Consider the following 130,856-nt stretch of genomic DNA (forward strand, 5'->3'; position numbering starts at 1 on the left):
TGGCTAATTTTGGTATTTTTTGTAGAGACAGAGTTTTGCCATGTTACCTAGCCTGGTCTTGAACTCTTGGGCCCAAGTGATCCTCCCACCTCAGCCCCCCAAAGTGTTGGGATTATAAGTGTGAGCCACTGCACCTGACCAGTAAATGATTTTCTCCAAATTTCATTTTAAAAGTGTAAGTTAGAGATCACAAATGAGAGGAGAAAATTCATGTCACCAGCATCTTTAGTATTGTATGCATGTAATAGTCTTTAGTTTTTTTATTCACTTTTTCTTACTTTCATTTTTTGTTACATGTTTTCATTTTTTAAAACCAACATTGTTGTTAAAGAAAGAACACACATTTTCAAGTAAAGAGAGCATGTGGAAATAAAAAGGAATTTCACTACTATTGAACTTGGTTAAAAACATCTCAATATTACTGAGTCATAGCTATTTTATGACATGAGAGTGGGGTGAAGTAATGAATACATGTCAAGAAAAGGGAATCCCTTCCTTTCCCTTCCTATCTATATCCTCCTCTTCCAAAAAAAAAAAAAAAAAAAAAAAAAAAAAAAAGAAAAGGAATTGCTTTAGCCCAGGAGTTTGAAACCAGCCCTGGTAATACAGCTAGTCTGTCCCTACAAAAAATTTAAAAATAGCCAGGCATGGTGGTGCACACCTGTAGTCCCAGCTACCTGAGAGACTGAGGCAAGAGGATTGCTTGAGCCAAGGAGTTAGAGGTTAAAGTGAGCTATAATTGCATCACCGCACTCCAGCCTGGGTGACAGAGTGAGACTCTGTCCCAAATAAGTAAATATAGTTCAAAAAATATTTAAAAAAACAGTAGTTACATGGGCCCTTTTCTCACAGTAAATTTTGATGAAGACTTTTGCTGTATTGAAAATTGCTCTTAGGTCTGGGCATGATGGCTCACGCCTGTGATTCTAGCACTATGGGAGGCCGAGGTGGGTGGATCGCTTGAGCCCAGGAGTTCGAGGCCAGTCTGGGGAACAAATTGACACCCTGTCTCTACGAAAAAATTACAAAAATTAGCCATGCGTGGTGGCACTCGCCTGTAGTCCCAGCTACTCAGGAGGCTGAAGTGGGAGGATCACTTGAGCCTAGGAGGTTGAGGTTGCAGTGAGCTGTGATTGTGCCACTGCACTCCAGCCTGGGCTACAGAGTGAGACCCTGTCTTAAAAAAAAAAAAAAAAGAAAAAGAAAAGAAAATGAAATTGCTCTTATTGTAACCTGCAACCTGAAGACTGAGAGTTTTATTTTCAAAACATTTTTGACTGTGAAGATGAGGAGTCTGATACTTTGAATAAACAAAACTCAGGTCCTGGCAAATATGTATGCAACTAAGTGTTAAATCCCCTGTAGTTCAGACACGTCCGCTGCCTAAGATCACATGCTGAGTTAGAGTCGGGACTGAGTTAGAGTCGGGACTAGACTCCAAGACTCTCCACCGTAGACTTGTTTCCCTTTACTCCCTTCAGTATTTTATGAAATGATTTTTTTTTTTTGAGACAGTCTCCTTCTTTTGCCCATGCTAGAGTGCAGTGGTTATTCACAGGCTCCATTACTGCACACTGCAGCCCTGAACTCCTGGGCTCAAGCGTCCTCCCACCTCAGCCTATGGAGTGGCTGGGACTAAAACCACACATCACTGCACCTGGCTGAAATGACTTTAAGCTTGGAATTCAATGCCTGTTTAAAACTTAAGTACTGACCTGACCGGGCACTGTGGCTCACACCTGCAACCCTAGCACTTTGGGAAGCAGACGCCTGAGGATTTCTTGAGCCCAGGAGTTGGAGATCAGCCTGGGCGACAGAGTGAGACTCCGTCTCAAACAAACAACAAACAAACAAAAAAACCACACACAAGTGTTTTTAGGTATAGCTTCTCACTATTTTCTTGTTTCTTTTCAAAGATTAATGAATTATATACATTTTATATAAAGTTCTGAAATGTATAAAGGATGCAAAGGTTTATTTTTCTTGAAATTTTGAGAACTCCTTTTTATTGTATACCACTTAAAATGGTAAACAGGAGACATATTTGCTGAATAACAATGTAGAACTGAACCTTGTGACTTAAAAACAAATCCTCAGCTGAAAATAGCATCTAGGCGAGATGTCCCTGCACTGGAGAGTGACATCAGAAACTACAGCCACAAACAATTTTCTCAAGATAATGGAACTGATAGGGGGCAGGGGGAGGTTCTAGAAATCTCACAAAGGAGAATCTCAAAAAGAGATCTGGGCTCATAAATGTCTATTTACAAACCCTGGGTTTGAAAAATACACTCAGTGAAAACATGTTGAATTTTGTAAAGGAAATCAGCCAATCATAAAGGATTTTGGCACAAAGCTGGCTTTTACCTTTTTTCTTTCTTTTCTTTTTTTTTTTGGTTTTGTTTTGTTTTTGAGACGAGTTTTGTTCTTGTTGCCCAGGCTGGAGTGCAGTGGTGCAATCTTGGCTCACTGTAACCTCCATCTCCCAGGTTCACGTGATTGTCCTGCCTCAGCCACCAGAGTAGCTGGAATTACAGGTGCCACCATGCCTGGCTAATTTTTGTATTTTTGGTAGAGACGGGGTTTCACCATGTTGGCCAGACTGGTCTCAAATTCCTGAACTCAGGTGATCCGCCCGCCTCAGCCTCCCAAAGTGCTGGAATTACAGGTGTGAGCCACTGCACCTGGCCTGGCTTTTAGCTTTTAAAGCTGGATATTTGAATTTCTAAAATTCTTAATAATTTGCCTTATTTGAATAATTAATTATGCTACTTCTTGCTATTTTGTTCAATGCCACTGTTAGTATTAAAACAGAGTTCAAGCCACTTGAACTGACAACTAATATCCAGCTAGTAGATCTATCCTAATATTGAGTGACACAGGGCCTTCACAATCAAACCTTTGGCTTTTGGCCAGGCGCGGCAGCTCATGCCTGTAATCCCAGCACTTTGGGAGGCCAAGGTGGCCGAATTGCTTGAGCTCAGGAGTTCGAGACCAGCCTGGGCAACATGGCAAAACCCTGTCTCTACCAAAAATACAAACAAATAGCCAGAAGTGGTGGCATGTGCCTGTAGTTCCAGCCACTCACGGGGCTGAGGTGGGAGGATCGCTTAAACTCAGGAGACAGAGGTTGCAGTGAACCTAGATCACTCCATTGCAGTCCAGTCTGGTTGACAGAGTGAGATCTCATCTCAAAACAAAAACAAAAACAAAACAAAAAACAAAAATCTTTGGCTTTCACTCTTGATTCTTTTTTAAAATAGACAAGCACAAATTTCCAAGCTTCTTCTGTGCATCTGGGCAGGAAATGATTATATCTGACGTTGATCTAAAAACAACTGGGTCATATCCTTATATTTATACAAACATTAGAAAGGAGTAGGCATTATGGAAACTTCTGTCTGTTAGAATGAAAGTCCAGATTTTATTCCAAATTGTGTTCTCTATCTGCCACCAAGAATCCTAGAAAACAATGTGAAAAAGCCTGAAAACTTTCCAGATAAAGTTGGAGGAAGCCACCAAGACGCTTCCCACTTTAGAGGCTATTCAGAAAACTCTGCTATCGGGTGAGATAAATCCTTCTGGGACAAAACTCTAAATGGATATGATTCCATTAGAAATTATTACAGTATTTTTATTACAATATCTATTTGGAAAGACACTTTTACAGAACAGCTCCAATTGAAGACTGAAGAAACAACAAGCAACTAAAACCAAAATACAACTACAATAAATCCGTTTACTTTCATAAAATTGTCTCAGGGTTTACGAAGGGATTTTACACATATTTGGTCATTTGAGCGATCAAAGGAGAAATTACATCATGCTGGTTTGTTTTCAAATGGCCTGGACTTCATCTTCCTTGGTGGAATTCATAAACTACTGATGTGACTCATCATCGAAGGCTGACATGTCTCATGCACCCAGAATGCACCGACCACTGTCGCACACTTTACTCTTGATGTTCAAGTTTAGAGGTAGATCACCTCTCTTTAAGAGCTGCCTGAGACAAATCCATGAAAACAGACTTGAGAACTGGTATAGACCAGTGCAAAGAACGTCGGTGTCAGGAAATAGCCTGAATTTTAGAATGAAAACCTCTTATATTTATCTTGTTGGGTTTTGGTTTTTCTCCCCCAGCTTTATTGAGGTAAAATTGACAAAAAAAAAATTATATATATTCATGGCCAGGTGTGGTGGCTCATGCCTGTAATCCCAACACTTCGGGAGACTGAGGTGGGAAGATCACTTGAGATCAGGAGTTCGAGACCAGCTTGGCCAACATGGTGAAACCCTGTCTCTACTAAAAATACAAAAATTAGGCTGGGCGTGGTGGCTCACACCTGTAATCTCAGCACTTTGGGTGGCCGAGGCGGGCAGATCACCCGAGGTCAGGAGTTTGAGACCAGCCTGCCCAACATGATGAAACCCTATCTGTACTAAAAATACAAAACATTAGCTGGCTGTGGTAGTGGGCGCCTGTAATCCCAGCTACTTGGGAGGCTGAGGCAGGAGAATCACTTGAACCCGGGAGGCGGAGGTTGCAGTGAGCCGAGATTGCGCCACTGCACTCCAGCCTGGGTGACAAGAACGAAACTCTATGTGGAAAAAAAAAAAAATTAGCCTGGTGGGGTGGCGCATGCCTTTAATCCCAGCTACTCGGGAGGCTGAGGCACAAGAATCGCTCGAACCCAGGAGGGAGAGGTTGTGGTGAATTTGCACTCCAGCCTGGGTGACAGGGAGAGACTTTGTCTCAATTTAAAAAAATAAAAAATAAAATAAAATATATATATAGTTTACAACATAATGATTTGATATATGTATACATTGTTTACCACAATGATTACCACATGATTACCACAATCATATTAATTAATACATCCATCACCTCACCAAGTTACCATTTTCTGTGCATGTGAATGTGTGTGTGTGTGACAACACTTAAGCTTACTCTCTCAGCAAATTTCAAGTAATCAACACAGTATCCTTAACTATAGTCACTATGATGTACAGAATGTATTTTTTTTTGAGACAGAGTCTTGCTGTCGCCCAGGCTGGAGTGCAGTGGCGCAATCTCGGCTCACTGCAAGCTCCGCCTACCGGGTTCACGCCATTCTCCTGCCTCAGCCTCCCGCGTAACTGGGAATACAGGCGCCCGCCACCACGCCCGGCTAACTTTTTTTTGTATTTTTTAGTAGAGACAGGGTTTCACCGTGTTAGCCAGGATGGTCTCGATCTCCTGACCTCGTGATCTGCCCTCCTCGGCCTCCCAAAGTGCTGGGATTACAGGCGTGAGCCACCGCGCCCGGGCAAGAACATGTTCATCTTGTAACTGAAAGTGTGTACTCTTTGGCTGTCTTCTCCCTATTTCTCTCACCATCCCCCTTGGCCCCTGGCAACCATCATTCTACTCTCTGCTTCTGTGAGTTGATTTTTTAAGATTCCACACAGAAGTGAGATCACACAGCTTGTGTCTTTCTGTGTGTCTTATTTCACTGAGCATAAGGTCCTCCAGGTTGAACCTTGTTTATTTGAATCTCAACTCTGCCCTGCTTTTGCTAGCAATTTAGCCAAGGGCAGTTTTCATATCTTGTAAAATCGAAACAATTCTTACTTTACAGGGTGGCGGTGAAAGTTAAATAAGACACTGTATGAAATGTGTGCCCCTGAAATTACAGTCTAATCCATTTACATTATCCTAGTTATCCAGGAGCCTGTAGGTATAAAAAGCAAAAACAGGAGACATATTTGGTGAATAACAATGTTGAACTGAAACTTGTGACTTAAAAACAAATCCTCAGCTGAAAATAGCACCTAGGAGAGATTACCCTGCACTGGAAAGTGACATCAGAAACCATAGCCACAAACAATTTTCTCAAGATATGGAACTGATAGAAATCTCACAAAAGACAGCCTCAAAAAAGGGGTGTCTTTTATGCTAGCCGTCACTCTTTACCCTTAACTGGTCAGAATTTTGTGCTCTAGTCCCAAAGTTATTTTCAGATAGTCTGCACCTCCACGTTTATTCAAACAGTATTCCCAAGAGCCAAGATATGAAATCATTGATTCCAATAAGAGATGAATGGATAAAGAAAATGTGGTACATATACACCTCGGAATACTATTAAGCCATAAAAAAGAATGAAATCCTGTCATTTGCAGCAACATGGATGGAACTGGAGGACATTATGTTAAGGGAAATAAACCTGGAACAGAAAGTTAAACACAACATGTTCTTACTCTTGTGGCAAAGCTAAAAATAGTTAATCTCATAGAAGTAAAAAGTAAAACAGGCTGGGCACGGTGGCTCACGCCTGTAATCCCAGCACTTTGGGAGGCCGAGGCAGGTGGGTTGCCTGAGGTCAGGAGTTCAAGACCAGCCTGGCCAACATGGTGAAACCCGGTCTCTACTAAAAATACAAAAAACTAGGGGCGCTTGGTGGTGGGCACCTGTAATTCCAGCTACTAGGGAGGCTGAGGCAGAAGAATCGCTTGAACCTGGGAGGCAGAGGTTGCAGTGAGCCCACATCTGGCCATTGCACTCCAGCCTGGGCAACAAGAGTGAAACTCTGTCTCAAAAAAAAAAAAAAAAAAAAAAAGGTTACAAAATTACAACTAGATAGAAGGAATGAATTCTGGTATTCTATACCACTGTAGCATTACCAGAGCTAACGATAATATATAGTTTCAAATAGCCAAAAGGAGGATATTGAATGTTCCCAACAGAATAAATAATAAATGTTTGAGATAATGGACATTGCTAGTTGACTCCGGTCAGATCACAATATATTTATCAAAATATCACTATGGACCCCATAAATATGTATAATTATTATTTATCCATCAAATTAATAGTTAACATATTATATATATAGGTTAAGACATTGCAGTAGAAAAAAAAGACTGTAATAAGATAAATTATAGGAAGAACATATTTAATTTTATTGACTTGTCCTAAGGTAAAGTTAATGCTTTTGGGGGGGCAGGAGTTTTTCCTTCCTCTTTTACATAGATGGATATCCAAGGAACTAAAAATAGATGACTTCCCCTTTTTTACTAGATCTTGCCCAATTAAGAAACCATTCCATTACACAAGCATTCCTTGGCTCCCCAGATGTTGTTTTTCTGTTTGTAGTTTTCAATGATGTTGGTTAGAAATATATTGATTTGTTTAAAATGATTTCTGGGCTTCTGAGAAAGCAGACATATTTCCTTTTTATAACTATTTTCATTTGCCCTGTGCATGCCTCCGTGTGTGTGTGTGTGTGTGTGTGTGTGTGTGTGTGTCTATCAGTAATATCAGTAAAACAATCTTGGACATTGTGACCAAATTACCATGGAAAGCCATAGCTCTATCCCTAAATCTAATTAGACACCTTTTATCACTGAGTGTTACATAGTCCTGAGATTGGATGTTTATGAAAAGTATATTCAAGCCTGGGCACGGTGGCTCATGCCTATAATCTCAGCACTTGGGATGTGGAGGCGGGTGGATCACTTGAGGTCAGGATTTCAAGACTAGCCTGGCCAATACGGTAAAACCTCATCTCTACTAAAAATACAAAAATTAGCTGGGCATGGTGGCATACACCTGTAATCCCAGCTACTTGGGTGACGCAGGAGACTCACTTGAAGCTGGGAGGCGGAGGTTGCAATGAGCCGACATCGCGCGATTGCACTCCAGCCTGGGCAACAGAGCCAGACTCTGTCTCAAAAATTTAAAAAAAAAAAAAAAAAGCATATTCAGGTGAGATGAAAAATCCATTTACATGTCTTAAGAACAAAAGAAATGCAAAATCAAGAGATCATTCAGGTAAGAATTGCAGAGCCCCACAGGTAGAAGAGCATGAAGTGAGAGGTCACAATAGGCTATAGACCCACAAATTATGAAGTCCCTGTTACAGACTATAAATAAGGCTCAGGATGCTCTGTCACCATGCCTGATGAGAGTCCAACGAGCATACCAATCCCAAAAATTACATGGAAAGATAAACCCCAGATTTAGATAGTCTGAAAAGATAGTTTCCTTTGTATTATATTTTTCTACCAGAAGAATGTGTATTAGGTATACAAATGTTTAAGAGAATAAAATCTTTAGGATTAATATACTGTGAGGAGAGTGTACCATATCTGGTATTCTATGTATGTTTAAGTAGAATGTGTAAGAAATTTGGACCTATATGTTATTATATGTAGTTAGTGTTTATGAAAGTTGGGCCTAATTTTAAATTACAGTTATTAAGGCAGCTCCTCCTTACTCCACTTTGGCTCAGCAGACTCCAAAGCCCTTATTCCCCACCTCCACACACTCTTCAAATATGAAAGTGATCTACACAGTGAGTCAGATCAGAACAGTTCAAGATCTAGTCAAAGGGACACCATTTAAGCCTGCACTGCATGACCATACAAGAGTGGTTGTTTGAACCAGGGGGCTCACACCTGTAATCCCAACACTTTGGGAGGCAAAGACAGGAGGATCGCTTGAGCTCAGAAGTTCAAGACCAGTCTGGGAAACAGAGCAAGACCCCACCTCCACAAAAAATATTTTAAAAAGTAGCTGAGTATGATGCCACATGCCTGTAGTTCATCCTAGCTACATGGGAGGCTGAGGCAGGAGGATGGTTTGAGCCTGAGAGGTTGAGGCTACAGTCAGTCGTGATGATGCCACTGCACTCCAGCCTGGGCCACTGAGCTAGACCCTTTGTTCAAAACAAAACAAAACAAAACAAAACAAAACAAAACAAAACAAAACAAAATGGTGGTCACTCAAAAGGTATCTTACTTCCACTGATGCCCATACTTAACATGGGCCAGCTCTGGGCACCCCTCCCACCCCCAAATGCCCAATTAATCAGCAGTGCTATTCACAGAGTAATATTAAGCATCCTGTTTGTTAATTTACTTACTTTACAATAGCACTTAGAACATTTAACATTTATCAAAACTTTCTACCTCTGTGGATTTTGTTAGGACTGAGAGCAAATCATGCTTTCCACTCACTTTCTTAAATAAAAATGATAAAAGCCGGGCTTGGTGGCTCACGCCTGTAATCCCAGCACTTTGGGAGACTGAGGCGGGCAGATCATGAGGTCAGGAGATCGAGACCATCCTGGCTAACACGGTGAAACCCCGTCTCTACTAAAAATACAAAAAAATTAGCCGGGACTTGTGGCGAGTGCCTGTAGTCCCAGCTACTCAGGCAGCTGAGGCAGAAGAATGGCATGAACCCGGGAGGCGGAGGTTGCAGTGAGCCGAGATCGTGCCACTGCACTCCAGCCTGAGTGACAGAGTGAGACTCTGTCTCAAAAAAAAAAAAAAAAGATAAAAATAAGACAAAACCTAAATCTTCCTTTAACAAATAAGCTCAAACAATACAATAAGAAAAGGATGAGAAAATAAAAGTTTTACACTATCCCAACAGTTATCAGAGGTTTTGTTTTGTTTTGCTTTTGTTTTGTTTTTGAGACAGGGTCTTGCTCTGTCACTCAGGCTGGAGTGGAGTGGCGTGCTCTGGGCTCACTGCAATCTCCACCTCCTGGTCTCAAGCAATCCTCCCATCCCTGCCTCCTGAGTAGCTGAGATTTCAAGTGCATTCCACCACGCTGGGCTAATTTTGGTATTTTTTTGTAGACACCAGGTCTCACCATGTTGCCTAGGCTGGTCTGGAATGCCTGGGCTCAAGCAATCTGCCCACCTTTGCCTCCCAAAGTGCTGGGATTACAGGTGTGAGCCACCATGCCTGCCAAGGTTTTTTTTTTTTTAAACTGCTCTTGCATTTTCTTGTTTCCAATTGCTCTGTAAATGCTCTGACCTCAGTATGTTATGAACACAACAATGCCACCTCAATTCTCTTAGATTGCATGACACTAGTTTAAAAGTTAATGGTGAGGTACTGGGCCCGGTGGCCCATGCCTATAATTCCAGTACTTTGGGAGGCTGAGGTGGGAGGATCACTTGGGGCCAGGAGTTTGAGACCAGCCTGGACAACATAGTGAGATCCCGTTTCTACAAATAAATTTTTAAAGATTAGTTGGGCCTTGTGGTGCACGCTTGTAGTCCAGCCTGGACAAAATAGTGAGATTCCATTTCTACAAATAAATTTTTAAAGATTAGTTGGGCCTTGTGGTGCACACTTGTAGTCCCAGCTACTTGGGAGGCTGAGGCAGGAGGACCCCTTGAGCCCAGAAGTTCAAGGTTGCAATGAGCTGTTATCCACCACTGCACGCCAGCCTGGCTGAGAGTGAGATCCTGTCTCAACAAAAGTAAAATTTAAATAAAAAAATAAAATGAGAATTAACAGTGAGGGAGGCTAGAGGGGCTTCTTGAACTTTAAGGTGAATATGAATCCCATGAAAATCTTGTTAAAATGCAGATTCTGACTCAGCCAGCCTGGATCAGGGCCTGAGATTCTGCATTTTAATTCAGCTCCTAGAAGATGCAGATGTCCTTACACCCCTTCTCATACTGAGTGGCAAGGATGGTAGCAGTGAGTTAGACCAAGCCAGAACTAGAGTTTAATTTTGCTCTGGAGGCAAAAATGCACAGGGCAAGATCTCACAAGAAAAGTAAAGGCATTCTGTATGTGGGATTTTCCTTTCCTAAAAACCATTCTGGGGTGGGGGTGTGTGCAAGTTTTTCCCAAGTCACACAACACTGATGAATCTGCTATATTTGAACTACCCCCTTTTCTTAGATCTCTGTCATTCAGCGTATTAATGGTGATTCCACTGCAGATTGCCTGGATCCCTTGAAATTTGGGTAAAATAAAGAGGCTCTGGCTGGGTGTGGTGGCTCACGCTTGTAATCCCAGCACTTTGGGAGGCCGAGGAAGGTAGATTACCTGAGCTCAGGGGTTCGAGACCAGCCTGGCCAACACAGTGAAACCCCTTCTCTACTAATAATACAAAAATTAGCCAGGCATGCTCCTGTAATCCCAGCTACTCAGGAGGCTGAGGCAGGAGAATTGCTTGAACCTGGGAGGCGGAGGTTGCAGTGAGCTGAGATGACACCATTGCACTCCAGCCTGGGTGACAGAGTGCGACCTCATCTAAAAAAAAGGGGGGGTTATCTTCCCAAGGTGGAATCCAGTGAAGTTTGGCCTAGTAGTTGTTTATTTAAATAAACTCTTCTGGTAATAAACCTTCAGGGCAGGGAATTTTGAGGCTAAGATGAAAGAAAGCCCTGGCTGAAGAAACAATGACCAAAGCCACTCAATTGTCACTTCAGTGCTGGTGAGTGTGGATGCAGGTGCCCAGTAAGGCCAGACAGCAACATCCCTCAGGGTGAGTTATGACCCAGGCATCAAAGGAGGCCACCTCAACGCCCAGCTGCCAGGAGGAACATGATAGTCAAAGGAAAAAACAAGGGTGGGGCCCGTGTGAAGAGGCAAAATATATTCTCACTTTCATCAGGAGCTAGGATCGGCTGGGTGGATTACCCAGCCCTTGGCTAGAGTTCTGGAGGATTCAGATTAGAGATGCTGGATCAAAACAACGGAAGAAAAGGCTGTACAGAGCCATTCTGTAAACACAGGCCAAATTTTACTATTTGCTGCTCTACCTAATGTTGTGATTACTACTGAGTGCTTCCTCTCTTTGTTTGTTCTTCTGAGCCAACCTTTGTCCTCTCTGCCTAGACACTCATTTTCCTGGTAGGACACTCTGAGTTCCGGAAAGACGACAAGATGAATAACTAAGGCTCAGGGAGAGATAAATACTGCCCCGTCTGCAAAACCACAATGCCTGGCAACCACCTAGAGCCCCACACTTGGAAACAGAAAGAAATCCTGGGGTTTCTAGAAACCAAACCCACTGGGACCATACAACTTCAGACAAAGCTGTGGCCTCACTTGAGCATAGCTTACAACTCTCTAACGTTGATCACAGCAGAAGCCCCATGGCCATATGTACTGTAGCAGTTGGGGAGGGCGTGAGGTGGAAAAAAAAAAGTTTAAAAAAAAAGTTTCCATTCTTTTGAAGCCTGAGTTGAAATAAGGAGAGGGGAAGAAGCTGAGAAAAGCAGGAACTAATCGGGCAGCTGACTCACAGGGGCAGAATCTCAGGTTCATTTGCTCTCAGCAGAAAATTATCTCTCTCCAGTCAGTTCCACTGTTTTCACTCATCGAGCTGATAGCCTAAAAATAGAGATTAATGTGGAACATTATCTTTTAAAAATGCACCTCCCTCTGGGAATGGTAATAAGCCATCAGCCATTCACACATTGTTGTGAATTAGTTTAATTTAGTGAGTGGGAATTAGAATGGAGGAAATTTAGAAAGTAAGTAATCAGCCTTTATTTAACACATGAGGAAATCATGGTCCAGAGATGGGAGCTTCTGGGCTTGAGCTCGCACAGAAGGTAAACAGCAAACAGAGTTAAACAGCAACTACTACTCTCCCGGGTCTCCTGTGAGATCTGCCGACTCACATTCTCCTGGCACTCATTATGACATTTATTTATTTATTTATTTATTTATTTATTTATTTATTTGAGACCGAGTCTCACTCTGTCACCCAAGCTGGAGTGCAGTGGCGCGATCTCAGCTCACTGCACCCTCTGCCTCCCAAGTTCAAGCGATTCTCATGCCTCAGCCTCCTGAGTAGCTGGGATTACAGGCGTGAGCCACCGCGCCTGGCCATGACTGACGTTTAAAATAGTCATCTGCTGAGCATCCCTAGCATGCCAAGTGCAGGAGTAAGAGCTGGAGACACAATAGATGTGGCTGTCACCTCATGGAGCTTATAGTCCAGCTGGGAGACTGGTAAGTGAATACAGGATCAAGGACCACTCCCCAGTAAATGAAGCAACTCTGACCTCTGCTAGGTTATGAAGAAAGAAAACAAGACATAGAGATCAAGAAGGAGAATGATTTCAGATTAGGTGGCAGAAGAGGCCTCAGGGCATTTCAGCTGGGATCTGGAGGATGCAAAGGTGCTAACCTCGACAGGAGGGTGTGAATACATGTAAAAGTTTGAGGAAAGAAAGCTGCATGTCGTCCAGTAACTGACAAAAGTTCGCGGTGCTTTACATTGGACTTTCAAGATCTGGCTTCAAACCCTGGCTCCATAACCTACCAGCTCTGTGGCCTATGTATCTCCTGAGCTCGGGGATTTTGAGGTCATAAGAGATAGTGGTTAGAGATATTGTCTTCATCTAATGGCCTTTGAGATTAGAATTCATCCATTTACATTTCACTTGACTTCTGTTTTGGATACTTATTGCTAAGTTTCCTATGCTATACAGTGACATTTTTCAGTTCTGAGGAATATAAAAATGTCTTTTACTCTCACACTGACTTTCCAAACTCTAATACTTCGACATTGCTAACTCTGTGACTTCATTTTAAGATCTTGACACGGTTCCAATTATATATTATATCTTTATTTCATTGTAGTGTTGCTTGATAGTACTGAAAAAGATACTAATACACTTGACTCTGATTTTAATATCACCCTTTGCTCTGTATTTTAATTTCTGCTGCCACTAACAAATGGTAGCCTCTGTGAATTTCTGAAACTGCCCCTTAGAGACGGAATGAAATGGATACCATTTGGAGATCACTGGAAAAGCTCAAAGCAAAATTTATTTTATTGTTCTGTTGTTTTATTGTGAGTCCCATTAGATGGTTCCTGCCCCATCCAATCTTTCTTATTTATTTATTTAAACCTTCGGTTGATGTGTAACATACAGAAAACAGTGTCATAAATTTTCACAAATTGAAGACACATATGCAAACAGCAGTGACCCAGTTAAGAGATGGAATGTTATCAACACTCCAGAAGCCCTTCTTTGACCCCTTAAGTTACAAAACCTTGTAAGGGGGACCACTATTATGACTTCTAATGTCTTACAGTAGTTTTGCCTGCCTTTGAACCTTTTATAAATGAACCCACAAAGTATGTACTCTTCTGTGTCTGACTTCTTTCACTCCACATGTTTGTCATATTCATTCACATTCTTGCCCATAGTTACAGATCACTTATTGTAGTTGCTATACAGTATTTCACTGTGGGAAAATACTACAATTTATGCATTTTATAGTGGTTGGGCGTTTAGACAGGGTTCCAGCTTGGGGCCACTACAATTAGGGCTGCTATGAATATTCTTGGACATGCCTTTTGGTGAACATGTACGTACATTTCTATTTATAACTGAGAAGGAAATAACTTGGACCACATAAATTTGAATTTTATTTGCATATTCTTTGAGCAATTAACACAAACATATGCTTTAAAATATTCAAAAGTTACAGAAGAGTGTACAATAGAAAATAGTTGTCCCTTCTACTCCTGCCCACCAACCACTCCATTCTCCTTCTGAGAAGCTTACTGTTATCCATTTCTCATGAAAACAACAACAAAAACAACAACAAAAATATATATATATATGTAGCACTGGGCACAGTGGCTCACACCTGTGGCACTTTGAGAGGCTGGGGCGGGCAGATCACTTGAGCTGAGGAGCTCGAGACCAGCCTGGCCAACATTACGAGACCCAGTCTCTACTAAAAATGCAAAAATCAGCCAGGTGTGGTGGCACATGACTGTAGTCCCAGCTACTTGGGAGGCAGAGGCACGAGAATCACTTGAATCCAGTCAGCGGAGGTTGCAGTGAGCCGTGATCGCACCACTGAACTCCAGCCTAGGCAACAGAGCGAGACTCTGTCTCAATAAATAAATAAATAAATAAATAAATAAATAAAAAATAGCTTTTTTTCTTTTTGTTTTTGGAACTATCACATTTTATCGGTTGCAATCACATCTTTATAAACACATCCTAATTGATTGAACTGCGGTCCTAATAATACTAATAAACCATGTGTGACATAGTTTACAACATACTTTTATCTACTCTCGCTATTTAATCTTCCCCCCCAAACTGAGGAGGTAAGCACAGAGTTAAGACAACCATTTAACAGATGGGATAACTAAGCCCCAGGGAAGTCGATCCTTTGCCTAAGAACATGTTGGGTTTCCAATGGCAGAATTAGGAGTAAATCCAGATTTCTGGCTAAAACTAAGTAACTAGTTTTAGTTACTTCCTGCATTAAGGAATCAGAGTTAATATCTGACAGCAACAATGTCAAAACTGACAGTGCCTGGTACGTAGAGCTGCTGTGTCTCTTGGGAGCCAAAGCCGCCCAGGGAATCTGTGCTGGACCCAAGCCTCCTTTAGCCCAAAGCTCCAGAGCTCCAATAGGGCAGAGTTCCTGGGACCCTGAAAGGAGAGGGGGAAACTCTCATGGCTCCCGACGAAAGTTGGAGATCCCATGCTCCTCTCCTGCCAGAAAGTCACTGAATCAGATAAATGTGGGTATGTGGTTTTTGCCTTTTCCCCAAAAGACAGCTTTAAAAGAATTACCTACTGATGATGACCGAGCTAACTCATCTCCACTCCCCAGCCTGTTTGTGCACTTGAGGTCTCATATTCAGAAAGTGATTCATTTCCTCTTTTTTAGTTTCCTTTCTCTCTTTTTTTTTTTCTTCTCTGAAACAAAAATGCTTTTGTTTATAATCAAAGAATTCTGGTTGCAATTTGGCCTGTCATGTTTCCACCCAAGCACTGTGGCTTGCAAGGTTTCCCAGGAACGGCTTCTGTGTTTGAAATGAAGAATATGCCATTTTAAAATTTATTCCAGGGACTTTTAGGGTGGAACTGCCCCACTTACTTGCCCTATTCCCCTCATTTTAGGAATGGTCTTTTGACTTTTTTCATAGTGTTATTTTACTTGTTATATGTAAAATGTTTATTTGGAAACAGAATGTTTGTTCCCTGGTGCTACAAAGAAATAGCACTTGAACATAAATTTAATTTTCTTACTAAGGCCATTTTTACTTTCTGCAGAAAGAGTGCCCGTCACAGATGGAACAATGGCGACAGCACATCCAAACAAAGGAGGGAAGCAATTTTTATTCCTTAAGTAGTTTGTCCCTGCTACTGTGTCCTGTCTCCATTGGCTGGAGTCAGACAGCACAGTCTAAACTAAAACCCGATTGACTAACAGTTTGAAACTTTTTTAAATAGGTAAAAGTAATGGAAAGACAAAGGAAAAGAGGAAGTTGCTTATGCCAAATAGGGAAGGGGCATAGGCTGCGAGCTGGAAGGTGCCTGTGAGCATGTCCAGCACAAATATCTTGGTTAAGGTACAAGGACATAGAATGTACTACGTGCCTGTGAGCATAACAGCTACATAGGAGTGGACCTAACAAAGAGTTATTAGCATAAAGTGAGGAGGCTTGAAGGAAGTTAGTCTTTAAAAGAAATTATTATTTTTATCATTTATGATTTATTTTTTAACAAGAAGGGAAACTTTGAAGAGGAAACTTTTTACTTTCTACATTACTGATCCAAACTTTCATATTCCTAGGAAGTCAAATGTGTCCTTGGGATTTAGTCTTCACAGTAGGCTTTCAAAATCCAGTCCAATCCTAAAATGATGAAAATACTCACCTATGATTTATTTAAGCATGTTTTAACATGTTTGATATTTATATTTAAATGTGAAATTTTGGAATTTGTTTTGATGCAGATAATGAGGTAGGAAACTGACATTAATTATTTTTTCTGAATGTATAATCAATTGTCTCAAAACCACTTATGGAGGCCAGGCGCAGTGGCTCCCGCCTGTAATCCCAGCACTTTGGGAGGCTGAGACGGGAGGATCATCTGAGGTCAGGAGTTTGAGACCGGCCTGGCCAACATGGTGAAACCCCATATCTACTATAAATATATAAATTAGCCGCGCGTGGTGGTGGGTGCCTGTAATTCCAGCTACTCAGAAGGCTGAGGTAGGAGAATTGCTTGAACCCAGGAGATGGAGGTTGCAGTGAGCAGACATTGCACCACTGCACTCCAGCCCGGGCCACAGAGCAAGACCGTGTCTCAAAAAAACAAAAACAAAAACAAAACCCACTTATGGAATAATCAGTTCATTTTGTCTTCACTGAATTGAAATGCCACCTCCATCATATACATCATTCCCACATTTTGAGGTCTGTATCTTTAGCTCTCTGCTCTGCGGAACTATTTAATACTGTGTTTATATTTGCTTTGTAATATTTTAACGGGTAGGGGTGGTTGTCTGTGGGCTTTTTACATTCCTAAAAAAGTCTTCATGGCATTCTAATTGGACTTGCATTGTGTTCATAGAATAATTGGGCAGAGGAATGTCTTCTCATTCAGAAATCCTTCTTCCATTATGTCCTTCAGGACACAACCAGGATTCTTGATTTAGGTTTTGCATACGCCTTAGTAAGCATATTGATAATTTTCATTTTTTTCAGAGATGGGTTCTTGCTCTGTTGCCCAGGCTGTAGTGTAGTGGTACCATCATAGCTCACTGCAACTTCAAACTCCTGGACTCAAGCCATCCTCTTGCCTCAGCCTCCTAAGTAGGTGGGACTACAGCTGTGAGCCACCACACCGAGCCTATACATATATATATTTTTGTTACTAATTGAATGGTGCTTTTTTAAAACATTGATTTTTCTAACCGATTATGACTGAACTATAGCCTGTTATTGCTGGACTAAAACAGACTATAAGAAGGCTGTTTTATTTTTCTTTTCTTTTTTAGAGATGGGATTTCACTATGTTGCCCAGGCTGGTCTCGAACTCCTGGGCTCAACTGGTCCTCCTCCATTACTCTCCCAAGTAGCTAGGATTACAGGCACAAGCCACTGAGCTCAGAGTCCAAGTCTGTTTAAAAAACTAATGTGGTATCGGCCAGGAGCGGTGGCTCACGCCTGTAATCCCAGCACTTTGGGAAGCCGAGGTGGGCGGATCACGAGGTCAGGAAATCGAGACCATCCTGGCTAACATGATGAAACCCCGTATCTACTAAAGATACAAAAGAACTTAGCCAGACGTGGTGGCGGGCGCCTGCAGTCCCAGCTACTTGGGAGGCTGAGGCAGGAGAATGGCGTGAACCCGGGAGGCGGAGTTTGCAGTGAGCCGAGATCGTGCCACTGCACTCCAGCATGGGCGACAGAGCGAGACTCCGTCTCAAAAACAAACAAACAAAAAAAGCTAATGTGATATCTAGCCTGATTGAAATCTCATGATTTCTAAAGTCTTTCTCATTTTTCAACTCTCCTGACAGGTGTACCAGGGTGGTGGGGCTGCTAGCTATGTTCCTTAGGCCACCTCTCTTTCTCATTCTCCCTTTCTTCTCTCTCTTACTCACTTCTCATCTGTCCCCTTCTCCATTTCGATGGTTTGGGGCATGTCCTCTTGGGCACTGGCCCCTCCCCCACCCTATCTGGGCATAAGAACAAACTGTCACTCACTTTTTCCCTTTTGCTGTGGCAATTGGATTTGATGCTAGGGCAACTGGAGAACTCTGACAACATTTAAACAGAGAAGAGACTCTGTCTTTTAAAAATAAAAATCTGGTTTGGGCCTGGTGGCTCACACCTGTGATCCCAGCACTTTGGGAGACTGAGATGGTAGGATTGCTTGAAGCCAGGAGTTTGAGACCAGCTAAGGCAACATAGCAAGATCCCACCTCTACAAGAAATAAAAGGTTAGCTGGGTGTTGTGGCACATGCTTGTAGTCCCAGCTACTCTGGAGGCGTAGGTGGGGAGGATCACGTGCGCCTAGGAGTTCGAGGCTGCAGTGAGCTATGATGGTACCACTGCTTCCATCCTCGGAACAGAGTGAGACCCTGTCGCAAATAAATAAATAAATAAATAAACAAAAATAATCAAAAACAAATTAAAGACAAAAATTGATCACTTTGAAGCCATGGAGAGAAGAGTTTTAAGAAGGGACCTGGGAACATTTGAATTAAAGAAAAGTACTCTGGCTGCAGCGAGAATAGATGGAAAAAGGGGCAGGTTTGGAAGCGGGAAGGCCAAAAAGGAGGCACCTGCAGTGGTTCAGGCCAGAGGAAGTGATGTCCTAGACTGTGGAAAGAAATGAACACAGCCCAGGGATATTCAAGATGACTTCGCCCTGATTGGCTGTGGGGTGAAAAAGAGGGAGGGGCGGAGAGGGAGACCTGGGCCTCCGGCTGGAACAACTGGAGGGATGTTGAAGATGGTCCTGGGTGTGGAAACCACGAACCTACCTGGAGGATGAAGGAGGAAGGTGCTCAGTGCGTTTCAGAAAGAAGGCCGGGGAGGTTGGATCAGATGTCCTGATCTCCCAGTGCCTTCGCAAGGTCTGCAGTTGCTCTGTTTTTATTTTTTAATTTCATTTCATTATTATTTTTTGAGACAGGTTCTTGCTCTATCACCCAGGCTCTGAAACCCCATCTCTACCAAATATACAAAAAGTAGCCGGGCATGGTGGCTCACGCCTATAGTCCCAACTACTCGGGAGGCCGAAGTGGGAGAATGGTTTGAGCCTGGGAAGCAGAGGTTGTAGTGAGCCGAGATGGAGCCATTCACTCCAGCTTGGGCAACAGAGCCATACCCCATCACAGAAAGACAGACAGATATAGATAGACAGATAGATAGATAGATAGATAGATAGATAGATAGATAGATAGATAGGATGCAGCCTCCCTTAGCTTCCAATCTATCTGCTGCAGTGAAATTATACCTCTTACTAAAGGCAGCAATCACTGATTATCTACACAGCTGGGTAATAATTCTGCATGTTAGTAGTAACACTCAAAGCTTCTGCAGACTCAAAGCATCTTCCAATTATCTGTTCCCTTCTCAACACATGTATCTTGTCTTGTTCCTGCTGGCTCTTGTAAATCATGACTATCTTTTCCCTATTCCACGGGGCAAATGCTATGGGGCAATTGTATTCGTGTGTGTATGTATTATTACTGTTTTCATTCTTTTTGCCTAAGGCTATTTATCCAGGAGGCCTAGGATTCTTTTGCCTCCTGAGGATAATAAACAGGACTTTTTATTTTTCCTTTCCCTACATAATTTATTTAAATTGTAAAACAGGCCGGTGTGGAGGCTCACGCCTGCAATCCCAGAACTTTGGGAGGCCGAGGTGGTTGGATCACTTGAGGCTAAGAGTTCGAGACCAGCCTGGCCAACATGGTGAAACCCTGTCTCTACTAAAAATACAAAAATTAGTCAGGTGTAGCGGTGCACGCCTGTAGTCCCAGCTACTCGGGAGGCTGAGACATGAGAATGGCTTGAACCAGGAGGTGGAGGTTGCAGTGAGCCGAGATCACGCCACTGTACTCTAGCCTGGGTGACAGAGCAAGACTTCGTCGCCAAAAAGAAAAAAACAAAAAAACAAAAAAACTGTAAACCATAACACTAAACCAGAAAAGCACATAAAGTATAAATGTGCAGATTGGTAATTCATTTTACATTATTTGTTACTATTAATAAATCATTATAAATTTTTTCACTTAACTGTTTTGTAAAAATATTTCCATGTCACATAATTTCACCCAAAAATTATAATCTATTTTCTATTATCTGCTGCTAATTCAGAGGTACTGTCTTTAACTAGACTGTGAGCCACTTGAGGTCAGGTATCATTTCTTAAGTGCCTTTTCATTCTCTCCATTAGTGTCTCTATGTAACCCGAGAAGCTTTTTAAAGTGAAAATACCAAGTCTGAGGAAAGGTCTGTATTTTAAATAACCTCATCAATTAGTTCTGAGGTTGTACAGGAGCTACTCTTAGACAACCATTGCTTTCTACTCTCCCCTAAGAATAAATTACATAACTAGTAGTTCTTCAGTAACTACCTAAAAATCATTTTATTATCACCAGACATTAACGGTTCTGATAAATACAGCACTTACTAAGTCTCTTCAATTAAATCTTCTAAACTAATTGGATTTATTTCTTTGCTAAAAGTCAATAATTAAGCTAATTTAAATACTCAGGCAGTACTGACAAACTCCCTTCATTTCCAGGGGTAGCTTCTGAAACATACCTCTTCCTGCTTCTCTTCTGAAATCTTTGCAGAAAAAGAACAAAAGCACAAACATGCTCAATAGCCATCATCTACAATAATCCAGAAGGCCGGGGAAAAGTTAATAACATGAGAGAATAAAATGAAGAAGAGAGACTTTGGGTGCTGAATGTACTGAATTATCCAAAGAGAAAAGTAGAAGAGGCAATGAAAAGCAAGACAGAGCCAGCCTGAGGGGGTCAACTTTTAGTACTTTTTTCTCTCCCTCAGAAGCATAAATACAACTAAGTTGTATCTAGATTTCAAAAGGAATTAAACTGAAATTAATCTGCAAGTAACAAAGAGAAAGGAGGAAGGGCGGGATGTGGTGGCTCACGCGTATAATCCCAGCACTTTAGGAGGCTAAGTGGGGAGGACTGCTTGAGCCTAGGAGTTCAAGACCAGCCTGGGCAACACGGCAAGAACCCTGTCCCTACAAAAAAAATTTTTTTTGGCCGGGGACAGTGGCTCATGCCTGTAATCTCGGCTCTTTGGGAGGCCGAGGCGGGCGGACTGCCTGAGGTCAGGAGTTTGAGACCAGCCTGTCCAACATGGCAAAACCCTGTCTCTACTAAAAATACAAAAATTAGCTGGGCGTGGTGGCAGGCACCTATAATCCCAGCTACTCGGGAGGCTGAGGCATGAGAATCCCTTGAACCCAGGAGGCGGAGGTTGCAGTGAGCCAAGATCATGCCACTGCACTCCAGCCTGGACCACAGAGGGAGAGTTCATATTTAAAAAAAAAAAAAATTTTTTTTTTTAATTAGCCAGACGTTGCGTGCACCTGTGATCCTAGCTACTTGGGAGGCTGAGGTATGAGGATAACTTGAGCCCATGAGGTTGAGGCTGCCATGAGCTATGATCTTGCCAATGCACTCCAACCTGGGTGACAGAGCAAGGCCCTGTCTCAAAATAAATAAATAAATAAATAAATAAATAAATAAATAAATAAATAAGGAGAGAGAAAGGAAGTAAGGGGGCAGGGTGGGGATGTCCAGGAGAGAAGAGAAAGAGACAAACCCCAGAGTACTACAAACGAGTGAATGGCCAAGTAAGCTGTGAGCTGTCTACTTGATTACACTATTAGGAAGCAAGAAAAATGGTGCACATGAAGACCAGCAAATAACATTTGATATAACGTAAGTGAGAAACAGAATACAGAATCTTACATGAACTGCATGCAATTATGATTTTTAGAAACACTCATTGAAGATAAGACCAGAAGTATATACCGAAATCCTTTCTTTTCTGTCTGGTTTTGAGACAGAGTCTCACTCTGTCGCCCAGGCTAGAGTGTGGTGGCACAATCATGGCTCACTGCAGCCTCAACCTCCCAGGTTTAGGTAGTTCTTCCACCTTAGCCTCCCCAGTAGCTGGACCACAGGCATGAACCATCACACTCAGCTAATTTTTGTGTTTTTGATAGAGACGGGGGTTTCGCCATGTCCCCCAGGCTGGTCTCAAACTCCTGGGCTCAAGAAATCCTCCCACCTCGGCCTCCCAAAGTGCTGGGATTACAGGCATGAGCTACTGTGCCTGGCTGAAAATTTTTTTTTTAATGTTAAGAAACATTGTATTAAATGTTTCTTAAACAATACATTTAAAACCGCAGTCAGGGTCTTGCTATTTTGCCCAGACTGGTTGGTCTCAAACTGCTGGCCTCAAGTGATCACGCCTCATCGGCCTCCCAAAGCTCTGGGATTTCAGGCACTAGCCATTACACCCCGTCTCTAAATCCTCATAATGGTTGTGTTAAGGTGCTGAGATGAAAAGAGATTAAAAAGTTTTTTTCTCTGTTTCCCACATTTTATAATGTACTTACATGTTGCACTAATAGAAATTGAATTTACTTTCAAGCTCCTTCAGGGAATTTATTGAAAACTTGCTTGGCCTTGTGAGTGGGAAGCCCAGGTATGGGCGGAGGGTGGAGTCACACCATAACTTCCAGCTAAGAATATGTAGGACACATACTTTCTTGGCTGACAGAGGTTCTAAGCCTATTCCCTCAGAAGTCCTCTTACTCCTTATCTTGTCTATACTGCGCTTGAGTATTTCAGGCTGCTTTAAATTCATTGTCAAGTATACTAAGGGCCTTATGATTTGCAAAATGTGCAATTTGGTTTTGTTTGTTTAATTGTTTTTTGAGCTGGAGTCTCGTTCTGTTGCCAGGCTGGAGTGCAATGGCACAATCTCGGTTCACTGCAACCTCTGCCTCCCAGGTTCGAGCGATTCTCCTGCCTCAGCCTCCCGAGTAGCTGGGATGACAGGCCTGCACCACCATGCTCAGCTAATTTTTGTATTTTTAGTAAAGATGGGGTTTTACCATATTGGCCAGGCTGGTCTCGAACTCCTGGCCTCAGGTGATCTGCCCACTTCGGCCTCCTAAAGTGCTAGGATTACACGCATGAGCCACCACACCCGTCCCAAATTATAAAGAGGATGACAAATGTATGTGCCAACAGCATGGGAAATGAAAATACCTAGGATGATGTAAATGTAAAAATAACTGAAGAAAAAAAAAAAGAAAAAATGTATATATAGAACTTTTTTTAAAAGGCAGTTGATACAAGGAGATGCTATGGCTTAAATCGTGTCCCCCAGAAAAGATATGTTGAAGTCCTAGACCCCCCCCCACCCAACAAATTATAAATGTGAGTTCTTTGGAGATAGGGTCTTTACATATGTAATCAAGTTAAAATGAGGTTTTACTAATTTGTGGTGAACCCTAGTCCTATGACTAATGTTTTTATAAGAGGAAATTTGGACACAGGCACACAGGGGAGAAGGTCATGTGAAGACAGGCAGAGAGTGCAGTGATGCACCTACAAGTTAAGGAATGCAGGCCGGACACGGTGGCTCACGCCTGTAATCTCAGCACTTTGGGAGGTCGAGGTAGGGGGGATCTCCTGAGGTCAGGAGTTCGAGACCAGCCTGGCCAAAATGGTGAAACCCCACCTCTACTAAAAATATAAGAATTAGCCAGGTGTAGTGGCAGGTACCTGTAATCCCAGCTACTCAGGAGGCTGAGGCAGGAGAATCGCTTGAACCCAGGAGGCAGAGGTTGCAGTGAGCCGAGATAGTGCCACTGCACTCCAGCCTGGGTGACAGAGCGAGACTCCATCTAAAAAAAAAGAAAAGAAAAGAAATGCCGGGACTGCAGGCACCCACCAGAAGCTAGGAGAGGGAGGGAAGGATTCTCCCCTGGAGGCTTCAGAAAGAGCATGCCCTGAAGGCACCTTGATTTTGGACTTCTGGAGTGCAGTGGCATGATCTTGGCTCACTGCAACCTGATCTCGGCTCACTGCAACATCTGCCTCCTGGGTTCAAGTGATTCTCCTACCTCAGCCTCCCAAGTAGCCGGGACTACAGGCGTGCACCACCGCCTGGCTAATTTTTGTATTTTCAGTAGAGACAGGGTTTCACCATGTTGGTCAGGCTGGTTTCGAACTCCTGATTTTAAGTGATCTGCCCACCTCGGCCCCCCAAAGTGCTGGGATCATAGGCACGAGCCACCGTGCCTGGCCTGAGAGAATACATTTCTATTGTTTTAAACCACCCAGTCTGTGGTACTTTGTTACAGCAGCCCTAGGAAGCTAGCATAGGATAAAATGTCAATTATAATGATGCTGAAACAAAAAATCAAGACATGTTCTACCACAATGTGGTTCTACCCTAGTCAGGAAATATGGGAGTTTTAATAAGATAGGTTGAAACAGTGACTGTCTTTGCTGACACTGCCATTTTATACTAGAATTACCACAATATTTTTACAAGTCACACTGTCTTGGGTCTTAGCTTGGTTAATCTACTCACACTGCAGTCAGAGTGACTTTCTAGAGTTTTATTACATCAACTACCTGCTAAAAACCTTCTGTAATTCCCTATTGCCCCCACGATAATATCCAAACTCCTCCAGTGGCTTTTCTCCCCATCACTTCTCACCACTCCTGACCTCACACTGCTGTCAGTCTCTGCCGAGAATGTCCTTCTTCCCTTTGGTTGGTGTGATTGCTTGGCCGACTTCTATTCGAGCCTCAGGTCCCTATGTTGATGCCCTTTCCTACTGATTGCTCTCCCAGGCAGCCCTGTAATCTGCTCTAATTTCCCTGGCTCAGGACTGACACACATCTTATTGCACCTGCTGGGTTACTCTCTATATCACCCTCTGGCCTTGCTACTCAAAGTTGTCCACAGAGCAGAAGCATCAACATCGTGACAGTTCACGAAAGATGCAGAATCTCAGGTCCAAGCAGAGCTCCAGAATCAGATGCACATTTTAAGAAGATACTCAAGTGATTCTTATGCACATGAAATTTCTGAGTTACTGGTCTCTCCACCAAAGATTGCATAGGGGCAGGGAGCATTGCCTTCCCTTGGCCTAGCTCAATGTCTGTCTTTTTTTTTTGTTTTTTTTTGAGACGGAGTCTCGCTCTGTCGCCCAGGCTGGAGTGCAGTGGCGCGATCTCAGGTCACTGCAAGCTCCGCCTCCCGGGTTCACGCCATTCTCCTGCCTCAGCCTCCTGAGTAGCTGGGACTACAGGCACCCGCCACCATGCCCGGATAATTTTTTGTATTTTTAGTAGAGACGGGGTTTCACCGTGTTAGCCAGGATGGTCTCGATCTCCTGACCTCATGATCTGCCCGCCTTGGCCTCTGAAAGTGCTGGGATTACAGACGTGAGCCACCGCGCCCGGCCTGTTTTTTTTTTTTTTTTTTTTTTGAGATGAGTTTTGCTCTTGTTGCCTAGGCTGGAGTGCAATGGTGTAATCTCGGCTCACTGCAACCTCCACCTCCCGTGTTCAAACAGTTCTCCTGCCTCAGCCTCCTGAGTAGCTGGGATAACAGGCATGTGCCACCACGCCCAGCTAATTTTGTATTTTTAGTAGAGATGGGTTTTCACCATGTTGGTCAGGCTGGTCTCGAACTCCTGACCTCAGGTGATCCACCCACCTCGGCCTCCCAAAGTGCTGGGATTACAAGCGTGAGCCACACTGTGCCTGGCCTCAGTGTCTGTCTTAAAGAGAGATTTTTTTTTTTTTTTTGAGACAGAGTCTCACTCTGTTGCCCAGGCTGGAGTGCAGTGGCGCCATCTCGGCTCACTGCAACCTCCGCCTGGGTTCAAGCGATTCTCCTGTCTCAGTCCAGCCTCCTGAGTAGCTGGGATTACAGGATTACAGGCATGCACCACCACGCCCGGCTAATTTTTGTATTTTTAGTAGAGATGGGGTTTTGCCACATTGGCCAGGCTGGCAGACTCCTGACCTCAAGTGATCTGCCTGCCTCGGCTTCCCAAAGCGCTGGGATTACAGGCGTGAGAGATATAATCCATCAAATACTCTGGCTAATTTCCTGTTAACAAACATGCTATACAGGAAAACAACAACAACAAACACTTTTATTAGAACAAACACAATCGATCTACAGCCTGTATATTTTATCCCAGGCTGACTCTACATATGCCTCATTTATATCTCATGTCCTCTTGTTTAACTGTCAAATCCTATTTTCTGCAAGAAATATATGAATGACTATTCTATTACTAATCATGCTTATTTTGTTTTGTCATTGTGGTTCATATATATATATAGATACGTATACATTTTTCTTTTTTTAAACACTGACATCGAAATGATCAGATGTGCACTGTCATTTTTGAACTTGTTTCACGAGAAAGGATTATCTAATAGTTTTTTAAAATGTCATTTTCACCAGTCCTACTTAAAAAAAAATAGTAGGGAATTCTAACGCTTCATGATACATTTTTATTAATTATTTCGTTTGGTCAAATATCTCCATGTTTATATTTGTTGCAAGCCCAACATTAAATGATACCTCCCTTTTCCAGAGGATATACAGTTAAAAGAAGCTATTCACTCTGCTTCTAGCTTTTTTTTTTTTTTTTGAGACAGGGTTCTCCCTTTGTCGCTCAAGCTAGAGTGGAGTGGCTCGATCATAGCTCACTGCAACCTCCTCCTCCTTGGCTCAAGCAATCCTCCCACCTCAGCCTCCTGAGTAGCTGACACTACAGCTTATACTTGTATTATCTGCAGAGACAGGGTTTCACCATGTTACCCAGGTTGGTCATCAACTCCTGGACTCAAGCGATCCCCCAGCCTCCACCTCCCACAGTGCTGAGATTACAGGCGTGAGCCACTATGCCTGGCCAATTCTCTTTAGAGAATGTTAGATCTGCCAAAGAGTTTATGGACCATCTCAAATCCTAAATCTTTAAAAGTCCTCTATAAACCAGCTGAATCTGACCCATGTCCAAAACCCACCTCGCCCGACTTCTTTCCGCTCTTTTCCTCCTTGCAAGCTGAATTTGCAATTCCCTAAAAAACAGAGTTGCCTAAGGTTTGTAGCCAGTGTGAGTCACATGACCAATTCTTTTCTAATGAAAATGTTAGAGGATGGGATTAACATACCTTTTATAGGTAAACAATGTTGTGATTCACTTTTTTTTTTTTTTTTTGGTGGTTGTTGAGTATATTCTCTGCATTTCAGGGTGCGTATTTGAACGACAGAAATTTAATAATTTATGCAACCAAAAAGTTAACGGTGTTCCTTATGTATTAGGTAAGTCAAAATGAGCCTGGAGTGGTTTTGAATTACCACTTGGGGATAATAGATTTCAAGGCAGCATCTCCAGTGTGCTTCCTGCGTCTTGTGATGATTCCTAAATTCTGTCCACTTTTACTCGTTTGTATATACCCCATTCAAAAACAGCCAACATCAGCCTCGAAACTATGTTGTTTAAACTCAAGAGCAGTTTTGTTCCATGCTTATATTGTTGTCCATACCTTCAGCAGGACCAAGCCATAAATAAATACTTGCTGGTTTGTGTTGACTGAATGATTTAAGATAAATAAACAACCTCAAATGCCTACTGAGGCCAGATAATGTAAATGGGAAAAGCAAACAGCGGGGAGTGTGGTGAACAGGAGCACCCTAGGTTCCTCTAAAGGGTGTGGCTTCGACCACACTTCAAACCTAGTTTGCACTTTTGGAAAATGGATCCCACGTTGTCAGAGATTCTGGTTTTCCAAGAGATGCTGGAATCTGGGTTTTTCATGCAATCCCTCAATGTTTAAAATGTTGGTAATCAATTCAAATTTTTACAATACATTTTGAAGGCCAATACTGTAAACCAAACTAAGCACTTCTAGGGAGCCCATGCAACGAATTTGCAATCTTTTCATTAAACAGCACAGCTAATATGAAAACACGCTTTTTTTTTCTTTTTCTTTTTTGAGACAGAGTCTTATTCCGTCACCCAGGCTGGAATGCAGTGGCGCGATCTCGGCTCACTGCAACCTCCGCCTCCCAGGTTCAAGCGATTCTCGTGCCTCAGCCGCCCAAGCAACTGGGACGACAGGCGTGCACCACCAAGGCCGGCTAATCTTTTGTATTTCAGTAGAGACGGGGTTTCACCATATTGGCAAGGCTGGTCTCGAACTCCTGGCCTCAAACGAACCACCCGCCTCGGCCTCCCAAAGAGCTGGGATTACAGGCGTGAGCCACCGCGTTCGGCGAAAACACACATTTTCTAAGAAACTGATTGCTGGGAAGGCTACAGTGGGTAAGAGCTCTTGCTCTCTGTGGGCCTGCCTGGTTCGGAATCAGGGCAGTGCTCTCTGCCTAAGTGAACTTGGGCAATTTTCTACAAACCTCAGTTTCTGCACCCGTAAAGTAGCAACGGTTGTTCTGAGGACGGAATGAGAAAATGCATGTCAAAGTCCTTAGCATGAAGCGGCTCTCAGTAACCGTTAACCACTCCTAATTACTCCTCTTCATAATAGTAGAATTACTCATGGCCTCGCCAAACATTATGCAAATAATTTCACGTTCCCAGGTAGCTCAGCCCTCCCACAAAAGATTTGAACGTTTTCCATATGATAACGATCCACTCGTTTTTGCTAAACATCCACAATGGGCGATATCGACCTATCTGGAAGGACACACACAAATCCCTTCCCAACTCAAACACGATGTTCTTTCTGGCTGGCACCAGGGCTTCTGTTTGCAGTGACTTCCTGGGACCCGGAGCTTTCTCACAGGGCCTCTGGCATCTCCTCTGCGGTGATTAAGGTTCTTCTCATTTCCCTTCCCTGTTACTGCCCATACTCTTCAAGTTCGAAAAGTTTCCTTTTCCAATCTCTTTTCTGGGCTTGTTTACCCAAGTCTCTAATTGCCAAGGCCTCTGGTCTCTCCCCACCCACAACGTTCCTCCTGGTTAAACCCTTCCCCTCCCGCCACTCCCAGCTCCCGCCACTCCCAGCTCCCGCCACCACTGCCGCTGACGACGTCCAGCGTTTGCAGATGGTCAAAGCCGACCCCCTTCTCCTCCCACCTCGTTTTGTAAGGAAGTAATTTCGGGGCCGAGCGCTCTGCGCCCCCCGCCGCGGGTCGGCGCCGCCGCGGGTCGGGAGCGTGTCCGGGCAGGTCGCGCTCAGCGGGGTACTTCCCCGCCCGCGTCCCGCGTCCGCTCCCATAACGCCGTCTGCGGGGCGGGGACAGGGGCGGGGACAGGGGCGGGCCGGGCGTCTAGTTTCCCTACGTCACCAGGGAAGTTCTCACTGGACAAAAGCGTGGTCTCTGGCGCGGGGATCTCAGAGTTTCCCGGGCACTCACCGTGTGTAGTTGGCATCTCCGCGCGTCCGGACACCCGATCCCAGCATCCCTGCCTGCAGGACTGTTCGTGTTCAGCTCGCGTCCTGCAGCTGTCCGAGGTGCTCCAGTTGGAGGCTGAGGTTCCCGGGCTCTGTAGCTGAGTGGGCGGCGGCACCGGCGGAGATGCCTGGGAAGAAGGCGCGCAAGAACGCTCAACCGAGCCCCGCGCGGGCTCCAGCAGGTACCGACCCGCTGGGGCCAGCGAAGACCCAGGCCGGGCGGGGTCGGGGCCGGGGTCGAGGTCTCGGCTGGGGCGGGCTCAGCTCGCCGGGGCTCAAGCACAGACTGCACGGGGGTCAAGGTCGGGCCAGGTCTGTGCCCTGGCGCGAGCCTTAGGGGCGCCTCCAGAAAGTTCTTCGGGGTTTTTCCCCAGGACCGGCGGGTACGGCGGGTACGGCGAGGGACCAAGCCGGATTTGCGATTGGGATGCAGCTGCGTTTCACCAGGGGCAAAAAGCTCCTTTCCTCCTCTCTTTCCTCCTCGCCACTTGCCCTTCCCCGGGGCCACGAGGAACAAGTGCAAGTGTAGGCGGCTGTCTCTAGGAGAAAGTCATTGTCGCGGCAGAAGGGGCAGGAGAGAGCCCCGGGGACCGCCTGGACTCCCAGCGCTTCCAGAGACGGCCCCACAAGGGCCCCTGTGTTCAGGAGCCTAGAAAATCTTGTAACATTTAAATAATCGATATTGTGGGAGGTGGGGATAGGAGAATAGGAGTTAGTCCGCTCCTTTTTTTCATTCATTCATTCGCACTCCCCACCCCGATACATACAGCTCCATCGTAAGTTTTCAGGCCAGCGCCCCGGCCCCATGCTTTTTCTAAATCTAAACAGAGAACCCAGTCACTGCCCAGAGCCCGAAGTCTGTGTGGGCCATACTGCTGTTGCATCAGACGATTATACGCCCCCCCCACCTTTTAAGTTACTTTCATTTTATAGAGCTCCTGGGGCGTGCGAAGGAAGTGGTGCATTGCAAATGTGACCATGCCTAAGTTGGTAACAGGCTGCTGTCTCTGGCGCTTGTGTGGGATGGAAAAAGCTTTGTCTACCTTTTGTGATGTCTTAGGATTCTGACCTTGTTTCTTTCTGAAGGATCTTACTTATGCATAGCACTTTCTGGTCCGACTTAATTCCCAAGAACAGGAAGCAGCACAAAGTCCCTCTTAAACTTGATTTGATTGATACTAATACATTTATAGGTGTGTAATGCAATTTTTAAAAAATTAAGGAAATGACCGGGAAGTATTTTCTGCCTTGTTTTCTACATTTTTGGTGAAAGGGATAACTTTTCCACTTAGAATTCAGGGCTTCCAGTGTCGGACGCTGAATGGTATTTGGTTTTTCTTTTAGAACTGTATATTAATATATCTCAATCTCTGTAGACAACATGTCTATGTAAATACTTCCCAACATATTTGATCTTGTAGCCCATAAAGAATAACACCTTAAGGGATTTATTAGGTCTCTTGGTGTAGGAGTTAGGAAAGATTTCACTCACTTCTTGTAGAGAGAAATTGGTTGAAATATAGGTTTAAGATTTTGCTTTACTATATATTGACAGCTTTGATTTATTTTGAGCCTAAATACGGTATTTTCAGGGTCGATTTATAAAATAGACCAGATTTTAATTTGTAATCATGATTTTTTAATGTTTGTAATCATGAAGTGTACCCGAAAGACCTCAAGCTGCTCTTTGAAATATTCAAGAAAATTGAAATTATAGTCAGTATAGATACGATATTATAGTCAGTATAGTGTTAACTGCACTTACTGAAAAAAAGTGTACTTGGAAATTATAAGCATCATTTTTCTTAATATTCAGTTAGAATAACTCAATTCCAAAAAGTAGTAAACATGTGAATTAAACATTGCTTATTTTCTGCTCCTCTCATTTCCATAAAGGCAATGGATTGGTACATAATGGGGTTATAGGAAGAAGTGGGTTTACATTAAAATAGAAATGTTTAAATTATTTTAGAGAATGTGGACTTAATTTTAGAATAAGATTTTATGAGTCTTTTATGAAAAAATATCAGCGTTTTTTAACGAGAAAAAGAATACCTCTAGATTTGCCTATATAATGAGAGTATAACCTAAGCTGTAAATTATTGCCATTTGAAAATCAAATCCTACTTGAAAGCCACACAGAACTTGACTTCTGTTTCCCAGCCAACCTTAAATGAAGAGAAAAAGATGACATCATCTAAGGCTGGTGACTTATGCTACTCTTTGTAGCATTGCTTTTAAAATAAACAAAGTGGTTTTACAATGTTCTCACATCCCAAAGAATGATAATGCTACTCTTTGTGGTATTTGACATATTTGAAAGTAAGGTAACACTTGCCTCATCCAGGATGCGTTTTTTAAAAACTCAAAGTAAATGTCTTTATTCTTACCTTAACGATTGCTTTCGGTGAGTCACAATGTGTGTAAGTGTGTGTGTGTGTCACATTTGGAAAACAGGTGCACATAAAGCCAAAGTTAAGAGAAATGCTTCCTGGGATACTCAATTTGTCACTAGTGTGGGCGTATTAGGTTTTGCTGGTTACAGTCTGTAATATCATCAATGTTCATGTCCATGTTTTGCTTTCCTTCTCAGAGCTGGAAGTCGAGTGTGCTACTCAACTCAGGAGATTTGGAGACAAACTGAACTTCCGGCAGAAACTTCTGAATCTGATATCCAAACTCTTCTGCTCAGGAACCTGACTGCATCAAAAACTTGCATGAGGGGACTCCTTCAAAAGAGTTTTCTCAGGAGGTGCACGTTTCATCAATTTGAAGAAAGACTGCATTGTAATTGAGAGGAATGTGAAGGTGCATTCATGGGTGCCCTTGGAAACGGAAGATGGAATACATCAAAGTGAATTTCTGTTCAAGTTTTCCCAGATTATCATTCTTTGGGATGAGAGAACATTATAAAACCACTTTGTTTATTTTAAAGCAAGAATGGAAGACCCTTGAAAATAAAGAAGTAATTATTGACACATTTCTTTTTTACTTAGAGAATCGTTCTAGTGTTTTTGCCGAAGATTACCGCTGGCCTACTGTGAAGGGAGATGACCTGTGATTAGACTGGGCGGCTGGGGAGAAACAGTTCAGTGCATTGTTGTTGTTGCTGTTTTTGGTGTTTTGCTTTTCAGTGCCAACTCAGCACATTGTATATGATTCGGTTTATACATATTACCTTGTTATAATGAAAAAACTCATTCTGAGAACACTGAAATGTTATACTCAGTGTTGATTTCTTCGGTCACTACACAACGTAAAATCATTTGTTTCTTTTGACTCAAATTGTATTGCTTCTGTTCAGATGATCTTTCATTCAATGTGTTCCTGTTGGGCGTTACTAGAAACTATGGAAAACTGGAAAATAACTTTGAAAAAATTGGATAAAGTATAGGAGGGTTACTTGGGGCCAGTAAATCAGTAGACTGAACATTCAATATAATAAAAGAACATGGGGATTTTGTATAACCAGGGATAATAAAAAGAAAAAAGAAGTTAATTTTTAATTGATGTTTTTGAAACTTAGTAGAACAAATATTCAGAAGTAACTTGATAAGATATGAATGTTTCTAAAGAAGTTTCTAAAGGTTCGGAAAATGCTCCTTGTCACATTAGTGTGCATCCTACAAAAAGTGATCTCTTAATGTAAATTAAGAATATTTTCATAATTGGAATATACTTTTCTTAAAAAAAAGGAACAGTTAGTTCTCATCTAGAATGAAAGTTCCATATATGCATTGGTGAATATATATGTATACACATACTTACATACTTATATGGGTATCTGTATAGATAATTTGTATTAGAGTATTATATAGCTTCTTAGTAGGGTCTCAAGTAAGTTTCATTTTTTTTATCTGGGCTATATACAGTCCTCAAATAAATAATGTCTTGATTTTATTTCAGCAGGAATAATTTTATTTATTTTGCCTATTTATAATTAAAGTATTTTTCTTTAGTTTGAAAATGTGTATTAAAGTTACATTTTTGAGTTACAAGAGTCTTATAACTACTTGAATTTTTAGTTAAAATGTCTTAATGTAGGTTGTAGTCACTTTAGATGGAAAATTACCTCACATCTGTTTTCTTCAGTATTACTTAAGATTGTTTATTTAGTGGTAGAGAGTTTTTTTTTTCAGCCTAGAGGCAGCTATTTTACCATCTGGTATTTATGGTCTAATTTGTATTTAAACATATGCACACATATAAAAGTTGATACTGTGGCAGTAAACTATTAAAAGTTTTCACTGTTCTTTTCTGTGTGTTAATTTTGTCTTCATCTTGTAAGCTACTAATTACTAAGTGTTCATTATCAAGCCAAAGTATTTTAACTGATTTCCATCAGCAGACATCCTCTGACCTTCTGACCACACTGTCTCCTCCCAGTAGTTGGAGTAGAAAATATAGGGGAGTTTGCATGATTTCTGCTCTCAAGGGACTTACACTTTAATTGGGAGGGGAAATAGTGAAAAATAGGAAATGAATGCCCAACATAGGTCCTTTTTTTTTTTTTTTCTGAGACAGAGTCTTGCTCTGTCGCCCAGGCTGGAGTGCATTGGCACAATTTTGGCTCACTGCAACCTCTGCCTCCTGGGTCTAAGTGATTCTCGTGCTAAAGCCTCCCCCACACGCCACCACACTGGGTAATTTTTGTGTTTTTAGTAGAGACGGGGATTTCACCATGTTGGCCAGGCTGGTCTTGAACTCCTGGCCTCAAGTCATCTGCCCGCCTCGGCCTCCCAAAGTGCTGGGATTACAGCCTATACAGATTCATGATCTAATTAGAGGTGTTTTGTGAGCTGGCATCCTTGACTGCTCCTGGGTCTGTCTGGCAAGAGGAGCTGCAGTGCAGTTTCCTTTTTGGTGACCTCACGCTTCTTCCTCTGCTTCCAGCCGTAGAGTAGCAAAGATTGCTTCATCTGAGGTTAGTCATGTGCAAAAGTAGGTGTAACTCAATGGCCTTCCTGTTTGAGTGTGAGAACTAAAAGATACCCCTAGTTTTTAGCTTCAATCTGGTAGCCACATCTTCACCCCACCTCTGCCAAGGGAAAGAGTCAGCTGACACCTTAGAATGTAAATTGCCTTCCTAACATGGGAAACGTGAGGGAAGAAGGAGGAGTTACTAGAGGAAAAGAAGAACCAGAGAGCTGGAGGATGCAGGGTTATGGGCAAGATACATAACAATCTGGAGGGAGAGGCTTTTCTCTGGGAAAGTGGGGTGGAGGTGGGAGCTTGGCTTCAGAAAGGGTGGGGACAAACTACATGATTTGATTTGAGAATCACTGGAAGAGTAACTCCTGTCTCTGAGCCTGCTCGCATAGCCAGAATTGTTTTGCTAAAAGTGCACCTTATTAGTTCTCGCCACCACTAGAAAACAAGGAAAAAAAGTGTACCTCAGGCTCTTCTTTTATATAAAGAGTAGCACATGAAGGCTTAGGCACAGATTCACAATCTTCAGATATTAGAGCTATATATTCTTTGAGAACCATATTTTAATGTTAAAAAATGTCCAAGATGTTCAGGCAATTCTAATTATATCTGTTGACTGACAAAAACTGCTAGCTTTTAAATTTGCATTTATATTATAAAAGAAAATGTATCTATCTGTGAATAAGTTGTTCTTCACTTTAAAGAACTGTGTGCTGTGATTTGGGTTTTGGAATCCATTGCAATAACTCTACAAACTCCTCCCTGCCCCACTTCCTCTCAATCACGGAGCAGAAACCACCTAAAGGGTCAAAAATCCTGTAAATCTCATTGTCAATCGTCAAAGGGGACGATCCATCAGGAAGAGAACAAACACCTTAAAAATAGAATAGTGACTGGAAGTGCTGCGGTACAAGGAGTATCCCACTTTAGAATCTTGAAGGTGGACTTTCAAGGCAAAATCATGAATGAGCTGTGTGACCTTGGGCAAGACAACCTCTCTGAGCCACAGTTAATCTCTGAAATTGAGACTTAGATCATCTTTAAGGTCCCCTGAAGTTTGAATCATAAAATGGGATGGCAAAGGAGTCTGAAGGTCTCCCACCATAGTTCCAAGTCTGTCGGCCCCCACTCCTGAGCTCATTTCAGACACTAAGAGGAAAGTTAAGGGTTTGCAAAAAGAAGCAGGGGAGTGGGATTTTAAAAGACCCCCCCCCCCAAATTTCTGTTTTCTGGATTCTTCCCCCAAACATTGATTCTAAATCTTAGAGGAGGTTGAGTGGGAACCTCTTGGACTTGTATTTTCTTAGAAAGGGGAGTTTGCTATGCATGCAAGCTTTCCCAGTGATTGTATCACTGCCAGAATTCCTTCTTATGTGGAGCTGAAAGTAGATAGGGTCACTTGATAGACATACCCTGCGGTGTCATCACGTGAATCTTCTCAAGTAATAGTTCATGGTTAAAGAGCAAAACATTTGTCAATACTGCCCAGGCACTAACTTTAGTTTCTCTTTTAAAAACTTTCAGAAATCTGTTTAGCCAATTCAGGGTGAAACATTCATGCTCACGATTTATTCCCTTATGGTTTTCTTCCAAATATACCATTCTTCAAATCACCAGAGAAACAGGAGAGTTGGTAAGAGTTATAGATGGGGATTTTGGATTCTTTAATTTATCAAGTAATTAACCACATGCTCTGGGCACCTCCCAACCACCCCCCGCCCTGATACAGTCCATGTAATCTATGCTGTCTGCCATTAGACATTGCTCAGTGCGAGAAGCCTCAGCTTGGATTTACACTGTGCAATAAGATAGAATAGAACAACATAGAATGTGCAAATAACTCCTTGATATTTCTTGTGTTTTAGGAAAATGCCTCTATTGTTCTTCTCATGCTCTCTCACTATGATCTCTAGCAGAGCCTATGACATTTGCCCATTTCCAAATTCACATCTTTACTCAGCCATTTTCAAAACGACTATGTCCCTCTCCCACAATTGTCATTGTCATTGCCTCTGGCTTCAGAATTGTCATTTCGCCACTTTGTGCAACTCTGGATAAATATTTGATCTCTGTTTTCTTATAAACTGGTCTAAAATATATCTATTTCAAAGCATCATTGAAAATCAAATGAGATGAGATGAATATAGTGCCTGGCTCACAGTCAGTGTCCAGTAAGTGTGAGTTAACTTTCCCGACAAGATGGAGGGAGGGTTAGAGGTTAGCTTTCCTACAAAGCTATGGAAGATCTTACCCAATTAAGGTTGTTAGACTGAAATGAAACCTTTCAAAGGAAAGACGTTTGAAACGTTTCAAATGAAACCTTTCAAAGGAAAGCAGTGGTGGAGCTGGAGGGGAAGTGGCAGTTTTTCCCTTGATGAGGTCATCTGCTTTTAATTTATAAACTCTTAGTAATGGTAAACCGTTTTTTTTTCTTCACCTGGTATACAACAGCTTTCACAAGCACTATTGAATTGTCCAAAGCCCCTTGCATGTATTCATATAAAAATTCAGGTCCTGATTTACATACATTTCAAGAAGTAGAAAGAAAGTTCCGGTCTAGTTATTTTTGACTGGGGTAAGGCTAGATTTGGGTACAGTAATTTTTCAAAAGGGAATCTTGAAATGCTCTCTCTGAGATAAGACAAAAAAAAAGTGTTAATTTGGAAAACACAGGTCAAACCCCAGCTGCCTTTGTTTTTGGCTTTATGGAGTCAGTTGCACACATTCACAGGGGTGCAACACTGCTACGTTAACACTATACTCACATGACTCATATATACTTATATATACATGTATGTACGTATATACACATATGAGTATATACTAATAGAACAAAACTTCCACTAGATAAATACTACTCACTGACAAACCCATCATGTGCCAAATACTTTAGAAACATAACTTTATTAATCCATGTGGTGCTCAGACACTCCTATTCGGAAGGTATGATTATCTTTTTCATTCTAGGAAGCAGCCTCAGAGAATCAGCAGTGTCCTCAAAGTCCCAAAGTAGTCGATTGGCAAATGAGGAAAAGTCACAGGATTTGAACTTGGGCTTTTCTTTCTTTTTTCTTTTTTTTTTCTTTTTTGAGACAATCTAGCTCTATTGCCCAGGCTGGAGTGCAGTGGTGCAATCTCAGCTCATTGCAGCCTCCATCTCCTTGGTTCAAGCGATTCTCGTGCCTCAGCCTCCTGAGTAGCTGGGATTATAGGCTCACACCACCACGCCTGGCTAATTTTTGCATTTTTAGTAGAGACAGGGCTTTGCCATGTTGGCCAGGCTGGTCTTGAACTCCTGACCTCAAGTGATCCGCTCTCCTCGGCCTTCCAAAGTGCTGGGATTACAGGTGTGAGCCACCTCGCCCGGCCTGAACTTGTGTCTTTCTGACCTCAAAATTCTTTTATCTTCCTACCACAACGCGACTGCCTCCCAGCGTGGGGCTGGAGGCAGGATCCCCGTCCCAGAGCAATGCTAGTTTGTTTTCCATCCTGAGTCTCATTAATTACAACCAAGGTTTACACCTCTGGGTGTTCCGAGGAAGGCTGATGATTAAGCCAGCTGATAGGCAAAAAAAAGACTGATCATTGCAGCCCCTATTTGCACTCATCTGGTATAGGGGCTTTCCAATCTGCAGCAATAAATGAGACTAACCCTATAAACTGTCTCAGGTTAATCCAAGAAGGTAGGTAGAGCAAGCCAGTCAGGCACAGTCAGGTGGCATCTCACTCCCGGAGGGATCTTGTGGTGGAGGAGAACAGAATTAATTCTGAAAGAAACAGCATTCATGGGCTCGCTTTTTACCAACTTAAGCCAAAACAGCACCTACTGAGACGGACCTGCAGGAGCTATTTGTAAATGGAAAGAAAAGTATTAAAAGAAGCCGTCAAAACAGCAACGGGTGTGTTTTTTCGGCTCCCCTGCAGTATCCACCCTATTTCAGCAAGTCTAGGCAGAAGTCAGGAAGGAAGATTAAATGGCTGCCACTACTTTAAAAAAAATCAAACAACAGAGAACATCTAGACTAACCAGTGTATGTTTGTGATGATTCATTCTGGACAAGTGTTGGGAACCCATCAGAAATCAACGGGTGGTTATATCGTGAAATCCTCTGGTTTTAGAAAGCCTGCATTTGTAGTAAGAGATTCCCAAATGCTGTCTTCAAGAAATACGCATTTATTGATTCATCAGGAAAACACTCCCCTTTTCCTATCTGAACAAAAATGACAATACAGCGCTGGCCACTGAAGTGAGAAAACAGCTCCTTCAGCCCTTTCAAAATCTTTACTGATGTTATATTAAAATAAACAGGTTTCTGAGAACTAGAAAGTCAAGACTAGAACTTTAACTTTCAAAATGTCATTATAGAGGAATAGAAGGAAGTCAGGCTAATAACTTTTCAATGACTCCTGAGCTACCCTGCTATTCAGAGACCTTTCCCGGAGTCTTGGAAAGCACCTAGTCTGGATGATAAATCTAGACTTTTTTTCTGAACTTTAAATTAACGTAAACAAGGACAAAGGGCAGTAACAAGGCGTCAGTGTGTTACTTACCAACCATACTATTTTTAGAATAAGTTGGCTAACTTAAAAAGTATGTATACTTACTTAAAACACACTTTCCTGTAAGTTTCAACCCACGTTATCTTACACTTACCCTGAAATTTTTTCTTTAAAAATATTGTGGGAGGCCACAGATATTGGCCCTTTTCTTTATGAAAGCATTTTATTGTTTCATCCTTAATGAATATGGAAATTTCTTTGGTACCGGCTTGCCTCTGACTGTCCCGCTTTTAAAACTGAAAGTCCCTTGGCCAGATGCCTGTGGCTGATACCTGAAATCCCAACATTTTGGAAGGCCAAGGCAGGAGGATCACTAGAGCCCAGGAGTTCACGACCAGCCTGGGCAACGTGGTGAAACTCTGTCTCTACTAAAAATCCAAAAATTAGCCAGGCGTGGTGGCACGTGCCTGTAATCCCAGCTACTTGGGAGGCTGAGGCACCAGAATTGATTGAACCAGGGAGGCAGAGGTTGCAGTGAGCAGAGACCGAGCCACTGTACTTCAGCCTGGGTGACAGAGCGAAATTCTGTCTCAAAAATAAATAAAATAAATAAAAACAGGCTGGGTGTTGTGGCTCACGCCTGTAATCCCAAAACTTTGGGAGGCTGAGGTGGGTGGATCACCTGAGGTCGGGAGTTTGAGACCAGCCTGGCCAACATGGTGAAACCCTGTCTCTACTGAAAATACAAAAATTAGCCAGGCATGTGGTGCTGCACCTGTGGTCCCAGCTACTCGGGAGGCTGAGGAAGGAGAATTGCTTGAACCCGGGAGGTGGAGGTTGCAGTGAGCCGAGATCGTGCCACTGCACTCCAGCCTGGGAGACAGAGGGAGATTTCATCTCATAAAATAAAATAAATAAAAATATATATATAAAAAAAACTGAAAGTACCATGTCCTGGAAATGCTCTCATTTCCAGGCAAATCAAGTGAGTCACCCTTGTAAGGTTGTAATGTGATTCCATGTGAAACGTTAGTAGATTTAACCCTAAGAATCTACATCTAAGTAGCTATATCCTACTAACTTTTTTTTTTTTTGAGACAAGGTCTTGCTCTGTTACCCAGGATGGAGTGCAGTGGCACAATCTCAGCTCACTGTAACCTCTAGACTCTTGGGTTCAAGGGATTCTCCTGCCTCTGCTTCTCTAGTAACTGGGATTACAGGTGCGTCCCGGCACACCCAGCTAATTTTTGTATTTTAAGTAGAGATGGGGTTTCACCACGTTGGCCAAGCTGGTCTCAAACTCCTGACCTCTGCCCATTTCGGCCTCCCACAGTGCTGGGATACAAGCATAAGCCACCACACCCGGGCCCCCACTTACTTTTTTTCACCACTTTTGACTCAGTTTTGAGAAGGATATAATCATTATTCCCTGCCTATCACAAGTTTCACTAGAGGATTAAAAGATACCATGGAGTCAAAACTCTCAGCCCAGGGCATGACTGTTTATAAGCCACCAGTAAATGGCTGAAAAAAAATACTTTGTAGGATTACAGAGAGTTTACAAAAGCCAAATGTTATCATAGTTGTTGGAATTATTAAGTACAAAATGAGTGAAGAGATAAAGACATTCCTCCTGATTTATGGACTTTACAGTTGAGAAGACAGATGAACACAACCAGATGAAATATCTGCAAATAGTTCAGAACTTAAAGTTATAAGCCAAGAAAGTATTCACTAGAAAAAAGAAAAAATGGCTGGGTGCAGTGACTCACTGCTGCAGTCCCAGCACTTTCAGAGGCCAAGGTTGGGGGATCGCTAGAGCCCAGGAGTTTAAGACCAGCTTGGGCAACACGAGGAAACCTTGTCTCTACAAAAAATAAAAATTAAAAATAATTAGCTGGCATGGTGGAGTGTGCCTGTAGCCCCAGCTACTTGGTGGGATGAGGCTAGAGGATGGCCAGAGTCCAGTAGGTCTAGGCTACAGTGAGCTGAGAACATGCCACCACACTGTAGCCTGGACCATAGAGCAAGACTGTCTCAAAATAAGAAAAAAAAAGTCAGGTAATATCAGTTACTTTTTATTTCAAGTAAAGAAAGGTGTTTATTTCACAATCAGATAAGTTATTTTATTGTCAAAATCACTAGTGACTTAATTAATGAGCAGGTCTACCAAGTTATTATTGGGACTGCTTTTCCAAAAACTAGTTGCTTTGTTGACTTCCTCAAATATACTGTACTTTTGCCATGTTGTAATCTGTCTTCCATCTCCATTTTTTTTTCCACAGTTACTGTTTTCCTAAAGGTCACTAGTGCTCTAATTGCCACATCCAAAGGCCTCTTTTTACATTGCATCATGCTAAACCTCTGAGAGTCATCTCCTCCTTCAAACTCATGTAAAGTGATTGGCACTTGTCTCCATGCACCTGGAGCCCTCTTAACTCTACTTAGCAAGTTCCTCTTCCCTTTTGTTCCTTAAGTTTCACAAGGTTCATCTTTCAACCATGTTATCTAAGAGTAATGACCTCATGTGCCCTCTTTAAGTTAATTGATTTCCAATTTTCATCTTTCTTCTGGCTTCTCTCCGCCTCTCCCAAGCTCTGTCTCTCTGCTTCTCTTTTAAGGATTTGTTTATGCTTTTCATCAACTCTGGATTTCTTTCTTTTCTTATTTTTACTGCTCAAAGCTCTGTCATCCTTCAAGGTCCATGTCAAAATCCATTTCCTCTGAGAATTCTTTTCAGATTGTTCAGAACAGAAAGGACATTCTATCTTTTAGATTCCCATAGCACATTTTTCTTTTCCAGATCATTACTTCATTGTTGATTCCTTATGGACAAGTGTTGGGGACCTGGCAGGGAAAAATGGGTGGTTATATTATGAAATTCTTTGATTTCACGAAGGTTACTTTTTTAGTAGGAGGTTCCCACATGTTCTGTCTTCAAGAAACACACATTTATTAATTTGTCAGAAAAATACCCCTCTTTTCCCATGTGAAAACAAAGACTTGTGCAATACAATATAGCACATGAAATTATAGGCATAACAGGTTTTGTCTGCCTCTTCAACTTGATTATATGTTCCTGTAGTTATAACATAGATCTAATTTATTTTTCCCCCTGCTTCACTTAGCAAAATGTCTATTATTCATTTGTTCATTCATTCATTCATTCATCCATAAAATAATTTTTGACCAGATGTGCCAAGAACTATTTGACATAGAGATACTGAGATAGAACAACCAGGAAGACATACTACAGCCTCAAATGTCTCAAAGTCTATCGGGAACAACAATTCAAAAATTAATTAAAGGCTTAATTATAATTAAACCTTTAATACAGTGCTAGGAGGTGAGTAGAAAGCACTGTGGAAGCTCTGAAGAGGCTCACAAAATGTGTGTATGTGTGTGTGAGCCTGGCAGGAGGGATTGAAGTCTTCATGGAATAGAGGTTGCCTGAAATGATTGTTTTAGTTACATATTACTGTAATAAATTACTCAGAAATTTAGCAGCTTAAAACAGCATGCACTTATTGTCTCCTAGTTTCTGTGGATCAAGATTCTGAGCATGGATTAGCTGGATCTTCTCCTTCAGAGTCTCTGACAAAGCTGCAATCAAGTTGTTGGCTAGGGCTGTGGTCTCAACTGAAGGCTCCAATGGAGAAGGATTCATTCTAAGCTCTCTTGTGGTTGTTGGAAGGACTTGATTTTGACACTGTTGTTGCCTGAAGACCTCAGTTCCTAACTGGCAGTTGTCAAGAGGCCATCCTCTATTTTTTGCCACCTAGGCCTCTCCAGCCTGCTTCCTCAAAAGAAACATTTGAGGAGAACCAGAGAGAGAAAGTGCAAACAAGATGGAAGTCACAGTCATGTATAATCTAATCATGGAAGTGACCTCTCGTCCCTTTCATTATATTCTATTTCCTAGAAACAAGTCACCAGGTCAGACCTATACTTGGGGAAAAGGGATCACACAAGATGTGAAAAGTAGGAGTTGGGGATTCTTGAGTTTTTTTTTTTCTTTTTGGCAGGGTTTTGCTTTTTCACCCAGGTTGGAGTTTAGTGGCACAATCATAGCTCACTGTAGTGTTGACCTCCTGGGCTCAAGGATCCTCTCACCTCAGCCTCCTAAGTAGCAGGGACCACAGATGTGTGCCACCATGCCTGGCTAAGTTTTTAAAATTTTATGCTTATTTATTCATTTTTCTGACCTAAGGTCTCACTCTGTTACCCAAGCTGGAGTGCAGTGTTCTGATCATGGTTCACTGCAGCCTTGACTTCCTGGGCTCAAGTGATGTTCCTACCTCAGTCTCCCATGGAGCTGGGACCACTTGTGCATGCCACTACTCCCTGCTAATATTTTTTTAAATTTTTGGTAGAGATGGGATCTCTCTCTGTTTCCCAGGCTGGTCTCAAACTACTGGCCTCAAGCTTTCTTCCTTCCTTGGCCTTTCAAAGTTCTGGGATTACAGGTGTGAGTCACTGTGCCTGGCCAAGGATCCGTTATTAAAGGCTGTCTACCACCACAATGAGTCTTAAAGAATAAGATGTTAACTCAAGACATCTTGCTCAGGCAAATGCATGATGGAGAGAACGCATATGGCAACATGCATAGGAGACACTTTCGTGCTGCTGGGTTTTAAAGTTTAAAGTAGGAGATGAAGGATTCAAGCCTGGAGAGTTAAGCAGGGTGTGGTTTGTCATATGAAGGGGCTTGGACTTTATCTTGTAAGTTGATTGGGCTAGTATAAGAAGGAGTAACTGGAAAGTTGATATTTTAGATACCTCAATCTGGTGCCTGGATAGAGGATAGATTTGAGAGGGATACATTTAGAATGTGAGAAGCCATGAAGACCTCAGTGTTGGCAGTTTTTTAGGGTAGGAGAAGAGGAAATGGGCTTGAGATATTAAAAAAGGTAAAGTGGGTTGAATTTTATTTGTTACGTCTGGGGATACTTAGAGAGAAACATCTTTCAGACAGTGTGGATATATATCTATGAAGTTCAGGAAAGATCTTAGCCCCAAGTTTGCGAGTCATATAAATATCAGTGGTGGGTACAATTAGAAGAGTTGAAGAGAGAATGAAATGAAAATGAATCTGGGGAATAGAAGTATGTAAAGAATGTACAGAGAAAGAGAGGCCTGAAAGAATAAGAAGGAACAGTCAGAAATGAATGCCAAGAGAAAATATTGGCCAGGCACAGTGTCTCACACCTATAATCCCAGAACTTTGAAAAGTCAAGGAAAGAGGAAAGCTTCAGCCCAGGAGTTTGAGGCCAGTCTGGGAAACATAGAAAGATCCCATCATTCCAGTCAAAGGATGAGAGGTGTTCAGATGCAGCAGAGAAATCCATCAGGATAAAGATTGAATGTCACTTTCACATTCATTCATTCACTCAATTCTTTATTTACTGGGCACTGAGCAAGGTATGGGCCATGAACAAGACTTGACATTTTTCCTTCCCCTAGGGAAGTTATAGTCCAGTGGGTAAGATGGACATTGGAGATAGTTACAAGTACCCAAAGTAAATACAGAAAGTGCCATGAGCAAAACTAAGAGGGCACAAAATATTCAAGTGGAATCTTTTTAAAAAGCAGAGCAGGGGCACAGTTTTAGAGGTTCCATCAAGGAAATCTCTTTTACCAAGCCAGGCAGGAAGGCTGGGGTGCGGATTCCTAGCAGCTCTCCTCTGTGGCTTAGGTGTCCCAGCTTGCTTGGAACAATTTAGGTCTATCATTTGCCTTTTTTTTTTTTTTTTGAGGTAGAGTCTCCCTCTGTTGCCCAGGCTGGAGTGCAGTGGCGTGATCTCGGCTCACTGCAACCTCCACCTCCCGGATTCAAGCGATTCTCCTGCCTCAGCCTCCTGAGTAGCTGGGATTACAGGCAAGTGCCACCACGCCCAGCTAATTTTTGTATTTTTAGGAGAGACAGGGTTTTACTATGTTGGTCAGGCTGGTCTTGATCTCCTGACTTCGTGATCCTCCTGCCTCGGCCTCCCAAAGTGTTGGGATTACAGGTGTGAGCCACTGTGCCTGGCCCAAGGTCTATCATTTGCTAAGGTAACTGTACAAAGTACCACAGACTGGGTGGGTTAAAGCAGCAAGAATTTTTTCTTTCACACAGTTTTGCAGTCCAGAGTCCAAAATCAAGGTGTCAGCAGGGCCATGCTCCCTCTGACGCCTGAAAAGGAGAATCCTTCCTTGCCTCCTCCTAGCATCTGGTGGTTTCTGGCAATCCTTGGTGTTCCTTGGCTTGTAAATGTATCACTCCAACCTCTGCCTCTGTTGCCACATGGCATTTCCCCTGTGTGTCTCGGCCTTCCATTCGTTTTGTCATCTTCTTATAAGGACACCAGTCATACTGGATTACGACTCATCCTAATGAACTCACGTTAACTTGATTATATATACAGACTTGATTTCCAAATAAGGCCACATTTACGTGGACTGGGAGTTAGGACTTCAACATATCTTTTGGGGGGACACAATTCAACCCATAACAGGAGTTGTTTAAGATTAATTAGTAAAACTTCACTAAGGACAGTTTCAGTAGATGGATGAATATTAGTATTATTACAGGATTTGCCTGACATCTGCTCAATAAATGAATTGGATAAGATAGATGGTAATCTTTGCTTTTCTCGTATCTATGGTACTGTGTTAGGTCAGAGAAAACTGTTTCTGACTAGTGCTCACCACTGAGAAAGGAGAAAACATATTGGCCTGGCCTTTGCTAGCTCACAGGCCTTATTGGCTGGGCTGAGGCTTTTTTCTCTTTTCTTTCTTTCTTTTTTTTTTGAGACAGGGTCTGGACTGCAGTGGCATGATCACCGCTAACTGCAGCCTCAAATTCTTGGGCTCAAGTGATCATCCTGTCTCAGTCTCCCAAGTAGGTGGAACTATAGGCATGCGCTACCATGCCTGGCTAATTTTAAACATTTTTTAGAGATAGGGTCTCACTATGTTGCCTAGGCTGGTCTCAAACTCCTGGGCTCAAGAGATCTGCCTGCTTCCACATCCCAAAGTGTTGGGATTATAGGTGTGAGCCACCATACCTGGCCTAGAGCTGCAGTTTCTTTCTTTCTTTTTTTTTTTTTTTTGAGACGGAGTCTTACTGTGTCGCCCAGGCTGGAGTGCAGTGGTGCTCTCGGCTCACTGCAACCTCTGCCCTCCGAGTTCAAGCGATTCTCCTGCCTCAGCCTCCCAAGTAGCTGGGATTACAGGCATCTGCCCCCTCACCTGGCTAATTTTTTGTGTTTTTAGTAGAGATGGGGTTTCACAATCTTGGCCGGGCTTGGTCTTGAACTCCTGACCTTGTGATCCACCCACCTTGGCCTCCCAAAGTGCTGGAATTACAGGTATGAGCCACCACGAAGGGCTGAGGTTTCTTAACTGTTCTTGGCCTCACTCATCATTTGCCCAAAGAAAAGTCTGACCTGATAGGGGAGCCTCAGGGTGTCAGTGTGTCTCTGAAATTGTGTATAAAAGAGTTGTTTTTTTTTTTTTTCAGATGAAATCTATTGTACTTGTCACAGGAGTCTGTGACTCAGTAACACTTAAGAGCCACTGGACTGGATTTCCTATATTTAACCGCACATTAGAGTCACCTGCAGAGATTGCAAATGCCCCATCTCAATCCCAGAGACTCTTTTTCAATTGGTCTGGGAGAGGGCTTATCCATCGGTATTTTTTAAGTTCCTCTAGTAATCTTGGTGTGCAGCTGGGTTGGGCACCACAGCACCAGACAATTCCTACACCCACCCTTTTGGCACTAATATTCAGATTCTGATGGTCTCTACTCTTTATATAAATAATACGGCATATCCCATCAAAACTGCCATTGCCCTGGGGAGAGGGCTTGTTTACAGCCTGAGTATTAGGACTTAATATACTTCTGGTATGCATTTCAAGACATTCCCTTAGGCTTCTTCTGCTGGACTCCTCTGCTGCGCTGGGGTGGGGACCTGGCTCCTGGGGCATCTCTCCCTTGCTTCCCATACCACTGTGCATTCAGGGAGAATCAGCTCCACAGAGGAAGTCACTGTGGAGCTTCAAAGGGGATGCACTGAGAGGGCCCACAGGGGGCTGCCAAGCGAGCCTCCAAAGTGGAAGGGGGAATGTCAAAGAGAAAGCGGGTGGCAAGCAAGAGGTGCTGGGGATGGGGTTATGCAATGCGAATCGGAAAAGTGAGCCAGTTCCTGAGCACAGGCCATAGTTGCCTTTGGAGGGTGACTCAGCAGGTTACTTTTCAGGAAGTGTTTTTTCTTCATTTTTTTGTTTCTTTTTAATGAGCAGGTGAAGGGCATCAAATGAACAGACAAGTTACTAAGACTGAAAAAAATTCAGTTTCTTTTTCTTTTCTTTTCTTTCTTTCTTTTTTCTTTTTTTTTTTTTTTAATAGAGACAGGAGGCCAGGTGCGGTGGCTCACGCCTGCAATCTCAGTACTCTGGGAGGCTGAGGCGGACGGATCACCTGCGGTTATGAGTTCAATACCAGCCTGACCAACATGGAGAAACCCTGTCTCTACTAAAAACACAATAATTAGCTGGACGTGGTGGCGTGTGCCTGTAATCAGCTACGCAGGAGGCTGAGGCGGGAGAATCACTTGAACCCCGGAGGTGGAGGTTGGAGTGAGCCGAGAGGGTGTCACTGCACTGCACTCCAGCCTGTGAGACAGAGTGAGACTCCATCTCAAAAAAAAAAAAAAAAAAAAATAGTTTCCCTATGTTGCCCAGGCTGGTCTTGAACTCCTCGACTCAAGTGATCTTCCTGCCTTGGCCTCCCAAAGTGCTGGGATTACAGGCGTGAGCCATTGCCCCCAGCCTTTACGGTTTCTTATGCTAGATATGGAGATTGGCATTAATTGCTTAATTAGCTATCTACAAAAATAATCTAGTGATTCACACTTCTCTACTGTTGTCTGCAGACTGACATTGTATAATCCAGGTGTCTCTCCGACACTGATACACAAACCAAGGCTGATAAACGCTCATATAAAATGGCCATTCCACAGTTGATGGCCCAGATACCCAGAAAGACACATGGCCTCCCGCATTTGCCGTTTATCTCTGCAGACAGGAAAGCTAGGTGTGGGTGTACTGTGGATCGGGTGACGGACATGGCCCCTTTGGGCTTAAAATTGCCCTGCCGGCAGCTGGCATGACTCAGCTTGTGTGCTGCAGCCAACATAGCGAGGCCAGGCAGGGTGGGGCTGAAGGCAGTGGAGCGGAAGAGATCTTCCCCAGTTGCTCTATTTTAAGCTACAGGGTCTTCTAACAGGTTTGGTAGGAACTGAAGTACTGGCTGAGGAGTGAGGAGGGATTGCATAGTTTCGAGGTCCTTGGTTTAATAATAGTTTACACTTTTGGATTCCTTGATCTGTGCCAGCTTCTGTAGCTCGTGCTTTGCAAATATAATTTCATCTAATCCTTCCACCAACTCTGAGGGCTAAGTATCATTATCTTCATTTCTTTCTTCTCTCTCTCTCTTTTTTTTTTTAATAAAAAACAAGAGCGCACTGAAGATTAGGAGGTTTAAAAGCCTGCTCAAAGTCAGAGGACTGAATGCAGAGGTAGTGACAAATATTAGAACGGTCTGATTTTAATGCCTGCGTCCTCAAGCCTCACAATGTAGCCACCCGTGGCCTCTCCTCAAGGGGAGTTAATTCAGCGAGCATTTGTTGAGGGCCTGCAGCATGCCAGGTGCTTTGCTGGGCATGGTGGAGAGCGCAGTGCTGACACATGTGGCCCCTGTTATCAAGGGATCAGTATCCTCTAGGAGGACCACCCAGGGAAATTGCCACATGTTTGTTTTAGTCTCCATTTTATCCTTTAATGGTGGTGTGATCATGGCTGATCTATGTAGTCTGGGATAACATTTTTTTTTTCAGCTATTAAAAGACTGTTGTGAATCCAGACGAGAGTAAGGATGGGGACAGTGTGTTGAAAAGTAACCGGAGCTCAAAAAGTGAAGCTTCATTCATCTTTCCCGAGCTACCTGGAGTTTGGATGGACTGGCTCTGAAGCAAAGGAGGCTCAGGTCAAGCTCAGGCTTCTTGCCTCATCCAAGATCCTTTCTTTCTATAGACCTCACATTCTGTCACTCCTTCAGCAAATCCTGGCAGCTATGTCTTCTGAGTATGGCCAGAGTATGACCCTTCTCTAATCCCCTGTACACAGAGCCACTATCATTCCATACCCGGGTGCTACAGAGGCCTCCTAACTGGTCTCCAGCTTCTGCCCTTACTCCTCTTTGATCTCTGCTCAAATAGCATTTTATCAGAGAATGCTTGAGTACCTGTTGAAAGACTATGCCCCTACCATCACTCACTGTATCCCAACCTGCTTTATTCTTCTTCACCACTTGGTATAGATCTGCTCATTTGCTAGTCATCTGATGCCCTCTCTTGAATGTAGGGCCCTGAGGGCCAAAGCCTGGGCTCTTCCATGCACTGCTGTATCCCCCAGATCAAGAACCTGGCAGGCAAGGCAATAGGGGCTACCATGCTTGACCTCTTTCAGTTTGTTCTCAAACTGGTTTGCCCTTTATTTTTTATTTTTTTAATGAGATGGAGGAGTCTCCTTCTGTCATCCAGGCTGGAGTGCAGTGGCACGATCTTGGTTCGCTGCAACCTCCACCTCCCTGGTTCAAGCAATGCTCTTTCCTCAGACTCCCGAGTAGCTGGGATTACAGGCGTGCACCACCACACCCCCAGCTAATTTTTGTATTTTTAGTAGAGAAGGGATTTCACCATGTTGGCCAGGCTGGTCTGGAACTCCTGACCTCAAGTGATCCGCCCACCTCGGCCTTCCAAAGTGCTGAGACTACAGGCATGAGCTCCACGCCCGGCCTGCCCTTTTAACTCTTTTTTTTTTTTTTAAATACAGAGTCTCGCTCTGTCACCCAGGCTGGAGTGCAGTGGTGCCATCTCCGCTCACTGCAAGCTCTGCCTCCCGGGTTCACGCCATTCTCCTGCCTCAGCCTCCCCAGTAGCTGGGACTACAGGCGCCCGCCACCACACCCAGCTAATTTTTTTTTTTGTATTTTTAGTAGAGACGGGCTTTCACCGTGTAAGCCAGGATGGTCTCAATCTCCTGACTTCGTGATCCACCTGCCTCAGCCTCCCAAAGCACTGGGATTACAGGCGTGAGCCACCGCACCTGGCCTTAAATCTTATTTTTAATATTACAAAATTCAGCATATAGAGAAAGGTAAAAAAGGGAGGAGAAATTTGTCCCTAATGGCAGTCCCAGCAACAACCACTGTAATACATTTAAAACCATTTTGATTTTTAATATCATTTTTGTTTGTTTGTTTTGAGAGAAAGTCTTGCTCTGTTGCTCAGGCTGGAGTGCAATGGCGCCATCTCGGCTCACTGCAACCTCCATCTTCAGGGTTCAAGCGATTCTTCTGCCTCAGCCTCCCCAGTAGCTGAGACTACAGGTGCCCACCACTACGCCTGGCTAACTTTTGTATTTTTAGTAGAAATGGGGTTTCTCCATGTTGGCCAGGCTGGTCTCTAACTCCTGCACTCAGGTTATCTGCTCACCTTGGCCTCCCAAAGTGCTGGGATTACAGGAGTAAACCACGGCGCCTGGCCTGATTTTTAATATAATTTTAAGAGTAGTTTAATTACAAAGACTAACCAAGCCTTATTTCATTCCAGATGTTCTGAATTTTGACGTTTTACTTAAAGCATTTGAACAGTGGAGTCAGCCTAATTTGAAGTCTATACTTACCGTTATGAATGTTTAGCATTATCAGGTAACCCTTATCCAAATATTTTGGGAAAGTAAACCCTAAAAGGAAACCCATTATACACCGTAAGCTGCTCTTTATGTGTCTAATGCCCTGACAATACAACAACTTTATTCACATGATCACTCATTAATTTATTAATAAAATATTTATTCACCACCTACTACATGCTGTACATCCAGTTTCTGTCTCAGTTTGAACCTTGAACTTCCATGCTGTTGTTCTCGTGAGTTTTCATCATGATGATATAGTATGTCTGTCAAGCAGAAGCTGTGGTTTGTGGTTGTGGTGGGGGTGAGGGAAGATGGCTAGGTTCAGAGCTGGTAGGTATATTTTTATGATGAAGCCCATGATCAGTTTTGAAGTGGGAACAGTCTTGGACTCAGAGATAGAACAGGGTTCTTGTTCCAAGCGCTGCAACTTACTTGCTGAGAGATGGTGGAAAGTCACTCCTTCTCCAGATGTCAATTTCCATGTCTGGAAAATGTTAGGTTGGGTGGGGGTAATTCCTTAGCTCTCATGAATGATTCATCATCTTGGCCAATTTTCTTGTCATTTGCCACCTAATTTATAAGTTGAATGCAGGGGAAAGAACCAAACCAAACCACCTGCTTACCCAACCAACCCAACCAGTAAAGCCATGTCCTGGCAACACTTCTTGTCTCCTGCTCAGATTTTCTGGTATTCCAGCAGTAGAAAACAGTTCTTCATGCTGCTTTGTGTTTGTTTGTGCTGATCTTTGGCTATTTCTGAATTGGAGGAAGATTCTCTGGACTTTTTTAGAGCCTCCCACTGGCAAAGAAGGGCAAAAAAATCTGAGGATATAACCTACCCCAAACAATACTCAGAGTTGGGGTCAAAATATTGATAGTCACTTGGTGGCTTCCTGATATCTCAAATCCAATATTTTTTGTTTTTGTTTGTTTGAGACAGGGTCTCTATCGCGCAGCCTGGAGTGCAGTGGCACAATCTTGGCTCACTGCAACCTCCACCTCTTAGGTTCAAGCAGTTCTACTGCCTTAGGCTCCCAAGTAGCTGGAATTACAGGTGCATGCCACCATCCCTGGCTAATTTTTGTAATTTTAGTAGAGATGAGCTTTCCCCACGTTGGCCAGGTTGGTCTCGAACTCCAGATCTCAAGTGATCCACCCACCTCGGCCTCCTCCCAAAGTGTTGGGATTACAGGAGTGAGACACCACGCCTGGCCCAAAATGTCTTAAATTAAGAGCATTTTAGGCTATTTTGTTCTTGAAGCTTGGTCAGTTACTGCTACTTGTACATCATTTCAAGTTTTTAATTATTTAAACATAAACCATGAGTTTGACTTTTATTTAGGTCAACTTTCTATGAAACAGAGGGAAATAAGCCACTCTGAATTGGCTAATAGTTTAATTCTATGTCAAATGTAGAATTTCTTTTCTTTTCTTTTCTTTTTGAGACAGAGTTTCACTCTTCTTGCCCATGCTGGAGTGCGATGGTGCGATCTTGGCTCACCGCAACCTCCGCCTCCCGGGTTCAAGTGATTCTCCTGCCTCAGCCTGCTGAGTAGCTGGGATTACAGGCATGCACCACCACACCCGGCTAATTTTGCATTTTTAGTAGAGACAGGGTTTCTCCATGTTGGTCAGGCTGGTCTCGAGCTCCCAACCTCAGGTGATCCACCTGCCTCAGCCTCCCAAAATGCTGGGATTACGGGTGTGAGCCATCATGCCCGGTCTCTTTTTTTTTTTTTTTTTTTTTTTTGAGATGGAGTCTCTCTCTGTCATCCTGGCTGGAGTACAGTGGTGCGATCTTGGCTCACTGCTACCTCCGCCTCCCAGGTTCAAGCAATTCTCGTGCCTCAGCCTCCTGAGTAGCTAGGATTACAGGCACATGCCACCATGCCTGGCTAAGTTTTGTATTTTTAGTAGAGACGGGTGTCACCATGTTGGCCAGGCTGGCAAATGTAGAATTTCTAAGCTGTGCTTGATATTGTTTTGTCATCTAAACAGGAGATTTTTCCACAATGGTAGCTTCAACCTGAACACCCAAGATGACATGTGCCTTTGGAATGTCACCTGACAAGACCACACTTTGTCTGTAAGAGAACACCAGTGTCTGGTAACCCACAAACCTTGTTTGGTCTCTGTGAGGAGTTCTGTTTCACCCGATAGCCGCAGCCTCTCTGTAGAGTACAGTGTGACCACATCAGTCATTGGATTTTGTGCCAGGGATTCCCATGAGAGAACAGATTGCATTTGTCTGTAAATGTTTCCTTAGATAATGTGCAGTTTCTTTGGTTGTTTTTTCCCCAAAAACAAACATAAAAGGGGTGAAAATTTTCCAGCTCTTTATTTTGATGTTTGGCAGGAATATGCTTTGATATATTAAGAGAGGTTTTGGTGTGTGTGATATTCTCTGTTACTCCATGAACCTCCTGCTGCTGGGCAGACAGAAACCAAGCTCTGTTGCCTCAAGGGACAGTTGTCATAGCAGAACCCGAGAAATAAGAATCAAACTCTTGTCTTTTAGTTTTAAAAGCTAACAGCCAGGTGGAAGATGCAAAAGATTGAGAAGAATAGGTGGCCAAGGCGAGTCAGTTTTTCCATCGCTGAAGATAAGATAAATCTACTTGTCCAAGACAGAAAAGACTGGAAGAGGGGAACAGTTTAGTGAGGCTGGGGACAAGGGGACCAATTGAAGCAGGCGCTGTTTGTCTTCACCACCAGGAAGCTGTGATGAGCCTCCATGGATCCTCTACAGACCCCACGCTCTGTTTAGAAGCATTCTTCACCTTCCACATAATTTAGGGTCCTTCTCCTCCGTGGGCTACTTGTGAGCAACACTTGCTTGCACCCCATCTTTTTTCAGCATCTCACTGCTCACTGTGGAGGATTCCCCTTTCAGCAGCCTAGGAAATTTAAGTTGCCAAGAAGCTGCCTTTCCAATTCCTTTTTTCTTCCCTTAAAATCCTAATTTACTGTCTCTGAACAGAAGAATTGTGGGTGCTGGCAGGCCTCTGCTTCTGGTAGTCACTCTTCAACTGACCTCATAGAGATCATAAAGCTCTCAGAATTTGGAGCTTTTTCTTTTTCTTTCTTTTTCTCTCCAGAAATATGCTTACCCAAGAATATGGGGCTAGACCGATTTACCAAACAACTGCAAATTAACTAATTCAGATGTGTTAATTCTGAATTTTTTTTCAGGTACAGATAAGAACCCAAATTATTCATTGCACTTAAAGAAAACATAATTCAAATTAATCATACCACTTAGCATTAATTAATGTACTAGTTCATTGCAGAATCTATTGCCCATGGTCAATTCCACCAAATCAATTTCAGAGGCTGCAAGTCTAGAATTATCTCTCTTCATTTGTACTCTTTCTCCTCACCAGAAGTCAGTATATTAAAACCTGATTTAATTAGATACACTCAACAGGGGATGGTTGAGCTTTCTTTCATTTCGTCAGTGTAGGATTCTGTTATAAATAATCCCAAAATAGAAGTTGTTTAACAAAATTAAAAGTTCATGGGTTGCTCACAAAAAGTCTAATGCTGTTGTTCCTAGTTGAGAGGTCTTCTAGTCTTCTCTCTTCCAAGGGGCCATCTGGGGATCCAGGATCCTTCCATCTTGTGGCTCCATATTTTGGCTTCCAGGTCACTGTTATGCACTGAATTGTATCTTCCCCAGATTCATATGTTGAAACTCTAGCCCGCAGTTCCTCAGAATGTGACTCTATCTGGAAACAGGGCCTTTAAAGATGTGATTAAATTAAAATGAAGCTGTTAGGATGGGCCCTAATCTAATGTGACTGATGTTCTTAGAAGAAGAAGAGGAAATTTGGAGATATAAAGAGACACCGGAGATGTGCTCACAGAGAGGAAAGCCCACGTGAGAACATGGCGAGAGGGCAGCTGTCTGCCTGCTAGTGAGAGAGGCTTTAGGAGAAACCAAACCTGCCAGCACCTGGGTGATGGGCTTCCAGCCCCCAGAACTGTGAGAAAATAAATTTCCGTTCTTTAAGCCCCCCCCAGTCTGTGATATTTTGTCATGGTAGCCCCAGCAAACTAATACCTGCACCTCAGCATCATCCAGGGAATGGATGAGTGGAGTGAGAATCCCATCTGGGAACTCTTCATGGCCCAACTCTATAAGTAGTATATCTTTTCCATCTATATTCCCTGGTCCAGAATTTAGTCACAAATGGTGGTGGCTTTAATAAGTGTTCACTAATAATTAGTGATTAAATTGTTTATCTATATTATAAGTACTCAGATACATATGGTGCATATCATAGTGAAAAAGTTAAAAACAACAACAACAACAAAAAATTCGGCCGGGCGCGGTGGCTCACGCCTGTAATCCCAGCACTTTGGGAGGCCGAGGCGGGCGGATCACGAGGTCAGGAGATCGAGACCATCCTGGCTAACACGGTGAAACCCCGTCTCTACTAAAAATACAAAAAATTAGCCGGGCGTGGTAGCGGGCGCCTGTAGTCCCAGCTACTCGGGAGGCTGAGGCAGGAGAATGGCGTGAACCCGGGAGGCGAAGCTTGCAGTGAGCCGAGATCGCGCCACTGCACTCCAGCCTGGGCGACAGAGCGAGACTCCGTCTCAAAAAAAAAAAAAAAAAAAAAAAAAAAAAAAAAAAAAAATTCTACTCCAGTGCCTCCAAAGTAGTAGTCTAATAGATAGTTTAGCTACCCCTTTCTCCCTGTATGTTAGGGATCCTAGATTAGAGAGTTAGGGCAGGAAAAACAATCTCTCTACTTGTTTTTAGGTAAATCTCTCATATGGTTTGAAATTTGTGTAGGTTTTTTTTTGTTACTGTTATTTTATGTTTGTATTTATAATGAAATAATGCTAAGGACACTGTTTTCATAAAAATACATGATGCACAAGTTACAAATTATTCTTTTTCTGTTATTAAAGGGCATTCGATATTTTTAAGGAGAGATTTAGGTGGTTTTTCTTCTCTTTTCTTTTTTTTCTTTCAGAGACAGGATCTCACTCTGTTGCCCAGACTGGAGAGCAGGGGTGCGATCGTAGCTTACTGTGACCTTGAACTCCTGAGTCTCGACTCACACAATCCTCTTGCCTCAGCCTCACAAGCAACTGGGACTACAGACACATGCCACCATGCCTGCCTAATTTTTTTTTTTTGTAGAAATGGGATCTCGCTATGTTGCCCAGGCAGGCCTTGAACAATTGGCCTCAACAGATCTTGCTGCTTTAGCCTCCCAAAGTGCTAGGATTACAGATGTGAGCCACCATGCCTGACTTGTTTTGACTTTCTATAAGTCTTCTGAAAATAACCAACTACATTTCTTTAACAAAATCACACTTTTTCCAAAAATTTTTCAAAATTAGTGTCTTGCTGCAAGCCTGCAAACTCATTTCCTCCATCGTTTTTTTTTTCTTACAAAAAGACAACAGCAAAGATGTCCAGAAAACAGTAGTTGACCAAAAGCCTTTTTCATGCTTTCGTGTTTATGTTTGGGGCATGCCATATCTGCTGGAGAATGGTAGGGCTCCTGAGGTCTGAATTATGGCTTCCACTGAAGCCTGAGACCATTGTCCTTACAGAAGCTTATTCAGAAATACACTCTATGAGAAGCAACATTGTGTGGTAATTAAGGGCAAAGACTCTGATTTCAAATCCACCACTTAATAGCTGGACAATTTACTTAACCTCTCTGTGGCTCAGTTTTCCCATGGGTAAAGTAGGAATAACACTAGACCTACCTCATAGGGTTGCTGTGCTGATGAAAAGAGTTAATATATAGAAAGAACTTAAAACAGTACCTGACATGAAGTAAGTGCTACCTAAGTGTTTGCTGCTATTGTTACTAATAATCAGCTAGGTATTATCATCTTCCATGGACATAAGTCTGCCACTGTTTTTCTGTTTTAGCATCACATTTTCTAGGAAGAGTAGAAACTATCGGTGTGGGGAAAAAACTAATATGTGAATTTAAAAAATGAGGCCAGTTGCACAAGAGGCCTAAACAAGAAAATGAGTGCCTGTCTTGGAGATTCACAAGCCCAAGCACGCTTCCTAACAGGTGCCTCAGAATTCTAGAAAAGATTCATACTGAAAACCCATTGTCACAATCACAGTTGCTGAACCAATCATCTTGCTGAGTGCTCCTAGACCTGCCCAAAGGGAAAGTCCAGGGATGGTGTTGAAATTCCGTTCTGAGCTAGAGGGCTGTTTTAACAGAGAAAGGAATCTATAATTGGCAAGAAAGACCAAGCTTAATGTCAAAGCCGTTTGATAAGTCTGAGATCACAGAATGTCTAGGCCAAGACTTAGTCAGAATGAAACATGTTTCTGGAGGTAAGTGAATGAGATTAGGGAAGGGGAAGACACAGCTGTTTATCATGTGACCTTTTCTTCCTGAACGTTCCGCAAAGAATTGTTGTGGGGCCTGATAAGACATACATGGGAGACTAAAAGCTTAATGACACTCAACTCCTGCCAACCTAGTTCTCACTGTGTGCTTGGGAGAAGGATTCCTACTCTTGGGTTTCTGTCCCTTCTTCCCCACTCTGGTGTGACTTCCTTGAGGTGAGCCATCTCTGCCTCCTCCATGAAATAATTGAACCAGAGAAACTTCTCAAATGTGGGTGGATTTAGAAAAAGATACGCGTGTGAGGAGAATGATTGAACACCTTGTATATGGGGTGATGCAGTGGTGGTCCCCCGAAGCAGTAACTGCTGTAGTAGCCTTCCCCGTTGGGCCCTGATGCTGCAATGTTGTGTGAACTTGGACCAATTAATGTTACATTTCAATGTTCTTACTTGAAAAATAGGTAGTGTAAAATCTACTGCACTAGCTGGATTAAAAGCAAAATTTCTAGTTTCATAGGTGGAAGTTGAAGCAAGATGTTTTTCCTCTAAGTGCATGGGGCCTTTATACAGAGAAGCTAGCTGCATGGAATATGAGTAAAACAAAAACCAATTCAAACGCTGCTTCCAGTCTGTTTTAGTTTAGCAGGAAAAAAGACAGAAGGGAGAAAGAGGCTGCAGTTTTCCTCCACTTCATTAGTGACCTGGGGAAATGGAGGGGGCACTATTCCAGCAGCTTACTGGTGCCTGAAATGTGTTGACTCACAAAACTTTTGATACCAAATGTGTGTGGGTTTGTTTTTCTTCCCCTCACATTAAGCAGTTCTCTAGTTCTTCGGACAACTGGGTGATCTACAATTCCATTCAAGTCTGATAATTATTACCTGGAGTTAGTGCAGGTCCCATAGCTAAGGGCTCAGTCCCACAAGATTGGCCTCACTTCAGATGCCAATCGCATGTCCTGAGTTGCCACCTGCACTTTGGTTCTGATTGGCTGGCTATAAATCAGGAGTTTCCATGCCCTTCTCCTCATGTTTGAGAATTTGATGGAAAAACATGGGAAAACCCTTTACTTACATTTACTGGTTTGTTATAAAGGATACAACTCAGAACAGCCAAATGAAGAGACACACAGGGCAAACTATGGGGAACGGGTGCCCCATTCCCCCAGCACCTCCATTAAGTGCTGGATGGTGACGAAGACATACTCAGTCCCTCTTCTAGTGGCCAGGGTTGTAATGCAGAGTAAAATCTGAAGAACCCCTGTAAATTGTATGCTAAATTAAGCTTAAGTGAGCACATACTATTTTCTAGGGCTCAAGTCCAAAGGTTTCATTAAATTTTTAAAGGTCTCCTTGGCTCATAAGAGTTTAATGATCATTCGTTAGAAGTAGATGAAAAGCACCCCAAATTATCTTATGTTTCCCAATTCATTTTATGAAAGCTAGCATTACATTTTATAAAAGCCAATAAAGATATTTCAAAAGTAAAACTATAGGTTGATTTTACTTATGGATATAGGTGTAAAAGTTCTAGAAAAAATATTCACAAACCAAATGCAGTATTACATTAGAAGAATAGATATTGGTGTGACAGTTGGAGCTGAGGAAACCCAGTGGAGTCTTTGCATTCTCCACTCTGGCTGGTGGGTGAAGAGATGGCCTGAAGAGTGGCTGGTTGCTGCAACAGAGTGCTATATTGAAGTTCTGGAATAAGAATTGGTTTGACCTGTGGTCAGATGGTACCTGACCTATTATGATGACCAGACTTGGCAGAGTGTTGAGGATAAGGTCCGCATGCAAGTGGAATGCCTCAATATCCCTGCCAGGCAGGAATGTCGGGATAGTCAGCCTCTGCATGGAAAGTCAAAAGACTGCAAACTGCCGGGAGTGGTGGCTCATGTCTGTAATCCCAGCACTTTGGGAGGTCGAGGCAGGCGGATCACTTGAGGTCAGGAGTTCGAGACCAGCCTGGCCAACATGGTGAAACCTCGTCTCACCTAAAAATACAAAAATTAGCCAGTCATGGTGGCACGCACCTGTAATCCTAGCTATTTGGGAGGCTGAGGCAGGAGAATTGCTTGAACTTGGGAGGTGGAGGTTGCATTGAGCCGAGATTGGGCCACTGCACTCCAGCATGGGTGACGGAATGAGATCCTGCTCCCCCCCAAAAAATGTATAAAATATATATTATATATTGTATAATAAATAATACTTATATATTATATAATTATATTTAAATATAATATACATTAATATTTAAATATAATTATATAATATATAATATTCTTATTAAAATATGTATCATATATAATTTATATATATGATATATATATATGGAAAAAGACTGCATGCTGCAGATTGTTTGCTCAGATGGGAAAACAATTAGTCTTTGTGCAGAAAACACAGTGATTGCTTGGCTTGGAAATTTACACTCCAAGATTCCAGGACAAACACAGCCTATGTGGGCTCCACAGTCATGACTGATGAGACACCCGTGGTTTCCTCCCCTCCACCACACACGGCCTATGCTGCACCAGCCACTGAGGAATAGGGCTATGAGCCATACAGTGGTGTGTGCCTGCCAGGAACTCAAATTGTCTATGCTGCTAATGGACAGGCGTATGCTGTGCCCTACCAGTACTCGTATGCAGGACTTTATGGACAGCAGCCTGCTAACCAAGTCATCATTCAAGAGTGATATCGAGACAATGACAGTGACCTGGCAGTGGGCATGTTGGCAGGAGTGGCCATAGTCATGCCCTTAGGGTCTCTATTCTTGGTCTTCTAGAGGCCGTAAGGTCTTGATGTGCCTAGCTCCTGATAACCCTGTGTGCAGTAATATGATTTACAGGGCATTTCTGTTTGTGACAAATGTTTTTAATAATAATTTTAATCGTTCCTTTGAAAGTAGTGACATCATAATTGTAACTAATCCACATAAGTACCACAGAGAAAGGTTTGAACTGTGCTATTTTTTTCTTTTTTCTTTTTTCTTTGAGATGGAGTCTAGCTTTGTCGCCCAGGCTGGAGTACAGTGGCGTGATCTTGGCTCACTGCAACCTCTGCCTCCAGGGTTCAAGTGATTCTCCTGCCTCAGCCTCCCGAGTAGCTGGGATTACAAGCACGTGCCGCCATACTCAGCTAATTTTTGTATTTTTAGTAGAGATGGGGTTTCACCATGTTGACTGGGATGGTCTTGATCTCCTGACCTTGTGATCTGCCCACCTCGGCCTCCCAAAGTGCTGGGATTACAGGCATGAGCCACTGCGCCCGGCCAGAACTGTGCTATTTTGTTCAAACACGGGCTCTCCAGGGGCACTGGCTCATTCTAGGACTGTCCTTACGGAAGTCTCGGAATACTTTATTTGAGCCTAGCTGTTTTGAAAGGCATTTTCTTTTTAGAGTTAGGTGTAGTGCTTAAGGGATAATTTATTTTCATGTTATGCCAGTAATATAGCGTTGTATGCATCATGAGTGATTGTGGCAAGAAAATCTACAGCTCCTTTCTGTTTAACTTTTTCAAGCCACAGACCAGAACTGGTTGCATGTTACCTTAGGAGTTGTGGATTGGTAAGCTTCTGGTTACTTCTCCGAGGCTGTGGTGTGAGAGCCCCCTGACCCGCCTTCTGGGGCTCCACAGGCCCCCAGCAAGGGTGACTCCTCAGGATGAGAGGGCACAGCCAGCCTTTGAAAAAACGATGCTTCAGAAATCTGCGTAACCCTACTGTCTTCTTTTTCTTTCTTTTCTTTGCTTTTTTTTTTTTTTTAAGACAGAGTCTCGCTCTGTCACCCAGGCTTGAGTGCAGTGGCACGATCTAGGCTCACTGCAACCTCCACCTCTCGGGTTCAAGCAATTCTCTGCCTCAGCCTCCCGAGTAGCTAGGATTACAGGCTCCTGCCACCAAGCCTGGCTAATTTTTTTTTTTTTTTTTTTTTTTTTTTTAGTACAGATGGGGTTTCACTATCTGGGCCAGGCTGGTCTTGAACTCCTGACCTTGTGATCCACCCGCCTTGGCCTCCCAAAGTGCTGGGATTACAGGCTTGAGCCGCTGTGCCCGGCCCCTAGCTTCTTATTCTCAGGTTATTCTTGTATGGTTTTGGTAGCTATATTTGGGAAACATATCCCTCATTAGGAATTGATTTGAGCTTCTGAGTGTTAGGGTTTTATCCTTTAAAACTTGGAGAAGTCAGAACAATAACAAACAAGCGTGTGGAGGCAGATTTGCTTTATTCAGAGAGAGCTATTTGAGTGTGTGTCTGCTTGGGGTGTTTGCGTTGCTGCCTAAGCCTCCTTACAGCCTATTTTTCTACTTGTTGAGAGAATAATATTAAAAGAAAAGTGGGGGAGTGGAAGGAGAGCCTTAGTTAGAGCGTTTCCATTTCAGGCCTTCTGGGGGATTGGACTGTGGGGGGAATGCTCTCTCTTGTCCCCCTGAAGGCCCACAGGAACGGGGCCCTGTGGCTGTCCACCGAGCACCAGGACAGACTATGGCTGAGCAAACTTGGGTTATGGATGGGAAATGGGGCCCAGGGGCCCTCAGGACACAGGAACTGGCTCAAGATACCACTCAGTCTGGTCAGGACCCCAGCCTTCTTTTGTTCTTGATCTCTGCGTGATAGAGAAGCTTAGAACATGGAATTTTGAGCCCCAAAATGTGGGAGTCTCTGGAAAACCCAGTCCTGCCTTTCTGTCCAGTGCTCTTATTTCCAATATTATGAAGTATGTATTTCAAATATTCATGTTTCTGTTATTTCATGTTTTCAAGCTTGGAATTATTCTGGTTTTCTGTCCTGCATGCTTTAAACATGTGATTTTACAAAGGCAGTTTAGCACAGTGAATATCTCTGCCCCACGCTCCATACGGTCCTGTTTTCCCTAACATACGTTCCAGGTAGCACAGACGTGTTATTTTGCCCGACTAGTTACATACATGCTGTCTTGCTTTGCTGCTCAGTCACTTCCCTCTGAGGCCAACTTACATAGGATTCCACATGAAGCCAGATGCCAGAGAAACCGAGTGGTGACCACAAGTCTGTTTTTATCGCCAGTCCTAGGGGACTTGTTGACATGAGAGTGTCTGTTCCCACCTGGAAGGATGTGTGTTTATCTGTCATCTCTGGATAGATGCAACGTATGACAACACTAGTGTCCATGGTTTAAAATGTCGCTTTGAAGATTTTCCATCCTGTGTAATAAGAACGGCTTTGTTCAGATTATAATCGTTATTAAAGCTGTATGTACGCTTTACTTAAAAACTATGAACAGCTTTTCATGTTGCACTTGTGGTAATTTTGGACTTGGAATTACCGGGAGGGAATTACAGGAACCAGACTTTTGCAGCTGAAATGCTCTTGAAGCAGACGTCTTCCTGTGCCCCATGGCTGCTTCTGGATGAACCGAGGGAGATGTGGACTGAAGCTTGGGCACCCGTGTGTGTCCCCTCCCCAGTCCCCATCCCCAGTGGGGCCAGCCTCATTAGGCAGCCATAGTTGAGCCTGGAAATTCACGGTCATTAGTGATTTGATCCTGGTATGAAATGCATGCTGGGGATAAGGTGAGCTCAGATATTTCATTTCCTTGGCCACAACTCCCATAGATGCCAACATTTTGATAGCCTCAGTTTCTCAATGACATTCTTTGTTTACAGTGCTACACTTAGTAATTCCAAGTGAAGAAGTGCGTCGTGAGTTAGAAGAAACTTCTGTTCAGTTTTGAGTAACATTCTACTTGCATGTATACTTTTTTTTTTTTTTTTTTGAGACGGAGTCTCACTCTGTCGCCCAGGCTGGAGTGCAGTGGCACGATGATCTCGGCTCACTCCAAGCCCCGCCTCCCAGGTTCACGCCACTCTCCTGCCTCAGCCTCCCGAGTAGCTGGGACTACAGGCGTCTGCCACCACGCCCAGCTAATTTTTTGTATTTTCAGTAGAGACGGGGTTTCACCGTGTTAGCCAGGATGGTCTTGATCTCCTGACCTCGTGATCTGCCTGCCTCAGCCTCCCAAAGTACTGGGATTATAGGCGTGAGCCACTGCACCTGGCCTCTATGTGTACTTTTAAATAATGATCCATACCTTGAAGAAGTTGGCTGTTGACATTACTTACATGCTAATCCGATTGTTCTTTTTGCTCTGTTCTTTTCATTCCTTGAGTCAACTTCAGGGTCTTGGATATTAAAGAGAAGAGGGAGAACTGTGGTTAATATCTTGGATCATAATTTGTGAACAAGGCCAGACTTTGCCCATTTTAGGCCATCCAGGACTCAGTGTAGCCACCTGGATCATAAGAAGATTCTCAATTGAGATAAAATGACCCAAGTTTATTTTCCACATCAAGTTTTGATCCTGTGGAATATTTCTTTTTCCTTCCCTAGTGTATGTAGATACAAGCCATGGAATGCAGTTCCACTTTCTCCCCGGAACTGATCTATTTGTGATTGCTTTCTGTCTCTACTATTCTCTTGTGCCTACGGAACTGATTTTTTTCCCTACATATGCAAATTGTACGTTTGTAAGCGAAAATGTCAATATATTGAAGTGTTAACCTTAAAGAAAAAAAAGAGAATAAATACCAAAATTAAATAGATTTATTCTGGAATGCAAGAATTGTTCAACATTTAAAAACTATAAATAATAATCAATTAGAGTAACAAAAGAGAAAACTTGCAAGATTATATTAATAAATATTTAAAAGCATGTGATAATTCAGTATTCATTTCAGAGAAAAAAGCTACCTAAATATGATGAGATTTGCCAAAACCCAAAAGCAAACATCATACCAACTATTGAAGAACAAAAAAAGTTAACTGAATTAAAATGAGTAACAAGGCAGATATACTTCTTATCTCAACTTATTTATTACCCCTACATTGTTTTGGAGGCTCTAGGTAATGCAATAGAAGATGAGATGATTTGCATAAATATTGAAAAAGGAAAGCACAATACTAGAATTAATAAGTGAATTCGGCAAGTCATTTGGACTTTCTGTTATTTGTCCTTTGCTGTTATTTTTTGAATGATATGACATTGTAAGTAAATGTAAGTTTTATGTTTTTACATTAACAGATTTAAAAATCTTTTCCTTTAAATTTAGGATTTTGCATCTCTGCTTAGAAATGACTTCCTCATGCTTAGAAATGACTTCCCAGGATTTCTTCTAGTAGTTGTATGATTTTATGTTTAAACTTTCAATTCATCAGGAAGCTCCTTTTGGCTTATGAGGGGAAATTGGGCTTAAGATTTAGTTATCTTCAAAGTATTTTATTTATTACACAATGCACTTTCTCCCATTGATTTGAAATGCCAACATGGCACAAATTTCATTTTAGAATGCAGCTGGGTCTGTTTCTGGACTCTGTACCTCTGTTTTCTTCTTTTGCAGTTCCAAGATATTTTAATTATCATAGCTGCATTTTATGATTTACTACCTGGAAGAGTGAGTTTCTAGGGAGAAATTATCAGCATTTTAAATAGTGAAGAGAAGGTACTAGCAGGGAGGTTAGTGATGTTACACAAGGGTGTATTTATTTACTTGTTTTTAGAGATGGGGTTGTGCTTCGTTGGCCAGGTGGTCTTGAACTCTTGGCCTCAAGCAGTCCTCCTGCCTCGACTTCCCAAAGTGCTGGATTACAGGCAGGAACCACCATACCTGGCCAGAAGGTTGTATTTAGATTACAGATCCCTGAAGAGGTGGGGTGGGGGATAAGTGAGGTGCAGGGGGTTGAGAGGGTAGTGGGGAATGGTTTCCTCACAGGGCCAGGTTGGGGTGTTAGCCTTGACCAGGAGAAAGGGTACTCTGACAATGTGAAGAGACAGAGAGAGGGAAAGCTGGCATTAGCAAGCTCACAGCCCTTCCAGGAGAAAGACCCTTCATCCTGCTCCTAATGCTGGTCTTAGGTAGACATATTTTGTGACTGTGAGTCCCTGTCCATCCCAACTATCCCCAATTAAATCAGGAAGGCCCTGTTACCGGAAAGTGGTCCCCATCCAGACCCCAAGAGAGGGTTCTTGGATCTCGCACGAGAAAGAATTCAGGGTGAGTCCATAGAGTAAAGTGAAAGCAAGTTTATCAAGAAAGTAGAGGAATAAAAGAACGGCTACTCAGTAGACAAAACAGCCCCGAGGCTGCTGGTTGCCCATTTTTATGATTATTTCTTGGTTATATGCTAAACAAAATGTGGATTATTCATGCCTTCCCTTTTTAGACAATATAGGGTAACTTCCTGACGTTGCCATGGCATTTGTAAACTGTCATGGCGCTGGTGGTGGTGTGGCAGTGAGGACGACCAGAGGTCACTCTTGTCACCGTCTTGGTTTTGGTGGGTTTTAGCCAGCTCCTTTACTGCAAGCTGTTTTATCAGCAAGGTCTTTATGACCTGTATCTTGTGCTGACCTTCTAGCTCATCCTGTGACTTAGAATGCCCGACCATCTGGGAATGCAGCCCAGTAGGTCTCAGCCTCATTTTTACCCAGCCCCTATTTAAGATGGAATTGCTTTGGTTCAAATGCCTCTGACAACCAGAGCATGGCAGCCATTCCAGAACAAGCAGACTGTGAAGTGACGTGACATGAAGAGCTCTTTTCCAAACATGAGGAAGAGAATTCAGTCAGAATCTCTAGTGTATTGATTTGCTGGAACACTCATTGTCAAGTTCTAGATTTTCTTTATGTAGAAAACACAGACTCACAGTGTGAACAAAGCACATTTTAATGCTTCCCCACTTCCTCCCCAGACCCAGAGGGAGTGAAGGAGAGCAGTGTTCCTCTCCAGAGTGGGTCAAGGATTGAAATTTCTTACCACTGGGTTCAGGAGCTGGCTGTCACCAGGGATTGCAGGTCCTAGAAGATGCTGGGTCTTACCTGATTGAATCAGAGAGAAAGTCCAGTAGCTTGGTCTCAGCGGGGCCTCAGCCCCAAGAGACGGAATGGATGTCCTTTTCCTCTAGACTGCCGGGGGCAGCAAATTCCATATGTATGTTTTGCTAAATTTTTCTTCCTGAGAGTTTGCCTTCATGCGAATCTTCCTGAAGAGCATTTTCCCTGGGTCTAACCCCCTGCATATGAAAGCAAATGGTAGGCCGGGCGTGGTGGCTCAAGCCTGTAATCCCTGCACTTCAGGAGGCCAAAGTGGGTGGATCACCTGAGGTCAGGTGTTTGAGACCAGCCTGGCCAATGTGGCGAAACCCCATCTCTACTAAAAACATAACAATTAGCTGGGTTTGGTGGCGGGCGCCTGTAAACTCAGCTACTCTGGAGGCTGAGGCAGAAGAATGGCTTGAACCTGGGAAGCCAGCCTGGGCAAAAGGTGAGACTCTGTTTCCAAAAAAGAAAAAGAGAAAAAGAAAAAGAAAAGAAAGCAAACGGTAGCAGTGGGTGGGAGTGTTGAGAAAGTGAATGATGGACTGATGGGCTCTTTTGCAAACCAGAGTTTTCAGTTGAAGGAGGAAATAATCATGTTGTTTATTTGTTTCTCACCTGTCAGCTAATCAAGTGATTTGTTTCATTGACAGATGAACTAAGAAAGTTCTTATTTCTAGTGGTAAAGCATTCACAATAATTTAATCTTATCAGTAAAACTGAGAAGTTGTTCGGAGAATTGAATATCATTTCTATGCCCAAATTCCCTTCCCATTTCTATTTATTTATGTGAACAAGTTTTTCACAGTTTTATATATATTATATATTATATATATATATATATAATATATATATGAAAATAGGAATAAAATCCATGCCAACTTAGTCTCAGGCTGTCATCTACAGATACATTAAAAATTGCAAAAGCCCTCTAAACTATTAAACAAATAGCACCATTCACCTTTCAGGAGCTTCATTCTCAATGTATTTCCTTTATATTTTATATTTACTTTCTGTTTAATGACTTAAAATATGTAATATTTAGGTACTTTGATCAACTGTTCACTGAAAACAATGGTAAAGATAATTTAATCCAGAAAAATTTTAAATACAGAGCTTTAAGATCGAAGTAAATAATTTTTTAAAATTTCAATGTGTACACCTATTTTTGTTACAGAAACATAAGGAAGTTCAATAAAAGACTTTTAGACAGAAAAACACATTCCATTAGGATATAATTCTGTAGAAAACGTGGAAGGGCAGAGGTCCGGAGCCCGGGTCTGTGAACTGCCTTTGCCCCCAGGCCCTCAGACCTTGCCCTCCGTGCTGAGATTTAGAGGCTGGAGGCCCTAATGACTGCTGATCTCATATCAGGTGAGAGCTCATCTCCTTGATGATAACAGGCATCATTAAGCCCTAATTAGTCAGGCCACAGGAAGCTGGTATCTATTATTTAAAGGAAAGCAAAACACATTTTCCTTCTTCTTTGGTAGAACAGGAAGCAAGGCCACATGCTGAGCAGGAGGAGCCAGCACAGGGTGGAGTAGTGAAGGGCCACTCTGCCGCAGCCGCGTCTCAATGGTGAGCCTATATGTATTTCCCACTGGGCACAGCGGAGCGTCAGGGATTGAGTGGGGGTGTGTGTGTGTGTGTGTGTGTGTGTGTGTGTGTGTGTGTGTGTGTGTTTTGCTTATTTGCTTCACAAAGTCATTCTGGACCTCAGTTGAGAGAGAGAGGCTCTGATTCTTTAACTGGTGGCCCCGGGCCCTAGCACCCACTCTGCAGATGGGGAAAGAGAGGAACATTTGTGAGAGGTTTGGATAAGCCTGGTCCAGAGAAGAGGCACATCATTTAAATTTTTTTTTTTTTTTGAGATAGTCTCACTCTGTTGCCCAGGTTGGAGTGCAATGGTGCGATCTTGGCTCGCTGCAGCTTCTGCCTCCCTGGTTCAAACGATCCTCTCACATTAGCCCGGCAACTAGCTGGGACTGCAGGCACATGCCACTGTACCTGGCTATTTTTTTTTTTTTTTGTATTTTTTGTAGAGACAGAGTTTCACCATGTTGCCTAGACTGGTCTCAAACTCTTGGGCTCAAGCGATCCACCTGCCCTGGCCTCCTAAGGGCTGGGATTACAGGTACGAACCACCATGCCTGGCCTTTTTTTTTTTTTTTTTTTTTTACTTTAAAGGTTTTAGATATTTCCAACAATAAGGAGCTTGAAGGGGCACATCACTTCTGCTCACACTCCATGACTTGAACTTGGTAGTTTGTGGCTTTCCTGGGGGTCCTGGAAGAAGGAGATGCTGGTTGGCTCCTCAGCTAGCTGTCTCTGCTCTACGGGGGTAGAAGGTTTGAAGACAGCTGAGAAGGTTGGAAATAGCCACTGCAGCACGGGGAGAACAGCTGACCAGGAAACACAAGCCTGGTGGGCAGCATTAATGGCCTAGCTGCAGTCTGTGGGGTGGTGGGCTTTCTTCCAGCAGCCTCCAACTATGCCCCTACGAATGTCAACAGGAGAAGAGTTGGTTAGATCGAGCTTGTGGTTTCAAGGGAGAGACATGTCAGGGGGACAAGGAGGCAAGGGAATTGAAGATCTTGGCAGGAAAGAATCTGAGGAGCTACCATGTCTATGGTGGATAAGAAGAGAGTGGTCATGGCAGATGGGCGAAAAAGAAAGGGCTCACGTACCTACAGGTCTTGATGAAACTGAAGAAGAGATGGAGTGGATGGAAGAGAATGAGAACTGGGAGGCAGGAGATCATATTCCAAGAGGAGTGTGTTTGAATTTAAGGTTTTGGAGTTAGGACCATCCTGGATATAGCTGAGATGCTGAGTGTGGCCAAGAGAGGAAGGAGTGGGGTGGAGTGAAGGTAATTTTTTTCCTCTTACTTCTTTGTTTCCCAGACACCACCCAATTGGGTGCTGGGTCTCAATACATGCTTATTATTTTAGCCTTAAATTATTTGAATCAGAAGCAGTAAAAAATAATGACTAAGTAGATTTGGCATGTAGGATATTAAAAAATTTTTTTTTTGGTGGTATGGCTTTGTATAACAGAAAAAATATGTTAAAACAGAAAGCCTTTTTCAGGCTTTTAACCCTTTTCCATATATACGGCATTGTATTTTATGTAAGTAAAAAAGTAAAACATACTGTCACAAGCAGGTGTGGTGTCAGTTTCCCAAGATGTAAAATTAAACTCTGTCTTGGGAGTGGATGGAAATGAAACCCCGCCTACTTCAACCTGTGCATTACACTGTATGTGCCATAATCCACATGGTTTAATGTGAATGGTTAGCAAATGAAAAATAAGAACAACAGTTTTAATGCCTGACATCTCACATCATTAGATAATATTAGTAGGGTCCTGTTACCAAAATGAGAGCTTTAGAGGGGCTAATTAGAAATACCACTAATGATTTAAACACTAAAGATTAAGAAGTAGTTTTGTATTTTCGTCAAATCTAGTCAAGTTTTTCCTTTATCCTATAAAGTCTTATCAGGTGTTAGCGAGGGAGTCTTTCCAGGTAGAAAGAGCTGATGTAATTATTTTGGCTCATCTAGGCAAGAAAGCCTGCCTACCCAAGAGGTAAAAACGTCTGTATCTCTCAGATATAAGGATCGGTGATATCCATAAAGAGATTGCCCCTAGAAGATTCTATCTATACACAGGTCACTGCTCTTTCTCACTATATTCAAGCACAGCTTTAAAATCAATTGCAAAAAAATATTTCTTTATGTTGACTTCAAATCGTCATTTGGGCAATAAATAGAATCCAAGAAATTGACCTTCCATTGGGTGTGTTACGTTGCCACTTCCTTATTCCTTCTCTACATACAATTGCTAGTCCTCAGTGAGAAGTTGGAGCCTACTGATTCAAAACTTCCTCTCCATGAACTTCAGTGAGATGAGAAATTAGAGGTTTGGATGTGACTTAGAATATTTCCTCTTATTTTCAGGACTGAAACATCTTTTATTTTTATTTTTATTTATTATTTTTTTTAGAGTTTCTCTCTTGTTGCCCAGGTTGGAGTACAGTGGTGCGATCTCGGCTCACCACAACGTCTGCCTCCCAGGTTCAAGCGATTCTCCTGCCTTGGCCTCCCAAGTAGCTGGGATTACAGGCACCTGTCACCACACCCAGCTAATTTTTGTATTTTTAGTAGAGACAGGGTTTCTCCATGTTGGTCAGGCTGGTCTCGAACTCCCAAACTTGGGTGATCTGCTAGCCTCGGCCTCCCAAAGTGCTGGGATTACAGGCGTGAGCCACTGTGTCTTGCTCTGTTGCCCAAGCTGGAGTGCAGTGGCACAATCATAGCTGACTGCAGCCTTGACCTCGGGGGCTCAAGCAATCCTCTCACCTTAGCCTCCCAAGTGCTGGGACTACAGGTGCTCACCACCATGCCCCCCTAATTTTTGTATTTTTTGTAGAGACAGGTTTTTGCCATAGAAACTCTGTATTTGTACTGTACTTGTATCAGGACTCTAAACAGAATATACATGTTTAGAAATTGTTGCCCAAGCTGGTTTTGAACTCCTGGGCTCAAGTGATCCTCCTGCCTTGGCCTCCCGAAATGTTGGGATTATAGGTGTGAGCCACTTTGCCCAGCTCAATAAATTTTTTTGTCTTCAAGCCTCAGTCTAAAACTCAGGCTACTACAACAGGTATCTCAAATGACAGTTTTTCTTCTCATATCAGCCCCATTGTCAGTTCAGTCTCTGAAGATGAAATGTCTTGAGATCACTGCTCTCCATACATAAAAGCAGTAATAGTAGACTTCTTCAAACTTGTATTTTAACCACGTGGCTCTACTTTTTACCTTAAATTAATGATGACTATCACCTGTTTTCCATAGTCGTATTTGTTAACTGAAGCTACTAAGTATTGTAAGTTTGTCTAAGACAGGATGATAGGGTACATAGGAAAAAATTAAATCTATTTTATAACTATAAAGGGAGGCATAAAACTAGAGCATGTTCCTGAAGCAAGTCATGTTTCAAAAAGATGGTCAGGGATGCAGCATTTTTTTTAAACTAGGAACTATCTTTTTTTTTTTTTTTTAAAGATTAACAAAGAAAAAAAACAGGAAGTAAAGAACAACAACAATTGGCATTGCTGTACCCAGCGCAGGAGAAGTTGTCTGATGTGTAGATATAATTTCAGTCATTTGAGATTAAAAGGGTCCAGGTGTGGTGGCTCGTTTCTGTAATCCCACCACTTCGGGAGGCCGAGGTGGGCAGATCACTTAAGGGCAGGAGTTTGAGACCAGCCTGGCCAATGTGGTGAAACCCTGTCTCTACTAAAAATACAAAAATTAGAGGGGCGTGGTGGCAGGCGCCTGTAGTCCCAGCTACTCAGGAGGCCAAGGCAGGAGAATCACTTGAACCCGGGAGGCGGAGGTTGCAGTGAGCTGAGATCGCACCACTGCACTCCAGCCTGGGCAAAAGCGTGCGACTCCATTACACACACACACACACACACACACACACACAGAAACTTTAAAAGGATAATTTGGAGTACTTGTATTTGTACTCTTAACACAGTATATATGTTTAAAAATTGTGGATTCTCAGATGATATTTGATTAGTAAAAACATATTTTTGTCATTGGTGAATGTACTGGGTTGGATAGGGCCTCCCCAAGTTCACGTCTCCCTGGAACCTCAGAACATGACCTTATTTGGAAATAAGGGTCTTTGCATGTGTGATCAAGTTAAGATGAGATCATACTGTATTAGGTTGCACCCTAAATCCAATGACTGGTGTTTTATTTTTTATTTTTAATTTATTTTTTGGACACAGGGTCTCACTCTGTCACCCAGGCTGGAGTGCAGTGGCGCAATCTCAGCTCACTGAAGCCTTGACCTCCCAGACTCAGGTGATCCTCACACTTCAGCCTCCTGAGTAGCCAGGACTACAGGTGTGTGCCACTGTGTCTGGATGATTTTTAAATTGTACGTAGAGACGGGGTCTCCCCATGTTGTCCAGGCTGGGATTGGTGTTTTTTAAAAGCTGTACAAAGACGCAGAGACACACAGGGAGAATACTGCGTGACAATGGAGGTGGAAATTGGAGTGAAGAGTCTAGAACCAGGAAATGCCGGCAGCCACCAAGAGCTAGAGGAGGCAAAAGGGGCTTCTTCCCAAGCGCCTTCAGCAAGGACATGGTCCTTCTATACCTCAATTTCAGACTTCTGGCCTCCAGAATTGTGAGATAACAAATTTTTGTTGGTACAGGCAAGTTTGTGGTACTTTGTGGTAGCAGCCTAGGGAACCAACATACTTAGGTGGGGTAAAAAATATGGAGGTAGAGGGTTGTGATAGCTGACATTTTTTCTAAATGTTATGATGGACAGTCTGTGGTATAGCCTGAATGAACCAGATGCTTCCTGCTGGAAGAGTGACATTCGCAGGTTCTTTGGTTCAGAGTTTACTAAAACGTAGTCAATAGACTTCCCTTCAGATGGAGAAATGATTTTCTATTTTATATATAAACGGGTTTGGTATGCTTCATGGTATCTTTAACTTCACTAAATAAAACGCTGCACAGAAACATCCTACACTGCAGTCCCTGAAGATATTACTTTTCTTTTTCTTTTTTTAGATGGAGTTTCGCTCTTGTTGCCCAGGCTGGAGTGCAATGGCACGATCTCGGCTCACCGCAACCTCCGCCTCCCGGGTTCAAGTGATTCTCCTGCCTCAGCCTCCCGAGTAGCTGGGATTACAGGCATGTGCCATCATGCCCGGCTAATTTTGTATTTTTAGTAGAGACGGGGTTTCTCCATGTTGGTCAGGCTGGTCTCGAACTCCCTTCCTCGGGTGATCCGCCCGCCTCGACCTCCCAAAGTGCTGGGATTACAGGCATGAGCCACTGAGGCCGGCCAATTTACTTTTCATAATTTGTTTTTGCATTTTTCTTCATCTCCAAGGCCAGCCTCATAGATGTGTAATATTTAATTTTACTTTTAGCTAATAGTTACAAATATCACATTTCTTTGTCATTGAATACTTTTGAAATTATTCCGATGCTTATTTATCGAACTTTATGAGGCTAAGAACCTTTGTGATTTTTTTTGGGGGAGCATAGACAATATTTTATATGCTGATAGCTATTACCAAAGCATAGGGGTTACTTAAATGAACAAGCGATGATCTATCACAAGAGAAATGGAAACAGACATTTAATACATCATTTTGCTAATGGTTCTTCCCTATACACTCATCAGCCCCCATTCATTTTTTGCTCTAATAAATGGACTATATTGTTTTATAAATTTTCTTTTGAGTGTTAATATAAGAAGGAAGTTATTGCAGCCCTCTTTACACAGAGACCTAACGGAATAAAGGACTTGACCAACATCACAGTTTTCCTATCAGTGGGTAGGTTTTCTAGCTGGATTAATGCCAGCTCTTCCTCCTTTTTTTTTTTTTTTTTGAGACAGGGTCTCACTCTTTCACCCAGGCTGGAGTGCAAATGGTACAATCTTGGCTCACTGCAACGTCTGCCTCCCAGGTTCAAGTGATTCTCCTGCCTCAGCCTCCTGAGTAGCTGGGACTACAGGTGTGTGCCACCATGCCTGGCTAATTTTTGTATGTTTTTGTAGAGACAGGGTTTTACCATGTTGGCCAGGCTGGCCTTAAACCTCTGATCTCAAGTGATCTGCCTGCCCGCCTTGGCCTCCCAAAGTGTTGGGATTACAGGCGTGAGCCACCACACCTGACCCTTCCTCCTGTTCTTAGCTCAAATCTCATCCAAAGGAAATTGGCACTCTCCATTTCCTTTTATATTAAGAATGAGTTTCATGTTCATAAGTATATACTCTGAAATAGTAAACCAATATTCTCTTTGAAATGGGTCCCCTTGATGTCAACACAGGGATATAAGGTAGAATGGCAAGACAAGGCCCTGTACTTAAACTGCTCTGCAGCCAAAATGGAAACTAAAGACCATTGGTTTGGTCAGGCCATTAACCTACATAATCATAAAAGCAGAGATCCTTGTCCATTGGTGATATCTACCCTAAAGCACAGTGAAATTTAGTCTAACACCTAATTTAATGTTTTGATTTTCCTATTCTGTAGTCTGATCTTGTAGACATTGAATTGGTGCTGTTTTACCCTGGTGAACACAAGATTTGAAAAAGCCTCTGAAAGGCGAGGGAATTACATAAACTATGCTGCATAGTTAGATGGTCTGAAACTTTGCTCTGCCTATGAAGTAAACACCTTCATAGGTTGTCACGTTCTTGGACATGCAAATAGCTTCTGTGGAGATACATTAAATATACATTTCCAAACTTATCGGCCAGCTAACATAGGAAATATGTTAGATTTAAACACCAGGATTTTAGAATTTGTGTACTTTCTTTAATGGCGGCTCCAACTGGTTGTCAATCCAGAGAAAAAAAGAGAGCTGAGTTTTGGAAGCTACTCCTGTGTGGTATCTTTATTCTTTTATTTTATTTTGAGACAGTCTTGCTCTGTTGCCAAGGCTGGAGTACAGTGGCGTGATCTTGGCTCACTGCAACCTTCGCCTCTGGGGTTCAAGCTATTCTCCTGGCTCAGCCTCCCAAGTAGCTGGGATTACAGGTGTGTGTTATTATGCCTGGCTAATTTTTGTACTTTTAGTAGAGTCAGGGTTTTGCCATGTTGGCCAGGCTGGTATTGAACTCCTGAGCTCAAGTAATACACCCACCTTGGCCTCCCAAAGTGCTGGGATTATAGGTGTGAGCCACGGCGCCTGGCCTGGGGTTAGGTATCTTTAAATACTGGGCAATTTACTAGTGATTTTCTTGGAAAGCAGATGGCCTCTTTGGTCACCAATTCTGTAGGGTCTGTGAAAGAGGATACGGTGAGTAGTTAAAATATAAGCATAAAGAAAAAAGTAAGACAAACAGCAGGGGACAGACTTCTGGGTTATAGAACACCACCCAACATTTCACTGTCTTAGCTTCATGTTTTCTCTACAAAGTATCTCATTACATCTGTTTGGGAAGTTTTCTTCCCTAACCTCCATAGAAAACAAATTATTTTGTTAGAACTGGAGGGTGGTATCTGTGATTTCAAGATGGTTCTTCGCCATTTTAATCTCTCTTTATCTCAGGTTAGACTTTTGTTTGCAATTGTGATTTTCAAAGAAAAGGTCCTTGTCAAATGTTTCAAGTAGAACACAGCAACACACATTTATTTGCACCCCAACTTGTCAACAAAGCGTGGGGACAGGCATGAAGGAGAGATGCCATTGCCTGCCAGTGTTTAACTTCATTGCTGCCCAACTCAGAACTCATCTGACTAAAAACACTTCTTAACCCCAATGTTTTTCTGTCATTTTAGGATTTCACTGTGGCACAAAATGTTCCTGCGGTCCAAAATTGAGAAGGGAATTGAAACAAGGGAAATTTTACTGTTATGAAATATAATAAATAGTGCTTGCTTTACTGTATGATTTTTATGCTTCCTAATTATATGGACTCTATACAGTTTGTATAGTCACAATGACAAGAATTATTTTATCTTCCCTTTCTTTGGCCCAGCTTTTTGGGCCACTCTGTGACTAGCAATGAGCATTAAGTGGTTAGTAAGGAAGCAGGTGCCCAGATATTGGCTCCAGTTTTCACAGTATCCACCAGTGACTGTGGACAATTTGGGTAAGTCATTCTCCACAAAGAACATGGTTTATTTGTATTTTTATGGATTTGAGCTATGTAGTTAATAAGGCTATGGTAGCTCTTTGATGTTCTGTGCTGAATTTTCATAGTTCATTCTTTGTTTTTTTGAGACAGAGTTTTGCTCTTGTTGCCCAGGCTGGAATGCAATGGGACGATCTTGGCTCATTGCAGCCTCCGCCTACCAGGTTCAAGTGATTCTCCTGCCTCAGCCTCCCAAATAGCTGGGATTATAGGCATGCGCCACCACACCCAGCTAATTTTGTATTTTTAGTAGAGACGGGGTTTCGCCATGTTGGCCAGGCTGGTCTCAAACTCCTGACCTCAGGTGATCCACTCGCCTCAGCCTCCCAAAGTGCTGGGATTACAGGCATGAGCCACTGCACCTGGCCTCGTAGTTCATTCTTAAAATCTATAACCATTAGCATTAAAACATAAATAATTGAAATTTAAGCATAAAATATTTAATGAGTAAAAAAATGGCCCAGAAGAGAATTAAAAATCAATAGCTATTCATAAGGGTAGGTTTTCATATAGCTTGTATTAGGTAGCATTGTATTGTGTGAGTGTGTGTGTGTGTGTGTGTGTGTGTTGGGAGGAGTGCATTAATTTGTGAGGGTTCCCATCTCCCATAACAAAAGACTTCAGACTGGGTGGCTTAAACAACAATTTTTTCCTCACAATTCTGGAGGCTAGATGTCTGAGATCAAGGTGTCGGCAGGGTTGGTGTCTTCTGAGGCCTCTCTCCTTGGCTTGTAGGTGGCCGCCTTCTCACTACACTTGGTCTTTTCTCTGTACCTATCTGTGTCCAAGTCTCTTTTTATAAGGACAACAGTCATATTGGATTGGAGTTCATTCTAATGACCTCATTTTAATTCTATTGCCTCTTTAAAACCTTATCTCCAAATAGACAGTCATATTCTAAGGTATTGGGGGATAGGACTTCGACATGTGAATGTTTTTTTTTGGTTGGGGGGATACAATTTAGCCCATAACAGTGGGTATATGGCTTTAACAGCTTTCTTGAGGTTTATCTTATGAACTATACATTTAGCCCATGTTAAGGTTGACCAGTCTTAGTAATTTTATGCAGCCCTGCGACTGTCACCGCAGTCCCATTTTTTTTTTTTTGATGGAGTCTCGCTCTGTCGCCCAGGCTGGAGTGCAGTGGTGCAATCTCGGCTCACTGCAACTTCTGCCTCCCAGGTTCAAGCGATTCTCCTGCCTCAGCCTCCCAAGTAGCTGGGACTACAGGCATGTGCCACCATGCCCAGCTAATTTTTTGTATTTCAGTAGAGATGGGGTTTCACCGTGTTAGCCAGGATGTTCTTGATCTCCTAACCTCATGATCTGCCTGCCTCAGCCTCCCAAAGTGCTGGGATTCCAGGCGTGAGCCACTGTGCCACACCGCAGCCCCATTTTAGAACTACATGACGTTCTAAGTCTCAAGGAGCACGATGATGTAATGGGAGTACTGGATGACAACCCAGTTGTTACATTCTGAAATTACTTAATAAAATTTATGTTTCAAGAATTGGTTAAAATGATTGCCTATTGGTCTGTAAATCTTCCTAATCAGTTATACTGACGTTGATATATTTTGCACTTAGCATCCTGCCTATTTTTTTTTTTTTTTGGCCATGGTTTTTCTTATAAGGATGAAAGAGGAGGCCCCAAATAAGCTGCCTAGAAGGGAAAAAGTGTTATAAGTTTTCATATGGAAGATTTCATCTGATTTTGATAGAATGGAAAGGGCACTGACCAGGCACAGAGGCTCACACCTGTTAATTCCAGCACTTTGGGAGGTTGAGGCAGGAGGATTGCTTGAGGCCAGGAGTTTGAGACCAGATGGGCAACATAGGGAGACCCTGTCTCTACAAAAAATAATTTAAAAATTAGCTGGGTGTGGTGGTACATGCCTGTAGTCCTAGCTACTCAGGCCAGGAGTTGGGGAGACCTGGGTTTGCTCTGAGATTGGTACTTTCCAAACTAAGCCTCAATCTTCTCAACCAAATAAGACCCTGCTCGGCATGCAACACTGTTAGGAGCATAATAAAGAATATTACCCAGGGTAAAAATCCTTAAAAAGTTTTTTAATGTACATATAGGATGGTATTACTTTTTGAAGAAAAATAAAATGGGGCCCCTGATTAGAAATAATTAAAATAGACTTTTCTGAGCTGTTAACAGTTTACCCAGTTACTTCAAAGAATAATTATTTTGCCAGAACCTTAAACTTTAAATTGTTCTATAATCTAAATATTAGTATTACTATTTGAGATGGAGTTTTGCTCTTGTTGCCCAGGCTGTAGCGCAATGGCACGATCTCGGCTCACTGCAACCTTTGTCTCTCGGGTTCTAGTGATTCTCCTGCCTCAGCCTCCCGAGTAGCTGGGATTACAGGCATGCGCCACCATGCCCAGCTAATTTTGTATTTTTAGTAGAGATAGGGTTTCTCCATGTTGGTCAGGCTGGTCTCAAACTTCTGACCTCGGGGGATCCACCTGCCTCGGCCTCCCAAAGTGCTCGGATTGCAGGTATAAGCCACTGCACCTGGACTATAATCTAATTATTAATGTGCCAAACAGCCTAAAGAAATTGGCTCAAAAAGACAAAGAGGTTAAGGTAAATGTTAACAATTACAAAATCATGCTTCAAGTTTATGAACAGCAGTCATATTTCATCATACTTTTAACTCTCTCATTAGATTGCATTTAAATACATTGGGAAAGTTGTTTGCAGTTTGAAGCTTCCTCTGCTTTTGCTCACAAGGGTCTCTTCTCAAAGAGTTATTTATTATTTGAAAGTAATGAGGGTCTCAGAAAGGAAAAGTCACTCCTACCACTCCACTCTACAATACATCTGAATTCAGATCACCCTGACTTCAGCCCAAATACCCTGGTTCTACAGTTACACTTGGTCTTAATTGAAATATGTGTAGCAAGGCAGGTTTATAGCAAATTGAGTTATTATTAAATAATGTTTCCTCAAAACTCATAATTTTAATTGAGATTTTTTTGTCCTTGGAGCAATGTACCAGCATAAAAGGGAGGCCCCTTCTTTGTAATCAAGGGGTTTCTTTTTTTTTTTTTGAGATGGAGTCTCACTCTGTTGCCCAGGCTGGAGTGCAGTGGTGCCATCTCAGCTCACTGCAACCTCTACTTCCTGGGTTTAAGCAATTCTCCTGCTTTAGCCTCCCAAGTAGCTGGGATTACAGACATCTGCCATCACACCAGCTAACTTTTGTATTTTTAGTAGAGACAGGGTTTCATCACGTTGGCCAGGCTAGTCTTGAACTCCTGACCTCAGGTGATCCAAAGTACTCGGCCTCCCAAAGTACTGGTATTACAGGAATGAGCTGCCACGCCTGGCCAAGAAGTTTCTTGAGGCAGGGATTTGAACAAGGAGAACAGGTGTAAATATGTAGGACAGCTCTCAGTCCGATATTTGAGGAAATAATGTTATTATCATCAGTGCTCACTCACTCTTTACCTCTTGTAGAAGAGTTTACTGAGGGGAGTATATGTAAACCCCCATTTGTGGACTAATTGTGATGGGTAATACTGAGTGGCAACTTGATTGGATTGAAAGATGCAAAGTATTGATCCTGGGTGTGTCTGTGAGGGTGTTGCCAAAGGAGATTAACATTTGAGTCAGTGGCATGGGAGAGGCAGACCCTGGCAGGGGCAGCTTGCAGCACAGCTAGGAAAAAGCAGGCAGTGTAATCCCAGCTACTAGGGAGGCTGAGTCAGGAGACTCGTGTGAACCTGGGAGGCAGAGGTTGCAGTGAGCCGAGACTGCACCATTGCACTCCAGCCCAGGTGACAGTGTGAGGCTCTGTATCAAAAAAAGAAAAAAAAAAAAAAGAAAAAAAAGAAAAAAGCAGGCAGGAGAAGGTGGAAGAGCAGACTTGCTAAGTCTTCCGACCTTCATCTTTCTCCTGTGCTGGATGCTTCCTGCCCTTGAATATCAGACTCCAAGTTCTTCAGCTTTTGGACACTTGGACTTGCTTGCCAGAGGGTCTTGGACCTTTGGCCACAGACTGAAGGCTGCACTGTCAGCTTCCCAACTTTTGAGATTTTGGGACTCAGACTGATCCACCACTGGCTTCCCTGCTCCTCAACTTGCAGATGGCCTATCGTGGGACTTTACCTTGTGATCGTGCGAGTCAATTCTCCTTAGTAAGCTCCCTTCCATATATACATATATCCTGTTAGTTCTGGCCCTCTAGAGAACCCTGACTAATACACTAATGTTCTGTCATTTGCAACTTCCAGTAAAATAAAGTACTGTTTAATTATATTTAGAACTTATGACTGGCAATTCTTAGATTGAATCACTCAGACTTCTAAAGATCTGGCGTGTTCTTAAGAACATTAAGTCTTGCAACTTGTATTACAAAACCTCTTTCTAAGTGGATTTGCTCTTTTCAAATGGAAACCATTAGTAGTGCATTGAACCATATGTGGAAATAAATCAGATGGCAGAACATGCTGTTAATTTCCCCAAGACACTGATTTTAAATATTCTTTACAAACAGGTCTAGCTCAACATGCTTGCTTTTCCTTCATGGAAACTGAAATCTCACCTGGCAATAGATTTCAATGTCTGGACACACACGTGACACTTTGAGGAAAGCCACTGAAAACAGCTGCGGCCAAGAAAGTCTTCAGATCTCAAGGCCACAGCTAAGATATAAAGCCAAGGGGAGGAGCCAGCTGCAGGTTCTGTATTAGATGGATCTCCCAGGGGAGGGGCAAAATATCTCTCTTACTGAACTCCACAGAGTGTATTTGCTCTCTAGGTAAAGGTGGGAGGGAAGGGGCCCTAGGATTGTTTGAGATGCAATCTTGAGAGGTTGTGAGATTACACTCATTAAAAAAAATAACTGGCCAGGTGCAGTGGCGCATGCCTGTAATCCCAGTACTTCGGGATACTGAGTTGGATGGGTTGCGTGAGCCTAGGAGAGATCAAGGCTGCAATGAGCCATGCTCACATCACTGCACTCCAGCCTGGGTGACAGAGTGAGACCCTGTCTCAATTAAAATAATGATAATGATAATAATAACAACCTCAGGTGGAACTTGGAAATGGTACCATGAAAGCAAGTATCTTTGAGTTTCTAAGGTAAACACAAAATCTGGCCCTGGAACTCCTAGCAAGCCATGAGATTGGTAACATTGATCCAGGCTCAGACTGATGTTTGTTAGTAAAAAAAAAAAACTCTCTTCCCTTTATTCCTTATTAGTATTATTATTATTTTTTTGGGACAGAGTCTTGTTCTGTCACCCAGGCTAGAGTGCATTGGTGTGATCATGGCTCACTGCAGCCTCAACCTCTTGGGCTCAAGCCATCCTCCCAACTCAGCCTCCCAAATAGCTGGGATCACAGGGGCAAGCCACCACACCCAGCTAATTTTTAAAATATTTGTGTAGACAAATAGTGAGACAGGGGTCTCACTATGTTGTTCAGTTTGGTCTCAAGCTCCTAAACTCAAGTGATCCTACCACCTTGGCCTCCCCAAGTGCTGGGATTACGGGTATGAGCCACCATGCCTGGCCTCCTTATGCTCTTTTAAAACAGGAGTGAATAAAGTCCTGACATGTTCCCAAGCCTAAATTTCCCTCATTATTGATTCTTTTGTTTGAAATGTTTCCAAGATAGTCATCTCTCTAAATTATTTCCTGATTACTCAGACGTGATAAATCATAAAGTCACCTATTTCTTCTAAAGAGATTTGGAGAAGTGTTAAGCGATCAGTTTAAATCCCAAGCAGTGCAACATGAGCTGCTGGATTTGCTAATGATCACTCTAAATAGTGTTTCTTGTAAGCATTGGCAATGAACATGAGAACTCGCTTTATTCATTTTCTCTGATTACAAAGAAGATGAAATTTCACGTAAGTGCACTGTAAGAAGCTGCCCATGTTTCTCCTGTATTCAGATAGTTTCCACAATTCCATTCTCATTCTTAGGGAATCAGTTCTTCCCTTGGTAGATGAAGGTAGTTTCTGTTTAGCGGAGGACTTGGCCCATCTTTCCTTAAGGGATGACAATCTTTGTACCATTGCCACAAGTGAAGGCTTCTAGGACATCTCCATGGATGGAATAAGCCATTGCAGAAGGAAGGACACCTCCTCAGAGAATGGCCTTTGAGGAAGATCCATGGGAAAGAGGGAAAAGGTAAGAAAATGCATATCTACTAGTAACCTTCAGTAACACCAATGGGGTAAACTACAAATCAATTTGAAAGGAATACATTAAAGACTAAATGTTCCAAATCAAATTGGTGCTCAGTTTGTGCACGTAAAAAACTTGTGTGCTAAAGCAGGGAACAGATTTCTGAATATTACTTGCCAATGACAACGTGTACTTGCATTTTTACTCAGTAAATGTTCATTATTGTCAAATGTATCCCCAGGGGCCTTTTAATTTTTAGAAATATAAAAATGAATAAGTCATGGTCTTTGCTAAGATGAGAACACAAATTAGTAAAAGATATTTTAGCAATTTCTTTTCTTTTCTTTTCTTTTTTTTTTTGAGACGGAGTCTCACTCTGTTGCTAGGCTGGAGTGCAGTGGTGCAATCTCAGATCACTGCAACCTCTGCCTCCTGGGTTCAACTGATTCTCCTGCCTCAGTCTCCTGAGTAGCTGGGACTATGGGTGTGCACCACCACGCTCAGCTAATTTTTTGTATTTTTGGTGGAGATGGGGTTTCACCATGCTGGTCAGGATGGTCTTGATCTCTTGACATCGTGATCCACCTGCCTTGGCCTCCCAAAGTGCTCAGATTACAGACGTGAACCACCATGCCCAGCAGTAATTGTTAAAAAAGTGTGGTTTTGGAAATGTGCCAATGTGGAGCAAACACAAATTATACATATGAATTAGATCTAAGGCTTTTAGTGCCCTTACAGTGAAACATTAAGACAAATTTCTCTCTTTTTCTCTCTGTGCAAACTAATATTAATTTGTTAATCTATAATACTCTGATATCAACTGTGTAACAAGATGAGCTCATCTTTATCGACGAAAACATGATGTATTTTTCCATTTTGGTGGTAGCTGACAAAAATGACTAACCTTTAAAGGGTTTATTATGACTCACTGATTTGAGCTGGGTGTATACCAATGAACACTTCACTAAATATTAAGGTAGTTTGAAAAGAAACTTGCTGAAAGACTTAACATCTTTTGCAATAGCTGGTTTACACTCCGTATCTCTACTTTATCCTAGAATGAATATCATACCTGAATCTCCTTTGTAAATATTTACTTGTTCGAGTAAAAGAGAAATAGAAAAAAATTACTTGGCCAGGCGCTGTAGCTCATGCCGGTAATCCCAGCACTCGGAAGGCCAAGACAGGTGAATCATTTGAGGTCAGGTGTTCAAGACCAGCCTGACCAATATGATGAAACCCCATCTCTACTAAAAATACAAAAATTAGCTGGGCGGGGTGGCATGTGCCTGTAATCCCAGCTACTTGGGAGGCTGAAGCAGGATAACTGCTTGAACCCAGGAGACAGAGGTTGCAGTGAGCTGAGATTGCACCATTGAACTTCAGCCTGGGCAACAAGAGTGAAACCCCATCTCAAAAAAAAAAAAAAAAAAGACAAAAAAAAAATTACTCATTCTTTTACTAAGAACAAGGAAGTTTATGACCATAAATCATTTGGTGGCACCAACAGTGACAGACTTCAACTTTTGACGTCAATCTTGAATGTTCAGGTTGGGCTGAGGTGCTGCAAAAACACCATAGGAGCACCAAATCCCCTACGTTAACAAACTCAGGGTGGTATTTGCATGATGAGTTTAGTATTCCACTGCTCAGATGTAGAAATAGAGCCACAGAGAAGTGGAAGCAATCATGAATGTTTTAGATTGAAGACAAGCTCAGAGAAATGATTAAAATTCTGGAGTATTAAGATTCTGTTCTGGCCCCTAGTTCTGTTTTTCCCCTAAATTAGGTCATAGAACATCATTTTGGCCAGAAGGAAAATTCGATTCTTTAGTTTTAAAGCTTAACCCCTACCCCCAAAATGCACAGAAGTCAGATTCTACAACATCAAAACACCATGTGTCAAAGGAAAAACATGTTTAAAAAATTGTTTCCAGATATTATTATTAAATTATTGAATTTAAGGTGCAGTAGAATAGCTGTAGAGCTAAAACATGTAGTATTTAAAAGTAAAATTTAATTTTTATTTGTTCATATTCCAGCCAAAATGGCTGTTAGTAGTAATTTACAGTATATCATAAAAGACTGTATCAAGTGTCAAACTGGAATAGTCACTTATTAGAGTCTAAGGAAAACAAAAGAACTTTGATTATTCAGATTGAATCATGGGATAAAATATTAGCAGCCAGGTCACCTTGATCTCAAGTTATATGAACAGTAGACTAAAGCGATTTGTATTTACTTCCCTTTTCCTCCTCCTGCCTTTTAATATTCAAGACAGACTTGTTTCCAGAGGCTGAATAGAGCTGATGTGTCCAGGGAGTTTTAGACAAGCTCAAGGGGAATTGTGAGCCATGAAAAAATCAGAAGGAGGGCCACTTGCCATTCTCATCTCATTTTAATCATGTTATTGTTCCAAGGATATACACCAAATTTTCAAGACTGTTATTCACCTATTTTTAAAACTATTTTGTAGCTTCTATGCATAGCTCTGGCATCATGCATAGATAAAAACTTAACTATGCAATCCTGCTGGATGAGACCTTCCTGAAGACACACATTCCTTACTCTTTTGTGTTACCATTAAGGCCAATGTGGACAAATTTCCAAAGTGTTCTACAACTGTCTTTTCAGACTGTACTCAAATAGGTCAGAAAGACAAAATTCTTTAATGATGACACTTGTTCCCTGCTTTGATGACAGGAAGTACCGATGCCAAGCAAATAACCACATCTGTACTGTAAGCCTACATTTCATTTAGTGTTTTGAGAAACATAGCATATGTGATTCAGAGTAAAGGCATTTATTATGACACTTCGTCATAGAGAGCTTACCTTGGCAATTTCTGCTGTTTAAAAAAGTGCATTCAGCTTTTAACCCATGGAATTCTGATAGCTCCGATTTTGCCTGTACTAAAATTACTTTCGCACTTCTTAGGGGTTTGAATGTAACCTCCTACATAAATTTTTTGGTGTCCAGAGATTCCATGCCATGGAAAGAGAAACAGACCTATTCTTTTTTAATTTTTGAATTTTTAAATATATTTTGTAATTTTTGTGGATACATAGTAGATGTATATATTTACGGGATACATGGCGATGTTTTGATACAGGCATGCAATGTGAAATAGCACATTACGGAGAATGGGGTAATCATCCACCTCTCAAGTATTTATGCTTTGAGTTATAAACAAGCCAATACATGAAGTTATTTTATTTATTATCATTATTATTATTATTTGAGACAGGGTCTCATTCTGTTGTCCAAGCTGGAGTGCCGTGGCACAATCAAGGCTCACTGCAGCCGTGACCTCCCTGGGCTCAGGCGATCCTCCCACCTCAGCCTCCTGAGTAGCTGGGACTACAGGTGCATGCCACCATGCCTGCCTATTTCTTTTGCATTTTTTGTAGAGACGAGGTTTTGCCATGTTGCCCAGGCTGGTCTCAAAATCCTGGGCTTAAGCAATCCATTTGCCTTCACCTCTCAAAGTGCTAGGATTACAGGCATAAGCCACTGTGCCTGGCCATAAGTTATTTAAAAATATACAATTAAGTTATTATTGACTATAGTCACCCTATTGTGCTGTCAAATAATAAACATTATTTCTAAAAGAATAATGGAAACATAAGATGACAAAATATTTTGTCGTTTTATTTTGACTTCTGGGAGATGCAATGTGGATGTTGAAATTTTGGCATTTCAGAGACATTTAAATGGCTTATGGGATCACAGGGCAGAATATTTTATCCCAAATTTTTACTCATTCAAGTTGTGTTTTTCTATTCAAATATTTAATTTTAAAAATATTGAAATATTTAAAAAATATAGAAAAGGATTGCATTCATTTACTTCATAAATATCTATTGAGAGTTTACTACATGCCAGCAACTGATCTCCATGTTTGGGATATATCAGAGAACCATGTAGACAAAAATCCATGGATTTCTGGAAAATATAACCTAGCAGGGTAGGCAGGTGATAAAGAACAATCGCAGAGATAGTCTTGACTAGATGACAGGCCACGTTACCTAGTGCTCAAGCACTGGGAATTGGATGTAGATGGTCCTATACACTAATGGGCAGGAAGGCAGCATATGTGGGTATAGATGCTAGTGGGCGGTGGATGTGGTGGGGGAGGCTCAGGACCCTCTGATGGCATCATTGCTCTCTGGGAAGTAAGAAGCATGGTCATAAGCAGAAAGCAAAGATAGCAGAGGAAGTGGTGGATATTTGAGGAAAGAAGCTGAAGGTGTGGAAAATTTATTTAGTATAGAAAATGACATAACAGATACTTATAAACAACCCTAAGTTTAAACAGATAACATTTTGCCGAGATACTCAAAGTAACTGTCTGTTGATCATTTACCTTTCCATCTTCTCAAAGAAAAGCACTCTCTCAAAACCGGAGTATTTGATACTTATGCCTGATGTTCAAATTAGGACTGTTTAAGTTGGATTTGAAGCTGCTTATTTCTCTGAGAAACTGAATTCAATATGCTCCCCCCAACCCAGTGCCTTTTATTGCTTTGCTTTTTAAAATTGTGGCAAAATAGACATAACATAATATTTGTAATTTTATTTTTATTTATTTTTTATTGTAAATTGAATATTCTTAATTGTATATATTTATGGGAGACAGTGATGTTATAACTCATGAATACTTTGTGGAATAATTAAATGAAGCTAGTTAATGTATCCATCACTTCAACAACTTAACATCTTTTTTGTGGTGAGAGCATTTGAAATTTACTCTTAGCAATTTTGAAATGTGCAATACTCTATTATTAACCGTATTCACCACACTGTGCAATAGAACTAAAAAAAAAAAAAATCCCACACCATGTTTCTCTTCTGAGATTTTGTACCCTTTGACCATCATCTCCCAACCCACTTCACCTTCAGCCTCTGTAGCCGCCATTCCACTCTCTGCTTCTATGGGTTCAATTGTTTTAGATTCCACATGTAAGCGAGAATATATGGCATTTGTTTTTCTGTGCCTGGCTTATTTCACTTAGCATAATATTCTCCAGTTCCATCCATGTTGTTATTGATGACACAATTTCCTTCTTTATTAAGGCTGAATAATAGTTCATTGTGCATATACACCACATTTTAAAATCCATTTATCTGTTGATTCATGGACATTTCGGTTGATTCATGGACATTTCGGTTGATTCCGTATCTTGGTTATTGTGAACACAGCTTCAGTGAACTTGGGCGTGCAGACATCTCTTGGACAAACTGATTATAACTCTTTTGGGCAAATATCCAGAAGTTGGATTGCTGGATCAATATTTGTCATTTTAACCATTTGTAAGTACAATTCAGTGGCCTCACGTACATTCATAATCTGTGTAACTATCACCACTGTCTGTGTCCAGGACATTTTAGTTATCCCTAACATAAACTCTGTATCCACTAAACAATAACTCTTCTTTCCCCACCCTCCCCTAAACCCTAGATAGTCTCTGTTTTGCTTTCTGTCTCTATAAATTTGCTTATCATAGGTACATCATGTAAATGGAATCATGAAATATTTGTCCTTCTGTCCTGGCTTATTTCACTTAGCATAATGTTTTCAAGGTTCATCCATGTTGTAGTATATGTCAAAATTTCATTACTTTGCATGGGTGAATAATATTTATAGCAGGCTTTTAGTATCATAAAAACTTACTACAATCATCATAGTCTAGTACAGGGGTGCTAAGGACTGCAAAATCATACCGATGGCTTCTATCTTCCTTGTCAGTATTTCCTATTGTCTTTAGTGCAAAATTGTTCTTCCTAAATCCTCTTTGAGCTGTTTCACTGACATCACCTCAAAGCCATACTGAATGTCATATGGTAAGGCAGGATCTTGTTCACTAGCAAGATATGAAGACCTTGGAAGGCTGCCAGGCTCCCAGCTCTGAGGCCCTGCTTGCTGCAAATTATCTCTGCTGGGCTGAGCAGGGCAGGTGCAGAGGAAAAGGGCAACTGTAGATCAACAGCAGCTGCTGCTTGCTGACTGGAAATAGGGCCGGCACAAGCAAAGGGTCAAGAAGAAACATCTTAGGTAATGGTTTCCATAGTTTCCCTCCTTGGGAGGAAATAAATGACAGAGTCACAAAAAGAGAGACCATGAATTACAGGTATTGTACTTTCCATAGCTTTGCATTCCGCAGCTTAAAAACATGACTTTTTGAAGTTTGCATGACTTAGATTTGGCGATCCTAAAGGTTAAAGGCATTTGGTCATTTTTATCTCAAATATCATGTTTTAAAAGAGATACTATCTCATTTCTCAAATATTGTTTCTCAAAAGAACTAGTGCCAGAAAAATATTTTCTAAAATTCTTACAATGAGCAGTATTTCTTTTTTTTTTCTTTTTTTTTGAGAAGGAGTTTCTCTCTGTCGCCCAGGCTGGAGCGCAGTGGTGCAATCTCAGCTCACTGCAACCTCTGCTTCCCGGGTTCAAGTGATTCTCCTGCCTCAGCCTCCTGAGTAGCTGGGATTACAGGCGTGTGCCACCACGCCTGGCGATTTTTGTGTTTTTAGTGCAGACGAGGTTTCACTATGTTGGCCAGGCTGGTCTCAAACTCCTGACCTCAAGTGATCCGCTCGCCTCAGCCTCCCAAAGTGCTGGGATTACAGGCGTGAGCCACTGCGCCTGGCTGAGCAGTATTTTTTTTAATGAGAAAGTGATAATTTAAAAACTCACTTTTGTTCTTGTTGTTAAAATTTAAAGTTTCTTATACTTTCTATATCAGTGTCTGCCTAATTTTTCTGTAGTGTATTACTAATACTAACAACAGTAGGAAACATTTTTTGAAGGCTTAGTATATGTCAGTGTTCAAAGTAGGCATCTTATATAATCTTTACTTAATATTTGTAATTATACGATAAAGTAGAAGTTATAATATTCATTATTCTTATCTTTGAAATGAGGAAACTGAGGCTTAGTATAGGTGACAAAATACATAGCAAAACCATGAGTCAAGGCAAGCTTGGCCAAATGTCAGTGACCTTCTTCTTAGTCACTGCATGCATCAGGTTATCAGATGAGGTTCAAGAATGAAGAGTGCCTTGAAACTATCTGATTAATCCCCCCCCTTTTCAAATATGGACAGTGAGGCCCAGCGTGGCCTCAGCCCTCTTCCACACTTGTTGAGTGGGTTTGTTGCAGGGTGGGAACCAGAAGGGGTCTCCCGTCACCAGAAGACCCTTGTGCTTTCATACAAGAGTGCTTGTATTTTCTTGTAACTGCTTTATATCCAATGGTTTCAAAAAGAAAACTCTTGTAAATACTAAAACACAAAACAATACGTTGAAGAAGAGTGATTTGGGAGGTGGTATCTTTATGACTTTCCTACAAAGTGAAAAATGGGCTTGTTAGTGTTTGCTCACTTCACAACCACATTCAGTGAGAAGAATTTTTTTCTTCATTAATTACATTCTCTATCTATATCCTGTAGCATTTGTATACTATGTGTTTTCAGAAATGGCTAGAAATTCCTTTGAAACAAAACTGAAAGCTAAAATTAAAAATACACACTTCTGCTAAATATGGCCTTCATAAAAGATTCATAAGTGTTGTTTATTTCTGATGCTGATGCCCTCCATCTCTGTATGCCAAGGTAACTTCTGTAACCTCGTATAACACTTCTACTGCCTTGTCTTGTCACGTCTGAAGCCCAGCTCTTTAACTGTAAGAATATTTCCTATTTGTCTGTTCTCTGGCTTAGCCCCATCTGGCTATTGTCTCTGCTTGGAAGGTTTGAGGAAAATTCTGACTATTTTTATATTTCACTTCTATCACTTCTAAATGCATCTTCTTGTAAATACATCTTCTAAATATTTTGGAAGCCATCTCTGGTTTTCTTAAATTTTCTCTTATGCTAATTTTGTTTGGTTCTTCTTTATTTATCTGATAATAACAACAGATTCTTTTTATTTTAAATTGTTCAGTTCAGTAGTTTACAATTTAAAGTTGTACAATCCAGTAGTTTTAGTAGATTACAGAGTTGTGACCACTGTCCCTGCTATCAAATTCCAGGACATTTTCATCACCCAGAAAGAAACCTCATACCCATTACTGGTTACTCTCAAGTCCTCTCTTCCCCTATCCCCTGGCAACTGCAAATCTGCTTTCTGTATCTACAGATTTGCCTATCCTAGGCATTCTGTATAAATGTCATCATATAATATGTAGCCTTCTGTGACTAGCTTCTTTCACTTAGCATCAGGTTTCTCAGGTTCCTTCATGTCGTGATATGACTTAACTTTATCTTATGACCGAATAGTATTCCATTGTATGGATATACCACATTTGTTTATTCATTCTTCAGTTGATGGAGAGTTGGGACTGGTTTCTTTGTTAATAAACTCTCCTGCCTCCTTGATTTCCTCACTCCAATGCATAATCTGCTACATGTCCAGAATTATCTTCTCAAAGAGTTCTGATCATAGCACCCTGTATATGAAAACCTGTGAAAGTTCCCCAGTGGCTCACCCACAGAATGAAGCCTTGCCCCCATCCCCCTACTTCAGTCTCATTGCCTATTCTTTCCAGATGCCCCATGTGGATGAACTCTTATGCCACTCACCTTCCTTGCTTGGGGCCTCTGCCCTGACTAGAATACCCTCTGCTCTCTCCAAGTGGTGAATTCCTCTGGCCTTCCCTGGGAAGCCTTTCCCAAGGCCTGCTGGGAGAAAGCATGATGCCTCAGCACTTTCTACATTTCCCTTAGTGGAAATATTTACTATTCTGTATGGTAATTATTTACCCTTTAATTGTCACTCTACAAAGAGTGTGAGCCCTTTGAGGAAAATGCATGCTTCCTATTTATCTTCCATCTCTCCATGACTTTTCTGTGACCAACCCAAAGCAGTTGTGTAATCAGTGATGATTTAATTAATGTGCATACCTGTGCTTCACCTTGACTTTGAAGTGTTTATGGAACCATTTAATGTTCCTGGCACTCAGTTTCTTTACTGGGAAAATGAAGCCAGCTACTTTGAGCCAGGTGCTCGCGTGGCCCCAGGACAGAAAGCAGAAGTGCGTTACCTCATACTGTGCCTGCTGCCCCACCTTCCAGATGATAACATGTTTTTGCATACTTTATCTTCTTTTGATTGCACACTGTCTGTGTATCTGGCAGCTGTTGTTGCCCTCAGTTGAAAACAATTTGAAAGTGAGACCTACGGAGCTTAAATGAATTTTGCCTGTTTGAGGTCACACAGGTAGAATAAAATCTGTCCTATTTAAGCCACATTCCTAAGGAAGGAAGAGATCCTAAAGGAAAGAACATAAACTCTGCACTGGATAATTTAGCTCCTGAGGGGAAATGGTAGTTTTGCATAGGCTGTGTTTCCACAAAGGAGGAACTCTTTTCTCCCCCAAGTTCTTTTTTCTTTTCAGTATACATGCATGTTGATATAAACGTTCTGTGAGAAACACAGTGTAATAGGCTGAGATTGTCATTTTTTTATTTTTATTTTTTGAGACAGAGTCTCCCTCTGTTTCCCAGGCTGGAGTGCAGTGGCATGATCTCAGCTCACTGCAACCTCTGCCTCTCAGGTTCAAGCCATTCTCCTGCCTCAGCCTCCCGAGTAGCTGGGATTACGGGCGTGTGCCACCACGCCTGGCTAATTTTTGTATTTTTTGTAGAGACAGTGTTTCATCATGCTGGCCAGGCTGGTCTCAAACTCCTGACCTCAAGTGATCTGCCCACCTCGGCCTCCCAAAGTGCTGGGATTACAGGCGTGAGCCACTGAGCTCGGCAGGATCTGAATTTTCAATTCTTTTACTGTTCTTGCTCCAGAGTGATCGACCCCAAACCTGTGAGCAGAGAGAGGATACAACAACCAGCTTAGGGCTTCTGGGCTTACAAGAATCAGGGAGCACAGGGAGTCCAAGTCAGGATTGGGGACATCATTTTCAGGGCCCAGGGCAAAATAAAATGTGAGATTCCTTGTTCAGAAAGTCTTAAGAATCTCAAAATCATGACAGCAGAGCATTAAACCAAGTAAGGGAGACTTCTAATATGGGCATAGAGATTCCTTCTTGTACAGGTCACATGCCCATGAAGCTGGCCCTGGTCAGAATTGTCTAGTCATCCTTTGGTATCTGTGGGAAAATGATTCCAGGACCCCTCCCCTGGTATCGAAATTTGAGGATGTTCAAGTACCTGATATAAAATGGCATAGTATTTGCATATAACTTAAACACATCCTCATGTATACTTTAAATCACGTCTCGATTACTTATAATACCCAATACAACGTAAATACCATGTAAATATTTGTTATACTCTATTGTTTAGGAAATAACGACAAGGAAAAAGTCTGTACATATTGATACAGATGCAACCATCCATTTTTTTTACAAAAATATTTTTGATCTTTAGTTGGTTAAATCCATGGTTGCAGAACCTACAGATACAGAGGGCCAATGTATATTCAAATACACTTTGTTCTCAGAGTCATGGAGAAAACACCACCAACATCAACATTAAGGAATACAGACCAAGACGATTTCTCTTAAAATTCTTTTTTTTCCCCTATAATCTAGCTTATATAATAATTGTACTTTCTATATTCCAGGCACAGTTATAAGTGTTTTACAAATTCTGACTCATGTTTTTCTTCTTGAGAACTCTATGAGGTAGATGCTACTATTATAATACCCATTTTACAGTTGAGGAAACTGAGGCATGGGAATTCACGTAAATTACTCCAAAGTCCACAGAACTTAGCCAGTCTGGCTGAGAGGCTGTGCTTTTAATGACTATATACACTGACTCTCTCAAATAAAAATAAGACATATTTACCTTAGTATATGACTCTGTTCCCAACATATTTTTGGAAGATGACAGTTTTGAAGAGTATCTTCTTTTTTAATCCTCAAAGAGAGAGGATTTAATTAATTACAGGTATCTGTAGAGAACTCCATGAATCCTTCAGGTTCCTGCAACCTAACCCATTTATCTATGATCCCATATGAACTGTTACATCATCTCACTTTTTAGCTCTCTGATTCAGTCACAACTATTCAAAAACACATCTGAGAAAGAATAAATGTCCAAAAATACATCCCTAAAGGAACATCAGTAACTATTACTACCCCCGCTCCATCCCCAATAACAAAGTAGCTTTCAAGAAAAGCTGATAAAACCTTGAGCAAATAAACACACAGCACTTAAGGTAGCTCCTGAGAATACCTCTATACTCACTGCCGAGGGAAACAACTAGCATTTTTGAATTTGAAGAAAAGGTTAAATTGGATCTTGCACCATAAAAGAGAGTAAACCACAAAACGAATCTTAGAAAGCATTTTATTCGAAGTGTTAAAATAAATACAAAGTTACGGTATGTATGTATGTAATAACTTTATATGGAAGCTTCATATAGTCATTCCCATTTACCTTTCATGAGATGTTTGATAAATGTATTGTTTCTTTTTCTTTTTTGAGACAGCATCTCACTCTGTTGCCCATGGTAGATTGCAGTGGCACAATCACAGCTCACTGCAGCTTCCAACTCCTGGGCTCAAGTGATCCTCCTACCTCAGCCTCCTGAGTAGCTGGGACCACAGGTGCATGCCACTGAACCCAGCTAATTAAAAAAATTTTTTTGTAGATATGGGGGTCTCACCATGTTGCCCAGGCTAGTCTTGAACTCCTGGGCTCCAAGAATCCTCCCACCTTTGCCTCTCAAAGCGTTGGGATTGCAGGTGTGAGCTACCACACCTAGCCTGTTTCTGTATTTTATTTGCCTCTCTGTGCACTTTAGCTTCTGGAATGGAAATTAGGATTGTGGATTTTAACCTCACTGATGAAGACAGCATTTTTTTTTCTCAAGGAATCTGAACCGATCCAAACCAAATGATATAAATATATGGAAGAATATAAAAAAAAAACCCTTACTACACAAAGAGAATTTTTGTTTCCCTAAAAAGTGTTTACTTCAAAGCTATTTCTTAAAAAATGCTGAAAGGGTATGGGCGCAGCGGCTCATGCCTGTAATCCCAGCACTTTGGGAGGCCGAGGTGGGAGGATCACTTGAGGTCAGGAGTTTGAGACAAGCCTTGGCAACATGGTGAAGTCCCCGTCTCTACTAAAAATACAAAAATTAGCCGGGCGTGGTGGCGCGCGCCTGTAGTTGCAGCTACTCGGGAGGCTGAGGCAGGAGAATCGCTTGAACCCAGGAGGTGGAGGTTGCAGTGAGCCGAGATTGCACCACTGCGTTCCAACCTGGCCACAGAGTGAGACGCCGTCTCAAAAAAAAAAAAAAAAAAAAAAAAGTTCTCTGACCCTGTCGTGTTTGGGAACCTTATTTGAACAACTTACTGAGTGTAATGGGGTCATGATGGATTTTCCTAGACATTGCTTAGTGCTTCATGGACCTTGCTCCATGATGTTTTGTCAGGAAATGCTGCTCCCATTGGCATGCTTTCTCTCTTCCCGCGGTCGCTGGTGGGCTCCGGGGTTGTACTGGTTATTTGCTTGTTCTCAGGTACATATTTCTCCCTTCTCTTCCCTTCTCAGCAATGCAGCTCTCTCGCCTTATTCTTTCCATGAAAATTCTGCTAATGTAAGACTAGAAGAGAAGATGCCGGGAAAAGCCTGGGTTTCTCTCTCTCTCAATCTTGGAATCTTGGGAAGTGGATTTGTCTTTTCCTCAGAGCAGCTCCCTCTACACTGTCCCTCTTTCCCCCTCCTTTTCTCTCCTTGGTTTTACCCTCCCCCAGCTTCAAATCCCCTCCTTTTGACATAAACTATGCTGCCTTCCATTTTCTGACTAGACCCTGACTAATTCGGGGGTGATCAGGAGCTGTGCTAACCTACACCAAAATTGTCTCTGTTCCTTTTCCTCTGGTCATCACTTTTTTTGAGATTATAGAACAGGGATGTGTACCTTTCACTGTTTTGATGTTTGTGGACAGATATTTTGGCTCTTTAAAAACTTCTGTGAAACATTAGAGAAAATTTCATCTGCTATTGTCTCTTGCAATTCCACTATCAGTGTTTTATTTTACTTTATTTTAAATTGTTAATCAAACTTTATTTTTAATTGTAAATTGTCAACTTATATAAATTTATGGGGTACAAAGTGATGTTATAATTTATAAATATGAAGTGAAATAATCTCTCTTAGCAATTTTGAAAGGTACAACCCTCTAATATAAATATATTCACCATGCTTGGCAATAGAACTAAAAAAACCCTATATTCTTCTGTGAAACTGAGATTCTGTACCCTTTGACTGTCATTTCCCCATACCTTCATCCCTCTCTTCTCATCCTTACTCCACCTCTCTCAACAAGTGCCAGGCTCTTATTTATAAAATGCTCTCATCAGAACTGCATTTTTGCAAAATACCTTTTTTCTAATAACAAGTGTATAAAGAGAGAAACCTACCTACGCACTGACCAACTTCTAACTAGAATAATCCATCCTGATTTCTTACAGCTTCAGGGGTTTCAGACACATAAGCCAAAGGCTGCTTCATCTTGAACTCTCTATTTCTTTCCTTGGCTTGTCACACTCCTTGAAGGAAAGTCAAATGACTCTTGGGAGCAATAGCTATTTATTTATTTCTTGTTTGTTAATTGGAAAAGGTAAAAGGAAAAAAAGAAAAAATAATGTAACAAGCATTAGCACCCATAAGAACATATTAAACTCATAAAATTAAGAAACATTTCTAGTAAAGTTGAAGTTCCCTTGATCTTCTCTCTGATCCTGTTCCCTTTATTTCTTCCCATAGGTCCACACAATGATAATTGGGCATTTTATTATGTCTGCTCATGCTTTAAATTTTGCTACATATATATTTAATACACAGCATATAAATATTGCTTGCATGTGTTTACAAGTTTACAAAAGTGGTGTATCTTGCCAAGATCAGATTGATCTAATCTCTGGGAATAAGAAAGAATAAAATTTCCTGAAATTACAAGCTCTGTTTTAGAAACTGTTCCCTTGAGCAAATTTTAATCTCTAGAGTGATCAGAGTGGCAAATCTTCACTGCAGACAAGAATTCTTGAGATGAGCCTCTTTTTGCCTTAGTGACTTTATGAGGTTCTCTTAGAAAATGACACCAGCTGTGGATTATCTCTTACCTAAGGGCTGTAAACTTGAGAAAAACTTGCTTTCAGAACATTTTCAACAGTAGATTTCTTTCTGAGAAGCTGATTTTTTTTTCTGCATCTATTAAAATCTTCAGGTGGTCACTATAGTGAATAAATACATATTTGCTATATTTTAAATCCCTGGATACAAGATGTCATTGTATTCACAGTTTTATCTGTCCCAATATAGATTTTTCATGTTAGTGACAAAAATTTCAGAAAAAACATTAAAAATGTGAGTTAGTCATAGTATTTATAAATCCATCTTTTTTTTCAGCATGGAAAATTTTAATGATTTTTCAGAAATACACATGGGAATTATAAATTCTTCAAAGGTATACAGTTCTATATGCTTACAGTACCATGAGAAACAGCTGAGTACCTTAATACTTTAATTGGAATGAAATGTCTCCTCACCTTAGGGTGATTTTAATGAAAGCTGGTATGTTAATGAATCTAGCCATTTAGTGGCCACCTGTGACTAAAATACTCAATTACATTGTGTTAGATTTTAGAGTAAGAATTTTATTTCTTTGAAAGTTTAATGAATGCATTCAGTTTCTAATATTTATGGATAATTGGATTGATTGACAATGTCTACTAGTAAAGTGATTAGCCATCCTGGTTTTCCTGGTACCGAGGGGCCTCCCAGGACATGAAACTGTTTTAAAACCATTCCTGGGCAAGCTGGGACGAATTGGCCACCCTACCTATGTAGCTACAATGTGCTGTCTAGGCATGCAGGAGACAGCAATAACTAAGATAATCAAGTCACTGTTCTCATCTAGTGCATGGAGAAAAACAGATGATAGATAAACAATCATGTGTAACATCAGATAGCTATAGGCTATGCAGGGGACTAAAACAGGTTAATGTAATAGAAAGTAGCTGGGTAGCTATTTTAGGTAGAATGTTTGAAAATGGGGAGGTGACATTTAAGCTGAGATGAATGGCATGTAAGTGCTGGTCATATAAAAATAGGAAGAACATTCTGGTCAGAGAGAAAAGTTAGAACACAGTTTATAGGTCAGGAATCAGGTTGGTGTGTTCAAGGAGCCCAGAGGGGTCAATATGCCTAGAGTAGTGCGGGTTTATTAGTGGTCTAGGGCTGCCGTAACAAAAGACCCCAAACTGGGTGGCTTAGCTCAACAGGAATTTATTGCTTCACAGTTCTGGAGACCAGAGTCTGAAATCAGGGTGTCAGCAGGGCTATAGTCCCTCTTAGCTACCAAAAGCTAGGAAGGGCAAGAAAGGATCCTCCATGGGAGGATTGTAGATGCACTGCTCCAATCTCTGCCTTCATTGTCACCTGGCATTCTTTCCGTGTCTCTTTTCTTTGAGACAGTGTCTCCCTCTGTCACCCAGGCTGAAATGCAGTGGCATGATTATGGGTCACTGTAGCCTTGACCTCCTGGGTTCAAGCCATCCTCCTGCCTCAGCCTCCTGAGTAGCTGGGACCACAGATGTGCACCACCATGCCCTGCTAATTTTTTTTTTTTTTTTGAGATGGAGTCTTGCCAGGTTCCCCAGACAGGACTTGAGCTCCTGGGCTCAAGTGAACCTCCCGCCTTGGCCTCCCAAAGTGCTGGAATTACAGGCATGAGCCACTATGCCCCGCCAATGTCTCTGTCTTTACATGGCCTTTTCTTCCAATAAGGACATCAGTCATTGGATTTAGGGCCTTCTGTAATGATGTCATCTTAACTTGATTACATCTGCAAAGACCCTATTTCTAAATAAGATCATGTTCACAGGTATGAGGGTAGGCTGTGTTAGAGATTCAATATGTCTTTTTGGGGGACACAATTCTCTTCACTACAGTGGGCAAAGCCAGAAGTGGCACAAGAGACAGAGATGGAGGCAGGGCCCAGATCATGCAGGTTTTGCAAGGCAAAGTAAGGACTAAAACTCCTGATGGATTTTAAGGAGGAGAGAGATGTGATATCACAGCCAGTTAAAAGTAAGATGACTGCTATGGAGAGATGGACCACGGGATGGTAAGGGCGGAGAGAAAGAGACAGGTTAGGAGAGGGTTGGCATGGCCTGGGTGGTGATAGTGGTGGTGAAGAGGCAGTGAATTGGACAGAGTTGGGATATGATTTAAAGAGAGAACTGCTAGGTTTTCTAGCTTAGAAAGGACAATATGCCATTCCTAGACCCATTCCTCATGGGGTAAGAAAAGATAGCTGCTTCTCTAGAGGGCTGTGGGGAAGGAGGAAGAGATATTTTTATGGAATAAGCAGGTTTCAGATAGGGCATGAAAGAGGAGAGGAGAAGGTTTAGAGAAAAGTTTGAGGATAAAGCAAGTTTCCTGATGATACACTGTACATTCCATAGAATGCACCAACAGGGTTTTAGAGGGTGGAGAGGAAGGGAAATCGGGTCATATTCGTGCATGTGCCTGCTAGTTTGGGTGATGGTGGCTGACAGGCAGGATTTGGGCTGCTGCTGATGACTGAGGTGAAGTGATTGTAAGCATGCTTTTTTAAAGATGCATCATAAGCTGTTTTTTTTCCATAAATGGAAGTGTTAGGGAAACACCTTTAGAAGCAAATGTTGAGAATATGTTAGTTCAACATGTTTATTTCTGCATTGGTTTGTATGAAATAGGTTTACACATACAGCTTTAAAAGGCAAATGTAAGTTTGCTTTCTTAATAATTCATTATAAGCTAAAGGATTAGTATAATAATCTCATAGCGGAAGACAGCCAGTTTAGTGTGTCTCATATGGGAGCCACTGGACAATTGTTTTGTCTTGCAGTTTCCAGAGGCAGAGTGGGCTGGTGAGAGCCAAGGCCTTCTACAGACTCCTTCTTTAGGAGGTTGGGAGTAATAGGCTCCTGGTCAGCTGGCAGAGAGCTGGCATTATCTGGAGCAGGAGGTTAGGCATTGCCTTGTTTCTTGGTGACACAATTAAGCATAGACTATTATTCACAAAAGCCTCTCCCGTTGCAGGGAGCCTCTTCTGCTCATGTGTCAAGTGGTCACGGTGCTAAGGTTTAGTTGCTCTAGACATGTCTACAATTTAGAACTCATGCACCAAAGATGAAAATTCCGTGCTCCGGGACGAACTGCTGTTCCTGGGCGGCCCGGCTAGCTCTGCCTACGCGCTCAGCCCCTTCTCGGCCTCGGGAGGGTGGGGGCGCGCGGGCCACTTGCACCCCAAGGGCCGGGAGCTGGACGCTGCCGCGCAGCCCGAGGGCCAGCTGCTCCGGGAGGTGCGCGTGCTCGGGGTCCCCTTCATCCCTCGCGCCCGGGTGGATGCGTGGCTGGTGCACACCGTGGCTGTCGGGAGCGCGGACGAGGCCCACGGGCTGCTCGGCGCCGCCGCCGCCTCGTCCACCGGAGGAGCTGGCGCCAGCGTGGACGGCGGCAGCCAGGCTGTGCAGGGGGGCGGCGGGGATCCCCGAGCGGCTCGGAGTGGTCCCTTGGACGCCGGGGAAGAGGAGAAGGCACCCGCGGAACCGACGGCTCAGGTGGCGGACGCTGGCGGATGTGCGAGCGAGGAGAACGAGGTACTAAGAGAAAAGCACGAAGCTGTGGATCATAGTTCCCAGCGTGAGGAAAATGAAGAAAGGGTGTCAGCCCTGAAGGAGAACTCACTTCAGCAGAATAATGATGATGAAAACAAAATAGCAGAGAAACCTGACTGGGAGGCAGAAAAGACCTCTGAATCTAGAAATGAGAGACATCTGAATGGGGCAGATACTTCTTTCTTTCTCTCTGGAAGACTTATTCCAGTTGCTTTCATCACAGCCTGAAAATTCACTGGAGGGCATCTCATTGGGAGATATTCCTCTTCCAGGCAGTATCAGTGATGGCATGAATTCTTCAGCACATTCTCATGTAAACTTCAGCCAGGCTGTAAGTCGGGATGTGAATCTTCATGAGGCCATCTTGCTTTGTCCCAACAGTACATTTAGAAGAGATCCAATAGCAAGGACCTCAGTCACAAGAACCATTTCTGCAGTTAAATTCTCATACCACCAATCCTGAGCAAATCCTTCCTGGAACTAATTTGACAGGATTTCTTTCACCGGTTGACAATCATATGGGAATCTAACAAGCCAAGACCTACTGTATGACCTTGATGTAAATATATTTGATGAGATAAACTTAATGTCATTGGCCACAGAAGACAACTTCGATCCGATCGATGTTTCTCAGCTTTTTGATGAACCAGATTCTGATTCTGGCCTTTCTTTAGATTCAAGTCACAATAGTACCTCTGTCATCAAGTTTAATTCCTCTCACTCTGTGTGTGATGAAGGTGCTATAGGTTATTGTACTGACCGTGACTCTAGTTCCCATCATGACTTAGAAGGTGCTGTAGGCGGCTACTACCCAGAACCCAGTAAGCTTTGTCACTTGGATCAGAGTGATTCTGGTTTCCATGGGGATCTTACATTTCAACACATATTTCATAACCACACTTACCACTTACAGCCAAGTGCACCAGAATCTACTTCTGAACCTTTTTCGTGGCCTGGGAAGTCACAGAAGATAAGGAGTAGGTACCTTGAAGACACAGATAGAAACTTGAGCCGTGATGAATGGAGTGCTAAAGCTTTGCGTATCCCTTTTTCTGTAGATGAAATTGTCGGCATGCCTGTTGATTCTTTCAATAGCATGTTAAGTAGGTATTATCTGACAGACCTACAAGTCTCACTTATCCGTGATATCAGACGAAGAGGGAAAAATAAAGTTTCTGCGCAGAACTGTCGTAAACGCAAATTGGACATAATTTTGAATCTAGAAGATGATGTATGTAACTTGCAAGCAAAGAAGGAAACTCTTAGAGAGCAAGCACAATGTAACAAAGCTATTAACATTATGAAACAGAAAGTGCATGACCTTTATCATGACATTTTTAGTAGATTAAGAGATGACCAAGGTAGGCCAGTCAATCCAAACCACTATGCTCTTCAGTGTACCCATGATGGAAGTATCTTGATAGTACCCAAAGAACTGGTGGCCTCAGGCCACAAATAGGAAACCCAAAAGGGAAAGAGAAAGTGAAAAGAAACTGAAGATGGACTCTATTTTGTGAAGTAGTAATGTTCAGAAACTGATTATTTGGATCAGAAACCATTGAAACTGCTTCAAGAATTATATCTTTAAGTACTGCTACTTGAATAACTCCGTTAAGGCTCTGTTTTGAAGCTTACATGGACAGATGTTTAGGACTTCAAGATCACACTTGTGGGAAATCTGGGGGAGCCACAACTTTTCATGAAATGCATTGTATACAAAATTCGTAGTTATGTCCAAAGAATAGGTTAACATGAAAACCCAATAAGACTTTCCATCTTGGCAGCCATCCTTTTTAAGAGTAAGTCGGTTACTTCAAAAAGAGCAAATACTGGGGATCAAATTATTTTAAGAGGTATTTCAGTTTTACATGCAAAATAGCCTTATTTTCATTTAGTTTGTTAGCACTATAGTGAGCTTTTCAAACACTATTTTAATCTTTATATTTAACTTATAAATTTTGCTTTCTATGGAAATAAATTTTGTTTTTGTATTAAAAATTAACTTTTCCCTTTTATACAGAAACCTCAACCAAATTTACCTTACTTTCCTTCCAAAATATCCACTTTCAGGAATATAGGTGAATAACAAATAGGGCAGCATAGCAAATTGCTCAGACTCCAGCCAAATTGAGGTCAACATAGCATGCCCAAATAAGGCAAATCCACCCCGCTACCCCAATAGTTAACACACAGAATACTATGTGATACAGAATGCATTGAAGACCTACAGTCACTGGTAGTTTAAGCCACAGGTCTTCCTCGTGTAACCAGAGACAGAATGGGCTCCTTGCATAAATATAACTCATTGTGTGTATATTAAATCCATAAAATCTCTGGCAGTAAAGCCAGCCTGAAGGGATGGCCTCACCGTCTTAGAACACTGAGATCTCACCAGAACATTGTAAGCCATATAAACAAACAGTAGGGGAAGAGTAAGTAACAGTGAAAACATCTAAAAGATTTAAGTGTTTAAAATGGGCAAAAGCGATTAGGGGAAAAAAACAGGTGAATTTGAAAATAAACCAGGGTAAGGTAAATTCTAGAAACAATGGCATTTGAAATGAAAACCTCACTTAAGTTCACTGGAACAGTAAACAGGAGATTGTTGAGTTTTCTGAAGACAGCAATGACCTCACCTAGATGACTGTCAAGTTTGGGGAACATCAAGATTTTAATGTGTACTATAATGCTTAATATGTCCAAATTTTCAAAATGAAGTTTCTCAGATGTTATTTCTGCCATAGCAGTTACAGTGTAGAGTATCCCATAAATATCTTGGGCTAGAGAAATGCAGTTTATATATACCGTTGGATTTTTATAATAAAGTTTTTTTCCCAAAAAAAAAAAAAGAAAATTCCATCTGTTGGTAAAATAATTGAACACTCTCAGTGTCTTTAAACAATACCCGCTAGTTAGAAAACTTGTATGTTGATTTTTATTGATTATTATTTCGTATCTGATAAAACACCATATAATATGAAGATATAAAATGAAAATAGCTGGGTGTGATGGCATGCATCTGTAGTCCTAGCTACTTGGGAGGCTGAGGTGGGAGGATTGCTTGAGTCCAGGAGTTCTGGGCTGTTGTGCGCTATGCCGATAGGGTGGCTGCACTAAGTTCGGCATCAATATGGTGACCTTCCGGGAGTGAGGCACTGCCATGTTACCTAAGGATGGGTGAAACAGCCCAGAAACTGAGCAGATCAAAACTCCAGTGCTGCTCAATACTGGGATTGCGCCTGTGAATAGTCTCTACACTCCAGCCTGGGCAACATACAGAGACCCTCTCTCTTAAGATAAATATATAAGTAAATAAAAAGGATCATTTCACAATTCTAAGCTTATGTGAATGCATACATAGATTTTTTTTCCTACGCAAATTAATGGTCTTAATGTTTAGACTTCCAGGTCAGCCTAAGATCATGAAAACTCAGTAATAAATCACCGCTACGATGAAAGGGGAAGAAGCAAGAGGAAAAAAAAGTAAATGCTCATTTCTGTCTTGTTTATTATTTTTCAGTTCAAACAGGTTAGAGAGGCCGGGAAGCCAACCAGACCTAGTTGGTATGTCATATATCACATTGCAGTTCATATGCATATTTCTGTCTGGTTCTGTGCAGAGAAGGGAAGACAACAGAGAAAGGAAGAAAACAGCCGGCCTTTCTTCTCCAGCCCCCATTTCTGAGCTGGCCTTAAGGTTGAGGATAAGAGTGAGAATCAGTAGCAACTCCTTTAGGAGTGAACATAGAAAAACCGAAACAGAACTTTTCTTTTTCAGTCACTCCAGAATTAATGCACATAAATCCCTCCCTCCCCAAAAGCATTAAGAAGATTAAGTACTTGGGCTTTTCATCAGTTGCTTTCTTCTGTTCGGAATCATTGTGAACAAGTATGGTGCAAACAAGAAGCTGTCTTTGGACGAAATTCATTTTCCTTTATTTTAGACAAAATTCATTTTGTTTTATTTTAAACAAAACATTCTGACTAGTTTATAATCTACAAAGTATAAAAGTGATTCTTTTTGGTGTACTGATCTGTAGATTTTGACAAATGTAAAGAGTTGTGACAACTACCACAATCAAGATACTGAACCATTCCATCACCCTGTCAGCCCCCAAAATTCTGTCATGCTGACCCTTTATTCAGTCTTTTAAAATAAATTATATTTTTATTTATTCTTAGGCAATTGATCTATGTCAATTGGGCAAAACTGAAGAAAAAATTAACATTTTTAGAAAGATTAACCCCTCTCTATAACATGAGTATAAGAAGTTCTTTTCACTATGGGCCCACGATAATGGGTTTCCACAGTGTAGTGCTTCTCGTGTTCGCCTCACACTATGGGCTCCCCATCAGTCTATCAGCCCCCTCCAGTGTGATCACAGATTGCTTTCTGGATCTAGCAGGATTAGGGTTGCTCTTTGATTTAAGTTGTTGCTTACATCCATAGGACTTCAATTCTCTTTATGTTTCTTCCACTCTTCCTCATAAAGTGGTTATTGATTTCTTCACTATGTTTACTGCTCTTTAAATGTGCTAAAGCAACTCTTAAAACATGGAGCCCAGAATTAGATGCAATGCTCCAGATGTTGATATCGTACATGATGGGCCTAACAAGCACACACTTTCCCCTCCTGGATTCTGAAACGGCAGTAGCGTTTTTATTTTCGGAGCCACAATTCAGTGTTTACTGACTGTGAGTATTCTGGTCAATTAAACAAATGAAAAACATTTAACACATGGCTGTGAATTCATTTTGTCCTTATCCTGTACATGTAGCACTGGGATTTTTACATCCAAGTAAAGGCTTTTATATTTACCCTCACAATGTTTTCTGTGTGAAAATTAGCCATGGGTCCAGTCTGTTAAGATGGGTCTGGATGCTGTTTCTGTGACATTATGTATGAGACATCCTTGCTCATTTGCCATCAAGGATAGCAGGCAGCCAGGATTGCTTGCTCACTGCCTTGTTAGTCTCACATCTCTCTTTAATCTTGATGCTGGCTCTTTTTCGCCCATTTTCTCGTTGCTCATATCTCTTCAAAAGTGAAAGACACCACAGCCAGAGTCAGTAGAAAGAGAAAGGGGACAGACCCAGTGAGTGCTGCTGGACCTGCAGCTCCATGTATGATTTCCTATTTGGGGTCTTATGAGGACACTGAAAACTGGGTCTTCAGCCTGGCCAACATGGCAAAACCCCATCTTTACTAAAAATACAAAAATTAGCTGGGTGTGGTGGTGCGCACCTGTAATCCCAGCTACTCGGGAGGCTAAGGCATGAGAATCGCTTGAACCTGGGAGGCAGAGGTTGCAGTGGCCCGAGATCACAATGAACAAAAAGAGAAAACTTGGCCTTTTCTGGAAAAACAAATGGAGGGGCTAGTAAAAAAAAAAAAAAAAGGTTCATGATTGGGATTATTACCTTATGACGATATATTGGGCAAGCCTCGGAAAGAGCATGGTTTGGACTAAAGAATAGAAGGAACCCTCTATTAGTAACATTTTGTCAGCACATACTTAGTGAGTTGCATTTAAAGGGGAAGGATAGATTGGATTGACTTATAAGGATTCTGGATGCCACTCTTACACGGGCATCAGTAAGAATGCAGAGAATGGCTGGGCACTGTGTGTGGTTCAAACCTGTAATCCCAGCACTTTGGGAGGCCGAGGTGGGCGGATCACCTGAGGTGAGGAGTTCAAAACCAGCCTGGCCAACATGGTGAAAACCCACCTCTACTAAAAATACAAAAAATTAGCCGGGTGTGGTGGCACGTGCCTGTAGTTCCAGCTACTCGGGAGGAGAATCACTTGAACCCTGGAGGCAGAGGTTGCAGTGAGCAGAGATCATGCCATTGCACTCTAGCCTGGGCGACAAGAATGAAACTCCATCTCGGACGGGGGCGGGCAGGTGAAGAGTGCAGAGAACAATGTTTTCATTTTATAAGGCTTGTTTCTAGGACATTTTGGAATTCTTTGCTACTATTCCTTTGATTCTAAAATTTTTGATAATGAAGTGTTTGGATAGAACAGATGTATTGACATCAAAAATATTATTAATGTTTACTCTAATTTTAGAATAATTCATGTTTATTAAACACCAAAGGGATTTCCTTTCTTTTGAAATTATTTCAGATATACAAAGTACAAAAATAAGATAATAAACACTCATGTACCACTGCCCAGATCTTACAAATGACATTGTTGCTACATTTTGCCTCAGATTTTGGAAACACAAAATAAAACATTCCACAGATGTGAACTGAAGCTTGGTCTATATGAAGCTCCCTTTGTGTCCCCTTCAGATTCTTTCCCTGCCCCCATTTTCCACATGTAGCAACATAGCGTTACCATGTTGATTCGTGCAGCTTTTGTTTATTCTTCTTGACTGCTATGCAGTAATTCATTTATGAATATCCCATAATTTAAACATTTCCCTTAGTGATTATTTAGATGAGTTTAAAATTTTTTGATTTTAATATGCTGCTGTGCACATTTTTTACAAGTCTTTGAGGTCACACGTGTTCAAGTTTCTATAGTATATATATGTGGACATGAACTTCTGGATGATGCGGTACAAACATCTTCAAGCTTATTGGACATTGACAAATTTCAAAGTGGTTGTAACAATTTATATCTCCCCAGCATTTATTCCCACAGTATATTTCACATTCTTGCACACCCTTGGTATTGCCAGACTTTAAACATTTTGCCAATCTTACGGGTATAAAGTGGTAGGTTATTTTTATTTTAAGCCTTTACACTTTGTAAATATCAGCTTAATTGAGATATAATTTACATACCATACCACCCACCCACCTTTTTTTTTTTTTTGAGACGGAGTCTCGCTCTGTTGCCCAGGCTGGAGTGCAGTGGCGCGATCTCGGCTCACTGCAAGCTCCACCTTCTGGGTTCACGCCATTCTCCTGCCTCAGCCTCCTGAATAGCTGGGACTACAGGTGCCCACCACCACGCCCAGCTAATTTTTCGTATTTTTTTTTAGTAGAGACGGGGTTTCACCATGTTAGCCAGGATGGTCTTGATCTCTTGACCTCGTGATTCACCCGCCTCAGCCTCCCAAAGTGCTGGGATTACAGGCGTGAGCCACTACACCCAGCCACCACTCACCCTTTTAAAATTATATAATTTGGTGGTTTTCGTTATATTCTCTTTTTTTAAATGTGTCTTTTTTTCACATAAAAGTTTCAGGAAGTAATGTAGTTAAGTTAATCGATTTTTTCTCTTATGATTTATACTTTTTGTATCTTATATAAGATTTCCTTCCTTATCACATTTTTTTTTTTTTAAAAAGAGATGGGGTCTTACTCTGTTGCCCAGGCTGGAGTGCAGTGATGCAATCATGGCTCACTATAGCCTCGACACCCAGGCTCAAGAGATCCTCCCACCTCAGCCTCCCAAGTAGCTGGGACTACAGGTGTGTGCCACCATGGCCGGCTAATTTTTAATTTTTTGTAGAGACAGGGTCTGACTATATTGCCCATGCTAGTCTTGAACTCCTGGGCTTAAGCAATCTTCCCACCTTGGCCTACTAAAATGTTGGGATTACAGACATGAGCCACCGTGCCTGGCCCCTTATCACAACTTTAAAAAGTTATTCTCTTACATTTTCTTCTGAAATTTTTCAAAGTTTGTTTTTCACATTTAGGCTTTTAATTCTCCTAAAATTGACTTTTATCTATGGGGTGAATTTAAGGATCTTAATAATCTCTTTCTATAGACTCCAAACCATGTTTTAAATAGTTTATTTTTTCCCACTGATTTATAATGTTAATTCAGTGTACATCAGATTTCTATATTTACTTTCTAATATGTTTCACCTATGTTTTTTGTCTTTACTACGTCAAGATCACAATGTCTTAATCATTACATTTTACAGTGATATTCCTTAGAATAAGGACTTCCCCTTTCTTTTTCATTAAAAGTGGTTTTGTGGCCCTTTGCTCTTCCAAATGAAATTTAACTTTGGCCTGTCAAGTTCAAAAACCTTAATGAAATCTGAAATGGAATATTAGTAGATTTACAGATTAATTTGGAGAGAATTGACATCTTTATTATATTCCCAGTCAAGAACATGGTCTATGTAATTAAGCTTCCTTAATTTTTGTCTCCACTTACAACATAGGACCAACAGGAGAATGTCAAATATGACCCCTAACCAATCAAGTTAAATGTCAGGAGAATGTCAAATATGACAACTAACCAATCAAGAATGTCAAATATGACCGCTAACCAAGTGCTCTGTGTAGGCACTTAACTGAAGAAAAATCGTAAGATGTACAAATCTGGAAAAGGATACTTTATTTCTTGTAAAGGGTTACAGATAGCAATGTGGCCATTCTGACAGGCTGGGAAGTGTAGTCTCAGGCAAAGACCAGAGACAGGCACTTTGAAGAAGGGGTTGGGTAGGCTTCTAGTTAGTCTACCTGCAGCTTCCCCAGGCCAACAACAGGGTATACCCAAGCCTCCCGTTTTTCCACTATAAAGCTATTCCATCTCTCTGCCTGCCTTTGCAGCTCTGCCAAACACAAGCGATTGCGGCTGGCTCTCTTGCTAGAGCAAGCTCTGAATGAATCACCTTTCCTTGTTCTCATTTGGATGGTCTCCGTTTATTTCTTCCACACAAGAAAGAGAGAAGCACAACAGAGGAACCACTGCTGAGATCTGTAGGATAATGCCTTCTTATACTAACTCCCTCATGGACTAGATCCTGACTGGTGAAGATCCAAGACAGGAGACGTCAACATTCTTGAGGAATAGAGGATGTGTACAGCTTGGCTCTAGATGTTCAGAAGAATTTATTACCAGTAAAGACATGAAAGAAAGGGTGGGTGAATGAGAAGATAGTTCTCTCCTTTATTTGTTTTTCCCTCAGGAGATATGTGAAAGTTGAGGGGGAAAAGGCCCTAGGATAATAGATGGAACTAATAATACTGGACTAGCCCAGACAAGGAGGTGAATTTTTGTTATGAGGTTGATCTTTGCATCCTTTCAGCCGTGTGTTGATTTTAACATCCCTTTGGAAATCCCTCTGGCACATTGTAAGGACCTAATGTATGTTTGCCAAATCTGAATCTGAGGCTACCTGGCCAAGGCAATGTGGGAGATGACTTGAGGTGGCATCAGCCACTTTGGGGTTTCAGAACATGAAAATCAGGCCATTTATCTTTTAGTTCCTCTTCTATTTTCATCTCTGAATAATTTATTCATTCATTTTAAAAATAATATATTTAGTATCCCCTGTATGCTAGTCTCATTAGCCACCTAGAGACCAACTGTAAGTTCTTCCAGTGCTGCCTAACAATTCCAGTTGATCGTGTTTTCTCTTTTCAAGCAAAACTAAATTCTGAGCTAAACTAGATGTCAACCTAAAATGTGAATGGCATTTATCCTTTGTATTACAAACAGTGTAATTGTACACTTTTAGGTATTTTAAAATGTACAATTAAATCATTATTGACTACATAGTTATTTTATGGTCATAATAAAAATTATATAGAAATATAAAATCCATACATTTCTGAGTCACAAAAAATTATTAATAAATATTTGTTATATAGTTCTCTTTTTTAAAAAAGGTGAATGGTTAATGGAATTATCTCTTCTAATGCGTGTTTGCAATTTTTAAAGGGTGGCGTTAGTACAGGTAAATCTCTGGCTTATTCCTGGAACATATTTTGAGCTAAATAGATTTTTTAAAAAGTACCTTACCGCTATGCATCTGCTGGAACATAAAAGTCTGGTACCAGTCATCCAATATCACTTTACTTTTTGGGAAATCCCCACTGAATGGAGCTCTGTTTAGGCACTTAACTAAAAAAAATCAGGCTGGTGTGGTGGCTTATGCCTGTAATCCCAGCACTTTGGGAGGCCGATGCGGGCAGATCGCCTGAGGTCAGGAGTTCGAGACCAGCCTGGCCAATATGGTGAAACCCCGTCTCTACTAAAAATACAAAAATTAGCCAGGCATGGTGGCAGGTGCCTGTAATCCCAGCTACTCAGGACGCTGAGGCAGGAGAATCACTTGAACCAGAGGTTGCAGTGAGCTGAGATGGTGCCATTGCATTCCAGCCTGTGCAACAAGAGCGAGACTTCATCTCAAATAAAAAAAAAAAAAAGAAAAGAAAAATCCTAAGATCTATAAATCTACAAAGGGAGACTTTATTTCTTGTAAAGGGTTACAGCTAGCAATGTGGCCATTCTGACAAGCTGGGAAGCATAGTCTCAGGCAAAGACCAGAGACAGGCACTTTGAAGGAGGGGTTGGGTAGGACCTTTATGATGAACAGATTGGCTAAACATACATATTCAACAGGTTATTGCAGGAGCTATGAATATTCATGAAGGTGATCCTGATGCTTGCATATTGAACAAATTTGCATGTTACATATGATCCGTGTTTACTTTGGGGTGGAGAGTTAACATTTACATGTATTACAAGTAGGCCCCATATGTCAAAAGATCTCTTTAGGACACAAAGGCATTCAAATTCACAGCATCTGTAAACTGACCAGAGCTAGTCCATGGTTGTTGGGTCTTCTGATCTGGAGATATTTACTGTGATCAGTCTCTTGACCACTCCCAGGTGTAGTTACGGCTGGTGGAACAAGGGTTCAGTTAGTCAGCATCTGGTGGTGGATGAGCTGCGATTGTTTCAATAATGCTTATCTCAAGGCCAGTGCTTGTTTAGCTGTTTGTTTAAGGAAAAAGAAAAACCTTGTGGCAGTTAGAAGATAGTTTATTTTTTAAGTGTAGGGCACTGCCTTAGGCTCTGCTTATAATTTGGAATCTTATTGCTAGAAAGAGTCCATGCTGTCAGTCTTATGATCTCTATTTTCATATCAATGCTGGTCAATCCTTGTGTCTAAACTGCAAAAGGGAGGGGATATAATGAGGGTGTCTGACCTCCTGCCCCGTCATGGTGGGGAACTTCATTTTTAAGATTTCTCTGGGGTCTCCTTGGCCAAGAGGGGGTCCCCTTGGCCAAGAGGGGGTCCCCTTGGCCAAGAGGGGGTCCATTCAGTTGGGTGGGGGGCTTAGAATTTTATTTTTGGTTTATAGGGAGAAACCTGGAAAGCGAGTCTCCACGGGCATAATACGTACTGAATCCCCGTACAAGAAATGCAGAGTTCAGGGGCTTGTGGCTTAGATTTGGGTATGTGATTGAGTGGAGGTGATACAGGGCAAGTGAGCCCCAAACTGGAGCTTAGACAGTGAGGGTTCTTGGCTTTGTCCAGGAAAGAATTCAAGGGCAAGCCAGAGCTAGAAGAAAACAGCTTTATTGAACAGGCAGTGTGACAGCTCCGTGACTGTTCCTGCAGAGCAGGGTCACCCCACAGGCAGAGTAGCAGCTCAGGGCAGTTTTGCAGTCATATTTATTCTCACTTTTAATTGCATGCAGATTAAGGGTCGTTTTATGCAGGGAAGGGGTAGTAACTTTTGGATCACTGGGTGCCATGGAAAGGGGGGTAACTGCCAGGTGTTGCTGTGGTAACAGCAAACAAATATGGCACACTGGTGGGAGGGTCTGATTGAAAGCTGTATTTGCCCTGCCCTGTTTTAGCTAGTCCTCAATCTGGTCCAGTGTCTGAGCCCTGCCTCTCGAGTCCAGTCCCTCCTGCTACTTCAGAGATGAGGCTTAGAAAGGGACTCTTAGATGAAGAGAGGCTTAATAGAACAGGCTTTGAAAGCAGAAATTCAGGACACAACAATCTGAACAGGGAGGTCAAAGTGGCATGTGAAAGTGCCATGAAAGAAACATGAAGTGTTAATTTTAGTTCGCTGAGAACAGTGAAAGGTGTTGAAAAGCCATTACCCTTAAAATAATAATTTTCTTTTTCCTTTGTTTTTTAAAGATCAATGACTTTTTTCCAGAAAAAGAAGGAAATTCCTGTATATTTTAGTATGTCCAACTAAAAGCATGCTCAATATATGTTGACTTAATCAATTTATCAAAGTTCATTAAGATTCCCTCCTGCATTAAATAACATGCAGGTTGAAACTCTCACTGCACTCAGATTTTGCTAATGTTTTCTTGTTCCCTAAAGAAAAATAGGCAATAAAGAGATAGAAATATTCCTGTTTTAAGTTAAATCTCAATAATGTTGTCTTATGACTTTTGAATACTTTTGAAATTACAATCCCTCTTTCCTACTATAATGTGCAAAGGTATTTTGATTCTGTGGTGATAGAAAAAATAAAATTTATAAAAATAATTCCTCATCTTTATAAGGAGTAGCTTCAACTCTCAGAATCGTTTTTAAGCTTTTGTTAAAAAGTTACAAAATAGTTGGACACACTTCAAAACAGACCCAAACATGTGTAAGCACATTTATAATTTTCTCATGAAAGTCTACACATCATCTAAAGATATGCTCTTTAAGTGTAGTGTACCATTTTCTTTTTTCTTTAAATTTCAATAACTTTAGGGGTACAAGTGGTTTTTGGTTACATGGATGAATTGTATAGTGGTGAAGTCTGAAATTTTAGTGTGCCCATCCCTCAAGTAGTGTACATTGTACCCAGTATGTAGTTTTTTATCCCTTTCCCGCCTCCCACCATTCCCCATTGTGAGTCTCCAAAGCCCATTATACTATTCTGTATGCGTTTGCATCCTCATAGCTTAGCTCCCACTTCTAAGTGAGAACATATGGTATTTGGTTTTCCATTCCTGAGTTACTTCACTTAGACTAATTACCTCCATTTCCAACCAAGTTACTGCAAAAGACTTTTTTTTTTCAGCTGAGTAGTATTCCATGGTTTATATATGCCACATTTTCTTTACCCACTCATCAGATGACGTGCACTTAGATTGGCTCCATATCTTTGCAGTTGTGACTTGTAGACTGGTACTGCAATAAACATATGTGTACAGGTGTCTTTTTAATGTAGTGACTTCTTTTCCTTTGGGTAGAGGCCAGCGATATGGTTTGGCTCTGTGCCCTCACCCAAATCTCATCTTAAATTATAATCTCCATATGTCTAGCGAGGGAGGCAATTGAATCATGAGGGCCGTTTCCCCTATGCTATTCTCACGTTACTGAGTGAGTTCCCACAAGATCTGATTGTTTTAAGTGTTTGGTAGATCCTCCTTCATTCTTCTCTCACCTGCCGCCATGTAAGATGTGCCTGCTTCCCCTCTGCCATGATTGTAAGTTTCCTGAGGACCCCCCCATCCATGTGGAACTTGAGTCAATTAGGCCTCTTTCCTTTATAAATTACCCAGTCTTGGGTAGTATCTTCATAGCAGTGTGAAAACAGACAAATCCAGCCAGCCTAGATAACATAATGAGAGTGAAGAAGGGAAGCCTAGGCAGGTGAGAAAAGCGAGGCAGGTAAGGCAGGTAAGCAAGCCTCTAGGCAGGCCAGGCAGGCCAGGAAGACCAGGCAGGCCATGCCAGCAAGAGGCCATGCAGGCCAGGTAGGCAAGGAAGGCAGAAAGGAAAACATGTATGGTTTCACTTACCTTCTTGAACATATGGAGTCTATTTAGGGTGGTTGTTACAATATCCTTGTTTGCTTCTTCCATTATCTCTGTCATTTCTGTGTTTCTATTTCTGATTTTTATTTTGGTTGTGGGTCATATTTCTGGTTTATTTGTACGTCTAATACATTTTAAATTTGTGCTTGACTTTGAGTATTAGTTATTCTAGGGCTATTTTAGACTCTCTTTCTTTCTTTTCTTTTCTGCCTTCCTTGTCTGCCTGGCCTGCCTGGCCTGCCTGCTTAACCTGCCTGGTCTGCCTAACCTGCCTGGCCTACTTAACCTGCCTGTTCTTCCTGGCCTGCCTGGCCTACTTAACCTGCCTGACCTTGACCTGCTTGGCTTTTCTTACCTGCCTAGGCTGCCCTCCCTCCCTCTCACTGTGTTGCCCAGAGCCTGGCCTCAAGCTCCTGGGGTCATGCAATCCTCTCACCTTGAGCCTCCCAAGTAGCTGCGCCTATGGGCATGCACCACCATGTTCGGCCCAGTCCCGCTTTTAAGGTAACATCTTTCTGAGGTTTCTACTGAATGCCTGTGTATTCAAGAAGACCCCATGCAAACCGCCATTCCAGCTGGAGGGAATCAAATAATTCCTGGCACTGTATAAGCTTTGGAAATTGTTCATCTTACATCTCCCTTGTAATTGTTTTTTCCCGTGGTAGTTGTTGTTCCCTGACCTTGTGATATTTCCTCTTATGTATGTACAGATTGGAATTCAGCCAAAGACCGAAGTAGATCTCTATTCTATGGTTTGAATAACATTTACTTGGTAGGCTGGGGCACAAATTAGTGCATATGGTCAGTGTGTTAATTTACTAAGCAAGAACCTTTTGACATCCACTGTGTGTATGGTGCTATATTAGGCTGCCTTACACTCAAAGAAATTGGCCAGATATACCATGTGACATATGGAAGAATTGGCTTTGTTTTTAATAACCACCACCACCTCCCCTGGGGAAGTGTCTTTTGATGTTCTCCAATACCTGTGTCGTGTTTAATTACAGGAGGAGAAATACAAAACAACAACAACAAAACAAAACAACCCCCCCCCCCCCGCCCCAAAAGCAGGCAGGTCATAAAGGATGGATTGAAAATAGCCTGCTGACAATTCTTCCGTGAGAATTTCTGTGACTCTCTTTCTACGTCTCTTCCTTTGGATAAGTTTACTTATTTTTATACAGAACTAAAAGGAGTGTGATTGAATTACGCCACTCTTTGATTCAGCTGGCAGTGGCAGCACAGTGTAGTAACTGGCAAGGACTCTCAAGTTGTGCTACTCAAAACACATGATCCCTATATGCTCCCATTAATAAATTCTGGGAAAATCAAACATTTTTATGTCTTAGCATTGATTTGGAAACCATCTGTGGTGCATTATTTACAAGTGTTTATTTTTAATTAACTATTTTTGCCTTTTTTTTTTTTTTAAATTGGAAGAACCTCTTAATGACTTGAAATCCAGTTTGAGTCACCTCTTTAGTCATTGTTACATGTGGTAAGGGAGTGAGAAAGGCTCTGGATTCAAATGCCAGGTTGGAGTCTCAGCTCCACCACTTGTGTTCATTATTTGGCCTCTATGAACTTCGGTCTGCTTCTTTAAAAGGGGTAATAATGGTACTGTATTATAAGATTGTTGTGAGTACTGAATGAGATAATCCATGTAGGGCATTTATTATTATTATTATTTTGAGACAGGGTCTTGCTCTTTTGCCTAGGCTGGGGTGCAGTGGCATGATCACAGCTCACTGCAGCCTCAAATTCCCAGACTCAGGCGATCCTCTCATCTTAGTCTCCTGAGTAGCTGGGACTACAGGCAACTGCCACCATGCTTGGCTAATTTTTGTATTTTTTGTAGAGATGGGCTTTTGCCATGTTGTCCAGGCTGGTCTCAAATTCCTGGGCTCAAATGATCTGCCCACCTCAGCCTCCCAAAGTGTTGAGATTACAAGTGTGAGTCACTGCACCTGGCCAATGTAATGCATTTAGCGTGATTGTGACCACGTAAGTCATCATGGGCATGTTAGCTATTAAGATGATTTAAAAATGATCACATCTTAGTTCTTGCAATTTTACACTGAAATTACTATAAGTAAGCTTCTCCTCACGTGGAAGTCATTAGCTTTACCTGTAAATATGATTGCGGCATCTGCCTATGTTTGACTTTGTAAAGTTTGATTCTAGGTTAAGAGAGGATGACTCATGTCTAAGCAAGCAGTCTCCATTTGAGGCAAGGTTTTTTGTTTTTGTTTTTTTTTTGAGACAGAGTCTCGCCCTGTCACCCAGGCTGGAGTTCAATGGCATGGTCTCGGCTCACTGCAACCTCCGTCTCCCAGGTTCGAGCAATTCTCCTGCCTCAGCCTCCCGAGTAGCTGGGATTACAGGTGCCCGCCACCACGCCTGGCTAATTTTTGTATTTTTAGTAGAGATGGGGTTTCATCATGTTGGCCAGACTTGTCTCAAACTCCCGACCTTGTGATCTGCCCGCCTCACCCTCCCAAAGGGCTGGGATTACAGGCATGAGCCACCGCGTCTGGCCAAGGAAAGGTCTTGAGTGTGCTACACTTGCCTGTGTGAGACTCCTGGTACTCCCTTGCAGTAATGAGTAGATTCGCCCGCAGGTAAAACAAAACCGAATCATCAAATTTGATGTAGTAGATTTGTATTGAGTCAATGAAGCTAAGCTGGAATGATAGTTCCCTGAATTCCCTTCCCTGCAGAGTTTCCTGCATAGTTAGTGTGGTCCAGAAGAGACACTGATGTACGAGATTTGGAAGGCGGAAGAGAAGCAGCAGCATGTTGCTTTTATGCTCAGAAGGTGGGTGCAGGGCCCGGGACCTGTTCTGCTCACGTGTGTGATTGCACCTCTGTTGGCCGCCCTGGGGACATGGGCAGCAGCTGGCCTCACAGCTGCTCCAGCTTCTGTGCCCAGGGAGTGTGTTTACCTTTGTGAGGACGAGTACCAGCAGGTCACGTTCCTCGCTGAAGTTGGGGGCACTGAGAGACTGAGGTGGGATTCGGCCTGGCCACGTATGTTCCACCTTGTCCTTGTAGGCCATGGTTTCTCCTTGCTTTTTCCTACTCACGCCCATCTTTTCTTCTTTAATGACAGACCCATTCCCTCCAGGGCCTGGATACAGAAACAAAAGCCCCGTAAACTGCTTAGTCAACTCCCACAGTTCTGTGGGGTCAAATCACTATAATGAATCCCACTCTTATGAGTTCTGCTTCTTTGCTGGAACCCTGATTGACACCGGGTGTGATAGCATTTTAGCCTTCAGCCATTGGTACTGAGTCCTCTTGAGAAGAGCGTTGTGTGTGCACATGTGTCTTATCAGGTATTGGTAGGAATTTAAAACATAGAGATGCTCATAGGCCAAGCAAATATTGCTCAGTTCCATTAAATAATCCCTGGAGCAATTTCTGGTCCTATCATGAGGGTCAATAAATAGAATGTTGGAGTTTTTGTTTCTTCTTTTCCTTTATCATCCTCTCTTTACTTTTCCAAGTTGCCTCCCACCCCCACTTTTGCCCCAGGTCTGTATTTTAATTAATTAGTCAAAATTTTCATTGAGTGCCTACTGTATCCATGCTGTATATGTGGGAATGTATCAGGCATTGTGCTGGGTACTATGGATAGAGTAGAGAACAAAATGGAAATAGCTTAATGTTGGTCCTCTTGGAGATAGGTGTGAAACAAACAAGTCAACACAGGGATACGTAATTGTAATTTCCAAAAGAACTATGGAGGAAAAGTTACCTACAAACATATCTAAGTTACCTTCTTGACACTCAAGGTTCCTTGGTACTATAGCCTGAATGTTTATATTCCCTCCAAATTCATAGGTTGAAACCAAAACCAGAGTGACAGTATTTGGAGGTGGGGCCATTGGGTAATGATTACGTCATGGTGGCGGAGCCCTCATAAATGGGATTGGTGGCCTTATAAAAGGGACTCTAGAGAGCTCCCTTGCCCTTCTGCCATGTGAGGACACAGTGAGAAGATGCTATGACCAGGAAGCAGGATCTTAACTGACATCGAATCTGCCTTAATCATGGACTTTCCAACCTCTAGAACTGTGAGAAATAAATTTCTGTTTTTTGGTAAGACACCCAGGCTATGGTACTCTGTTAGAGCAGCTGGAACAGCCTAAGATAACTGGTCTTATACAATATGTAGGAAAGGAGAATGTATAAGAATGGCTACCAGGAAAGGTATCTGCACATCAACATTTTTCAGTGTTTAGCAGCCCACAAGGTTGCAGTCTATATGGTACAAACAAAGCCCTGGAACCTTATACTCCCCAGCACAGTTATCTTGGAAACTTCTATCAAACTGAACTATATGAATCATACATTTATTTTTGTTTGACAATTCAGAGAATGTCTTCATATCTTTTCCTCCATTAGCGTTAGGTGATCATGTGAGCAACCCATTTCTCATAGGGCTAATTTATAAGTCTTGATTTATGTTATGCTAGATAACAAGTTTTAATTATAAATAGTAATAGAAAAAGCAGGTCTTTAATTTTGAACTGTCACATGACTTAGGTCACCATCCTCAGCTTTGTGGTAATCTACCATGCCCATCACCTTGTAAGGGATCGTAAGAAATTCATTCCCAACCTTGGTGCTCTTCACTTTCTCATTTTGTCCAAGCTTCTCAAGTTGTATTTTTTGTTCTGTAAATAATTTTCGTCAATATATTTTCTTAAAAAATATAAGGCCATTAAAAAAAAGACAAAGCAACACTCTAAACACAGCAATTATTTTTCTATCTTCAAATTAATTTCCAGTCGTTTTCACACAGGTACATATTTCTTACATAAATTAAGTAATTTGCAGTCTAGCTGAAGAAACATACAGGGAGAAGTTACTGCTGCTGTGCAGTAGATGGCGCCAGACACCAGGTTACTAATCAGCCTGTATTTAAATTAAACGTCTTTAAAATTGCTGAATAAATTTCATAAGTTTGATAACATCTTACTCATTTTAGTTGAGGAACATCAAATTGGCTTAGATTACATTTTTTGTCCAATTGTCATATAGTCCAAAGTTTAACATTTTAAAATGTCATATTGTGAAAAAGTGCTATTTATTTTGGGGAGAATTTTTAAGGGTTTTTTTAAAATTACACTTGTAGAAATTCTATAAATAAAAGTATGCTTAGAGGCAATTATTTTATGTGCTAAAAATTACACATTTATAGTGTTTAAAATACTTTTTGAATTATAGTAGTAAAAAATTGCCTGTTAGGCTGGGCACAGTGGATCATGCCTGTAATCCTAGCACTTCGGGAAGCTGAGGTGGGAGGATCGCTTGAACATAGGAGCCTGCAGTGAGCTATGGTTGTGCCACTGCAATCTAGCTTGGGCCACAGAAAAATACCCCATCTCAAAAAACAAAACAAAAAAATGCCTGTAATCTGTGTGTTGGTGAGGCTGATTTTACTAGCTCTTAAAAAAGGTTTTGTCTTTTATCACTATTCATCTTTTAATACTATTCTCAGGGAGTATTGTGTGTAATGGAGGTGTTGTAGGCAGATGAAATAAGGTGCTGACTTACTTTGTAGGTGGTTAATAGTTTCTTTTTGTAGCAACAACTCAGAATGGGGAGTTTTTAGGTGAATGTCAAGCTTTGGTAATTGAACAGAACCAATCCAGTAATTATTTCAAGTTAGCATTTTAGCCCATCAATGTAAATAATGCTGGATTAGCAACATGTTCCTGTTTTTTACATAATGGAACAGTGTTTCTGTTAGGTATGAATATCCTTGGAAAGTGATATTTTGCACATCTTTAAAAATGCGTGGCTTTATGCGTGAGCTTAGTTCTTAGCTTTATACACACAATATACATATTTCTATTTTGGGTAAAGTTAAAATAACCAAAATAATTAATTATTCTGGCCTTTTTATGTGGCCATTTGACTCTTTTAAGTGTGTTAAAATATTTGCTTTACAAGTAGCTGGTCTTTGCTTATGTTTAGATAAGTACCTGTGTTATTGCCCTGTTCATTTAGTAATCTAAAATTCTAAGCCAGGGGAGCCATCACCAGGTGATACGGTTTGGCTCGGTGTGCCCACCCAAATCTCATCTTGAATTATAATCCCCACATGTCAAAGGAGGGGCCTGGTGGGAGAGATGATTGAAAAATGGGGTTGGATTTCTCCCTTGCTGTTCTCATGATAGTGAGTGAATTCTCACAAGCGTTGATGGTGCTTCCCCCTTCGTGTACACTCTCTCTCTCCTGCTGCCATGTAAGGTGTGCCTTGCCTCCCATTCCATCATCACTGTAAGTTTCCTGAGGCCTCCCCAGCCATATGGGACTGTGAGTCAACTAAACCTTCTTTTTATAAATTACCCAGTCTCAGGTAGTTTTTTTATAGTAGTGCAGAAATGGACTAATACACCAGGGGTCTTATAGTTAGTTGTTTCTTAGTAGATATTCTCATTTATATCATGTGGGGATTCACTTTGGTACATAATTAAATTTCCAAGAAAACTGAAGCTTTTTTCTTAGCCAAATATATAAACTTAAAAAAATTTCTATTACTTGGAAATTTCTTAGACATCTTCTTCCAAATTACACTAAACATTTGACGATCTCTTTCTTAATGAGATGTTTTACTTTATAGTGCTAGTCATTATTTTATTTTTTGCTGCTTGCTTCTAAATGGAATATTCCTATGGAGTGGCTGTAATTCATCGTTTCTTGCATTTTATCATTTAGATAACCTAAATACAAAAAAATTATCAACCACTGTAGCATGGATATAGATATCAGAATGGATGCTAGCTGAAAACACCTGCCTGATCATACCAGCATCTCCTAGTTAAATATTGGCACCTCCATTTACTTCCTCTAGTCTGACTCTCTGTCCAACAAATGGCTTTCTGATGACTAATTTGGATCGCAGGTACTTTGATTGGTGGAAGAATATGCTCTGGAGATGGAATATAAATATTCTGGTTACCACTGTAAAGGTGCATCCCCCTTCACTGTAAATAAATGAGTTGGCATCCAATCTATTGGTGACATGAGAGTTTAGTAGCTGATCTGAAAAGCTGAGGATCAGCTACATTATGGCCAACCCTCCAAGCTGGGAGGCTCTTACAGAGAAACCAGCCCACCCTTCTCTGCTTGTCTTGTCCTGCTGTATCTTTCACATCTCTCCCTTTCACTCCAATGCTATCATCAGCAGAGAGTGAGAACATCTAAACAATGTTTTAATGTGGTCTCAACATTGACCACAAAAAAAAAAAAAAAGCCATTTGGGTTTTGGATAAGAGCCCAAGTTTTAAATCATTAAACTTCTCCATTTCAAAGTGAAGAAGTTTAATGATTTAGTCTCAGACTAGCATGATTGCTGATAGTATGAACTCTGCAATTAAACTTTGTGGATTCAAATATTAGCTTTCCCACTTACTAGACCTATGAGCCTGCTTTCTTCCCTGGAAAATGGGGATAACAAAAGTTCTTAATACAGAGACTTTTAGGAGCAATAAATACATTCAAGATTCCAAAATAGAACTTAGCATATCATCACTATTCAGTGAAGCTTCACCATAATTACCTTTGCTGACCTTGGTTGGGGTTTTAGCACTGCTCAAGTGCTAATCATTCCTTGTGGTAGTTATTTTAAAATTTTCACACTTTGCTCAAGCTTTTCTCTCTCCAATTCCATCCCTTTTTCCTGATTACCATGTCTCCTTCTTCACAGATAAAATATAAACGACTGAATGTAATCTTTCCCAGCATCCCATCATCTGTAGATTTTTTTGCCACATATCCTTTTAACTAAAGGATTGTTTCTCAATGTATGGTCACTAGACCAGTATCATCATCATCACCTGGGAAACTGTTAAATGGCAGATTCTGGGGCCTCATTGCAGACCTACTAAATCAGATTCTCTGGGGGTAGAATCCAGGGATCTATGATTTAACAGAATCTCCCAGGGAATGCTAAAGTTTGAGCATCATTGCTCTAAAGCTTGGGGGTCTGACATGCAGGTCCACTTGACCAGGTCATTCTCTCCCTGGGAGTAGACCTTTAGCTTTATACACCAAGAGAAATAAAATCGTTTCCCTGTGATGTCTGGTGTGAACCATGGGGGTTTAGAGGAATCAAATGATGAATGGCAGGCTTAGCTTGGTTCATCTTTTCACAGTAAATCTAGGATGCCAGTGGAAGTAGACTGTGCAGAATCCATTGGAAAAGACTTTTACTGGGAGTACCTTGGGGTCACGCTGACAATATTTGCTTCAGTATCTCTTTTTTCATTAGTACTTCCATGGCTTTTAACTGAGATATTTCTGCTTTACATATACATATTTAAATTTTTTATTTTTAATTATTATGGGTATCTAGTAGCTGTATATACTTGTGGGGCATGTGTGATGTTTTTATTTTTATTTTGTATTTTAGAGACAGGACCTCTCACTATTTTGCCCAGGCTGGAGTGCAGTGGCATGATCATAGCTCACTGCAGCTTCAAACTCCTGGGCTCTAGAGATCCTCCTGCCTCAGCTCCCCCAGTAGCTGGGACAACAGGCATGTGCCACTATGCCTGGGTAATTTTTATTTTTTAAGATTTTTTTTGTAGATATGGGGTCTCATTATATTGCCCAGGTGAGTCTCAAATGCCTGGCTTCAAGTGATTCTCCCACCTTGGCCCCCAAAATGTTGGGATTACAGGTGTGAGCCAGCAAACCTGCCCTAATGTGATGTTTTAAGATCCCTCTTTACATATATTAATTCATCCAATCAGATTACCCACTGAAAAGGCATATTCCTCTCTATTGTAAATGAAGGAATTGGCATTCTACCTATCGCTAACACAAGTTTGGAACCTATTTCCTTTTTGTATCGATTTGAAAGCTTAATTGCAAGAGCGCAATCTTTTTTTCCCCCCACACTTCCAAGCTCTTAAGTAAAGTTTCCATGATAACAAGGGATTAAATTAGTGCCAACAGACAGGAAACCATGCCAGCAAATAATAATGTTTTACTTTTCTTCAAGGTGGAGAAAATAAGGATACCTTAATATCTGATGCTTCTGTGATCAAATTAATATGTATTCTTGGGAATGGGAAAATGCCATTTTCTAATCAGGTTTTGAGTAATTAACCCACTTACTATCTATTGTCTCCAAAGGAGATAGAAACAGAAAAACCTCTCTCTATGTTAATATCAAACCCAGTGGAAGAAAAGGAAACAAGAAAGGAAATTAGGAATTATTTACAGATGCAAAGAGTAAACATTTTTGACAGGGAACTTCAATGAATACAAGTGGAAGAAAGAAATTTTGATGAGTGCCCATAATTGTGCCAACTAACCTCTGATTATGTGTACTTGTTTTACAATAAGAAATTCATTCTGAGTGAGCCTGTTTCCATGTCTTTAATATTTCTATATTATGTCTCAATATTCCCTAAAGTTCTGCAGAAGAGTTCCTGCCTGTGATGGATACTGTGGTTGGCTTCCTCATTACCCCTTCCGACCCTCTTTCCCCATTTCCCTCTCATTTTACAGTCTTGAAAGCTAAGATCCCACTTCTGGCTCTCCTTCAACTTGGGTGGCCGTGTGATATAGCCTGGCTCTTGAGGGATAAGTTGGAGTCTTCCACCGGGGGCTTCTGTGCAAGTCTTTGCTTTTGGATATAGATGTTTCCCCTTTCTGACTCGATTCTTCATCTCCTGCTGGGAAAATGGTCTCAACTGCTGCAGCTTCACAACCTGCTTGCTACCTGGTATGGTTTGGCTGTGTCCCCACCGAAATCTCATCTTGAATTGTAGTCCACATAATCCCCATGTGGAAGGGACCTGGTGGGAGATAATTGAATATGGGGGTGTTTTCCCCCATGCTGTTCTCGTGATAGTGAATGAGTTCTCACGAGATCTGATGGTTTCATAAGCGTCTGGCATTTCCCCTGCTGGCACTCATTCTCTCTCCAGCTATCCTATGAAGAGGTGCCTTCCACCGTGACTGTACGTTTCTTGAGGCCTCCCCAGCCATGTGGAATTGTGAGTCCATTAAACCTCTTTTCTTTATAAATTACCCAGTCTGGGGTATTTCTTCATAGCAGCGTAGAATGGACTAACACACTACCATTAGGAAGAGGCCAGATGGCTATCAAGCCTAAGGCCTGATATCTTTGAGCTGCTGAAACAAAGCCAGCAATTGTCTACCTCATGATCATAAGTGCAAGGAAAGAAAATCATCACGTGTTTAAACCATCATTATTTGGGTTTTCTGTCACTTGGAGTCTACCTGATACATGGTCTGTCTCAGTGGAACTAGGATAAAACAAGTTTTTGATAAATGAGTCAGAGTGGAGATAGCAATGAGACAGAGACAGATTCAAGAGAGGACAGCCCTGGCACGGTGACTCACGCCTGTAATCCCAGCACTTTGGGAGCCCGATGTGAGCAGATCACCTGAGGTCAGGAGTTCGAGACCAGCCTAGCCAATATGGAGAAACCCTGTCTCTATTAAAAACACACAGATTAGCTGGGTGTGGTTGTGTGCATGCCTGCAATCCCAGCTACCGGGGAGGCTGAGGCAGGAGAATGGCTGGAACCTGGGAGGCAGAGGCTGCACTGCAGTGAGCCGAGATTGTGCCACTAAACTCCAGCCTGAGTGACAGATTGAGACTCCATCTCAAGAAAAAAAAAAAAAAAAAAAAAAAAAAAAAAAAGAATTGAGGACAAAAAAGATAAACTTAAGGTGAGAGTTTAGGAAGTCAGGGAGAAAATTGTCAATATGTTCCTCTCTGAGATGATGCATTATCTGCTCTGATATGCTAGTCCGATAGATAATAATTTCATAGAAATGTTATTTTCCATACAGGCTCAAAGAAGGCTACCAAAAGTTCGTGTTAGAATATGTGTGAGCCTCTTGCACAGTTTCTCAATGGGGTTGCTCTTAAAATTTTGGACATGACTTTTCTTTATATGGAGAAACTATTACACACATGTGAGATATTTATCAGACCAAGCCCCTGCTCATTAAATGTCTATAGTGCCTACCTGTGATTTTGACAAACAAAAATGTTTCTCACATGTCAAATGCCACCTGGGAGGGTGGCCATATGGCTGGTAAAGAACTGCTTTCTTAGAGCATCTAACACGGTGCCCTCAAGTGGATGTATTTGGTTAAACAGCTCCCATTGAGTGGTATGCTAGTAAGCTAGCTCTCTGAAAAAAAGCCCTGATTTGTAGCCTTTGCCAATTTCTATGTTGTAAATACTCCAAATGTGTCAATTTCATGCTGTCCATGGCTTAACCACTGGCTTGTGAAATTTAAAAATATTTAACAGTTGGCTCTTGAGGGCAGGTAGAGCTGGTTTCAGCACACCCATATGCTCATAGAAGTTCAGGGTTGGAAGGAACTTAGGGATTACATAGTACGCCTTGTTTTATAAAAGAAGTAACACTGAAGAAGGTTTACAGTCAGAAGTATGTATTTTGTTATGACCAATCAGTCTTTGTCTAAACAATGCCCCAACAAATTTTCCAGGGAGCCTAAAGTTATTAGTGGCTTAGCCACTAAATGACGATGGTTGTGGAAAGTGACTCAGGTCGCAGACCAGGCTGCAAATTCTTTTCAGGCACTTTGCCTTTGGGTTTATCTAATGTGTAGGTACACTTAATATGTATGCGTTACTTAGGTTAAACATACAAGCTGACATTTATTTGATGCTTCCCATGACCCAAAGGATTAAAGGGGAGAGAAGGAAATGTCCTACCTACAGAGCTTGCTCTATTGTGTCCCCTTGTTTGCAGTAGCTACTTAAGCCTTTGGCTGGAAAGGGGAGGAGAGGTTCTCCTTGGCAGCCTCCATTTCCATAAGATGCGAGATCGTCTTCTTTTGGTCATCTACAGAGTCCAAGTGGTTGCAGCAGTGACATCCCTTTGGAGCTTCTTCCTCCTACATAAAGATTCCCTAAGTGGAAGTGGAGGTCTTCCCTTTTTATGAGACTGGTTACTGCTATAACTGGTATTAGTTTCAGTTAGATGTGTCTGTTGTTCACCCTCTTGTCTCTCCTTCACTGTCACAGTCATCAAGCCAACACTTTCATGATTATATACAAAATTTTCAATTTTAGACCTGGGGCATGCAATCATTTAGACAATAGCCTACGCACTATCGATAGAAACCTTCATTGCTTGGTATGGCCCTGCAGGACTTTCATGGGATTATGTGTATCTATAGTGTCAGAGCCACAACTAGAAATCAGGTCTCCTGGTTTCCAGGCATTAATGAACTTGGCCAAGGTCAGAGAGCTAGTAAATAGTGGAGCCAGAATTCAAACTGTGGTCTACTTACCTACTATAGTACACAAGAGGAAAGGAAGTAGCTGCTGCCAGCTTTGGCTTAGGAAGAAGTTCTAGGTCATATTCCAGCATGCAAGTGACAGAAGCCATTGTCCTAAATCCAGCATCCCATTAGATTGCCTCTGATAAATTGGACTATTAGAGCTATGCCTAATTAGCCTTTTGCAAGAAATGTCCATGATAGCGACGTGGTAACATCATGGACCTCCTCACTACAATTTCAGTCACCTGAAGCAGGGATAGATAACCCATTCTGGGGGCCTGCAGGGCTGCCAATAGCTTTGGAATTAGGTACACTTGGGTTCAAATCCAACTCAACAACTTACTAGATGGGTGTCTTGGGGAAGTTTTATTTTCTTTAAACTTTTGAGTCCCCTCACTGTTTCTGGGCTCTACTAGCTTCCTATGTCATTGTACTTAATATGGATTTTTATTACCTATTTTCATGTCTTCCCCACTAGTCTATGAGTTCCTTAGTGGCATTTTTGGTTGTTAATGTTAGTGTTCCTAGTGATGATTACACTGTTTGTTATGTAATAGGAGCTTAATGAATTTTGGATAAATCACTGAACAGTGAAAGATGGTATGTCTGAGCTTTGACTATATTGGGGAAAGCTTGTCCTATGACTTGGGATATGATTGGGAATATTTTCTTTCTGTAAGTAAAAATGTCCTGAACTTCCTAAGATTTTTCACTATTCAAAATGTTTCGTTGCTGTACAGGTAATGGGGATGCTTTAGGACAAATCAATCCTTGCTTTATCATCTTTTAGACGTATGAGAACCCCGAGAGAACAGGCTAGGCTGGATTTGGCCACTAGGTGGAACGCTTAACCTAATGTCAACACCTGTTGAAACCAGCTGGATTTATTTCCAAACCCTTTATGGATATGAATCTTATGTACAAATGGAAGTTTCTAACATTCTAGAGCTGTCATTTCTCATGTCCAAGAAGACCAGACCTAGGATTTATTTTGTCTCTTCAATATATTGTGAACCTTCAGAATGTAACTAAGCTGCCTCCTATTTAGAAAGCAAAGGCAGAGGTAGAGAATTATTCTTCTTGTCTTTGGTTGATGTTAAGAGAAGAACTCCATGGGCACCGCCCTATAAATCATATGGAAAAGTGAGGGATAATTTCAAAAATAGATATCAGTTTAGTAAAATTTAAATCAGCCTATAATTTAAACAAACTTGAAACAAGTTCTGATGAAGTGATACCCATTTTTTTTCCACCTTGCAATCATTTAAGTATTGTTTCCTATTATAAAATGTCCATTGCCAGAATTACAGTTTTATAATTTAATATAGTACTTTTGTGATATTTGAGAGAATCTTATTTTTGGAAAAGTTGTTTATGGAAAATGTAAACTGAAAACAAAGAAAAGGAAGAGAGTAAAAAACATCAAGGGCTAAAAGGAAGAACAAAGAACAGAAAACCTAAGACCCACGTTGAAAGTGATATTCTAGGAGTATTTGAAGTATGTTACAACTCTATATGACTTTAGTTAGGTTAAGGATGAAGGGAACACTTTCTTCTTCTGTTGGTTAGTTGTACTTTGGCAACTTGTTTTTAGAATTCAGAATTTTCATCTTAGTTTAATAAGAAACTGCTCAAACTTTGTAAGACAAATACACAAAGTCTACACTTGTAATACAGGCTAATTACAAAGAAACCTCTGTTACTATTTTTATTTATTTTATTTTTTTAAAATTTTACTTTAAGTTCTGGGATACATGCAGAACTTGCAGGTTTGTTACGTAGGTATACACGTGCCATGGTGGTTTGCTGCACCTATGACCTGTCCTCTAAGTTTCCTCCCTTCGTCCCCCATCCCCCAACAGGCCCCAGTGTGTGATGTTCCCCTCCCTGTGTCCATGTGTTCCCATTGCTCAACTCCCACTTATGAGTGAGAACATGCGGTGTTTGTTTTTCTGTTCCTGTGTTCGTTTGCTGATGATGATGGCTTCCAACTTCATCCTTGTCCCTGCAAAGATGTGATCTCATTCCTTTTTATGGCTGTGTAGTATTCCATATGTCTGTGTACCACATTTTCCTTATCCAGTCTATCACTGATGGGCATTTGGGTTGGTTCCATGACTTTGATATTGTGAATAGTGCTGCAATAAACATATGTGTGCATGTGTCTTTATAACAGAACTATTTATATTCCTTTGAGTATATACCCAGTAATGGGATTGCTGGGTCAAATGGGACTTCTGGTTCTAGATCCTTGAGGAATCACCATACTGTCTTCCACAATGGTTGAACTAATGTACATTCCCACCAACAGTGTAAAAGCATTCCTATTTCTCCATAGCCTTGCCAGCATCTATTTTTTCCTGACTTTTTAATAGTTGCCATTCTGACTGGCATGAGATGGTATCTCATTGTGGTATTGATTTGCATTTCTTTAATGATCAGTGATGTTGAGTTTTTTTCATATGTTTGTTGGCCACGTAAATGTCTTCTTTTGAGAAGTGTCTGTTCATATCCTTTGTTCGCTTTTTGGTGGGGTTGCTTTTTTCCTGTAAATTTGTTCCTTGTGAATTCTGGATGTTAGACCTTTGTCAGATGGGTAGGTTGCAAACATTTTCTCCCATTCTGTAGGTTGCCTGTTCACTCTGATGCTAGTTTCTTTTGCTGTGCAGATGCTCTTTAATTAGATCTCATTTGTCAATTTTGGCTTTTGTTGCAATTGCTTTTGGCGTTTTCGTCATAAGATCTTTGCATTTGCCTATGTCCTGAATGGTATTGCCTAGGTTTTCTTCTAGGGTTTTTATGGTTTTGGGTTTTACATTTAAGTCTTCAATTCATCTTGAGTTAATTTTTGTATAAGGTGTCGGGAAGGGGTCCAGTTTCAGTTTTCTGCATATGGCTAGCCAGTTTTACCAGCACTATTTATTGAATAGGAGATCCTTTACCCATTGCTTGTTTTTGTCAGGTTTGTTGAAGATCAGATGATTGTAGATGTATGGTGTTATTTCTGAGGTCTCTGTTCTGTTCAATTGGTCTATTTGTCTGTTTTGGTACCAGTACCATGCTGTTTTGTCTTGTAGTATAGTTTGAAGTCAGATAGCATGATGCCTGCAGCTTTGCTCATTTTGCTTAGAATTGTTTTGGCCATGTGGGGCCTTCTTTGATTCCATATGAAATTTAAAGTGGTTTTTTCTAATTCTGTGAAGAATGTCAGTGGTAGTTTAATGGGAATAGCATTGAATCTATAAATTACTTTGGGCAGTATGACCATTTTCATGATATCAATTCTTCCTATCCATGAGGATGGAATGTTTTTCCATTTGTTTGTGTCCTCTCTTATTTCCTTAAGCAGTGGTTTGTAGTTCTTCTTGAAGAAGTCTTTCGCATCCCTTGTTAGATGTATTTCTAGATATTTTATTCTTTTTGTAGAGATTGTGAATCAGAGTTCATTCATGATTTGGCTCTCTGCTTGTCTATTGTGGGTGTATAGGAATGCTTGTGATTTTTGCACATTGATTTTGTATCCTGAGAGTTTGCTGAAGTTGCTTATCAATTTAAGGGTTTTGTGGGCTGAGATGATGGGGTTTTCTGAATATAAAATCATGTTCATCTGCAAACAGAGACAATTTGACTTCCTCTCTTTCTATTTGATTATGTTTTATTTATTTCTCTTGGCTAATTGCTCTGGCCAGAACTTCCAATACTATGTCGAATAGGAGTGGTAAGAGAGGGCATCCTTGTCTTGTACCAGTTTTCAGAGTGAATGCTTTGAGTTTTTGCCCATTCAATATGATATTGGCTGTTGGTTTGTCATAAATAGCTCTTATTATTTTGAGATATGTTCCATCAGCACCTAGTTTATTGAGTTTTTAACATGAAGGGATGTTGAATTTTATCAAAGGCCTTTTCTGCATCTATTGAGATAGTCATGTGGTTTTTGTATTGGTTCTGTTTATGTGATGGATTATGTTTATTGATTTGCATATGTTGAATCAGCCTTGCATCCCCGGGATGAAGCCGACTTGATTGTGGTGGATAAGTTTTTTGATGTGCTGCTGGATTTGGTTTGCCAGTATTTTATTGAGGATTTTCACATCGATGTTCATCAGGGATATTGACCTGAAATTTTCTTTTTCGTGTGTGTGTCTCTTCCCAGTTTTGGTATCAGGATGATGCTTGTTTCGTAAAATAAGTTAGGGATGAGTCCCTCCTTTTCAGTTGTTTGGAATAGTTTCAGAAGGAATGGTACTGGCTCCTCTTTGTACCTCTGGTAGAATTTGGCTGTGAATCTGTTTGGTCCTGGGCTTATTTTTTGGTTGGTAGGCTATTAATTACTGCCTCAGTTTCACAACTAGTTATTGATCTATTCAGGAATTCAGCTTCTTCCTGGTTTAGTCTTGGGAGGGTGTATGTGTCCAGGAATTTCTCCCTTTCTTCTAGATTTTCTAGTTTATTTGCAAAGAGATGTTTATAGTATTTCTGATGGTAGTTTGCATTTCTGTAGGGTCAGTGGTGATATCCCCTTTATCATTTTTTCATTGTGTCTATTTGATTCTTCTCTCTTTTCTTCTTTATTAGTCTAGCTAGCAGTCTATCTATTTTTTCAAAAAACCAGCTCGTGGATTCATTTATTTTTTGTGGAGTGTTTGTTGTGTCTCTATCTCCTTCAATTCTGCTCTGATCTTAGTTATTTCTGTCTTCTGCTAGCTTTTGGATTAGTTTGTCCTTACCTCTCTGGCTCTTTCTTTTTTTTAAGTGGAATCTTGCTCTGTAGCCCAGGCTGGAGTGCAGTGGCATGATCTTGGCTCACTGCAACCTCTGCCTCCTGGGTTCAAGCAATTATCCTGCCTCAGCCTCCTGAGTATCTGGGATTACATGCACCCTCCACCACGCCTGGCTAATTTTTGTATTTTTAGTTGAAACAGGGTTTCACCATATTGAGCAGGCTGGTCTCAAACTCCTGACCTCAGGTGATCCACCTGCCTCAGCCTCCCAAAGCACTGGGATTACAGGCATGAGCCACCATGCCCGCCCCTCTAGTTCTTTTAATTGTGATGTTAGGGTGTTGATTTGAGATCTTTCTAGCTTTCCAATGTGGGCATTTAGTGCTATAAATTTCCCTCTTAACACTGCTTTAGCTGTGTCCCAGAGATTCTAGTATGTTGTCTCTTTGTTCTCATTGGTTTCAAAGAACTTTTTGATTTCTGCCTTTGTTTCCTTATTTATCCAGGAGTCATTCAGGAGTAGATTGTTCAATTTCCATGTAGTTGCATGGTTTTGAGTGGGTTTCTTAATCCTGAGTTCTATTTTGATTGCACTGTTGTCTGAGAGACTGTTATGATTTCAGTTGTTTTGCGTTTGCTGAGGAGTGTTATACTTCCAATTATGCAGTCGATTTTAGAATAAGTGCCATGTGGCACTGAAAAGAATGTACATTCTGTTGATTTGGGGTGGAGAGTTCTGTAGATGTCTATTAGGTCCACTTGAACCAGAGCTGAGTTCTAGTCCTGAATATCATTGTTAATTTCCTGTCTGGATGATGTGTCTAATATTGACAGTCAGGTGTTAAAGTTTCCCACTATTGTGTGGGAGTCTAAGTCTCTTTGTAGGTCTCTAAGAACTTGTTTTATGAA

General features: G+C 41.6%; 1 protein-coding gene, 1 long non-coding RNA gene and 3 pseudogenes across 9 annotated transcripts, besides 12 other annotated features; all 5 read left to right on the top strand.

Annotated features, from left to right (window-relative positions):
• Positions 5,430-5,689: an enhancer, noted in NCBI's record as "active region_13419". NCBI's record gives its function as "activates an Ori minimal core promoter by ATAC-STARR-seq in GM12878 lymphoblastoid cells {active_cell/tissue: GM12878}" and the evidence as "EXISTENCE:reporter gene assay evidence [ECO:0000049][PMID:35858748]".
• Positions 11,944-11,993: an enhancer, noted in NCBI's record as "active region_13420". NCBI's record gives its function as "activates an Ori minimal core promoter by ATAC-STARR-seq in GM12878 lymphoblastoid cells {active_cell/tissue: GM12878}" and the evidence as "EXISTENCE:reporter gene assay evidence [ECO:0000049][PMID:35858748]".
• Positions 15,375-15,604: an enhancer, noted in NCBI's record as "active region_13421". NCBI's record gives its function as "activates an Ori minimal core promoter by ATAC-STARR-seq in GM12878 lymphoblastoid cells {active_cell/tissue: GM12878}" and the evidence as "EXISTENCE:reporter gene assay evidence [ECO:0000049][PMID:35858748]".
• Positions 28,581-29,332: an enhancer, noted in NCBI's record as "NANOG-H3K27ac-H3K4me1 hESC enhancer chr18:57566317-57567068 (GRCh37/hg19 assembly coordinates)". NCBI's record gives its function as "activates a minimal SCP1, AML or CMV promoter by ChIP-STARR-seq in naive H9 embryonic stem cells {active_cell/tissue: H9 hESC(naive)}" and the evidence as "EXISTENCE:reporter gene assay evidence [ECO:0000049][PMID:30033119]".
• Positions 28,581-29,498: a biological region, named in NCBI's record as "NANOG-H3K27ac-H3K4me1 hESC enhancer GRCh37_chr18:57566317-57567068".
• Positions 29,089-29,498: a silencer, noted in NCBI's record as "silent region_9497". NCBI's record gives its function as "represses an Ori minimal core promoter by ATAC-STARR-seq in GM12878 lymphoblastoid cells {active_cell/tissue: GM12878}" and the evidence as "EXISTENCE:reporter gene assay evidence [ECO:0000049][PMID:35858748]".
• PMAIP1 (phorbol-12-myristate-13-acetate-induced protein 1) lies at positions 29,492-33,801 on the top strand. Of its 6 annotated transcripts, none has more exons than NM_001382616.1 (3): positions 29,492-29,731; positions 29,924-30,074; positions 32,143-33,801. In NM_001382616.1, exons 1-3 carry the CDS (start codon positions 29,674-29,676, stop codon positions 32,342-32,344), a joined length of 411 nt encoding a protein of 136 aa, NP_001369545.1. In that variant the 5' UTR covers positions 29,492-29,673; the 3' UTR covers positions 32,345-33,801. The 6 variants fall into 6 exon arrangements, with proteins under 6 accessions (NP_001369545.1, NP_001369547.1, NP_001369544.1 ...); NM_001382618.1 differs by having other exon boundaries at positions 29,924-30,068; NM_001382615.1 differs by having other exon boundaries at positions 29,924-29,941.
• Positions 29,649-29,858: a silencer, noted in NCBI's record as "silent region_9498". NCBI's record gives its function as "represses an Ori minimal core promoter by ATAC-STARR-seq in GM12878 lymphoblastoid cells {active_cell/tissue: GM12878}" and the evidence as "EXISTENCE:reporter gene assay evidence [ECO:0000049][PMID:35858748]".
• Positions 34,322-34,491: an enhancer, noted in NCBI's record as "active region_13422". NCBI's record gives its function as "activates an Ori minimal core promoter by ATAC-STARR-seq in GM12878 lymphoblastoid cells {active_cell/tissue: GM12878}" and the evidence as "EXISTENCE:reporter gene assay evidence [ECO:0000049][PMID:35858748]".
• Positions 53,084-53,223: an enhancer, noted in NCBI's record as "active region_13423". NCBI's record gives its function as "activates an Ori minimal core promoter by ATAC-STARR-seq in GM12878 lymphoblastoid cells {active_cell/tissue: GM12878}" and the evidence as "EXISTENCE:reporter gene assay evidence [ECO:0000049][PMID:35858748]".
• LOC105372151 (uncharacterized) lies at positions 56,867-80,802 on the top strand. Of its 3 annotated transcripts, none has more exons than XR_935546.3 (3): positions 56,867-57,051; positions 67,413-67,500; positions 80,128-80,802. It is a non-coding gene; the product is annotated as an uncharacterized LOC105372151 (long non-coding RNA). The 3 variants fall into 3 exon arrangements; XR_935547.3 differs by lacking the exon at positions 80,128-80,802 and adding an exon at positions 75,256-75,364; XR_935548.1 differs by lacking the exon at positions 80,128-80,802 and adding an exon at positions 68,713-68,767.
• On the top strand, positions 58,651-60,026 carry PLEKHB2P1 (PLEKHB2 pseudogene 1; annotated as a pseudogene).
• Positions 82,727-82,906: an enhancer, noted in NCBI's record as "active region_13424". NCBI's record gives its function as "activates an Ori minimal core promoter by ATAC-STARR-seq in GM12878 lymphoblastoid cells {active_cell/tissue: GM12878}" and the evidence as "EXISTENCE:reporter gene assay evidence [ECO:0000049][PMID:35858748]".
• Positions 82,917-82,966: an enhancer, noted in NCBI's record as "active region_13425". NCBI's record gives its function as "activates an Ori minimal core promoter by ATAC-STARR-seq in GM12878 lymphoblastoid cells {active_cell/tissue: GM12878}" and the evidence as "EXISTENCE:reporter gene assay evidence [ECO:0000049][PMID:35858748]".
• Positions 97,304-101,603, top strand: NFE2L3P1 (nuclear factor, erythroid 2 like 3 pseudogene 1; annotated as a pseudogene).
• Positions 100,864-100,973: an enhancer, noted in NCBI's record as "active region_13426". NCBI's record gives its function as "activates an Ori minimal core promoter by ATAC-STARR-seq in GM12878 lymphoblastoid cells {active_cell/tissue: GM12878}" and the evidence as "EXISTENCE:reporter gene assay evidence [ECO:0000049][PMID:35858748]".
• On the top strand, positions 102,410-102,703 carry RN7SL342P (RNA, 7SL, cytoplasmic 342, pseudogene; annotated as a pseudogene).

Source organism: Homo sapiens, chromosome 18, assembly GCF_000001405.40.
Source record: "Homo sapiens chromosome 18, GRCh38.p14 Primary Assembly".
Classification (NCBI taxonomy): domain Eukaryota; kingdom Metazoa; phylum Chordata; class Mammalia; order Primates; family Hominidae; genus Homo; species Homo sapiens.

Coding starts and splice junctions, on each gene's coding strand:
- PMAIP1 (NM_001382616.1), top strand. CDS start 29,674: ATGCCTGGGAAGAAGGCGCGCAAGAACGCTCAACCGAGCCCCGCGCGG. Junction 29,732..29,923: donor CCCCGCGCGGGCTCCAGCAG/GTACCGACCCGC, acceptor GTTTTTCCCCAG/GACCGGCGGGTACGGCGGGT. Junction 30,075..32,142: donor CACGAGGAACAAGTGCAAGT/GTAGGCGGCTGT, acceptor TTTCCTTCTCAG/AGCTGGAAGTCGAGTGTGCT.